Consider the following 144,179-nt stretch of genomic DNA (forward strand, 5'->3'; position numbering starts at 1 on the left):
ATGCCCTAACAATAAAAAATTGGTATACATAATAATATACATGAATCTCAGGAGTATTAATCTAAGTGAAGAAAGACAGAAATAAAAGATTGCATGCTGCATGATTTCATTGATAGAAAATTCTAGAATACTTTAGACTATAATGACAAAAAGTGGATTATCGTTTGCCAAGAACCAGAAATGGTAGAGATGATTTACTACAATGGGGCCTGAAGGAAATTTGATGTGATAGAAATATTTTATTTCTTGATTGTGTTGGTCCTTAAGAAATTTTACTGTATAAAATTATACCTCAATAAGTACAATTTGTAGAATGCCAGTAATCGTGCAAAAAAGGTACTTCAGAATGTTCATGTAAACATGGAATAAAAACATAAGTTTATTTTGGTGCAGACTTTTTTAAAATCCATGAAATAGACTTCCACAATATCTATTTTCCATGAGCTTTTAAAATAAATGTCACAAGAAATTTCCCAGAAATAAACTGAGAAGAGGACTAAGAAATTTCTGGAATGAAGAAAATAATGAAAAGCTTCTGTAAGACATCAAAGATAATGTAGCCATATTATGAACTACACATTGTTCATGGATTGGAGACTCTGTATTTTTAAAATGTCAATTCTCTCCAAAGTGTCCTGTAAATTCAAATCTTAACAATGTTTTCTGTGTAACTTAACCAAATAACTTTTGGAAAATGTATTCAAGTACAAAAACGGCAATGACCACAGCACTTTTGTAGAAAAAGATTTAGTTAGAGGCACTTCTTTTATTAGTTATTAATTCATACAGATAGCTTTGGCACAAGAATAGACAAATATCTTCGAAAAAGTATAGAAAGCCCAGAAACAGATACACAAGGAAATCTAAATGCATGATAAAGTGGCGTTGTGGAGTCATGGGTAGAAATCACTGGCTTTTTAACAAGTGGTTTGGGATACTTGTTCTCTCTATCTCTATCACAGATTTAAAAAAAAAAAAACTATTCTAAGTGAGAAACAGACAAGCAAATAAAAAATATTTTTGGAGAGGCATGATTGAAATGATAACTCAGAGTATAAAAGTATTTCTTAGTTATGATACAAAACACAAGCCAAAATGGACAGGCTAATAAATTTGAATTTGCTAAAAATTGAATTACAGTAATCAAAATATACTGAAAAAGGAAAAGATAGGTCATGGTAGGGTAGTGGAGTACATAAGGCACAAACTACATAATGATGTTTGTAAAACTGAAATCCAGCAAAGGAATAGTATCCATCATTATCTTCTAAGAATCAGAATCTAAGATGGCGTCATGGTGCAGCAGGTTAAACTGCTGCCTTACACACTGGCATCCCATATGGGCCTTGGTCCAAGTCCTAGCTGCTCACTTCAATCCAGCTCCCTGCATTGTGCCTGGGAAAGAAGCAACATATGATCCAAGCCTTCCCACCCACATGGAAGACCCGGATAGAGTTGCTGGATCCTGCCTTCAGCCTGGCCCTTCCCTGGCCATTGCAACCTTTTGGGAAGTATACCAGAAGATGAAAAAGATCGTTCTCTCTGTCTCTCCCTCTACTTCTCTGTAAGTCTCTCTTTCAAATAAATAAAGTAAATCTTTAAAAAAAATCAGTAAGGAAAAGATGTCCAGCTTCTAGAAATCCGGTAAAAGAAATGTACAGGTGTTTCAGAGCAATCTCAAATGATCCTAAACAGAAAACATCCTTAAGTATATGAAAATATGTTCACTCTCTCTCTCTCTCTTTTTTTTTTTTTTTTTTTTTTGACAGGCAGAGTGGACAGTGAGAGAGAGAGAGACAGAGAGAAAGGTCTTCCTTTGCCGTTGGTTCACCCCTCAATGGCCGCTGCGGCCAGCACTCTGCAGCTGGCGCACCACGCTGATCCGATGGCAGGAGCCAAGTACTTCTCCTGGTCTCCCATGGGGTGCAGGACCCAAGCACTTGGGCCATCCTCCACTGCACTCCCAGGCCACAGCAAAGAGCTGGCCTGGAAGAGGAGCAACCGGGACAGAACCGGCGCCACAACAGGGACTTGAACCTGGGGTGCCAGCGCCACAGGAGGAAGATTAGCCTATTGAGCTGCAGCGCCAGCCTTTTTATTTTTATTTTTTTTGTTTTAAAAATTTTTATTTATTTATTTGACAGGTATAGTTATAGACAGTGAGAGAGAGAGAGACAGAGAAAGGTTTTCCTTCCATTGGTTCACCCCCAAATGGCTGCAACAGCCGGAGCTGCGCCGATCCGAAGCCAGGAGCCAGGTGCTTCCTCCTGGTCTCCCACGTGGGTGCAGGGCCCAAGCACTTGGGCCATCCTCCACTGCACTCCCGGGCCACAGCAGAGAGCTGGGCTGGAAGAGGAGCAGCCAGGACTAGAACCGGCACCCACATGGGATTCCGACGCTGCAGGCGGATAATTAACCTACTATGCCACAGCGCCGGCCTCTCAGTCTCTTAATAATCAGGGAAATGCAGTTTTAAAACATTAAGAACTTATCTTACAAATATAAGGGAGGAAAATCTTTGAAAAAGTCAGATATCACCACATTTGTCAGTTGTTCAGTACTGAAAACTCTGATGCGCTGCTGATGAAAATATAAACTATTTTAATCACTTTGGCTTTCCCTATAAACTTCAGTATGTATGTATACAACAATCCATCAAATTCATTAGTAGTATTGATTCTGCAGGAATTGCACTTTAGGTAAATTCTTGTACATGTTAGCCAAGAACATGTACAACAATTATAAAAACTTTCTTCATAATAGAAAAATAAACTGGAAAAAATTCACATGTGCATCAAGAGTTGAAGGATGAAATTGTGGCAAAAATCTTATAGTGGAATACTATACAGCAATAAAATGAATGACATATAACTACTCACATCATGGATGAATTATGTAAGAATGTAATTTAATTGACAGAACAAAGTCACAAAGCAAATAAGTAATTTGAATATATAAAAATCAAAAGATGAAATAATGTATTACTTAGGAATATATACATAAGTGTACTGTTAAAACTTTGTGCAAATTGAATTAAAAATAAGTTTATTTTGGTCCAAAGATTATTTGAAACTCATGCATGGTTTTTTCATAATATCCATCTCCGTGAACTTTTTAAGACTCCTGTATACAGTTGTAAAACCTCCAAAGAAATTAAGGGAACAGTCAATATATATCATTTAAGATACTTAGTGCTTGTTGCTCACTGAGAAGAAAGAGTTGCTATCAGTACACGGCATATAAGAGGCTCTGAAAAATAGTAATGTTCTCTCTCTCAGACTTGGTGGAACACACAGGTGTTCATTTGTTCCCCATTAACATGTACATGTTTATCTACATACATTCTGTTTGTGTACACCTTATTTTTTTTATTGAACAATTACAGATTCCAAGTATTTCAATAGGTTTGGATGGCATCAAGAAATATGAATTTACTCAAGTTCCCTCAGTGATAAGTAGTAGTCCAGGGGCCAAATTTTGAGAATCTGTATTATTTCCAGAGTTTGAACTTCTCACTCTTATAACTTGGCATTTCAGAAAGAGCTGCAATATTACTAAAGGAGGAAGCTTACAATGAACAAACACACAACATTTCCAATTCCAGAAACTATTGCTTTACTATACAAAAAACTAAACCTTTACAAAAACAATCAAAAGAAATTCCACCTTTAGAGCACATTGGTAAAGTTACACAAGCATCTGAATAAGAAACAAAATTATAAAACTTCTCCGTACCATGCCAGTACCATACAGAAAAACCCAGTCAACCATTATAACATAGGTTGAGGTATTTAGTACCTGAAAGTCAATCCACTGTTCTCTTTGTTAATCATTTGCCTATAAAAAATATAAAACCCTAGCATCTTTATAAGACATAAAATTATTGTCAATAAACATCATAGGAATAAAATTTTGTTAAAGGAAATAAAATATGAAAAGATGACTTCGGTAAGCTGCCAGTTGATGTTAACATTAAATTTTCCCAAGATGCATTAACTTATTACAGTTTAAGCAATACTATTTAATTATTTTAACAATCTGAATATTGAGTGTTGCTATTCCAAGCAAACTTAAACAATTATGGATTAATTGTATTTTACATATATACAGATAATGCTATTTTATATACACATCAGGGAACTTCTCCAGTCCTCTCATCTTAATGGCAGTAACAATTTTTCATGCAGAAAGTTTTCCTTTGGCTTCTTGGTCACAGCAAGGGACATAGGCAGCCATTTCTTTCCACATTGAATACATTCATGGAAGTTTATACTCTCAGCTCATTTTTCTTGCGGAATGATGAGCCATATTCAGGATTGATAAATAGTATCTCTTGATGAACATTTCAAACATTAGCTACACTTTTGATTTCTGTGCTTCTACCAGACTGTATGATCCTTTCATGTTGGCTTTTCTTGCAAAGTAAATGATCATTCCGATGGCAGGTATTATTAAGGAGGATGCACAATAGAGCACGAGAAGTTCAGGAGAAAAATAGTCCTTGCTATTTTCTCTTCCTGGAAAATAACAGAATAGATGCTATTAATGTCTAGTACAAAAAGAAATCATTTAATAATGGTAGCATGTTTTATTGTAACAGTACAACTAGTTCTCCAAAGAGAAGCAAAACAAAGCAGCTATAAGGACCAATAGGACCCCAAATGCATATTTTTCTGAATTACTCAAAGCATTAGCTGCTGGTTGCTATGGTCTTGATGGATCTAAAGATGACAGTTGTGGACTTCTACGAACTTGATTCTAATATATTCAGGTTCACTTGCAGAGAGGAACGGAAGGTGCAACCTTTAGAGCTAATTTACAAGAGCAGGAGTTGAACAGAGGTGCTTTCATTGGGAAACAGAAAAATCTACTAAAGAACCGAGGCTCTGATCACCATGAATTGAAGTGACTAATAATTTCTCTAAAGCAATCCTTATAACATGTGGTTTGTCAACATTATAGGTAAACACTATAAATAATATAGTAACAGAAAGAATTCTTGCTGATGACTTTTTCAGAGCTTTACAGAAAACCTTGTTTTTTATGTCTGAAGTGGGCCATTTTATCAGGTTACTCCTCTTCTGCTTTCATATAATCTCATGATAAACTAAGTTTCATTGGATAGTATACATCATGTTTCAACTTAAACGTTACTTGCTCAGAGATGCATCCTACAAACCACATCTCCCCAGTCCAGACAAAGAATCCAAACACACTCTCAAAACCTATTACTACCTTTTCCCTTCATAGCTCTTAGCACTTCCTGTCCTTATAATTATTAAATCATGTTTCCTCCTCTAGATTATAAACTAGAAAAAGACATGTGTGTCTACGTTTTCATTGATCTACCACTGAACACCCAGTTCCTGACACGCGGCTGGCATAGCTGACAACTCACTAACAGGTTTTTTTTCTTGCTACATCCTATCATTTTGTGATTTAGTTTAAAATGGAGTTCAGAAAGTACCAATAAACATAAACTTTCAAGTTAGTTTCTATTTAATCTAAAACATAATCAGGCAGCTTCAATGCTGTTTAACACTTGAACCCTACAAGAACACTGAAGAATACAGCTTAGAATTTTTTGAAAACTTGCTTCTCTTTCTCTTTTGTTTTCACAGCATTGTATGACCTCACAAATGTGAAGTTTTATGAAGTGGCATATTTGTTGCCTCAGTTCTAGCAGGAATAAATCATTTGAGTTTGGTTATTATTACATTCCTTCTGGAGTTTTCTAATCACTAAAGGTCTACCAGGTAGAAAGGAATCACTAACATCAGATGATGTGAAGTAAATTTATTCAAAGTTGTTAAAGGAAAAGCAGTTACCCTAAACATTACTGTCTCATTTTGTACTTTCCATTGGTAGAGTTCAGCTAGCCAAAGTATAAAGGTAGTATTTTAATGAGATATCCATCACCATAATTGTGGTTAATTTTCAATATTGATGACATGACATGGTGGGTAATAGTATTTCAATTCCCATGGTTTTATTATATATATATATATATATACACACACATATACATGTTTATATATATACATGTACATGTATATATATATACACACATATACATATACATATATATACATATAGACTTATATATATACATATACATATATATACTTTTTTTGTCTTTCATTTTCTGCCTTAGACATCTTCAGAAAAACACAAATTTTCTGTTGAGTCAGTTGCCAGGGCAACCTTCAAATATAATTTGCTACTAGTTGTATAAACACAGCAAATACTAGATTCTTAACCATTTCTATCAATGTAATATACTTAAATGAAAACAAAACAGAATGAGTAATAAGCCCAGCCATATACAAAGGAAAATTATCTAAAATACTCAGAAAAATGTCAGGTTTTTTTTTTTAATCTCTATTCATATCTAGCTATTTTCAACCATACTCAGTTTAGGGGCATGAATGTGTAGCTCAGTGCCTAATAGTCTGTGGTTATTCATGTAAATATGAGCAAACAGTGGCAAATGTGTGAGAATTAATATAATAAAGCAATTAGAAAAACAGCTATGTATGGGAAAAAGTTAAAAAGTGGAGAATAAGTTTTGATGTGAGAACAATTAGTTATAAACAGCATTACAGAAATGTTAGCAGTCTGATTTCTTGGGGGTAGGCCCAATTAAAGGTGGCTTGGTGGAATCATGGATCAAAGAAAATAGGAATGAAGGAATTTCAACCTACTCATAACTGAGATCTCAATCCGTCCAGAATCATCCCCAACCTCATTGGAAGCTCTGATTACATATACCCCTGTATCACTTTGAGTGACATGGTATAAGGTAAATGTTCCATTCTTTGAACACATAGTAATTTCATTGGCAAGATCAACTCTTTTCAGGATAATCACTGCAGGCGGATGACTAAAAGTTTTACATGTAATTGTGATATTTTCCCCTTCTTTAACATTGCTAGATGGATGTATTGATATTGTCGTGTTTCGAGGAGGTACTGTGAAGACAGAAAACATATGGTAATATAAGCCAAAAAAAAAAAAAAAAACAGAAAAGAAAAGAAATCATATCGTAAGGCTTGCAATCTTGAGAAATTTGGCCAAAGGACTAAAATTTTTATCTGATTTAGGTTCAAATTTTCTCTACACTGATAAGTGGTTGGTAACTCTGGTAACCAAGTGCCAGACGTATTAAGCGTTGGCATTTGTTTGCAGTCCTGTTCACACCACTGCCAAAGCCAAGTATAGCTTCTAATTCACAATAGGAACTCATTATTATGCAAAGAGTATGAGACTGATTTGTCAAGGCTAATATATTCTGCTTCCACCAATAAGATCAACAGATCCTACCTACTGTGCATTTACAAGAGGGGTTAGAAGATTAGCTTTCTCCCATGAAACCATTCCCTCTTCCTCTCTCTCTCCATCAGAAAAGAGTAGGAAGGTAAGGGACTTGGATTTTTACAAAGGCTTTTCTGTAGTTTAAATGGCTTTTTTTTATGTCAATCAGGATCAAGATTGCTAATCCCAATTATTATCCTGAAAAGAGTCAATCTAGAAACTAGCCATTTACTCTATGTTCAGTAAACAGTGGTCCCTTCTGGTAGGAAGGAAGATAGCCTGAATAGAACCCATCTTTTCAATGTGCTAATGCTACTTCTTTAGTTCCCTTGTAACCCTCAAGGAATGGTTTTGAAAACATGGTTAAATACTTAGCACATGCAAGACCTAGGAGACCAATGATGAATTGTCAACCTTGAAAAAAAGCAAATGGAAATTCCACATTCACTCATGATTAATGTTAACTTCCTGGCTAAACTCTATAGGTTAGAGCATCTGTGCTTGATTATTTTCAGAAACATTAAGAAGTAACCCCAATCAATGAGGAATTCAGTTCTATTTTGTCAACTCATCCATCTAATACTAGAACTTCTTTATAATCCTTGACACCTCTGAACTATTACAAAAATGAAAAGACAGAAACAAAAACTAACCTTTAACATCAAGTGTTATACTTCTTAATTGTGAGCCAACCTCATTTTTAGATTCACATTCATACACTCCTGCATCCTCCAGCTGGGCCTTACGAATGGTATATGCACCATCTATAGACTTTAGCACTGTGTCTCCTGTCTCCGCTTTTTTCTTCAGAATTATCCAAGTTTCAGGAACATTCCCACAAGTACAGGAAATAATGACAGTGTCTCCTTCTTTGACACTCTTAGAAGGAAAAGCCGTCAGTTGTATATCTTTTGGAGCAACTATAAAGAGAATTTAAAAGGCACTGCTGATTGAGTGAAATATAAACCAATTCCATATTAATTTAGTGACATCAACAATAGCTTCTACAGAAGTACTCATGCTTGCATTAAATGTTAAGAAGAGTAAGTAAAGAAGTCAAGCATTTGGGGCCAGCATTGTGGCACAGCAGGCTAAGCTACCGTCTGCAATGCCAGCATCCCTTGTGGGTTCTGGTTCAAGTCCCAGTTGCTCTATTTCCAATCCAGCTCCCTGCTAATGTGCCTAGGAAAGCAGCAGAGGATGGCCCAGGTCCTTGGGCCCCTACATCCATGTGGGAGAACTGGATGAGGCTCCTGGCTCCTGGCTTCAGCCTGGCCCAGCCCTGGCTATTGTGGCCATTTCAGGAGTGAACCAGCATATAGAAGATTTCTCTAGCTCTTTCTGTCTCTCCCACTCTCTCTGTAACTCTGCCTTTCAAATAAATAAAATGAATCTTAAAACAAAATGAGAATCTCAAAATTTGTTATAACAATTCAAGAAAACAAGTATCTAAAAACAAGCATTTACTGAATTATTATAATTGATGATGTTTTAAACAACAGAAGACATGTCTTATGCTTCATTTTTAGAATATAATTCTTTATCCAGCTTAACACAAAGATCACATATTTAATAAATAGTTATAGAATTCAAATACTGTTATGAAAGAGGAAATTAATTTCTTCACACTATTTTGCAGAATTTTCTTAAAGTACAAAGTCCTTTACAGGATTCTGAAGTTTCTATGTTTTTTAAAAAATATGCTTTATTTGAGAGGCTGAGAGGCAGCCACAGTAAGAAAAAGCTCCAATGCCCTGCTGCATTTCCCAGATGCCCACAATGAAAATGGCTGGGGCTGGGAAGAGATAGGAGTTGAGAATACCATCCAGGTAGCCTGCATGGGTGGCAGGAACCTAACTGTTTGAGCTATCACTGCTGTCTCCCAGAGTCTGCAAGAGCACGAATCTAGAACTAGGTATCAAATTCAGGCACTGTGAAATGGGATGCGAGAATCTTAACTGGTGTTTTAACTACTAAGTTAAATGTCCTAGCTCAAATATTTTATGCCTTGATCAAGACCATAGTGCTAGGATACATATCATTCTTAAAGATTTTAATAATATTGTGAGTGACCCTCCCAAGTTTCTTCCTTTAAGATATACATCTCAACAAGATGAGGTAACGGGAAAGCCAGTAATACCTTACTGGGAATACTACTAAGAGATAAGAGAGAAAAATGACCACTTCGGTGAAGAAAAGAATCCAGATACCCAAAGGGAAGGTGCAGGGGTAAGTCCGAATTGATCATGTCATCATTTTGTTTGTAATTGCCTATGATTTCATTGTGCGTAGTAGGAAATGCTTGGTTCTCAGTCCTGGGTCTCCATTTTGGAGAAGGCAGTATTATAGCTGACAACTTTAATCCACTCTAGTGGTTCTGTGCCATCTGGCTGGTGAAGCAGAAGACATAGTCACTGCTGCTCTTAATTTCAAAATTTATCAAAGATTTGAGTGCCTTCTTAGGCTTCTAAGCAAATACTAGGAGATACCTTGAAAGATTGCCACAAAGGGTCCAACTTGGTCATATATGTCAGCTTTGGTTCTACATAATTTCCAAATACATATATACCCCTTCCTAGCCTTATTTCAACCTCATAATCATTACTTCACACATGTTACTAGAACTTCTGGCGGAGTTCCCATTTCACTCAAGGTTAACAACATTTCAGGATAAGCGACTTAGAATGGTTCATGATAAGGTATCATGCCAGGAGCTTTCCATGCATGGGAAGCACCATGAACTCTTCAGAAACTCTTAACATAGTATTTTAGTAAAACTTTTGTTTTCAAACAGAACTTTATTCCTAACTGATAACACAACCGGGGCTGGTGCTGTGGCGCAGTGGATTAAGACCAACTGATAACACACCTCCCAAATATACTAGCAATAGCTCATTCACCACACTTTTCTCACCTTGGATAACTAATTCAACTTCTTTTCTGCTCTTTCCAGCCAGGTTAATCCCTTCACACACGTAAATACCAGAATCTTCCAGTTTTGTAGAAATTAAGGCTAAAGTTGTATTTTCTGAAAGAGGCTGTAGGTCCCCATTTTTCAGTTGTCTGCTCCACAGGATTTTTGGAGCTGGAAGGCCATAACTAGAGCACGTCATATTCACAGAACGGCCTTCCTCCACGATGGACGAGGGACTGACCCAGACAGCTATATCCCTGGGGGCAACTGAAAAGTAAAAGCACTTGTTAGTTTCCTCCCTTTATCCCTTGAGTTCCAATGAGATTTACAACTGCTTATAAACGTTGATAATTTTTACCACAGGAGATATCTCTTCCCACTCGATTCAGGAGTTAAGAATGATAGAATAGAATATGGACACACTGTGCCAGAGGAGTTTCCTAATGAAAGCATATTCTATAAGAATTTTCTTACTATTAAAGAACGGATGGTTAAGGATGATGTATACTGCCACTTATGGTAAATTAAACATGACTATAAGTCATTTGAATTTCCTCTTGTAGAGGTACGGGCTATTTTTCTACTGCTTAAATCTGGGATGACCTCGTGACTCACTTTGGCTGACAGGAAGTGGAAGAAACACTGCCGTACTCCCAAACTCAGGCTATAGCAGGCTGCCTTCATTATCATCTTCTTGAAACGCTGTGCTCTGGAGAAGCAGCGTAGGCCACCTTCCTTGAGGATGACACACGTGAAGAAAGGGAGCCCTAGACATCTCAGAGGAAGGTCCCAGACACATGCATGAAGCTGTGCGAGGCCAGCCAGCCCTGCTTGCCTGACTGAAAAAAAACCCATGCGTGAGCCCAGCTGATACCAATAGGAGCAGAATAACTGCCCAGTTCTTCCCTCCTCAAATGGCCAACCCATAAAATCTTGAGAAAATATATGGCAATTATTTTAAGTTTTGAGTGAAAATTTGCTGTGATCATCATTTTGAAATTTCTTTTCAGTTAGTTTATTTCCACACCAGTTTTAACTATTAACCTTATGTTAACTATTGCCTAGCCAACATGACAAACAAATCTATAGTATAAAATGTGGATACATCACATATGTACTTACCATTGACAAAAAGTGGTTGTGTACTCTGCCTTTGTTTGGGTTCAAATTCCATTTCATCAATATGTAACTTGGCCTGACAAACAAGAACTTTGCCAGTGTCTTCCATGGTGGGGATGAAGGTCATTTCTAAACTTTTGGTCTCTAGGGATTTCTTATCCTCTTCCTCCAAAAATTCTTTATTCTTCATCATGGTCTCTCCCTTAAGTAATTCAATCTCCAACCGGTCAAAAGGGTACACATTAGGAACTTTGCAGCTGACAGTGACAGGGCGCCCATTCACTGGTGGACCGCTCAGCTCAATTTCTGGATCTCTAGGGAATGCTGCAAATATCAAGCAAAAGCAATATTTACATGTGGCATTCAAGGACAAATTGAGCTGAGCTCTACTTGCTGCAAAGGTCTCAAAATGACAGCTTTATCTCACCTGGGATAGAACAATCATTAATCATTGATTTATAAATAATCATATTAAGTATAAATATGTGCTGATTACATTACATGCAAATATAAACAGCAAATGTGGAGACAAAATGCTTAGTACATCAAGTTATCAGTAATGAACATTTTTATTTATCTTTCCTCTTCCTAATGATGCAATCCGGCTGAGCACATGGCCTGATTCCTAAGAATACATCAGTTTCTACCAGCTTATTTTCTTAACTGCACATTCCAAATGTTTTAAATATGTGCTGTGATGCAGTCCCTTAATATTCATTGTCTCAGTCTTCAAAGCAGCCTGATAAAATGGTTATTATTCAACTTATTTTACAGCTAGAAAAGCAGAAACTTACAGGGGTAAGAGCCTTTCATTATGCATCATATGTAGTACATCACCAGGCTGAGCTCCGAATCCATGCTTCTCTGGCCCCAGAGCCCATTTTTGGGTTCACTGAACTGTGCTGCCTCACAGTATCAAGTAAGACCCATAGGGAAGCTCTCAATTTAGACATTTAATTTTTCTGATGACCGAATTTGGGCAGCAAGTTTTAAATATTCTCAGAAAATACTTGTAACTTAAAAAAAAAGAACTCTTTTACTCATTTATTCAGAATATAATCTAAGGGACTTAGAGTCTAATGAATGACATTTATCTTATCCAGATCAATAAAAAAATGAGACCCAAATAGTCATTAAAGGGCGAGCATAATGTTAGAAATTGGTTTTCTTTAAGGGAAATGTTGTTAAAGGGGCATATTCTCAATGATTTCCATATTGCAGTAAGACTTCACTGCTGGTTCTCATTTCTGCTGGGAATGTGCCTACATCAGCAGATCCTGGACTCCGGGTAATACGGTAACACAATAAAATTTACCCTCACTTGAGAGATCCAAATCCCTTTATAGACATGCTCTAACTCATTCTGAACAAAATCCAGGGGGAGGGGGTAACCCAAGTCAGGCAAGGCTCTGGTTCAACATGTCTACAGTGCATTCCTTTTAGTCCTGCTGAATTAAACAGGGCAGAATGAACTCTCTAAAAGAAGCAAGCCTGTGGTCACTTCACATATTCTGTCTCTCGTTCATTATAGACAGGAATGCTGTCAATATCAATTCACAGAGATTTGAGCTTATAGAGGATTTTTATGAAGGGGACAATTTAGTGTATGCATTCAGTGCCGAGCAATTCAAACCTGCTGCTGCTTCCAGATCCTGCTTCCCACCTGAGCTGCTAGATCTGTGCACCTCCATCTCAGATTGAACTCCCTACCTTCATTGTTGGCTTCTCCTGCATTCCACTGCCTGATTATTTTCCATCCTGCACACCAGCTTTCCAAATGTGCCTTTAAATTGTAGGCTCTGGGCTCAGCCACAATGTGAGTAGTTGAGCAGCCGTCATACCCACCCAGTTATGTGAACATGTACTGGTCCTCACCCTTGCTCTCACCTCACACCTCATATGCTCCATGTACTTATGAAAGGGATGAGGAGGAGGTGTGTCTTTGAATGCACCAAGACCCAAATTAAAGGTTGTGTGCATATGCAATATATACTTCAGATTTAGATCACTTACAGTGCATCAAACCATTTTGGTTCAGAGATTTAGGAACCATTCACAATGCTAAATTTCCTTCCTAAACAAATGGATCTCATTTCTTATCACAAACAGTATCTTTCTTCCTGTAGAACTGGAAAAAATAGATAAACAGAAAACAACTCTGAAAATCACTTACAGTAGAGCTCCACCTGAATTCCCTTTTCCAGTTTCTTATGTCCACAGGTCACGGTACATAGGTAAGAATGTTCGTTCTCAAAACTCACAGGACTCAATGTTAGCAAAGACTTGGTCCCTTCACTTGTCACCTGCCCATTCAGAGGGCTATCTATCTGGGTTCTCCAAGAGAAAGATGGGGTCTCACAGCCCCTGACACTACATGTCAATACAACTGGGTCCCCAATCTGAGCAGCAATCCTGGGTCCAGGGGAGATCTCAACGGTAAATGGTTTCTCTGGAAAAGAAAATAATGAAAAGGTAAGATTCTCTTCTCTTTCATCACATTCCTATGATTTCATTTTTCTTGATTTCCTTTCAGCTAACATCTGTGCCAAGAAGCAATTACTTCTTTCCACTTGGGACCATAAAACATGAGACTGCATATTTTTTTAATTGTCAGCCAGAGAGACAGAGAAATCGTCCATCCGCTGGCTCCCTCCCAATGCCCTCAGCAGCTGGGGCTGGGTGAGGGCCAAAGCCAGGAGTCAAGAGCTCAATCCAGATCTCCCATGTGAGTGTCATTGACCCAACTACCTGAGTCATCACTTTTATCTCCCAGCGTCTGCTTTGCGGGAAGCTACAATCAGGAGGCACAATCTCCAAATTCAGGCACTACCATGTGGGACATGGGCACCCTAACTGGTATCTTAACCACTGGACCAAACACAGAGATCACATTTTTCAAGAATTAATCCATGATAGTCTATTGGATCTGACTATCAGAACAAATGTAGGTAAAAATCTGTCAAGAGACAGGTTGGCCTCTTTTCAAAAATCCAGTCTGTGACCCAATGTAGTGTATCAAATAACTGTTATAGTGGACAGTAACTCAAATAATTTAAGTGATTCATTTGTTTCAAGCATTATCTTTAACTGCTTTACATTTATTATCTCATTTAATTCTTATAATTCCTTGAACCATACTATTATTTCTTCTCTCCTCTTTCTACTTCTTCTTCTACTTTTCCCTCTATCTTTATCTCCTCTCCTTTCTTCTTGAGGAAATTTAGGCTCATAAATGCCAAATAACTACCCACTTGCACAGCAAGGACTTGATGTCAGGTGGGTCTGATTCACAAACCCAGCTTTCCAGTTGCAGAATAAGCAAATCAAGTCATCCTCATGTGGATACAAAATGAAATCTTAAAAAGGTGTTGGGAAAGCTACAAAGATATCTTCTGACAAGATATGATGTCCATAATGTTGCAGTGCTTAGAGCTTATGTTGCCACATCAAGTTATGTTGAAAGCAAAGAAAAAAACCTAAGCCTTAGAGTGATACACACACCACCTCCAAATTTTATTTTGATGCAATATACAAACACTTCACAATTACTTCAGGGGTTAAAAGCTGAATTGTGAAGGCAAATTCCTGAGCCTCAAATATCCAGGAAAGCTCTTTGGCTGCCAGTGCTATCCTTGCTGGGCACATAGGCTTCTTTCAGATGACAGCCATTTAGAGAGAAAGGGAATCCCAAGTATTGTCTCTGTTCCCCTCAAGAAACTCGGAGTGGTTGAGAAACTCTGAAAGTGACTGTTGAGACCCCACAGAAAACCACTAAAATCTTCCTTATAAATAGTAGGTTAGAGATAGAAGAAAGAAATCTCAATAATATATAGGTAATCCAAATGCACCACATTTTGCAGAGTTCTCCTCTGTGCCAGGAGAAGTTATTTTTCTCAGGTTGGTTTGTCTAATTGTGACCTGTTGGTATTTTCCAAATAAGGGTGTTTTTAAATTATGCAATAAACTGACATGCTGCTAGATTTTGAAGAAGAGATAATTCAGAACAGAAAGTTTCTGAATTTCTTTTATGCCAGTTTAAGAATTGGGAACTTTAAAAAGAGACACATTTTCTGCCTGTGATCAATTCCCAGATTGTTCTTTACAGTGGTTACACTATTTTTATATGAACTTGTAGTTCCATGGGCAGGAACTCACAAATAGTTGAAAGGTACTGTCAAAGTTCAACTGTATCTTCAGTATTTAAGGTCACATGTGCCCATGTGATGCGAAACAACCTTCTCCAACCCAGAACAGATTTGTTTTACATATGAAATAGGATACAGCTTATCATGGGGTAGAATTATTCCAGGATGGATGATAAGCTTTACACACTTCTGTTAATGTAACATCTTCCCTTAGCTCTTGAGAACACTAACAGAACACTCAACTAAGTTAAGTACTGATGATAAGCTCATACTTTTTTTGATTACCCATGTTCAAATCGCATGCCTTTCTATTTTTGAAATTTGTGTCATTCATGCTTAGAATTTATTCACAGTGAGGGCATTATGATATAGCAGGCTAAGATGCTGCCTGTCATACCAGCATTCCATATTGGAGAGCCAGATTGAGTGCTGGCTGCTCCACTTTGATCCTACTCCCTACTAATGCACCTGAGAAAGCAGAAACAGAAGATCCAAGTGTTTGGGCCCTGGACACCCATGTGAGAGACCTGGATGGAATTTTGGGCTCCTGGCTTCAGCCAGAATGTAGCCATTTGGGAAGTGAATCAGTAAATGGGAGATCTTTCTATCTCTATCTCTATCTCTATCTCTATCTCTATCTCTATCTCTGTTTCTCTCTCTATCCCTTTCTATCTCTCTCTTTCTATCTCCTCTCTCTCTATCTCCTCTATCTCTATCTCCATCTCTCACCCTGACTTTCAAATAAATAAATAAGTCAGTCATTTTTAAAAATAATTTGTTCATTCATTCAATAAGCATTTGCCAAATACTTCCTAGATGGCAGAAAATGTGCTGTGTAGCCAAACACTAAAAGACACACAGAGTGAGAGAGAGAAAGAAAGTTTCTGCCTCTAAGGAACCTTATAGTCTGATGAAAAGGTACATTTCAATAGATAAAATATTTTGGTTCTTGCTAGAATATATTGAAACTCTAATTATGTGCCTGTCCCTTCTGGCCAATTTGTCAGCTTCCCCAGAGCAATGACAGTATCTTTTTCATGCCTTTTCCCCTAGCACCAGGAACAATTTTTGTATTCTCAGACAAGAGCTCTTAGTTAATGTGTTGAATTGAACATAAGAGCATATGTGACTATAAGAAGTAGTGAGTGAATGCAAAGGGAGAAAGAAGTAGCTTTGCCTGACACATTCTGGAATTGGGACACTAACTCGAGCTTTGTCTTGAAGGAAGGCTAAGACTTTGCCAGGTGAATGATAAGGAAAAGCCATTCCAGACAGATGGAACAGCATGAACAGAGGTACAAAGGCATCAACAAAGCTGCAAACATAGTTTCTGACCAGACTGAGAAGAGTTATCTGGGACTATTTCACAAATGTTGAACTCATATAAAATGAACATCTTTTTGTGTTTAAAGTAATTAGTTCTGTTAGCAGTATATGGGACTCATTATCTTAGGGACAGAATGTTAGCAGGGAGACCAATGAAAGACAGTGAACTACACAACACAAAGGAGTAGTATTCAGCCTTTAACAATGAAACAGGATATTCTGTCCTTTATGACAGCATGGAAGAACCTACAGGACTTACCTGTGTAATCTCAAAGGGTTGACCTCACACAAGTAGAGTAGAATGGTGGTTACCAGAGGCTGGACTGCGGTGGAGCAAGGGGATTGGAAGACAGGTGTTGACAGGCACGAAGTTATAGTTAGGAGGAATACTTTCTTGAGATTTATTGCTTAGTAGTGTGACTACAGACCATTATAATGCATTGTCTATTTAAAATAGCTAAGAGTACATTTCAAACATCTTGCCTCAAAAAATATTAAGTGTGGTGATGAATATGTTAATTAGCCTAATCATTTAACATTGTACCTCATAAAACATCACATTGTACCTCATAACTGAATTATGATTTGTCCATTGAAATAGTGTTATTTTTAAAAAATAGATCATAAAATTGAAATTTTTAAATAACTGGAAAGAAATGGGGTTTGGGATTAAAACAAGCCTTAGTAAAATCATAGTCAATTCAGATAATGAGCTGTTTGATGTAGACAAATTCTGAACCATGCTGAGATTAAGTTTTTATTAACCTTACAGCTTTATAAAGAAGTGTAATGAGAAAATATATAGAATGCAGAATTTCTGGCAAGTGTGTTAGATATACAATCAATACATGATGCCAGTATTAATCTCTCTGAGATTCAATTCTCTCATCTTTAAAACGGATGCAAAATAGTTACCCTTTAGTTATTTCTTAAAGATTACAAATAACATGTGTAAAGTGTCAGAAACATAGCTGGCATCCTGTGAATGCTGTTATTTAAGGACATTATGCAAGAATGCAAGTGAGAGATGATAAACTAAGGCAGTGGCAAGAGGGTTGAAGAAGAGGTCAGATTCTAGGGAACATTTTAGGATAGAACTATCAGGGGCTGTTAATATGGAGTGGAAACAGAACTTTGGTAGTAACCAGAATATTATAGCCCAATTCTTGGGAGCCAAGAGTGAGAAGATAATAGAATCTGGTGTGGTAACTTGAAAATATAAAGACATTTATCCAAGGAGAAGGAGGAAGAATAAAAGTCAAGGAATGAGGCAGTGAAGAAATGATGCAACTTGGAAAAGAATCAGAAAGCAGAGCCATGGGAAGTTCTGGGAGGAAAGTTTTCAAAGTTGCACGAGTAGGACAAACATATTTGCACTAAAATCTATGGAAATCAGACATATAATCAATGAATTTAAGGAAGCAATTTCAGCATTTGAAGCTGTATCACTATTGCCTAAATACAATGACAGCAACTTGATTCTTTAGTCACAGTCTTCTTACCTTGAACTATTAATTCCACCTCTTTTCTGCTTTTCCCAATCTGATTAACTCCTTCACACACATAAATTCCAGAATCTTCCATCCTCATAGCAATTAATGTGAGAGTTGCATTCCCAGAAAGGCGCTGTAGATTCCCATTATCTTGTTTCTTACTCCAGAAAATCTCTGGAACTGGTAGACCCTCGCTGGAACATGTCATTGTCACAGAGCCACCTTCTTGCAGCCTTGTGGAGGGATTCACAGAGATAACTGTATTCTTGGGTGAAACTGAAAAGGCAGGGCACAATATGAGCAATTGCTGACTATCATCTGAATCCAATAAGAGCAGTGCAGTTCTCTCACAAGCAGTGTTTATGTGCTTGTACAGATTTGACAAGCTTACTCTGCCATATTAGTAGAAAAAGAAGTGCTGAGTCATTAAATGATAGTCAATCTAGTTTCTGGCTAACTTGACTAAGTTACTTTTTAGGTGTTTGGTGTTTTCTAATTCTCATGCATATTCAGAAATTAAGAAGCATCCTCCAAGGCATGCAGTTCAATTCCTCACCTACAGTAAGAGTCTCATCTAAGCAATCCTTCCAAGTATTCCTCCAAGTCAGTTTTAAGGTTTACTGGGAGAACAAGCACATTGCCTGATAAAACACTCATGTGGTTTTCGGATAGCCCTAACTATTAGAAATTTTTCTCCTCTTGGGCTGAAATATTCTTCTTTGTAACTATTTTACAAATTAGTCAAGCCTAGGGTTTTTTTGCAATATGTATTTTCCCTAACTGTTTTGAAGTTTTCTCTTATGCATGGTTTGCAAATATTTTTGCACCAAACTAAGCTTACCTTATAATTCCAGTATTCCACAAACATTTGAATTATCTTCATATTAGTTTTCAATGAACAAAAATGGAGTAAAAACTACAGATGAATTTCTTGCTGACTTAATGCTAAGTTGATTGCCATATACATCCAAGATTGAATTCCCAGTAAAGTTAGACCACATAACACAAGTACTTACTGTAGACCTGTAGTTCTTTGGTGGTCTCTCTTTCTTTGGGTTCAGAATCAATTTCATCGATATGTAATTTAGCTCGGCAAACAATAAGTTTTCCAATATCTTCAATGACTGGAATAAAGGTTACTTCCAAACTCTTGGTTTCCAAGGACTTCCTGTCCATGTCTTCCAGAAAGTCCTGTTTCTTCATGAGGTAGTCACCTTTCAGTAAATCCACTTCTAGCCTATCAAACGGGTATACATCAGGGACCAAACACTTGACTGTGATTGGTTCTCCAACCTCCAAAGGGCCACTCAAATGAATCTCTGGATCCTTGGGGAATGCTGCAAAGGCCAAATTAATACATGAGCTGGTTTTTCATTTGTGTTACATAAGTTCCCCTCCTGTCTAAGCTCAGTACAAAGCAAGTCTAATTTTTTTGTTAATACAGTTTTAATACAGCAGAATTAATTGTTTTGGTAGCATTTCATAATGCTTAGTTGTGTTGAAAAGCAAGAGTCAAAATCAGTCACCTTTTAGAGGGTTCTTTAGTTCTCATCATGTATATGTTAAGGATTGAATGTTATTAGAGCAAAAGAAAAGAGAAAAACAAATGTACATTGAAACTTCCATGTTCCTGTCACTGTGCTATAAATTATGGTTTTATTTTATACTCACAATAATGCTAAGAGAGAGAGAGAGAGAGATCACATTTCCTGAGACTATGAAGTTGCTGGAAGAAAACCTAGGGGAAACACTCTAAGACATTGGTATACAGGATGACTTCTTGAACAAGATCCCCAAACACAGGCAACAAAAGCAAAACTACAGAAATGGGACTACATCAAACTCAGAAGCTTCTGCATACCAAAGGAAATGTTCAATAGAATGAAGAGACATACAACAGAATGGGAAAAAATATTTGCAGACCACCTGACAAAGGATTAATATCCCAAATATATCAGCAACTTAAAAAACAACTCAACAACAAAAAAACAACCATTTCAGTTGAGAATTGGGCAAAGGAATTCAATAGTCAGTTCTCAGAAGAAGAAATAAATGGCCAAAAAAAAAAAGAAAAGAAAAATTCCTCAACATCACTGCTATCAGGAAAATGGAAATCAAAACCACAATGATATACCACCTCACCCCTGTCAGAATGGCTAAATTCCAAAACATAGAGAGTAAAAAGTGCTGGTGAAGATGTTGGTAGGAATGTAAATTAGTGAAGCTGCTGTGGAAATCAGTGTGGAGATTTCTTTAAAAACTAGAAATAGACTTGCCATATGATTCAGCAATTCCACTATTGGGTACATGCCCAAAAGAGTTGGATGCAATGTATCAAAGAGATATTTGCACCACCATGTTTATAGCAGTACTGTTCAGAAGAGCAAAATTTGGAATCAACCAAGGTGTCTATCATCAGATGAATGGACAAAGAAAATGTGGTATTATACACAATGAAATATTATTCAACTATAAAAACAACAAAATTAGCAACAAATGGATGTAATTGGGGGCCATCATGTTGAGGGAAATAAGCTGGACCCAGAAAGACAAATACTGCATATTCTCCCTTAAATGTGGGAGCTAACATTTTTAAAAAAAAAAAGGAAGGAAGGGAGGGAGGGAGGGAGGGAGGGAGGGAGGAAGGAAGGAAGGAAGGAAGGAAGGAAGGAAGGAAGGAAGGAGAGAGAGAAAGAAAGAAAGAAAAAGAGAGAGAGAGAGAGAGAAAGAAAAGATCTGTGCATATTAGTACTACGGCAAATACCATTTAATAAAACCTTGTTTTATACCAATGTCAAACCAATAGTTAAGAATTTTATACAACAATAGCTTTATGATCTGTGATTAGTTTAAAATTTACTGTATATGGATCAAATGGTCATTTTTCTATTCCATTTTTGTCTATAGTTGTTGACTATATTCCCACTAAACTAGGGTACTTTTGCTTTTTACTAGTTTAATTTCTTATTCAGTAAACTATTAAGCCTTTATACTGTAATGTAACTTTAAAATATATTATCCCAAAAACAAAAAAAAAAAAGAAAGGGAGAAGGAAGAAGTGTGGGAGGAAGATAGAGAAGGAAGGAGGGAACATATCATTATGTTCTTAGAATTATAGTTACAAATCACATTGAATCATTAAAAACTAATTAAAATTAAATTTTAAAAAAAATTTAGACTGGAGTGGGTATTTGGCATTGTGGTCAAGATATTGCTCAGAACACTTGATTTTATAGTGAAGTGCCTGGGTTCAAGTTCCAGTTCCACTTCCCATCTGGCTTCCTGCCAATGTGCACCCTAAGAGAGAGTAGGTGGTTGCTCAATAAATTGGGTTTCTGCCACCTGCATGAGAGATCTGAGTTTCTGGCTCACAGCTTTGGCATGGTCCAACCTTAGCTATTGCAGACATTTGGGGAATGGATCAGCAATGGGGGCTCTCTCTCTCTCTCTCTTTTTTCCTCTTTCAAATAAACAAAGTAGACTTAGTTCATTTGCATTAACTTGTGCATGGTCATACAGCTAGTACATGGTAAACCTAGGATTTAAACTGGGGACTGAGGATTTCTATCATTCTTGATTGCTATTGTAGGTTTATAATACGTTATATCACATTCTTTTATTTTAGCCAAGGCAGATACATTTCCATTTTACAAATAAGGAATTTAAGCTTTAGTCTGTCATTGCAAAGAATGCTTATGGTACAGACATGCTGAGAAATGAAAAGAATGACTTTATATTGTTGGCTTCTGGAAATGGTGCCTATGACAAGAATTCATTTACCATAAAGGTGCATCCATGTAATCTTTAAATTCTGAAAAACAGATTTGCCCCCTGAAGTGCCTAACTCAAAGTCCCAACAAGTACACCACTGAAACTTCTAGTACAAGATAACACAGTATCTGATTGTCTCCTTCGCAATAGTTACTTTTTACGTTACATATGGTCATGACCATAACACATCTGTAGATTTAGGACTCTGTAGTAAAAAGAATACAAAGGCCCCAACTCTAAAGAATACTATAATCAAATGTGGAGCAGAGAAAGAACTGTTAAACATAATGAGAAACAGACATTACTGGTGAAAAAACTCAGGCAAGATAATTAAAGACAGAAGGGGCTTCATTTCTCTTTTTTAAATCTTCAACTATTTGGTACTTGTGGGCAAAAGACAAAGGACTTGGAAAAGCTTTGCTATGTGAAAAACACAGTACTTTTTCATTTCCCCACCGATAATTTCCTTCCCTCATATTCTGTAAGAAATGTGCCTGTAATCTGCACAGTTTGATGTTGGGTAATAGGAGAACTTGCTACTTTTCCCTGTATTTACATAAGAGGACCTTTCAAGGAGCTCAGGAGGCTGCACAGACATAAACTATGCCTGTACAAGCAGCATAATTGAAAGCAGCCATCCAGACAGCTTCTTGGGAAGTTTTAACAACACATGAGGCTTGTTGAAATTTCAATTAAGGTTACTAGGCAAATTTGGGCTGCAGGACAATAGAAGAGAACCGATGTAATTATAAGATAATCAAATGTGGTCTTCATGAAGAAATAATGATAAACAAGTTGAGTACAGTTGAGTTTTTAGGATTCGAGGCCATCAGCACACAAAGGCAAATGATTTTTGTCGGGTTAGTTTTATAGTCCTCTTGCTACCTTGATCTGCTGAATTGAGAATGGAGTGGGATGCATTTTGGCACACTGGGTAACAAGGAGTATTCATTCAGACTTAGGATGCAAACCTAAATTTATGCCAATATCTGTGAAATTGAGCATTAAGATGTTATGACGTCAAAAAAAATCTTAAATGTATTGGCACCTAAGTAAAATGAGGAAAACAGTCACAACTATTTTTTATTATCCAAAGAGAAAAGTTCTGTGTGAAAGCTACCTATAAATTATAAATCTACATATTCTTTAAACTGACTTTAAGCACCAAATTACCTAAGAATAAATGAATGAATACTCTCTAAAGGGTGGAATTCATAAATCATTTAGATCTATGAGCAAGTAGACATGTAAGGCAATAATCAAAAGGAAATTTTTAAAAAGTAAAATAAAAAAATAGAGATTTTAACTTTACATCTAAGAGACTGGAGCCAGGGAGATTGAGTTACCATGGCAGAGGTGCAAATACAAGCCAAGATTCGGCTTCCTGGCCTAGTGCTACCTTCATCTGTCTCTCGGTTCCTTGATGTCATATTTGCCCGAGGCATGAATCTGAACATGAATGTCCTTCTAAAAACTCCTCAAAGAAGACACTTTTTAAAAATGATTTTAAAGCAAAATTGAAGAAAAAGTCAAAGATTCTTCTAAAGCACTCACAGTAGATTTCCACCTGAACTCCTTTTTCCAGTTTCTTGGATTCACAAGTCGCTGTACACAGGTAAGAGTGTTCGTTCTCGAAACTCACAGGATCCATGGTCAATGTGGACGTGGTCCCCTCGCTCCTCACCTTCCCATTCAGTGGGCTGTCTATCTGGGTTCTCCAAGAGAATGTTGGGGATGCACAGCCCATGGTGGTGCAAGTCAATGAGACAGAGTCACCAATTTGAGCAAGAGATCTGGATTCGGGGAAGGTCTCAATTTTAAAAGCTTGAGCTGCGAACACAAAAAAAGGGAGAAAAGCAAACTTACCACTGGTTGTCTCATATGTTCCCTCTTCTCTGTGCTAGTATAATGTCCAAAATGTGATCTGGCTCATCTCTTCTGTAAACTGCTCTGCCCTAACTGCAAGGAGGCCCAAAAGCATTGAAGGTACTACGAAAGAAGGTGTTGAGATCATCCTCGCTTACAAGGTCTCTCAGCTCCAACCTTGAAGCCCATTTATCAAAGCTGGCTTGTTATTTGCTAGCTTTGACCTTGTTATCAAGTACAGGAAACTAGAAACAGACCTCCTAGAAATAGAAACCAAATTACAAATTTGACATTAGGAGAAAGACATAAAAACTAAAGAGAACGCACACAGTAGAGATTGAATTCAATTGACTCATTTGACTAGAAAAAAATATCAAAAATATCAACTTTGCACCTCTAACTACGTCAGGATTTACAGCAAAACTAACAGCACCTTTAAAGTAAGGTTAAATTCATTTTTCCTACTGTTTCAAGTCCTAATGCCTTTCTTCACTACTAGCAAAACTGACTGATGTGAAAACCAGGATTAAAATGGAATATTAGCATTTGAAACAGATCAAGGAGAACTTACAAGCTGCAATCATCATCCAAAGTAGAGTTGAGACTCCAAAGACCAGGACCATCTTCCCAGGCATTTTAAATAGCTGCTGTGATGAGAGTACAACGGTTCCAAAAGCCTTTTCTCTGCCCCACCTGAAAGTGCCTGGGAAGAGTTTTCAGCTTCTAAAGCCAGTGAGGCTGAGTGAGGAGTGAAATAGAAAGTCTGCTCTTTATAAAGGGTCTTGTTGCAAGAGGAGGAGGGAAATCCCTTCAAGGGGAAACCCGGGCCAGAGCCAGGGAAAAAAGTGTTACAGACACTGGGCCAAGTTCCAGCATTAACCCCTTCAGCAGCTCTCAGTACTGAAACTATTCTCTCTGTCCTGGGAAAATAAGACTCTTCCAAGAGTATAAAATGCCGGTTTTCCCCGATTTTCACTTCCAACTTGAGGTCTGTGCTAGAAAGAAGCAAGACAATTCACGCTGCAGAACAGACAAAGCGTTCCGAATTCAATGAGGGGAGGGAGGGAAGGGAGAGGGGAAGGGGGAGAGAAAAGTAAATTATACTCTAGTTTTTCAACTGGATAAATAAGCAGAGTCACGTGAACTGATATTTTCCATCAAGAAAATATATTTGCAATTCAAAATTTAGATCATTCTTCAGATGACTCATTTTTTAAAAAGCAGACAGCATAACATCTTTGTTTACATTTTTTATTCAATATAATTCTTTTTTTAAAATAATTCTTTTGACAACAAAACATCAACTTTCTGAAATGACTCTCTTGAGTAGAAAATAATAATGGACTATTACTGAGTGTTGCTGCCAAACAAGGGGAATAACTTTTCCTTTTCTTTCAGAAGCTCTGACTCTTAAGGTTTAATTGCTGAGTAATTGGAAGTCTTTTGCAGACTTTAATGCAAGTGCAGGGAATCCAGCTGATCAGTTTCTTGTGGTAAATCTCTTGGGCTGTGGGATTTAACCACAAACCTAGTTAAAACGCGAAAAATAATTTGTTGTTTTTGTTAAAGAGGGAGATGATAACCAGTTTTATGCTTTTTCCCTCCTAGTGAAATGCCTTTTTTTAGAGCCCAATTAAGTGACTGTTTTAACATTGCTCACACATAGCCCTAATCTGCAAAATGCTTGCCCATCAGAAAAGAACCGGAATAGCGACTTCCTTGTATTATACACGTGAAGATACAGCCCCTAGATAGTAAGTTCCCTTCACAGGCTGGGACAGTTCTTGTTCATCACTATGTGTGCTTCCACAATATCTAATGTGCCGTTTTCTACTTAGTGAACATAAAAAGAGCCAACAGACATAACTTTGGACAAGAAACTCCCCAAAATTATCAAACTAATATGTAAAAATGCTAAATTCTAGAACACTCAGAAACAAGAAGCAGTCCTGTACTATGTGACAAAGGCCGTGACTGAGGTTTAGAATCTACGATAGTCACTACGTGGCTGAAGAGAAGTCTGAGACCTCCTCTTGGATAACTATGTGGCTCCCACAAAGGGAGAAGGGGAGAAAAAATGAAAGAAGGTATTTGAGGGCTGTGGTGACGCAAAGGGTTTCAAAAAGTTCAAGGAAAATGTGCATTATCTTATAAATCCACTTTTTCCACCTAGTAACTTAACCTGCCAAATATCTAGGGATCAGAGAAGTAGATTCAGGTGAAAATGGCTGCTCAACAAGCAGACAGTGTTCATGTCATGGAAAATGATCATCGGCACCATGTAAATTCATCTTTAAGAATAGATGAAAACGGGATTGTAGAATTTCAGCACATTGCTCTGAGGTGGAAAGAAGGATGACCAACAGAATCCAAAGAAAAACTGTTATAACCAAGTCAGGATAATTATTTCAGTTCTGAGTTTTGATGTGACTCCATTATTGGAACATTGGAGAAATGGCTGATCTATTGATTTAACTCATAGTATCTCAGCAAGTATTTGATCCAGCTCCTCTTTACACCCTTACAGCTGCATGCTGTCTGACCTCCCTGCATGCCTCCCTGCTCCTCTCAGAAGGAGTTGACTGCACCCCCTTCTGTGGCCTCACTATCACTAGTGCATTGCAGTGAAGCACCTGCTGTACTACAATCACTCATGTCTCTCCTTCCTAGTATGCTAATTCACATGGCTTTATCTTTTTTTATTTTTTATTTGACAGATAGAGTTGTAGACAGTGAAAGAGAGAGACAGAGAGAAAGGTCTTCCCTCCATTGGTTCACCCCCAAATGGCTGCTACAGCCGGCGCTGCGCCGATCCAAAGCCAGGAGCCAGGTGCTTCCTCCTGGTCTCCCATGCAGGTTCTGGGGCCCAAGCACTTGGGCCATCCTCCACTGCCTTCCCAGGCCACAGCAGAGAGCTGGGCTGGAAGAGGAGCAACCGGGACTAGAACCCGGTGTCCATATGGGATCCTGGTGCCACAGGCGGAGGATTAACCAAGTGAGCCATGGCGCTGGCCCAGCTTTATCTTTTAATCTCATCATCTAGCCTAGTTTGAAGCATTTATTAAAACTGGAACGAGTGAATAGGATTGTAAAGTAAGGTTAACACACTGAGACTAAACTGCATGAAGTATTACTGAATTTTACCTTTGATTTTGTTCAATTTAACATTTTTATCAGTAATATAGAGCACATGATTATCAGTTTATTCACAGTGTAAGACTAGAAAAGCTAGCTAACCTTTGCTAAAGATGTATTTGCTTGTTTATTTATTTGAAAAGCTGAGTGATGGAGGAGAGAGAGAGGATAAAGACGAGTGAGAGGGAGAGAGAGATTCGGTCTGTTGGTTCACTCTTCAAATGGCTGCAACAGCCAGGGCTGGGCAAGTCTAAAGCCAGGAGCAGGAACTCCAACCAGGTCAAAGATGCAAGTACTTGGACCACCATCTACCGCCTTCCCAGGTGCATTAGCAAGAAGCTGGATTGGAAGCAGAGGAGCCAACGACTCAAACTGGTGCTCTAAAATGGGATGCTGGCATGGCAGCAGTGGCTTAATTTGCTGTGCCACAATGCCTGCTCCTAGCTAACCTTATAGATAACAGAATCAAGATATGGAATATCCCAAAGGATATAATAATGGTCCAAATGATGAAGTGAAATTTGATAGGAATGCATTGAAGTCCAGCATTTAAATGTAAAATGTCAGCTTGAGTATAATGTGGGGGAGATTTGACTTGGTCATAATCCATAGAAAGATAATCTGGTGGTTTTTGTTAAGCATATTGTGAACATGAGCCAGTATTTCCATGAGAAAACGCAATAGCTGTGATAAGCTCATAGTAATTCAACTTTGTAATCACCTGAGGCCCCGGCCTCTGAGCCTAACACATTCATCAGGCCTTATATTGGGAGCATGCATGTCTGTTTCAGGTTGTCCATTCCCTAACAGAGATTGACAAAGTGGTAGTGTCCAGGGAGAAGGGATGAAGAAGATAGATGGTTCCAAAATCCCTACCTAAGAGAAGCTACTGAAGAACTAGAGTGTGGTTTCCTTGGAGAAGAGAACCAAAGCAATGTGATAACTGAACAGCTAACGTACAGAGGAAGGAATTTACTTGTTCCTCTGCGCTAAACAGAGGGCTAAAAGTAAGACCCACCAATTGACAGTTAATAGATTATTAGTTCTAGGTGTTCCAAAAATGTGTCTGTCCTAGTCACTGCTAGAGCTTCAGCACTTAACACAGTACCAGTAGACAGAAAGTAAACCATTGTTGACTGAAGAAATGATAACAGTGGGAAAGAGAGCTTGCCTCAGAGCCCAGATGTCCTGAGTTCAAGTCCAGTTTTCCACCTAGGCATTATGAAATGTTGTGTGTGGCCCACGCCGTGGCTCACTAGGCTAATCCTCCGCCTTGCGGCGCCGGCACACCAGGTTCTAGTCCCAGTCGGGGTGCCGGATTCTGTCCCGGTTGCCCCTCTTCCAGGCCAGCTCTCTGCTGTGGCCCGGGAGTGCAGTGGAGGATGGCCCAAGTGCTTGGGCCCTGCACCCCATGGGAGACCAGGAGAAGCACCTGGCTCCTGCCTTCAGATCAGCGTGGTGCGCTGGCCGCAGCGGCCATTGGAGGGTGAACCAACAGCAAAGGAAGACCTTTCTCTCTGTCTCTCTCTCTCTCTCACTGTCCACTCTACCTGTCCAAAAAAAAAAAAAAAAAAAAAAAAGAAATGTTGTGTGAGTACATGTGGTCTCTTGAAATAGGTTTACAAATGCTAATGTAGATAGTAGAGCCAAGTGAGTTACATGATTTTATGTGAAATCTCTTTAAATACAGCAAAGTGCTATATAAATGGTATGTAGTAATATGATACAACATTATTAACTTCACTGTGAAAAAGGACTTTCCAGGCGTTGCCGTTTTGGTGTAGTGGGTTATACTGCCATCTGTGATAATATGGATGGCATTTGGAGTCTTGGCTGCTCTACTTCCTATCCAACTCCCTGCTAATGTACCTGGGAAAGCAGCAGAAGATGGCCCAAGTGACTGGGCCCCTAAACCCATGTGGGAGAGCTGGATGAAACTCTCGGTTCCTAACTTCAGCCAGGCCCAGCCCTGGCCATTGAGGGTATTTGGGGAGTGAAACAGCGAATGTAAGATCTCTCTCTCTCTCTCTCTCTCTCTCTCTCTGCAACCCTGCCTTTCAAATAAATAAATAAATAAATAAAAATTTTTAAAAGTCTTTTTAGCTATCAAATCTTTTCAACAATACTATGGATCATCATGAATTCTGCAAAGCATGGGTGACACCTGTGAGCAATGTGGTAGATCTGAAGTTTTTGCTTCATGCAATATATCCAACTGGATGTTTTCTAAGGTGCCCTCTGATGCTAAGATTCTGTTATTACGGTCAGTGCTACACTGACTTCACCAATCCCCTCAGTACCCGCATACACATTATAAGCATCCTTTTTCTATCACTCTCCCTCTCGGCCTCTTTTGCCTCTCAAATAAAGAAATCATGTATTTTTTTAACTGCAAGCATCTTCTGATGTCCCTGTAGGCCCTGAGATGCATCAGGCATGCTGTCCTCAGCCTGCTTAGCAATTAGTGAATTCGTGGCAACCCCAACTCTTTCAGGACATCTAGGTAGTCAGTTTGTTGTGGGGCTCTCTGGAGCGAAGCTTCTTGGCTTTTTTCCTGAGGGGCCTCACACTGGGGGAAGCGACATTTTTAGTGATAACTGTGACTCGTTCCAGCAGCAGTCCTTACCCAGGTGGGAAGTGGGGTAATTCCTTGTTGAAGGACCTATCAGAATGGGGCAGAAAAAAAGGAAAACACCTTTCTTTTTTTTTTTAAAGATGTATTGTATTTTATTTATTTGAAAGACAGTTATTTGAAAATAGTTTAGCCCTTTTAAAACAGCTTTTCAAGACACTGTAGATGGTAACGTCTACTCGAATCTCATTGAACATATGGGAAATTTAATTTTTTAAAAATAATTATTTAATTTATTTGAAAGACAGAGTTACAGAGAGAAGTAGAGCCAGAGAGAGAGAGAGAGGTCTTCCATCTGGTGGTTCACACCCCAGTTGGCTGCAATGGCCAGAGCTGAGCTGATCCGAAGCCAGGAGCCAGGAGCTTCTTCCAGGTCTCCTACATGGGTGCAGGGTCCAAAAGACTTGGCCCATCTTCCATTGCTTTTCCAGGGCATAGCAGAGAGCTGGGTCGGAAATGGAGCAGCCGGGACTCGAACCGGTGCCCACATGGGATGCTGGCATTGCAGACTGGGGCTTGAACCTGCTGTGCCACAGCGCCAGACCTGGAAATTTAATTTTAATGTTTATTGAGAAACTATGACATAAACACTCTGCTAGCCCTGGGAGGGTATAAACAATGACAGGGACACAGTTTCTATATTAGAATAAGGATTCAGTAAAGAACTTTCACACAGTTCAACTTGTGACTCAGAAGAGGAGTCATTTACTTATCTGTCTATAATCAGGAAATAAAATGCGTTATCAAGCGGACGTAAACTTGAGACTTTCTGGAATGCAAACCACAGGAAGGATCATTGTCTGGTAAGAATCTTATTTTACCATGAATTTATTATGATTTCCCGGAATTTTGAAAACAAAGATTACTTATTATTGAGTAAAAAATTCTATAGCACACACTTATATGATTTATTAATTTTAATATAGTGCTGAATTATTACAGTAGACTGCCAATATAAAACATATTTTTCTTTTCCTATATGCAAATTTATTTAACAGAATTCAAAATGTAATCATTTTGGTTTTGACTATCCCACGTATTTAATTTCTGCATTCCAATTCTACTATTTGAGGTGAACTTCCACCCTCTCTGCTGTTCCCCATTTCTGGCATTCTTTGAAAGCATTTTGCCTTTACATTGTTCTATTACATATTGTTTCCAGCATGAGCTTTACTTTCTCTACAGGGTTCATCTTTTTGGGCAGAGAAGTCTAGTTCAGTTTTTTTTTTTTTATTAAGATTTCATGTATTTATTTGAGAGGTACGTTTATATAGAGAGGGAGAGACAGAAAAAGAGGTGTTCCATCTGCTGGTTCACTCTCCAAATGACTGCGACGGCTGGAGCTGAGGCTGGAGCTGAGTCGATCTGAAGCCAGGAGCTTCTTCCTGGTCTCCCATGTGGGCCAACTTCTGCTTCCCAGGCCATAGCAGAGAGCTGGAGTGGAAGAGGAGCCACAACACAAACCAGAGCACATACGGGATTCTGGCGCTGCAGGCTGAGGCTTAGCCCTTTATACCACAGCCCCGGGCTGTCTTGATCAGTTTTACACATGGCCTGATCTGATGCTCTGTCTGCCCCAAGTTCTTATGACATCATTTGAAATTCATAGGGCAATAACACACTATGTTCCTTTCACTCACTAATAACATTTCACTTACTAATAACATTTCCCATATGCATAACTACCTATAGAGTTGTTCAAAATGCTTTAAGATTATCTCTTAGGAGCTTCATAGCAATCCCATGAGAAGAGGCAAAGTGCATATTTTATCTTCATGGTGTAGATCAGGAAACAAGCTCTAAGAAGGCTGGATACTTGATCAAGCTGACACAGAGAGTGAGTAGCAGAAACTAGGTCTAAATGCCAACTCCTCTCCCTCCCAGTTTACCTGGTGTACTGTGCCACGCTACTTCCTTGTTTTCTGTTGGAGGGATGCACCTTCCCTCCAAGCATCCATGTTGTCATTTCAAAGACCCAGAAGCCCATGAAATCCAATGCCAGTCCACACTATGAATATTGCAAATGAACCCAAGACAGCACCCATTTCTCAAGCCTATTTCTATAAGCTTCATACCACCACACTTTTGTATTTTAAATACTGCAGCCACACATCTGAGAAGGAAAGGTATGAGCAGACAGTATGGAAATACTTTCCCCAGATTCACTTTGGGGCCTAAGACTGTCACTCCAAAGAAGCAATTCCCTTTGCCCCTTGTTGGAACTCCGAAGAAAAATCAATGGGCCGCTGAGCCCCAAAACATGACTCCTCTCCATGTTCTTGTAGCTGCTTCTGGTCAACCCAAGTGAGATTTTCCTGGCAGGCAGCCCAGTGAACCCCATCCCGCAGTATTTCCTGGTCCCAAATGAATCCAAGTCCATTACTCATTTGTAACACAAGCAACACTGAGGAGTTAGGGAGATGAAAATGTTCAGATCTCCCCTTCTAAAATGATTGCAAAACGTCTGTTTACATTTGTGAGAGGAGGCTTAGAGAGGACATTTCATGAGGCTGCAACAGACAAGGGCAAGTAAATACACAAAAAAGAAAAAAAGGAGCAAATATTATGAGAGAAAATCACTCTGAACACAGTGAGTTATATCTATTTACGAATAGTCATGTAATTTGGGAATGACCATATAATGTACAGTTATCAGAGTCCAATATATAAAACCAATTAACATATTTTTCTGCCATTTCATTTTAGCATAAACACCACACCCAGCCCACCAAAAATAGTACCTTTGGAAATCTGCCTTTAAAGCATGATTTTTTTAAAATTTATATGCTAAATTAAGATTCCAATTTTCAATAAGGTTTCCTTTTGGAACCTAGATGCCTGTCAAGAAGTGTAACACAGCATCACACTGCTAAACTCTTTGGGACATTTTGATATTTGCAGGGTACCATGAGAAAAGGAAGGAGTAAGAGTAAGGAAATTTAGGTTCTTATCTATATTCTATAAATAAAAGGGTAATCTGAAGCAAGAATCTTCACTTCTAGGGTCCAAGTAATGTCATCTGCAAATCAGATGGTCACAAGAGAGACTCTAAAGTTCTTCTCTATTATCGCGATGATTTGTGAGCTAATAATGAGTAGCTAAAGAACCATAGATGCCAAATATCTGCAGGTCCTGACATTATGACCCCAGGAAAACTAATAGAGGTCTTCTCACAAGGCACATCTTTATAGAAATTTCATGAAGATCCTATTTCTTGTCTTCACTGCTTTTGTATGCTTTAGTCAGGCTTTCTGATGTTGGCTATAGATTCTAGACTCTTTAGTTTACTCTATATGTTCCAATGTCTCTCGTGGAGCCCCTGGACAAAGACGCTTCTTTCTACACTAATGTTGGTGACAAAATTAGTATTTATTTATTACCTCCTATGTGCCAACCACAGTGCTAGATGTTTAGGAATACAGTGGTGAAAAAGCAAACAATACCCTTGCTTCCATGGTGTTTGCATTACAGTGGACTAAACAAAGGCATTTGAAGAGCAAATGGACTAGCAAAGGGAAGGTAAGTTAGAACAGCAAGAAAGCCAACCCCAGGTGGAAGGATAAAATGTTTGAACAGAATAACAAATTTCATTGAGAGGCTGCTCTTCCCCGGTCTATTAAAAAGGAGGAGAGAATTGTTAGTGACATGAAATATAGATACCAATGGTGTGAAATAAATATCTTTACACACCGAAAGACTTGCTAGTTTTGTTCCAGTCAAGTTTAAGTACAGCAGAGTAGGTTCAGCTCAGTGTAATGTTGGATTAACCAAAGTTGGGAAGACAATGTGGGAAGCGAAGACACGGGAGTGTGGGATGAGTCTGGAACATGATGTGTAGGGACAAATAAAATAACTGTTTAGTTGGGAGTATAGTAAAGTGAATTAATGAGAAAAATATGGAGGTGGTGGTCAGAAATAGGAATCTTAGTATGAAGGTTTCAGAGTTAGGGATATTACAGGTGATGATAAGTTTTAGAGAATGGTCATGGAAGTGACGACTAAGGTTGGGTACAGGCAACAATTCTTATAAGAAAGGATGTTGAGGAGCTCCAAGACCAGATCCATGAGGATATTCACATTACAAAGAATAAAGGTAGGCATGGTAGAGAAGAAGAGCCTGAACCAGGTGTCCAAATCATTAAAGAATAAGTAGGGTCACGAGAAGTATAAGGAGGTTAAAGGAAATGGAAAGTGGTGGAGAGCAGAAATGTTCTGAAAGTGGCAGTGAGAAGTAGGAGTCTTCTGCAGGCTCTGAGGCATGTGGGATTACCATCTGTCAGGGCTCAGTGGAGTGTTATCAAACCAAGTAAGGCTTCTGTTAGAATAAGATGATGAAGGGAAGGCTTAGAGAAGGTAAACAGCATCAGGAATTTTGAAGATGACTGACCTTAAATTCTAGAATGCACACCAAAAGTCTTGGGAGATGCAGAATTGGCTCAGAATAAGGGATATACAGAGATGTATTAATAACAAGTCCAGACTTTCAGATTTGCCAAGAGCTATGAAAGGGAAGACGGGCTATCAGAGGAAGGCTTGGAATCAGACCTAACTTTCACCATATTCGGGGTCTAGCTTCATAGTAGAAAAGTGGCCTTTCCAAAAGCTCATTGAGCTTTGGTAGGAGAGCAGTGTGGAGGAGTGTGATCCTAATAGGAATTCTAGGAACTCAATATGCTTCTCTCATGTAATAAAGCAGAGTCACTAATATGAGGAGTCTTCAAAAAGTCCTAGGAAATATACTATCAAAAACTATGCATGCATTTAAAAATATTTTCACCAAAATAAACTTTATTTAATTTCACTTCCCCATAAGCTTTTTTGAAATACTCTCATATTCATTGAACTTGCTCCAATGAATGGGTTAGACTTATAAGAGTGTAAATAAATATTAGTGATAAAAACACCATGTATTGACAAGTAAAAATGCCCTAATTAATCTTGCCATACTATCTAAGCATTGTGTATTCAAAGATTAACTGAATTATAAAAAGATGTTATAAAGATATTTCACACTCGAAGTGTGTCTTATACTTTTAAAATTATTTAAGACATTTTATGGCATATGAGTCTTCTAACAATTCTAGAAAATATCTCCACTAAAAGGAGGAATAACCTAAGGAGCAGAGAGTTTAACTGAATTATGGAAGACACACAGCTAGATAATAGGAAAACCAGGACTAGCAATTAAGCTTCTTGATTCTACTTTGGGTGTACTTTCCACTCTAGCACGCTGCCTACTTTCAAAACAGTGTCAGTTTCGTTCAATTCCGCACCATGTTTGGTCTTCCTGTACCGGAGATTGCCTGGGGAAACCTCATAGATAACTCAGCCATCACCTTTTCCTGGGCTGTGACATCATTAGAGATAAAACTTGTTCACCATTTTTTTTCTTCTGAGTTCACGAAAACTAACTTTCTATTTCCAAATCATGCTTAAAATCCATTGCCTTGTTAAGCAAGTATATCTGTGAAGGAAACCAAGTGAATTCAAAAATTCCCTATGCTCCATCCCTGTATATTTTTTTTGGCTCGGAACATAAGCTGTGGAAATTCCAAGACTTCCACGCAGAAAATTGTAAAAGCTTGCTTGTAATTTGCTACATTATAACTAAAATAAGACTTAAAGGGAATATCCTGTTTTTGAAGCCTTTGCGCCAGGATAAATAGGATAAATACTAAGTGATCAAACTGTTTAAAAAGGAAATTGTAGCACAAATATTGTGTTGTCCTTATGGAGATTACAAATATTTTCTAAAAATTCCCCATACAAGCTTTTAATAATCCCAAAGGGAAATAAGTAAGGAGAAACTCTGAATGTAAAAATGAGAATAGGCCATTTAACCTAAATAATTTCTCCATTTGAAGGACTCAGGCACCCATACATCAATGGGCTATATTGTGTCGCCCATCCAACATTCAGTTTATGTTGGCTTCAGATGAAAAAGAATCTTCACCAAGCCAGCAGGCACCTCACAGCCTGCCAAAGTCTGTGGCTCTCAGGATTCTGTAGAGAAATGAGTTCTGTAGGAGAAATAAGTTTTGTCAAGAAATTATTGCAGCACTTTTGTTTTCAGATCAACAGACTGAACAAAGGTTAGTAGTAATCATGCAGTGTAACTCATTTTCAAAACAGGGACTTCACAGCAACTATCACAAAGTTCTAATGGATAAACGTGTAAGACCATAAATGTTTGTGCCAGAAGTGATATGAAGCCAAACAGTCCTGTGGTTTTCAACCCCGGAGCAGTGGTCAGGTGAGAATGCCATCACCAATAATCTCTTAATAGTACTGAATATATAATAATGTACTGCTTTTTGTAGATGATTTATTTAAGAAATAAATTGGATCAGATTCCAGAGACTGCTCATGACCATGTCACCAGTCTCAGTTGCATTCTGAGGTGCTTTCTTGACTAAGAGTGAAGAAGTGGAATTACAGCCAGCTTCCTGTGAACTGCTCATGTCTATAGACAGTGAGTGTGATAACCTGCATTCTCTGCATTCTTACAGTTGTTACAATTCAAAGAAATGTCTGCAATATTATTTGTCTTGCATCCTTGCAATGTGTTGATGTGTTTCACCCAAACCTGGGTCTGTGAATGTGAAAATCATCCATCCTAAACTGTGGTGGAGAAAAATTCAACATCTGTAATGAAGCTCAAACCTATCAGATGAAAATGCAAAAAGCAGTGACCCCTGGTTCACAGTGAGCAGCAGCAGGGCCAGCCTGGAGCCCAAGGCCTAAAGTAGGTCTCTTCCCATGTATCTCCAGTGACACCAGGACATCTCTCTAATGGATTGCACATTGCAATTCAAATATTTAAGTAGTTCCTTGAATGTCAGCAGGAAAAAGGGATGCATAGGACATAACAAGAATTTTTGAAGGAGCAGAAATGCAGAATAAAATAGATGATAATAAATTTACAGAATTAGTATTTTATTAGTATTTACAGAATTAGTATTTGATTGCTATAGAAAAAGAGAGTAACATCTAAAATATTGCAGAATACTATTGTATAGCCTGACATATCCCTCCTCGGGACACTCGGTAAGTCTATTATCTTATTTATTCCCACACTATCCCTGTGGATAGGCCCACTATACAGAATGTAAACAATAAAAAGGGTGTTTTGTGATTATCCAGCATCATATGCTTTCAGGCAACTTAACATAGCAAATCCTAGCTCCACCACTTTATCTTTTTTTTTTTTTTTTTTTTTTTTGAACAGCCTCAGGCAACCTTCTTTGCCTTTCTGATTTTTGGTTTCTCCGAATGTTAAATGGAGATAAAGATAAACTCATCTCATCAGGTTGTGCTACGGATTATATGAAATAATATGTGCAAAGTGAGCAGCACATTTCACAGTATAGAGGAAAATACTCAATACCAACTACTCTGGGAGAAACCCATTTCTGCACTCTGATCTGTGAGCTGTATCTATTGGAATCTGCTGAAAACTCACGATGCAGAACTCAATAAAGCAGCAGTTTTTTTGTGCTTTGAGCTGAGTATGTGAATTGGAGCATCTACAGTTCTGGGTGAGGAAGAGAGGAAAAATGCAGGGATGGACTGTATGTGAGTTTCGCCTATTCTCCATTTTCTGTATTTTCCTCTTTTCTGTGATGATTATTGGCAGAAAATAAAATCTTCTGAAGCCAGAAATCCAAGATCATGACAAGGCGGATATGGAGACTTTCAGCTCTCTGCCTCAAAGATGAGCAAACACTCTTCTGTCAGAGTGGTTCTTCAGCTGTGGCTGCCAGATCAGCTGCAGTGACATCACCCCGGGAACTTGTCAGAAACACAAAGTCTCAGACCTGCTGAACCATCAGTCTGGGGTTGGTGCCCTGCAAACTGGAGAGCATCTGACACTGCTAAAGTGTGAAACCGCTGTTCTCTGAAGAGTCTTTCCAAAGGACTCCGCATTTCTCCCTAGGCTATGCAACCAAAGGGAAAGGCATTCCTGTGTTCAACCTGCTTCTTAGAACAGAGCTTCACTGTGTGTTAGTAGATTAATAGGTCTAGAAAGAAGTGTCAATATCCAAAGAAAGAGTAATTTGTGTTTTTATCTCCCCAAACTAGAAAATGAGCATAATTGGAAGCATGGTATTCTAAGGCTCCCTTGTAGATTGCTTTTTATTCTAGGGTTAACAGTCTAATAATTTTTTAACGGGACAACATCTTTGGCATTTGTCTAGTCCATCAAAAGCCCAGAGGAGTTCACAACACAAAAGGCTGTTTGCAGCAGAGAGAGCATCTAGAACCCAGGCCTCTGCCTGAAATAAGCTCAATGCTTTTTCATTAGACTAATATGCTATGATGGCTTTTGAAAAATATCGTGACAATTGGGGGAACCTAAGAGAATTTGCTTCCTAAAATTTTAATCTGGTCTGTCAGTTAACTCAGCTTCTTAATGCTTGTTTTACAGGCTCTGAAAATGACATCTAGGCTATCATTTGACTCATTTTCTTGGTACAGTTGTCCCTCACTATCTGCAGGGGATTTGTTCCAGCACTTCAACGGATGACCAAATTTGAATATGCTCAAGTCCCTTATATAAAATTCTGTAGTGTTTACACATATCCTAGACACACCTTCCTTTATTCTCTAGATCATCTCTAGATTACTCAAAACACTTAATACCATGCAAATGCAATGACATTGTTGTTATACTGTATTGTTTGGGGAATAAAAACAAGAAAAAAAAAGTCTGTCCACTCTTTCCATTGTGAATAATCATATGCATTCTCCCTTGTAAGGGGATTCTTTGACTCAGCATCAAAGTTCAAAACCCTTGTAAAAGACAGAACTGTCTGTTGAAAATGCCTGGAATGACTGCACTAGGACTTCTTGAAGACTGAGAATCTCATGTTGATAACAGGGGTATTGCAGCATGGCTTCTGGGTTTGCCTTATGACAGTATCAGAAAAATGTAGGGACAATGTTCAGAATAACATTAAAAACAGCCAAGCAATGCATATAGAATGATTGCATGAACTACAAAATGTGATTGACCACTCAGATTAGTTATCATTATTTACAAAATATTTTGAGGAATTTGTCATAGGGTGGCTTTTCTTCATTTTCTTTTTTCAAGCAGTTGTAAAACAAGTCTCCTCTTACACAAGTCCCTGGTCACTTTTTGCCAGGCCTTCTGATGTCTGACACACAAGAGATGCCAATCAAAAGCTGATTCCTGGGCCTGCATTGTGGAGTAGCAGGTAATGCTACCTCCAGCAATGCTGGCATCCCATATGGATGCTCCAGTTTGAGTCCAGGTGCTCCACTTCCCTGGTAATGCATCTGGGAAAAGCAGCAGAAGGTGGCCCAAGTGCTTGGGCCCCTGCTACCCACATGGGAGACCTGGATGAAGCTCCTGCATCCTGGCTTCAGCCTGTCTCAGCCCTGGCCTTTGCAACCATTTGGGAAGTGTACTAAAGGAGAGATCTTTCCCTCTCTCTCTGTAACTCTGACTTTTAAATAAATAAATAATTTTTTTTTTTAAATGCTGACTGCCCTTGCCTTGATGGACCTTCAGAAACTGGTCATCTTGGACATTTCCCTTAAGAGCTGTGCCAGCACAGTGCAGGCATTTGCTTGATTTTAAAGCAAGGCACTGTTTCTAGTTAACCAGAAAACAGTTTAATGAAACTATTGGAGTTGACAACAGTCAACATGTGACTTGTGTCTCCCACATGTTTAGCTTCACTCTGTGAGTCACTATTTCACCATATTCACAAAGGAGAGAGCAGCATTAGGCTGTAGGAAATGGAATGCAATAAATCTAATCCCAACTTTCTGATTTCAGGATAGAACAAGTTTGTGAAGGCCATATGCTGGTGTAAAAAGAACAAAGAAGAATGCTGTAGACAGAAGAGAAAAGTTCATTCCTGGGGTCCTCTCTTTATTCATGCAGTGATAGTGGACATCTCATTTAATGTCTGACCCTTTCAATTCTTCACTTATAAAATGTGATAATGAAAATATCAATCTTACATATAAAAAAAGGGGGCAAAAAATCCAAATGCTTTAAATGTATTCTGCTCTTGGAAATAGAGTCAGAGATTCTCATACAACTCCTTAAGGATCATGTGCATGTTATTGACTTCAGCATTATTCAGAGTGAAGTTACTAGGGTCCTCTGGGTGCACATCACTGGGAGAGCGTGTAGAGAAAACACACACTGCATGGTGGCTACAGGAACAGGACTAGATGCATGTGTATACAGCAGCATGTCTGGATCTTAAAACATGGTCCTGAGTAAAAAAAAAAAAACTTAAAATAGATTAAAATAGATAGAATATCATTCATGTAAATAAAATATATACTAAAGTATGCATTTTGCAAGAATGAGGACCAAAAGAACACACATTTAATGTGTTGCACATGCTACCCATGGGAAGGTGAAATGGGAATGAGGAATGGAAACAAAGTGGAAAAAAAATTTTAAAATCAAAGAGGGTCTTCTTATAGCCAGTGATGAAAATGTGCCACAAACTGGGAGATCTGCACCTGGTGTTTGAAAGTGACATCAATTATTATATATAAATTCTATTCACTGAGAAGATATGTGTTGCCGCTCACTCCAAACTCTTCATCTCTTCCTTTCTGTGCTTCATTGAAGGGTTTTCCTTCCTCTTAATCTTATTCAACTATTGCATTTCCTGATTAAAGATAGGAATAACTCATTTATATTGTTTTGAATCCCATTGTCTTATTCCCTCTAACACTATTCTCTTTTAGATAGAAAGTACTGCTTACAACAAAATGCTTTCCCCTGCAGGGTGGAATTTAAGACCAAGCAATAGGTGAAGTAATTCAGAGCGTGCAATGTGCTTCACTGAAGCCAGGTCAAAGGCATTAAAGAAATATCAGATATTATCAGAAATAAGTGTGAATTGAAAATTTGGATAGTATCTCATATGCTTACAGAATGCATATCATAAGTGACTGATTATTCTCTATCTCTTTGAAAGTTGCCTTTAATTGGAAGTTTTCAGGTCAAGGAAATCCCCCTACCATTCTTCCCCAGCACACACGTGGATTAAACAGTGAATTTGTCTACTTTAATCTATTAACTCTTTTGAGACATTTCAAGTGCAGTGATGAAAGAAGAAATTGGAAAGAGTTCGAAGACTCCAACAACCAGGATTTGGAAGTAGCAAATCATAGACTGATTAAGATACAACGTGTTGGATGCATTGTTCTGTAAATCTGTCCCGCCAGGACCCTCACACTGCCAAGTCACCTGATTCCCCTCCTCCCAGGAAGGCAAGGAGTTACAGTGAGAGGCTCTCTCTCTTTTATGTATTAATATAAGGGCAAGTGTTTGTAGGTGTACTGCGGAGGAGGCTTCTGACGTTTCTTATTCCGTGGATTATGTTTAACTTGTCACCTTGTCATCTTCCTTTTGTGTTTCTTATATTCCCCCTTCAACATTTTCACCTTTTTCTACCGACTTCTTTGTTCCATAAGATGTTAAGGGTCATCAAGCTTTCATAGCCATTGTTAAGATGCTGACGTTTTGTCAGGAAGATCAGTCACTGCACTTGTCCCCTTCCACTCGGTAACTTCTTTGTGAAGTTTAAAGTGTTGCAGACACTCTGCATGTTCTTTGCTCAATCTTGATTACTCAGTCTCCCAGATCTTGAAAGGCAATGAAGGGGGGCATAGGATCTGGTCTGCCCACAAGAGGTTTATCTTCCAAAAATAATATGTAATAAACACATTAACAACTAAAACCATTGCATCTCCTGTTCTTTTTTTTTTTTTTAAACAGAGCTTGATTGAAGAGCATTTTGGTTGTCATTATTTAGCTAGCATGCTCTGCAATTCCCCAGAAAGATCCAGACATTGAGTTAGCAGTTGCTCAAAACATAATTTTAAGGGGGCAAGCGTGATGGCACAGTCAGTTAAGCTGCTGCTTAGGACAATCACATCCCATAATAGATTGCCTGGGATTGATTCCCACCTCTGCCTCCAATTCAGCTTCCTGCTAATGCAACAGATCATGGTCCAAGTACTTGGGTTCCTGTCATTCACATGCAAGATCCAGATGGAGGTCCTGGCTCCTGGCTTTGGCCTGGCCCAGTCCTGGCTGTTGCAGGTGTTTGGGAGAGTAAGTCAGCAGATGAAGATCTCTTGCTCTGTGTCACTATGCCTTTTAAATAAACAAATACTTAATTAAAAATAATTTTGTTATTATTTCTGCTAGACCGTTAAATGACTGAATTTAGCTCCAGTCATTTGTGTGAGTATAATTTCTTTGTGATGTCCAAATAAGAAAAAAATTCAGTCTCTATTATTTTCCTAGATTTCCTGTGGCTTAGTATTGCAAAGAACTAAAAAATTGTCACAGAAATATACAGGAATGTGTATACCAGGCTACCAGCTGCTCTAAGCAGCCACCAGTCAGGGTTAGAAGTTGAAGGAACAGAAAGAATGTTTACCCAGTTTTGTTTATAAGGAAATACTGCTGCAATTTATGGAAATAAAGGGAAGAATCGTATATATAGATGATATTCCAAAATAAAATAGCAAATATTGATCATAAGATAGCCTTCTGTCCTCATCTTTAAAAGCAATTGAGACACAAGCTTTGATTAAATGCATTTTTACACATATACCAAAAAATGTATAATCTTTAAAAACCCTATGATTCAAATATAATCTTTAAAACATTTTTATTTATATATTTTTACTTATTTACAAGGCTGAGACAGAGATTGACAGAGAGACATCTCCCATCTGCTAGTTCACTCCTCAAATGCCTGCAACAGCTGGAGCTCAGCAAGCTAAAGCCAGGGACCTGGAATTCCATCAGGATCTCCCACGTCGGTGCAGGAACTCACCTAATTGAGCCATCACCTTCCACCTCCTAGAGTGCACATTAATGGGAAGATGGAATTGGAAGCAAAGCCAGAATTCAAACTTAGGCTCTCTGATATGGGACACAGATGTCCCAATCAGCATCTTAACTGCTGTTCCAAATGCCCAACTCCAAAGCATAATATTAATCAGTCATTTCCCCTCGTACAGACTGATCAGAAAAAGAGAATCGCGCCGGCGCCACGGCTCACTAGGCTAATCCTCCGCCTAGCGGCGCCGGCACACTGGGTTCTAGTCCTGCCTGGGGCACCAGATTCTGACCCGGTTGCCCCTCTTCCAGGCCAGCTCTCTGCTGTGGCCAGGGAGTGCAGTACAGGATGGCCCAAGTACTTGGGCCCTGCACCCCATGGGAGACCAGGAGAAGTACCTGGCTCCTGCCATCGGATCAGCGCGGTGCGCCAGCCGCAGAGTGCTGGCTGCGGCGGCCATTGGAGGGTGAACCAACGGCAAAGGAAGACCTTTCTCTCTGTCTCTCTCTCTCACTGTCCACTCTGCCTGTCAAAAAAAAAAAAAAAAAAAAAAAAGAGAGAGAGAGAGAGAATCATGCCCAAAAAAAGCTCCAGAAAATGCAAGCAACCTAAGCAACAAAGTTAATCATTTCTTTTATCATTCTCTATATTACTTTGAGAATTTCTTATATGAAAATAGTCTACTTTTATAATGTTATTACAGCTAATATGATAGCGAATACATGGACTTCTAGCGTGTCTTTGCCAACTTTGATGTAACCACACGTGATGGAGAAGATGGAGCAGGAGCACTGCAGTAAGAATTAGGGAGCATGTATTTGGTGCAGTAGTTAAGAAGCTGGATTGAGACACACATATCTCATATTAGAGGGCCTGGGTTCACGACTCAGTTCTGCTTCTCATTTCCTGGTGATATGCACCCTGGGAGGTGGCAGGCGATGGCTCAAGAAATTGAGGCTCATAAAGTAGAAATGTTATAAATATGGAAAAGTCTATATTTACACATATTTTTAATGTTTTACTTGTTTATTACTTGAAAGGCAGAATGAGAGAGAGAGAAAGAGAGTGAGAGAGAGAAAGAGAGAGAGCTGCTATCCACTGGCTCATTCCCCAAAGGCTAGGGGTGGGCTAGGCCAAAGCCAGGAGGCAGGAACTCAATCCAGATCTCCCATGAGGGGACAGGGGCCCAATTATTTGAGTCATCACTGCTGTTGCCCAGGGTTTGCATTAGCAGGAAGCTGGAATAAGGATTCAGAGCAAGGACTCAAACTGAGTCACTCCAGGGTGGGATGAAGACATCTTAACTACTGGGCCGAACACTCACTCCAATAAAATATTTTTAAAAAACAAAATGGCAAAATTTTTATTGTAACTGGGGCAAACAGAAGATCATCTATAAAGAAGCAGGCATTAAACATTCATTATGATTTGATTGTTTTAAGCTCTTGTCTATACTTCTGTGGAGCAGTGTTTTTCTATCTATTACTTGTGGAACATTATGGTTAGTGTTGCATTAAGCCTGTGATTATAAAGTCAATTGAAATCAGTTTATTGCAAAAATTAAAGGAAAAAAAAGAAAAGAAGGAAGGAGGGGGGTTGAGGAAGGAAGGGAGGGAGGGAAGTATGATTTTTTTTTCCTTAGAATTGTATTTCTGAAATACATAAAATTCTTCTCTTTATAGTAATAAAAATTTTAAAAAGAGTTTACAATAGCGACATGGGGACAGAAAGAAAATAGACATTGATTTGAAGGAAAAGGACTTCAGGCTTATATTTTCATTAACTATTAGCTTATCACTTAAATGTGATAGAGAAATACTTTATCCCTTTTAGTATTTTTTTGTCCTACTTAATACTACTGGTTGAACTTTGTAATTAACACACAATTATTCTTAGGTGTTGAAATTTAACTGAAAAGTGATCTCTGTTAAATATAAGAGTGGGATTAAGAGAAGTAGGAGATGTATAATTTGGGACGTGCTCAATCTGACTTGCCCCAAATGGTAGAGTTGAAACGTGCCAGAGGATTCCAATTCAATCCTATCAAAGTGTCATGTACCAATGCCATTTCACTAGTCCAAGTGATCAATTTCAGTTCACAATTGATCACACTGATAGGTCTAAGAGTCAAAGGGATCACAAAAACAAGACTAGTGTCTGCTAATACTAACTGATAGAATCAAAAAGGGAGAGAACAATCCAACATGGGAAGCGGGATACACAGCAGAATCATAGAATGGCAGATGTCCTAAATAGCACTCTGGCCTCAGAATCAGCCCTTAAGGCATGTGGATCTGGCTGAAAAGCCCATGAGAGTATTTCAGGCATGGAAAGCCAAGACATTCTGGCAAAAAAAAAAAAAAACCTAAATGAAAGATCTCTGCAAATGAGATCCCAGTGGAAAGAACAGGCCATCAAAGGAGGAGGTATCTTTCTCTGAAGGAAGGAGAAAACTTCCACTTTGAATATGACCTTGTCTAAATAAGATCGAAGTTAGCAAACTCAAGAGGCTTCCATAGCCTTGGCAACTCATGACAAGAGCCTAGGGTGATTACTGATGCCATAAACAAGAGTGTCAATTTGTTAAGTCAACAACAGGAGTCACTGTGCACTTACTCCTCATGTAGGATCTCTGTCCTTAATGTGTTGTCCAATGTGAATTAATGCTATAACTAGTATTCAAACAGTACTTTACACTTTGTGTTTCTGTGTGGGTGCAAACTGTTGAAATCTTTACTTAATGTATACTAAATTGATCTTCTGTATATAAAGATAATTGAAAATGAATCTTGATGCAAATGGAATGGGAAAGGGAGAGGGAGATGGGAGGGTTGTGGGTGGGAGGGAAGTTATGGGGGGGGGAAAGCCATTGTAATCCATAAACTGTACTTTGGAAATTTATATTTATTAAATAAAAGTTAAAAAAATAAATGTGATAGAGAAAAATAAATTTATTTTTAGGAATATAAAGTCTCAGATATTTCAATCCAAGAGTGTCTGTACAAACTTTTCAGAGAAAGTGCTCTGACAAGATGATCAAGAAGTCCAGAAGGATGCTACAAAATCCGTGGTGTTTTGGATATCTAGGACTGCATAACAAATCACCCCAAAACTTAGTGACTTAAAACAAACACAGAAGTTATTTTTCTCACTAATCTGAAACCTTGGCAGAGTCACGGGAACAACACCTCTCTGCTCCACTTGGTGTAGGGTTCAGAGGGTGGTGTTTAGAATGATCTCAAGGCCCACTTATCTCATCCTGGGCTGAGAAGACCCATTCAGCTGATATTGGAACAGCTGGGGCTACTTGAGTATCCCAAATGCCATGGAGCCTCTCGTGTGATCTTTCCAATGTAGGCCTTCAAGGCAGCCAAATGCACACCATAGTGACTCGCGGTTCCCGAGGAAAGGGCCTGGGGACAGAGAGCCAAGCAGAAAGTCTGTTGCTTCTTCACCTTATTCTGTCTTAACTACCAAAAACTGTGAAGAGTAGGAAGTTTTACTTTAATTGCAAGCCAACAAGTTAGCCTGCCACACTTTATGGATGTTACTCTGTATGGGAGGTCGTAGATGCTACAGCAAGGAAGAGAAGTAAGAAGACACTACAGTACTCAAGAGAGGGAGAAAGGCACCCAGATTAGAAAGGAAGAAGTACAATTGTCTTTATTCACAGGTGACATGATTGTCTCTGTAGAAAATTCTATGTAATAGAACTAGAATAGTGGGCTTTATAAGATTGCCAATGTAACATCCATATACAAAAAGCAACTCCAAAAAACACAATGTGTATGACCACAATTGACATTTTGAGATGTGTTACACACAGAAACACAGAAACACCGTCATCAGTATGAAAGAAGGTAAAGGAAGGAAACCTCACAGCAAAAGATCACAGGAATCAGCCCTTAAGGCATTCAGAGCCCATGAGAGTATTTCAGGCATGGAAAGCCAGGACACTCTGGCAAAAAAAAAAAAAAAAAAAAAAAAAAACCACCACACCCTAAATGAAAGATCTCTGTGAGTGAGATCCCAGTGGAAAGAACAGGCCATCAAAGGAGGAGGTACCTTTCTCTGAAGGAAGGAGAAAACTTCCATTTTGAATATGACCTTGTCTAAATAAGATCAGAGTCAGCAAACTCAAAAGGCTTACATAGTCTTGGAAACTCATGACCAGAGCCTAGGGTGATTAATGACACCATAAACAAGAGTGTCAAATTATTAAGTCAACAACAGGAGTCACTGTGTACTTTCTCCTCATGTGAGATCTCTATCCTTAATGCGTTGTCCAATGTGAATTAATGCTATAACTAGTACTCAAACAGTATTTTATACTTTATGTTCTGTGTTGTGCAAACTGTTGAAATATTTACTTAATATATACTGAATCGATCTTCTGTATATAAAGATAATTGAAAATGAATCTTGATGTGAATGGAATGGGAGAGGGAGCGGGAAATGGGAGGGTTGCGGGTGGGAGGGAAGTTATGGGGGGGAAAAGCCATTGTAATCCATAAACCGTACTTTGGAAAATTGTATTTACTAAATAAAAGTGTTTATAAGAAAAAAAGAAATAAAAAAATAAAATTCCTTTAGAAATGTAAAAATTAGCAAAACTATACCCAAAGCAAATTAGAAAAGAGAAAGTCATAGGACTAACACCACCTCATTTAGAGATGTATTAGGAAAATTACAATAAAGATAGTATAATATTGGAATAAATACAGACAAATAGATAAATATAACAGAAAAGAGTCCATAAAGAATTAACACCTATATGGACAACTAATTTCAGATCATAGTGCATTAGTGCAAAGGAAATAAAGTAAAGAAATGGTAGCCTTTTGATAACAGAATGAAATAATTGAGGAGTTGTATGACAAGGAAAGAAAAAAAGCATGAAAGAAAAGAAGAGAAAGAGAGGAAGGGAGGGAGTGAAGGGAGAAGGATCTTTTCTTCACACCTTGCTCTGTATATGAAATTTAACTCAAATGGATCAAGAAAGTCTCACTGTAAGAAGAAAAACTATAAAAGTCATAGAAGAAAATCTTTTCAAATTTGACTTAAAGATTTCTTAGATGCCACACAAAAAGCATACTTATTAAAACATTGGTAAATTGGAATTATTGATATGTAAAACATATATGAACATCAAAATAATCACACTGAATAATAGAAGTCAGTCCAAACATTTTACATACAGCATGACTCCATTCATATAGAATTTTAGAAAATAAGAACCAATATGGTGACCCAAAGAGCAGATCACAGCTGTTTAGAAACATATTGAGTGGGAAAGATTATTCAGATAGGGGATAATGCACAGAGTGTAAGAAAACTTTGAGGGTGGTGGGTTTGTTTCTCATCTTGATTTCATAAGGGTGGGTATGTAGGTCAATACTTATGTATAATTTTTAAATGCCTTCAGTTGGTGGTACGTTAATTGTATCTCAGTAAAACTATTAAAGAGTGATTCACAAACTAGGTCCATATTTGAAAAGAGGAGAATTAGGTATATCTCTTGTGGGACAACTTCAAAGAATTTACAAGCACATTTTAACTTTAAACTACCATACATGGAAAAAAGTATGGGCTAAAAATACTTACTGAAGCATATTAATATCTACAATAAATAAAGCAATACAAAACAAAGCAAAAAATCTCAATTATCAAGAATATTTATATCAATCCAGAACTAAAATTCTAGAAAAAATAGGCAAAGAGAGAGATGGAAACCAATAAAAATAGATTTTAAAAAACAGATTGGGGAAGACACTGTGGTGTAGCTGCTAAAGCCACTACCGGCAGCACCGGCATTCCATATGTTCTCCTGTTCAAGTTCCAGCTGCTCCACTTCCTATCTAGTTCCCTGCTAATGTGCCTGGGAAAACAACTGAAGATGGCTCAAGTGCTTGGGCTCCTGCACCCATGTGAGAGACCCAAAAGAAGCTACCAGTACTGGCTCCTGGCTTCAGCTGGGCCCATCCAGCCATTATAGCTATTTGGGGTGTGAATCAGAGGATGGAACATTTCTCTCTCTCTCTCTCTCTCTCTCTCTCCCCCCTTCTCTATCTGTAATTCTTTCAAATTAATTACTTTTAATTACTTAATTAATAATTAATTAAAGAAAAGAGATGTAGATGTAAAGTACCTTCTTCATGCATGGGGAAAATTTCGTATTTCATCAGTTAATAAACTGGTAGGAAAAAAGCATGTGAGAGTAACCGTCTAAAGATAAAAGCACAAAGTATATAACTTTTAAATGACTAATATATCCAGAAAGTGACAAAAAAGAACTTTTTAATGAAAAAATAGGAAAATATGGAGTCAATCAGCAGAAGTTTTTATTATTATTATCATTATTTTTAAGATTTATTTATTTGAAAGCCAGAGTCACACAAAGAGAGAAAGAGGGGAGAGAGAGAGAGAGAAAGAGAGAGAGAGATTCTCCATCCACTGGTTCACTTCCCAATTGGACGCAAGGCCAGAGTTGCACCAATCTGAAGCCAGGAGCCAAGAGCTTCTTCTTGGTCTCCCATGCAGGTGCAGGGGCTCAAGGACTTGGGTCATCTTCTACTGTTTCCCCAGGCCATAGCAGAGCCTGGAAAGGAAGAGGAGCAGCCAGGACTCAAACCTGCCACCATATGGGATACCAGCTCTACAGGTGGTGGCTTTACCCACTAAGCCACAACACCACCCCAAATTTTTCCTTTGATTCTCACATTCCAAATCTAAAATAGATATTTTAAAAATAACCTGCTCTGTCAAATTCATGAAGTTGGTATACCTTAATAAGAAAATATATATGTAAAAGTGTTCAGTAAAATGTTATATTCTATGAATAGAATGCTGTTCTCATTAATGCAAAAATTTGCTCACTGATAAGCTGTACTGTTTTAGAAATTACAACATAAAGTTGCCCTTCAGTAGCTAAATGGGTAAACTGTGGTTCATCCAAACAACGGAATATTATCAAACACTAAAATGAAATGAGCTATGAAGCCATGAAAAAAAATCAAAGAAACTAAATGCATAATCAAAAGAATATGAAAAGGCTACATTCTGTCTGATTCCAACTAGAGGATATTCTGAAAAAGGCAAAACTTTGAGACATTTATAAAAAGACTATAAGCATCCAAGGGTTAGCAGGTAAGAACAGGTAGCACACAAGATCCTTAGGGCAGTGAAACGACTGTGATATTATAATGGTAGGTACACTGTCATCATAAATTGACAAACCCATGGAATTCCCAACACCAAGAGTTTACCCTCATGTAAACAGTGGACTTTGGGTGACAAGGGATGTATCAATACAGATTCAGCAACTGCCACAAAGATGCCACACTGACAGTAGATGTGATAAGGAGGGAGATTATCCATGTGTACAGGCAGGGGCTATATGGGACATCTCTATACCTTTGTCTCAATTTTGCTATGGACCTAAAATTGTTCTTAAAACATAACGCTGGCTGGTGCTGCAGCTCAATAGGCTAATCTTCCAGGTTCTAGTCCTGGCTGGGGCGCCGGATTCTGTCCTGGTCGCTCCTCTTCCAGGCCAGCTCTCTGCTGTGGCCCAGGAGTGCAGTGGAGGATGGCCCAAGTGCTTGGGCCCCGCACCCGCATGGGAAACCAGGAGAAGCACCTGGCTCCTGGCTTCGGATCAGCGCGGTGCGCCAGCCGCAGCGTGCTGGCTGCAGCGGCCATTGGGGGGGGTGAACCAACAGCAAAGGAAGACCTTTCTCTTTGTCTCTCTCTCTCACTGTCCACTCTGCCTGTCAAAAAAAAATCATAATGCTTAAAAAATAGAAGATTTTAATGTGATAAGGCTATCATTATACATACTAGACGTATATTTTTCCACTGTTTTTTTACCACCTGAAAAGTTAAGCATTGATATTCCCACTTTAACAACAATGATAATGCTGCAGTCCTTAGAGAGCACAGAACTGGACCATGATCACCCAGCCAGAAAATTACAGAAAGGTAGCTGGTGCACAACCTAACAGTTAAGATACAGATAAGATGCTTGCATCCCACATCCAAGTGCCTACGTTCCGTGGTCAGCTCCAGCCAACACAGACCATGGGAGGAAGAAGTATAGACCTAAGTCACTAGATTCCTGCCACATGAGGGACCTGAACTGAGTTCCCTGCTCTTGTATCTGGCCCCAGACCAGCCCTAGCTGTTCTGGACTTTTGGGAAGTGAACTAGCAGATCGTCACTCTCTCTCTTCTCTCTGTCTGTCGGTTTCTGTCTCTCCCTCTCAAAGAAGTATTTTTTAAAATAGAAAGAAAATTACAGCACTATTGTTGAACTCATATATTTTTGGCTCTAACATTCCAATATATCAATCCATTATACTGAGTGAAATAAGCCAGTCCCCAAAAGACAAATACCATATGTTTTTCCCTGATCTGTGGTAACTGACAAAGTACCAAAAAAATGTAATGTATGTGAACAAAATTAACATTTTGCAATTCAGTGATTGGTTATAGCCCTTGTCTCTCGATTCAGTGATTGGTTATAGCCCTTGTCTCTACTGTTGAGGAACAGTATTTTCTTTCTTATTATTATTTGTTGAATTCTTTACTTAGTGTAGGGTTGATCTTATGAGTATAAAATAAATTAAAGGGAAGTCACTGTAAAAGTTAGAAGAAATAATAAGGACAGAAGAGGGAGGGTGAGAGTGTGGGTGGGAGGCAGCAGAGGATGGGAAGTAGCACTGTGCTCCTAAATCTGTATTTATGAAATAACATGAAATTTGTTCACCTTAAAAAATAAAAATTATCATATCCACCAAGTCAAATATATGTATCAAGCATACTAACATAACAGTACATCGACACCCTGAAAAGAGTTAAAACTAGAAAAGGAAATGACCCCTTAGTCCTTAAGGAGATGTGAAGGGTGGAAGGAAGTGATTAGAGAAGCAGTCTGCTTTCCTTGCGCCTCGGCGCTGAGGGGAACTGCAGTCTCATAAATGAAATGAGGCATCCAGTTCCTGAGTCTCAGCCAATGGCAGCCAAGAACGGCGCAGGATGCCCTGGAACTGTCACCCGTGCCATACAAAGCTCTATTTCAGAAGAAATGTATGGAGATTTTTTTTTCCTCCTGTACACGGAGTTTTCTCAGAAAGAACAAAGTGAAACCAGATGCAAAAAAAAAAAAAAAAAAAAAAAAAAAGAAGCAGCAGCAGCAGCAGCAGCCTCTCTTCCAAGAGGTGGAACCAGCTGGCTCCCCTGTGCCCCACTCTTCCCTGGGTTTACAGAGAGCATCCGGGAACCTGCTGCCTTTCACAGCAAGGAAGAGCAATCCACGTGCAAATGCAGGCAGGACGGAGACAGAGCCCGAGTCTCAGGGGAGGAGTTGCTTCCCGCAAACCCCAGGTATCAGAGTGGTGAAAGGCGAGACTTAGGTAAGATTGTGAGGAAGGCTCGGCGCCCATCGCATATTTCAGAATCTGCTTGACAGGAAAGTCCGGTTTGCCGTCTCTTGCTGGCCAGCCTCCCCCAGTTTCCTTCAAATGTGTTTTTAATCATTCACACCTCAGGGGGTGCTTGCATGTGGAGTTCATTTCTAAGGGCTGCCTGAGAGGCTGTGTCACCACATCAGGCGACTCTGGGGAGACAGAAGAGGAGCTCCGGGTGCCAGGTCTGTGGAATCACCGGCTAAGGCCCCTAACTCCCAGGGCTGCAGGACGAAGGAGTGGGCAGTTCCCTTTTCAGGTGCCGTCTGTGAGCTCCAAATTGTTCCATTTACTAGCTGAGGATTTTGAGGAAGGAAATTTTGTGGCTACCTTGTCAGTGAGCAAAAAAAAAAAAAAAAAAACCAAAACCAAAAACCCTCCCACTGGGGTCAGTAGGCTGTTACACTAACCACAAAGAGGAAATTAAAATCTGTTCTCACTGAGCCATGCAGCTATGTTGTGCTTAGGCCAGAAGCAATTAAACCAGAATTAGGAGAAAAACAAACACAAATCATGAAATTCTGTGATTAAATAACACATTTCAGTCTCAGTAAAAGGTAAGACTTGACAACAAAAATGTCTTAACTATTTTTACGTTTAACCATAGAACTACTCCATGGAATTCTTAAGAACAGAAAGTACAGCTTTCTTTAATCCATTAATGTGCTGGGCCCTTGAATGCAGATTGCATTATACACCTTTGTATAATCTGTATGTGGCATGTAAAAGACCATGGATAATGCAAAGGGTTTATCTTAACTGCATCCTACTGGTAGTGCTGTAGAGAGTTCCATTTGCAGGATTCCAAGACTCAAAACGGTGTGTGATCCATTAGTGCTGTCTTCCATGGGTATGCTGAGATCCATTCGTGTTGTCTTACATGAATGTGAGTTGGGGAGAGTGAAGGCACAGAAAGGAGGCGTATTTACCATTGCTTTGGTAAAAATGTTCAAGAAGTGTTGACTGAATGAATTTGCCTTTAGTAAGGAGAAATTTTAGCGATATAAAAATTCATTTTGGAGATCTCCTTTGCACAAATCAAATGCCATTTGGCTATGCTACCTCAGTGTCTGACCACTTCTACCAAAACGAAACAAAAACCACCCCAGGCAAGAGAGTAAACATTGCTTTTCAGCAGTGGGTCACAAGCCCCCATCTGCACAGTGTGTGTTTGATCACCCGGGAATACGGCAGAAGGCCACAGTCAGTGGAACCCCAAGAGAGTAGCGAACACAGAGAGCCTTTATTCAGAGCTATCTTCTTTTGGCTATAAATCATCAATAAGACCATGGTTCATGCGAAAATGCATTACAGCTTAAGTCAGCATCTCAAAATTTTATGATTAATTTTATTCACCTTCAGTGCCAAAGGCTGACTGACCCAAGCTTATTGGCCTGGCATCTGGAGGCTGCTACTGTATAAATTGCAGTGGCAGCAGGTGGTGAGATACTTCAAATGTCCTAGCTAAAAAAAAATTTAAAGAACTATTTTGCCTATAAACTTCAGACCAATAAGTTCCCTCCATCCTCAGGCCACACCTTGAATGGCAAAGAGATTTCCTTGATCAGAAAAACCTGCTTTTTTCTTCCATTAACATCACTCCCATCGAAGGTAAACTCACGGTAGGACATTTAATTTCTTTTTCCTATCAAAAAGATGATTGATGGCCCCCAAATGGAGAAGGTGATTCAGAAAAAGGAAAAGACAAATGGGCTCTGCTTTACCCCAAGGAGACATCTAAATTCTTGTGTTAGGCTCCACGGGATGAGCCTGGTCCCCATCCTCCACACACCACAGTCTTAGGGTGCAACAGAGGGCAATTACCCACCATCTCCATTTGCATAAAGCATGAAGCACCGTGCAGCTGCCAAGTGCTCAGTGTGAGAGGAATATATGACCTCCTTTACAACAAGGCTGTCATTATAGTCCCACAGTGTCATGGAGCCTGAAGTAAACACTGGAAAAATCCAACTACTGTCTAGATTTAGAGAGGGAGAATAAAAGGAAGAAAGAGAAAAAGAGGAATCGAAAGCCTATCAGGTCAGGAAAGCTTTCGTAGAAGGGATAATCCCTAGCTGAGACAAGACTGTGGCTCCTCATTCCTCTGGAATTTTGGAAGATGGGACAGGGAGAGCGCAGATTCAGAGGGAAGGAACAGCCAGTCCTACAAGAGTCATCTCCCCGCATCATCCGCATTCTCTGGCATGAGATCTCCACCTGGGATGGTGGTGTCTTAACCTGCGCTCTTTCACTGTTTTTTTTTTTTTCCTCCTGCTCTCTTCCCAGCAGCTGGGGGGACAGACCTCTGCTAAGACCATCTACTGTAGGTGCTTTGTAACCTCCGAGCTGTAAAGACAGGCTTCAGATAGGTCACTCGGGCAGCAGGATCAATGAATGCAGAGGGACCAATGGGAATAAAACAAAATGGCCCAGAAAGAGCGAGAAAAGTTGTTGTCCTGAACTCAGGCCAGACTAAGACATGCGGGAGGTATAGTAAGGTGCATTATTTGCCTCCCCTACAAACTGATGCTTTCTGGCTATCTACTCAACATTTGTTTAGAGAAGGAGCTGAGCTGAACTCTTCATTTGGCAAAAACAGAGCCCTGCCTTTCCAGAACCCACCTGCTTCCCAAAGCAAGTTAGTGAGTATCTGTTGTTACTGATGCAGATCCTATAAAGGTTTCAGCTTCCACCCAAAGGCTTTTCCACTTATTGCTTTCAACCAACTCTGTCTCCTCCTGCAAGGACTATTGGTATATGTGAGTACACAACTCCCAATGGTTTCTAAGCACCCGTTCTAGGTTTGCATTGCAGTCTCTCAACTGGCCTCAGAAGTTGGTCTTTCTCTGCCTGAGATAACCTAGCAGGGTATTTAGGTAGGAGAGAACTGGTGTTACAGGTGCTATTCACATAAGACATTCTATATGACCTGCTGACCGAAAAGCAGGGGATAAGGCAGAGAAAAGCAAAGTCAGCAGTAGACAATGAGAAAGAAAAGCTGGAAAGACAGGAGAAAGCACTTGAAATAGATGGGATTGAATTGGAATCCCCTGGCGTGTTTCTAACTCTACCATTAGGGGTAAGTCCAAGTGAGCATCTCCTCTCTTATTCTTATTCTTATTCTTATTCTTATATTTAACAGGGATCACTTTTCAGTTAAATTTAAATGCCTAAGAATAATTGTGTGTTAATTAAAGAGTTCAACCAATGGTATTTTTTTTTTTTGACAGGCAGAGTGGACAGTGAGAGAGAGAGAGACAGAGAGAAAGGTCTTCCTTTACTGTTGGTTCATCCTCCAATGGCTGCCGTGGCCAGCGCGCTGCAGCCGGCACACTGCGCTGATCCGAAGCCGGGAGCCAGGTGCTTCTCCTGGTCTCCCATGTGGGTGCAGAGCCCAAAGACTTGAGCCATCCTCCACTGCACTCCTGGGCCATAGCAGAGAGCTGGCCTGGAAGAGGGACAACAGGGACAGAACCCAGCACCCCAACCGGGACTAGAACCTGGGGTGCCGGCGCCACAGGCAGAGGATTAGCCTATTGAGCCATGGTGCCGGCCCAACCAATGGTATTAAGTAGAACAAAAATACTAAAAGGAATAAAATAGTAAGTTGTTCGTCAACAGTCAGGACAAGGGCTGATCAAGTCATTGTTTCTCATAGTGTCCATTTCACTTCAACAGGTTTCCTTTTAGGTGCTCAGTTAGTTGTCACCAATCAGGGAGAACATATGATATTTGTCCCTTTGGGACTGGCTTATTTCATGCTAGTCAAAGTGATCAATTTCAGTTCATAATTGATCATAACGATAGGATTAAGAGCCAAAGGGATCACACAAACAAGACTAGTGTCTGCTAATGCTAACTGATAGAATTAAAAAGGAGAGAACGATCCAACATAGGAAGCAGGATACACAGCAGACTCATAGAATAGCAGATGTCCTAAATAGCACTCTGACCTCAGAATCAGCCCTTAAGGCATTTGGATATGGCTAAAAAGCCCATGAGAGTTTCGCAGGCATAGAAAGCCAAGACACTGTGGCAAAAAAAAAAAACAACTAAATGAAAGATCTCTGTGAGATCCCAGTAGAAAGAATGGGGCCATCAAAGAAGGAGGTACCTTTCTCTGAAGGGAAGAGAGACCTTCCACTTTGAATATGACCTTGTCTAAATAAGATCAGAGTTAGTGAACTCAAGAGGTTTCCATAGCCTTGGCAGCTCATGACAAGAGCCTAGGGTGATTACTGACATCATAAGTAAAAATGCCAATTGTCAAATCAACAACAGGACTCACTGTGCACTTACTCCCCATGTAGGATCTCTGTCCTTAATGTGTTGTACTATGTGAATTAATGGTATAACTAGTACTCAAACAGTACTTTATACTTTATGTTTCTGTGTGGGTGTAAACTGTTGAAATCTTAGTATATACTAAGTTGATTTTCTGTATATAAAGATAATTTAAAATGAATCTTGATGAAGAATGGGATGGGTGAGGGAGTGGGAGATGGGATGGTTGTGGGTGAGAGGGAGGTTATGGGGGGAAAAGCCACTGTAATCCAAAAGCTGTACTTTGGAAATTTATATTTATTAAATAAAAGTTAAAAAAATAAATTTAAAAAAGCCAAAAAAAGAGAAATAGATGGGTTTCAGAGGTTGTACCAGGAAAGTTGACTAATTGACCCAAAATTTCATTCATGCAAAATCCAATACCATTCTTTGCAGACAGGAATTCCCAAGAGGATATCCTCAAATTCCTGACTCAGAAATGTAAACTACCTCCATCTTATGGCTCTGCCACTCATGATTTCAAAGTTGATCTTGTGTCAGCCTGCCAGCAGGTGTTTAGAATTCCCTGTATACTGAGACATGCAGCACACACTTCCTTTCACCTTCCATTGGCAATACTTAGCCACAGCACTTCCATGGACATAGGGGAACCGGGAAATGTAGTTCCCTGCCTGTCACTGCCATCCAGGGCCTCTACCCTGTGGAAGGTAACTACAAATTTGGTTGTCACTTAGCCAGCTCTGCCACAGGGGTCAAGGGGAGAAAAAGTCTGAACACATGAGTAATCAACTGATTTAAATTTTTGTCATCCAACAAAGGAATGGATAAGCAAAATGTGGCATACTCAGACTATTCAGTAGTATTCAGGTTTTTTTAAAATAAAGACAGAGTTACAGAGAGAGGCAGAGACAGAGAGAGAGAGAGGTCTTCCATCTGCTGGTTCACTCCCCAGATGGCCGCAATGGCCGGAGCTGCACTGATCCAAATGCAGGAGCCAGGAGCTTCTTCTGGGTCTCCCACGTGGGTTCAGGGGCCCAAGGATTTGGGCCATCTTCTACTACTTTCCCAGACCATAGTAGAGAGCTGGATGGGAAGAGGAGCATCCAGGACTAGAACCAGCGACCATATGGGATGCCGGTGCTGCAGGCCCAGGCTTTAACCTGCTGCACCACAGCGCTGGCCCCCTAGAATTCAGCTTTAAAAAGGAAAGAAATTCTGATGCACACTAAAATGTGGATGAACATTGAAGATATTGTTCTGAATGAAGTAAGCCAGTGACAAAAAGACAGACATTGCATGGATCCACTCAGATAAGATACCCAGAGTAGTCAGATTCACAGAAACAGAAAGGAGGATGGTGGTTACCAGGGGCTCAAGGGAGGGAGAGCGGCAGGTACTGTTTCATTTGTGGAGGATGGAAACGTCCTGAAGATGGATGGCAGCAATAGGTGCATAATGATGTGAATGCACTTAATGCCACGGAACTGCACACCTAAAAACAGTTAGAATGATAAATTCTCTGTTACGTATCTTTTTCATAATAAAAAGAACTTTTTAAATTTTTTCATGATGCTGCTTAGCCCTTTGTAATAACACCTAATACTTTTTGGGCATAAATCTTTCCAAGATAAGACCATGTATAGATATATAATATCAAATATTTAATTTTTTTAACATACTATCTGCTTTCATTGAATGAATAATCACAGGATAATTTTACTCCAAATCGACCTTCAATAGTAGTGGAGAAAAAAAAATCCCACACTTCAGGTCTTGGTGAAAAAGATAGCTGGGTTTCCTTAAAGTTTTGCCTTATTTTCTTCAGACCTGGATAAATACCTCAAATCCTTGGCAACTTAATACAGCACACACACAAAAAAAAATCAGATCAGAATTCAGTTAAAAGAAACGTACAAGAGTAAATTTTATGCAATATGCACTTCTTTTTCTCATATATATGCTATGCATTCACTATACACACACATGCATCCCTAAAAATAATCAACAGTAATTTACTCTAAGCAGGGTGATGACTATAGAGTGACTATAGAGGGCTGCTTTCTCCTATACACTGGTCACACTGGTCTTTTTTTTTTTTTTTTTTTTTTTTTTGGACAGGCAGAGTGGACAGTGAGAGAGAGAGACAGAGAGAAAGGTCTTCCTTTGCTGTTGGTTCACCCTCCAATGGCCGCCACGGCTAACGCACTGCGGCCGGCGCACCGCGCCGATCTGAAGCCAGGAGCCAGGTGCTTCTCCTGGTCTCCCATGGGGTGCAGGGCCCAAGCACCTGGGACATCCTCCACTGCACTCCCTGACCACAGCAGAGAGCTGGACTGGAAGAGGGGCAACCAGGACAGAACCCAGTGCCTAGACTGGGACTAGAACCCGGTGTGCCGGCGCCGCAAGGCGGTGGATTAGCCTACTGAGCTGCGGCGCTGGCCTGGTCTTTTTCAAAACATAGGTCTTAGGTATTGCCACTGTTATCTTTCCAGCTCACTTTCCAAAAGGCAGTTTGCTCTCAGACTTTGAGATTATTGGTTTTGTTAACTTTGGGGAAAACTTCCCGAGTGCGCATGATGGTAGATTTCTGAAATATACCTTTCTCTCTCTCTCTCTCTTCCTCTCTCTCTCTCTTTCTTTCTCCCCTATTTTTCCTTTTCCAATCTCTCTTTCTTGTTCCATCTTTCTATCCTCTGTTTTCTTTCTCTCTTTTCTTTCTTGTTTTTTTTTTTTTCTTTCTCTCTCTTCTTTCAGTCTGAGTCATTTGATGTCTTTCAACCTGAGGCTGCTTAATCTTTCCACTGGCTTTATTGGCTGCTGCAGTTTAACACTGTTCAAAGGAACAGGAGATGCATCTCTCACCAAGGAACATGCCACATAAACAACTTCTGCAGTGATTTTATCCTTCCTAGCAAATAATTCTGTCACAGAGGGTACAGAGGAAGTGACAGGATGTTCAAGTGAAATATGCAACAATGGCAAGAAACACATTTGTGGAACCTGCCCTCAAGGTCCTGACAAGCACAGTATTTGTATTTTTTTTTTTTATTTCCTACTTTTCTGTCTTTCCTTAGCCGTCTTGGTAGCATCCTTTAGGACAGTTAATGGGCAAAAGGGGACGGAAACTCAATGCTCATCAACAAAAGTACCTCGTATAAAGTAAGCACTCAACAGCACGCTTTCTCCTCTCTTTTCGAGTAGAGCCAAGACTGAAGACTCCAACAGCAGCCATGACAGCAGCAGTTAGAGAAGAGCTGGTTCTCCAGGGTAGCCCTGCCTTAAGAGAGGCTTCCGTGGGGCCTTAGCGAGGAGCTGAAACCCAGTAACGCATTTTCACTCTCCTTTGTGGGGAGGGGAGATCATAAATTCAACTGGACTTTTTGTTTCATGCATTTTTCCAAACACTATGGTTTGTGCAATTTGAGTGCAAGTTTTTTAGATTTTTTTCTTAGATATAATCACAGCTTTTCTTTCTCTGCTTTTCATATTTGGATCCTAGCTTATATCCTCCAAAGTGACTGATAGTCTTGAGTGTAAGAATCTTTTTTGTCACTTTTTATATCATGGGCAGAGTTAAGCACTTCTTGAGACACATAGTAATTACTTAATGTATATATATTGATTCATATTTTTAAACGTTTACATATAGTGATTCATTAATTTATTCATTGATTGACTAAGTCTTCCCACCACATTTCCAAGAGAATTTGAGGGAGTTTTTAAAAAATCATTAAATATAAAAGGATAAACTATAGATAAGAAATTAGGGCAAAGGAAAATTAATGTCAGAACAATGTATTAATCTATTATTCATATTTTAATAAAACAAATATAAGGGCTTTAAAACAACAACCAAAGTATTCTGATATTTAAGACTTTCATTGGAAAACCAAACAGTACTCTGTGCACATCTCCTATACCTCACCAGTCTGTGTCCAAGGTAACTACTTTGAATTCTTGTAATCACTCATTCTGATATTTCTTTCCACATCATTGTTTAATATGTGTACTAATTCTTGAATAAAGAAATACATACCTTCCTTATTAACTTTTTGCATTGATGGAGGATTTGATACCCTTTTATCACCAGTCCTTTCACACTTTGTCCCAAGAAAATCTTATTAGCATTTATGGTAAAATCAATAATCAATAATCATCCTTATAATGATGATATGAATATTATAAACTGCTGAGCCAAACAGAATGCAAGAATTATATTTTCCTTTTTCAACAATCTGTCTTGCTTTCTTTTTTCATTTCCAAAGTTTTCGATGTGACTAATGACTCCTGTGTGTTTGTCAAATACAAGGGTACTCCAAAAAGTTTGTGGAAGATAAAAAATGTGTGTTTTGTACAAAAACTTTTTATATCCACACATAGTTTACTCAATGTAAATTCTTCATGAACTTTTTGATGACTTCACATATGCATGGACTTCAAAAATTTTTGCACCAAGATAAAATTATATTCAATTCCATTTTCCACAAACTTTTTAAAGTTCTTTTGTTTTTTGTTTTTTGTTTTTTTTTTTCTCCTTAGGGCTCTCCCCTCTGGATTTCTACTTCTTCCTGCATCATTGTCATTCTAGGACTTCCTTCCCTTTGGCTGCTATTCCTTAGCTAGCTGTTTTCCAAGCTTTGCCTTCCTCTTCCTTGTTCTATCCACTCCAAAAGCTTTCTATGAGAGGATGCAAGGGAATTACATTTTCAAGATCTTCTATGAGTAAAAATTGATTTTTTTTACCACATTTGATATCTGAGTATGAAAGAATCAGGAACTGGGGAAGGAATACTTTTCACAGAGTGTGTGAAGAGGCCCAGAAGCAAGAAAACGTTGAACATTTGTTGAACTGTAAGAGAAGACTCATAGGCTTGCATCAGACAATTAGAAACTTGGCTGCAGCACTATTTTCATGAAAATCCAATTTAAATTGCAAACAAAGACATAATTACAGTTGCATAGTAGTGTAGTAATTAATAAAAAGTAAGCATCGTTTAGAAGAGCACAAGATGGGCTTTTCTATAAGCTGTACTCAGAGACATTGCCACTAATGGTTTTCTATTTTAAGCCAAAATTCTAACAGCAGCAAGATGCTGCTGAGAAAAGTGATTCCAGTGGATTTTTGCCTGTTGCCTTCTAGGATTTCTCCTACTTCCATATGAGATCATAGTGGCTAGTCGTATGGCAGCTCAGTGCATCAGAATTATCAGGGAGAGCTAAAATAAAATAAAATAAAATAAAATAAAATAAAATAAAATAAAAGTCCCCGTTCTCATTTTAGAACTACTAAGCACAAAGCCCTTTGCTGGAGTTTGGGAGCAGTAAAGTGGGAGTCAGCGGGAAAGGATCTGTGTGATTATCCCAAGACTGCCCGTGTGTAGAAGCCCACCTCCCTTCCACACTCCCGGAGTCTAATCATCTTCCTATTCAGGAGGCAGAGCTATGCCCTCCACTAGAGCTCTTCAAAGAGTTCATGGAACATGGAATTAAAAGTATGTGTTTATTTTGGCCCAAATTTTTTTTCAAATATATGGAATATGTGCACTATGAAAAAACTATGCCTGGATTTCAAAAAAAAAATATATATATATATACACACAAAAATAAACTCATAGTTTAGTTCCATTTGTCCACAGACTTTTTGAAGTGTCCTAACACATCACTATATCCTAATGCCCAGAACTCTAATAACACACACTTAATAAATTTATGTTGAATAAAACAAAGATTGAAACTGTCCACCTTGGGGCTGGCACTGTGGTGTAGTGGGTAAAGCTGCCAGCTGCAGTGCCAGCATCCCATATGAGCATCGGTTCAAGTCCCGGCTGCTCCACTTCCAATCCAGTGCTCTGCCATGGCTTGGGAAAGCAGTGGAAAATGGCCCAAGTCCTTGAGCCCCTGCACCCACATGGGAGACCTAAAGGAAACTCCTGGTTCCTGGTTTTGGATTGGCCCAGCTTCAGCCACTGAGGCCATTTGGGGGAGTAAATCAGCTGATGGAAGATCTCTCTCTCTCTCTCTCTCTCTCTTTCTGCCTCTGCCTCTCTGTAACTGCCCTTCAAATAAGCAAATTAATATTTTAAAAAAACTGTCTACCTGAAACTATATACACGAATTACATATCCGTTCCTACATCCCACCTCCGCTAACTAGCTTGCAAGAAGCCTCAGAGCCTGAATAAACTCCCGTATGTCAGCATACCTAAGTAAAATACAAAAATTATAAACCTATGAAACAGTAAATTTAATAAGAAAGTTATTCAAATATGAAAGAATATCATGTATAAATTTAGTGTCAAATTTTTAAAAGTATATTAAACAGGCGGAGAGATGGAGAGAAGAGGGAGGCACACAGACAGACAAACAGACCAAATTCCCATCCACTGCTTCATTCCCTGAATATCAGCAACGTCCAGGTCTGGTCTAGAGCTGGAGCCTGGGGCTGGAGTCAGGAACTAGGAACTCAGTCCAGGTCTCCTCCATGGATGGCAGGGAACCAATAACTTGAACCATCACCACTGCTTCTCACCATCTGCTTTGGCAGGAAGCTGGCATCAGGAGGCAGAGCCAGGACTCCAACTCAGGCACTCCAAGCTGGGATGCAGGTGTCTTAACCATTAGACCAAACACCTAGCACCTAGCATCTGTTTTGTGTATGTGTGTGCTTATTTCTTTTAAGGAGTTGTAAGCAAAAATAAAATTTCAAGATTGGAGATGAGATTGAGAGGTAGGAAGATAAGAGTCAGCCTAAGACCTCTGGGAGGTTGCTCCATGCTGCAGCGGAAGTGAATTGGACATGGGAGTCCTACTAAAAGGAAATCGTGCAATATTCTTACTACACAACTGTTAATTAGCAGTACACAGTCTCTGTTGGATTGGGGGATAAATAAATATTTATATGATGTGAACTCTGTCTGACTATTATCTGCAAGAGATAATAAAGAGCTGACTAATACCATATTCAGTTTGGACATTGAAAACTTCCTTATTCAGGAAGTCAGCCCTTAACAGGGTAAACTTAACCAATGAGATGCCAGTTTGAAAAACGATGAATCAAATTCTGCAAATAATAACAAGCTTCAAAACAATTTTTCTCAAATTTTAAAATTCAAGGGCCAGGACTTTAAGGTCTTCTAAGTCTGAAAAGACTTGAAATATTTTATCTTGTAAATATGCTAACAAATACATAAAGACCCACACATATATTTTTTGATATGTAAGTCTCTTATGAAGACAGACTATGGTAAAGAACTTCTGGCTTCCTTTGGAAAGAAATATGAATTTTGTCACAATATCTTTTGGTCAAATTCCTTCCTTTTAATTTTAAACATTTTTCTGATTATTAAAATAATATTCTTATAATTTTAGATATAAAGTACATACAAATGTAAAGAATAGGAATGATATCAATTATTAACATCATGGCATATTTTATTATCATTTTCTCTTAATTGTTTACATAACTAAGACACAGTAGTTAAATTTTAAATCTTGATATTTTTCCTCTTATTGTTTTTGTGAATATAGTTTAGTTCTAGTTCTGACTGTTCTCTCCAATATGAAGTTATTTCAAAAAGTCTGTGGAAAACGGAATTTAAAAAAATTATTTTGGTGAAAAATATTTTTTAAATCTTTGAATATATTTTCATTACATGCATTTTCCATGAATTTTTAAAATGCTCCTGTGAATTACTCAAAGAATAAATAGGGTGTGAGCATTTGATGTTTTTTTGTCTATGCTGTCAAATTACTTTCCAGAAATTTTATGCCAGTTCACCCATCAATATTTGATGAAGGTGCTCATTCTATTTCACTCCAATTAGTGCTGACTCTTCAAGAATTATTCTTCTTAGTATGAAAGGAACAAATGTGATTTCCTTTTTAAATTCATGTACATTTATGGGAAATAGGTAATTTATATTTACATGCTAATTATATTTCTATCATGTGAATGAAATATTCATGTTCTTTACTCATTTATCTCTTGTTTTTGCTTTTTTCTTATTATTTTGTATGAGTTATTATGTATTACAATCACAATTAATATATCAAAACTATAAATTATAAAATTATAATATTTTAAAATTATAAAATTTAATATCAACATTAAACTTATGTAAATATAATATATGTTTCTTGCAAATACTAGCAACTTTCTTGATTCTAATTTGCCACTGATGGCAAGTTACACAATTATTTTCATTAGACTTTTAATGCAAATGAAATCCTATATTCACAAGATGTTGGTTTTAAGACTTTCTTTTTTCAGAGATATTAAACTTCAAGTAATGCTAAAATATTAAAATGTAGATATTATTACAATGTAGAGTTGGGACTGAAACAGTACAGTATGAATTCAATATGGATTCTTGAGTGATAGATGGAGCCGAACCCACCTTCTCACCACATCTGCCTGTGAGAAGTGTTTGCTGTGTGACACCACTGAGAGGTGGAAGCACTCACTAGCACAGCTGCTGTCATCTCCAACATAACTCATTAATGGCTCTGGGACTTCTTACACTTTATTTAGTAAAGCTTTCTTTTTCTATTGTATTCAAAACTTCCCTTGTGGATGCCTCAGAAAGCGTGCCAATGATTATCACTGATTTCAGAATCCATTAAAAACCTTACATAACTCCCAATTCTGATAGCATGCATATACAATTCTTGAGAGGAAGTATAGCATAGGTATTATATATAGCATAGACTATGGAACTAGGCTAGATGCTAACGTCTAAGTACTAATCTCTCTAAACCTCAATTTCTTCATCTGTAAAATGGGACATCTAGTATGTACCTACCTCATGGTGCTATGTGAGAGGTAATTGAGATAAATCTTGACGTACAGCAAGCATATGTAATTATTAGTAGTTACTGTTTTAAGTTTCTCTTGAGTGGACACTACTTATTAGCTTTAACCCTCTGATCTCTGACATAAATCTGAATTGGGAGAACACATACCAGTCAGTAGTACCTGATTTCTCTTAGCACAACCATTGATGGCAAACAGAATTTGAACTGAATTTAACAGGATGTGTGGTCCTGTTGCTGAAGAAGGCAGTAGTATCAACAATAGTCCTGTTTCAGGAAAGTCACCAGAGCCTTTGGATCTGCCACTTCCCATAAGCTCAGGTGCCAGCCGTGGCTCCAAAAAGCCTGGGTCCCACCCACAATTGGAGCCATGAGCAGATGAGTTATAAATAAGGATGAAATCTCTCTCATTGGATTAAATTCAAAAATGCGATGACATCCAACATTAGGGAAACTTTGCCAAGAAGAAATCAAGAAAAACAATGGGCATTGGAATTTTCTCTTGAAGTTGATTTCCCAAAGGGACTTTCTTTTCTTGCTTATTACCTGTAAGTGGCTCAATTCACAGAAAATAAGAATATTATGAAGTCACAAGGCCTATTCTAGGGAGAGAGTCTCCTACAACAGATGAGACTAGATAAGACAATTACTTTTTGTTTCAACGTATTGAAAATATTTGCTTCCTGGATTAGGGATTTATCAAAGTTTGAAGGCAAAGAAAATTTTGAAATTACTACATACCAACTTTTTTTTTTTTCTTCACAAATGAAGTAACTGAGACCTCAAATGCAAGTTCCCCTGACTTAGTCTGGTGTTAATACATTATTATTCTTTACCTGGTGTGTGTTGTCCAGTCCTCCTTAAAATTTCTGCAATTGTACACAAGCACTCCAATGACCTCCATGCCATCCAGACTTTGTAGAAGGACATTGATGTCTTAGCATTTGCTGTTCCAATTTCTTCTTATATTTAAATATTTAACGTGGGAAGGACCCAGCAATGGTTTTGAAATCAGTATCTGTATCTATTTTAAAGTGATAATCAATACATTTTAGCTTCTTTGGGCAGGGACCCCAGACAGTCATTTGCTCTTCTTATTTGGAACCTTGGACACTTACAGACAAGATTTGCATTTTGGTGAACTATAGAAAGAAGACGAAACAACTGTGAAGAGGTTGCTGGCCAAGGAGAAGGCCTTTATTTTTTTTTATTTATTTTTTTTTTTTTTGACAGGCAGAGTGGACAGTGAGAGAGAGAGACAGAGAGAAAGGTCTTCCTTTGCCGTTGGTTCACCCTCCAATGGCCGCCGCGGCCGGTGCGCTGCGGCCAGCGCACCGCGCTGATCCGATGGCAGGAGCCAGGAGCCAGGTACTTCTCCTGGTCTCCCATGGGGTGCAGGGCCCAAGCACCTGGGCCATCCTCCACTGCACTCCCTGACCACAGCAGAGGGCTGGCCTGGAAGAGGGGCAACCGGGACAGAATCCGGCGCCCCGACCGGGACTAGAACCCGGTGTGCCGGCGCCACCAGGCGGAGGATTAGCCTAGTGAGCCGTGGCGCCGGCCCAAGGAGAAGGCCTTTAAGATACTATACGTGGCATATAGTTCAGAGAAATTGTGCTGTTATACTACTTCATACATTAATTAAAAAAATACACGTCGTGTACCCTGTGGGAACTGGCTGATCAAAGACTGTACCCTGAAGGGAGGCAAACATGTGAGAGCCTGTATTGCAATCTGGTCAGCCCAATAACTAGCTCAAATCTCAGGAATCAAGCAAGGCCACAGTGATAGGAGCTGGTGACTTGAGTTTTGAAAAGCCAGTGGACAAGGTAGGTGGACAAGATAGGAAGGGTGTACCCACCAGAGGAAACAGTAAGTTTTAAGAGCTGTTCATCAGAGGTGGTGATTCATGAGCTAAATGCTGAAGGTGCACAGGATAGGAAGGAGCAATCCTGGCAGAGGAAGTAGAGCAAATCATGGAAGTTTTGTTTCTGATTCAATATGCTTGAGGAGGTCAGAGGTCATGTGCTGGTCAACTTCATAATCCTAACTCCAGCGCAAAGCCTGGCCAGGAATAGGCTGTGTGGAATGAAAGACGGTCTTCGCATTTCTGTCCCAAATGGAACCCGAGAACCTATGTGCTTCTCCCAGCTCTCCAGAATTGCTAGCTTGAGACAACCATCAGGCCTCTGCAACCCAGGAGAACATCTGGCAGCAGCTTTCTGTCTGTCCAAGGCACACCAGTTTGAAGAAGAGGAAGGCACTGCTTTAATAGCTTTGGGCTCTGCTGGGAAATGGAGTGAATCTCTATAGAGAGATAAAAATAAGCTGTTGTCCCTTTATAAAAAACTGAACTGAACTGGGCCAGGGTAGTGGTGATGGAGAGGCAAGATAGTGATGAGCCTATTAAATTCCCCGTCTCAGAGAGCACAGTCTTCCTATGATGCCTTTTTTTAAATAAAGGATTATTTTATAATGTCTGGACAAGGTTGGCTCTCCTTCCAGTTACCCTGCTGGCAGAGTTCAAGATCAAAGTGGCTGGTATTCTCCAGAGCCATCCCCAGTTCTGGAGACTAAAGGTCGGGCTATAGTTGTGAGGGCAACAAAGAAAATCACTTTCAAATATTATTGATAATTGCTGAGCTTAGGTAAGGAGTAGATGGAAAGAATATCGTTACATCATTCTTTCACCTTGTACATGTTTGAACTTTTCACAACAAAACACTTAGAGCAAAAAAATCTCCATCCCTCCCTATGGCATGAATCGACCCCTCAATTTCCCAATCTCACTCTCCGGTGATGTGATAACGACTCCTTCTATATTCTTCTAAACGATTTCTGGCCATTTACAAGCATATATAAGTTTTTACAGAGCTTGTATTTCTGCATATTTTTCTGAATCTTGATTTTTTTCTTCTGAAAAATACATTAAGGAGATTTCCCAAGATAGAATATGGAGATATACCTCATTCTTTTCATGATTGACTAGTATTACATTGGAAATATATATCAACACTCTATACTGTTAATTTTTGGTTATGTCTTTGGAAATATTATAACAGCTATTTTATTAACACTAAGTGGAGTTTAGCATATTTTCATAGGCTTATTGGTCATTCATAATTCTATAAATTATCCACTCAGATCTTTTCCCCATTTTCTTTTGTAAATGTTTTTGTTCATTTGCAAATAAGTAAAAATAATTAGGAAGATTCCTCCAAGGCTTTCCCCAGAGCCTTCATATATGAACCCAGAACACAGTGGCTTCTGTCTGAGACTAGAGTGTTCCCATCTTGCAGAACAATGACGTCACTGGCAGTGCAAATCCTCCAGGAACCTCTGATTACTGAACCACCTCACCACATTTCTCCTCCCCTCGCCTCATTCACTCAGTATCCTCTCCCCCAGAAATGAGACTGACTTCTTAGGGTCCTCTCAGCCAGGGCAATACAGCACTCACATTAAGTTATAAGTTCCATTAAGATATAAGTTCCACTGACAAGTGGTATTCTATTCTCTCCTTTCTTCTTATTTCAACCCCCATTCCTCTACTCCCTTCCATCTCTTTCCTGCATGCCATCTGCTACTGTCATCCCACGAATAAGCTCTGTCTCATTCTAAACCTCTTCAGTAAGTATTCTTTCTTTGACAGTTGAAACCTGCTTCTCTCCCGAGTCGCTGAGCAGCCCTCTCAAGTAAAAACTGCTCCATTCCCCACCTCCTATATAAAGCTTTTTGGGTCAAATATATTAGAAATTTCCTTATGCCCTACTGCTGCTTCCAGACCAGTGGGAACTTCTGACATCTCATGGATGTCCTCTTAACACTGCTTTTGCTGTATCCCATGAGTTTTGGTATGTTGTGCTGTTATCCTCATTTACTTCCAGAAAGTTTTTGATTTCTCTTTTGATTTCTTCTATGACCCAGTGTTCATTCAGGAGCATGTTGTTCAATCTCCATGTGTTTGCGTATGCTCTAGGGATTCCTGAGTTGCTAATTTCCAACTCCATTCCTTTATGGTCTGAGAAGCTGCATCATATGATTCTAATTCTTTTGAATTTGCTGAGACTTGCTTTATGGCCTAGTATGTGGTCAATCCTAGAGAAGGTTCCATGTACTGCTGAGAAGAATGTAAATGTTTTATGTGTAGGATGAAAGCCTAAAATACAACCCAGCCATACCACTCCTTGGAATTTACCCAAAGGAAATTAAATTGGCAAACAGAAAACTGCCTGCACCTCAATGTTTATTGCAGCTCACTTAACAATAGCTAAGACCTGGAACCAACCCAAATGCCCATCAACAGCAGTAGACTGGATAAAGACATTATGGGACATGTACTCTATAGAATACTATACAGCAGTCAAAAACAATGAAACACGGTCATTTGCAACAAGATGGAGGAATTTGGAAAACATCATGCTGAGTGAAATAAGCCAGTCCCAAAGGACAAATATCATATGTTCTCCCTGACAACTAACTGAGCACCAAAGGGGAAACCTGTTGAAGTGAAATGGAGACTAGAGAAACAGTGACTTGATCAGCCCTTGTCCTGACTGTTGATGTACAATGTAATACTTTATCCATTTTAGTATTTTTTTGTTTTGTTCTAGTACTATTGGTTGAACTCTGTAATTAACACACAATTATTCTTAGGTGTTTAAATTTAACTGAAAAGTGATCCCTGTTAAATATAAGAGTGGGAATAAGAGAGGGAGGAGATGTACAATTTGGGACATGCTCAATCGGACTTGCCCCTAATGGTGGAGTTAGAAACGTGCCAGGGGATTCCAATACAATCCCATCAAAGTGGCATGTATCAATGCCATCTCACTAGTCCAAGTGATCAATATCAGTTCACAATTGATCACACTGATAGGTCTAAGAGTCAAAGGGATCACAGAAACAAGACTAGTGTCTGCTAATACTAACTGATAGAATCAAAAAGGGAGAGAATGATCCATCATGGGAAGCAGGATACACAGCATACGCATAGAATGGCAGATGTCCTCAGAATCAGCCCTTAAGGCATTCGAATCTGGCTGAAGAGCCCATGAGAGTATTTTAGGCATGCAAAGCCAAGACAACCTGGAAAAAAAAAAAAAAAAAAAAAAAAAAAAAAAGAAGACCTAACGAAAGATCTCCACAAGTGAGATCCCAGTGGAAAGAATGGGGCATGGGGCCATCAAAGAAGGAGGTACCTTTCTCTGAAGGGAGGAGAGAACTTCAACTTTGACTATGGCCCTGTCGGAACAAGATTGAAGTCGGCAAACGCAAAAGGCTTCCATATCCTTGGCAACTCATGACTAGAGCCTAGGGAGATTATTGACACCATAAACAAGAGTGTCAAATTGTTAAGTCAACAACAGGAGTCACTGTGTACTTACTCTTCATGTGGGATCTCTGTCCTTAATGTGTTGTCCAATGTGAATTTATGCTATAACTAGTACTGAAACAGTATTTTACACTTTGTGTTTCTGTGTGGGTACAAACTGATGAAATCTTTACTTAATATATACTGAATTGATCTTCTGTATATAAAGATAATTGAAAATGAATCTTGATGTGAATGGAATGGGAGAGGGAGCGGGAGATGGGAGGGGTGCGAGTGGGAGGGAAATTATGGGGGGGGGGGAAGCCATTGTAATCCATAAACCGTACTTTGGAAATTTATATTTACTAAAGAAAAAAAAATGGTCCACAAAATACTCCCCTTTCCTTCTGAAAGTTTTATGATGCATTATCACTAACCAGTCTTTTATTGCTAAATTTAAATGGCAAATTTAAACAATTCTGAGGCCATTCTTCCAGAACTGGTTAAGACTGGTGTGATAGAGCAGGCTCTGTGGCTTAGTGGGTAAAGCTGTCGCCTGCAGTGCCAGTATCCCACATGGATGCTGGTTCGTTTTCTGGCTGTTCCATTTCTGATCCAGCTCTCTGCTATGGCCTGGGAAAGCAGTAGAAGATGGCCCAAGCCCTTGAGCCTCTGTACCTTTTTGGGAGACCCAAAAGAAGCTCCTGGCTCCTGGCTTCAGATCAGCCCCGCTCTAGCCGTTGCAGCTATTTGGGGAGTGAACCAGCCGATGGAAGACCTCTATCTCCCTCTCTGCCTCTCCTTTCAAATAAATAAATAAACAAATCTTTAAAAAGAAGGACTGGGGTGACAGGTATTAGGGATAATATTCATTTAGTCCTCTGAGTTTCCTGGGCAGACTTGGTGACCTTCCCAGCTCCAGTAGCCTTTGTGATCTCACCCACAGCAGCTGTCTGTCTGATATCATGAACAGCAAAATGACCCAGAGGAGAATAGTCAGAGAAGCTGGCAACACACATGGTTTTCTAGGAAGCATATCAAGTATGTCATCCTTTTAAAGATTTTTTTTAATTAGGAAAAAATCAAATCAGAAAGAACCAAATTAGAACTGTGAGGTAGATACATCATGGTTTCCCATAGAAACTTTTACAGAATTGTCCTTGTTTGATGAAAAAAATGGGCAGGAGCATTATGCTGGAGAAGAACTCTAGTCAAGTTTTCCAGGGCATTTTTCTGCTGAAGCTATGATGAATTTTGTTCAAATACTCTTATTCTGTGGCCTTCCAGAAACTCAACAAGCAACATGCCTTGAGCATCATCAAAGACTGTCGTCAGGAACTTTGCTCTTGATCAGACCATTTTTGCTTTGACTGGACCACTTCTGCTTCTTGGTAGCCACTGCTTTGATTGTGCTTTGTCGTTAGAATTATGCTAATAAAGCCTTCCTTCATCTCCTATTCTGTGCTGCAGAACCTTGATCCAGTTTGTTTAAAATTTCCACTGAAAGTTGTGCTCTTATTTTCAGCTGATCTAGGCACAGTTTGGGCACCCAATCAACAGAAGGTTTGCTGAACTTCAATTTTCAGCCAGAATTGTGTAACCAGAACCAATAATAATAATGTTTATTATTTTTTCTACTATTGATGTTGGCCTTGTTCAATTAGAGCATGAAAAAATTTATCTTTTTCTCTCAAATTGATGTAGATGGCCTGCTGCATCAGGATTCATCTTCAATATCATTTTGTCCTTTCTTAAAATAAGTTCCCATTTGTAAATTGCTGATTTCTTTGAGACTTATTCTCACAAACCTTTCATAAAGCACTGTGATTTCACCTTTCTTCCACCAAAGCTTACCAATAAATTTGATGCATCCTCTTGCTTCAACATTAGAGGAATTCATGTTTTCCTGAGGTGTTTCTTCAAAATTTTGTATTTTCCTTCTTAATGCTTCAAACTAGATGCTGTTTAGGCATGTTATAACAAGTTAGTATATTTCAGTACAACAATTTTTAATTTATACCTAGTTTTTTTTATTTTTTATTTTTTGACAGGCAGAGTGGACAGTGAGAGAGAGAGAAAGTCAGAGAGAAAGGTCTTCCTTTTGCCGTTGGTTCACCCTCCAATGGCCGCCGCGGCTGGCACGCTGCGGCGGGCGCACCATGCTGATCTGAAGGCAGGAGCCAGGTGCTTCTCCTGGTCTCCCATGGGGTGCAGGGCCCAAGCACTTGGGCCATCCTCCACTGCACTCCCTGGCCACAGCAGAGAGCTGGCCTGGAAGAGGGGCAACCGGGACAGAATCTGGCACCCCGACCGGAACTAGAACCCGGTGTGCAGGCACCGCAAGGCAGATTAGCCTATTGAGCCACGGCGCCGGCCCACCTAGTTTTTATAACACATATTTTCTTTTCTTTTTTTTTTTAACTTTTATTTAATGAATATAGATTTCCAAAGTACAGCTTATGGATTGCATTGGCTTCCCCCTCCCCCAATGACTTCCCTCCCACCCGCAACCCTCCCCTTTCCCGCTCTCTCTCCCCTTCCATTCTTATCAAGATTCATTTTCAATTTTCTTTATGTACAGAAGATCAGTTTAGCATACATTAAGTAAAGATTTCAGCAGTTTGCACCCACATAGAAACACAAAGTGAAAAATACTGTTTGAGGACTAGTTATAGCATTAAATCTCAATGTACAGCACATTAAGGACAGAGATCCTACATGAGTAGTAAGTGCACAGTGACTCCTGTTGTTGACTTTACAAATTGACACTCCTGTTTATGGCATCAGTAATCTCCCTATGCTCCAGGAGGTACCTTTCTCTGAAGGGAGGAGAGAACTTCCACTTTGACTATGACCTTGTCTAAATAAGATAAGAGTCGGTGAACTCAAAAGGCTTCCATAGCCTTGGAAACTCATAACACATATTTTCTATGAATGCTTTGAAGACCCCTTGTAGATCTTTACCTCAGAGATGTTAGCAAATCATTGATGTTATTTCTCAAAAAATACATGAGCATTTGACACTGCAGTTGAGATGATACTTGTGATGCCTATATTCCACATCACAGCACCTCAGTTTCAGGCCCAGCTCCACTGTAGATTCCAGCTTCCTGTTAATGTGCACCATAGAAGGCAGAATGTATGACTCAAGTCATAAATGGGAGAGACACAGACTAAGTTCCTGGCTCCTGGGTTTGCCCTGCTCTCCCCTTCCTTGAAACAAATAAAAATAGTAAATAAACAAATATATAATTTTTAAACTACATAAGCGTATTTGGGTTTTATTAAAACCCTTTGTTGGTTCAGTATAAATCATGTGAACAGTATTCGATTTTATTTTAAAGCCTATCCTATGTAATTATATAATCATCCTGCTCATAAGTTTTGGTCACCATGAACCATTTAATTGAATTGTACAGAGAAACAGTAGATATGGTCCATCATCTGTGTTTTAGTTAGTTATATAGTGTATGTCCCACCCTGGGTTACACAAAAGGTTATATAAGAGTTGGAAACTAAAGAAGGTGACACCAAGCTGAGGCAGAACAAGTCTAGAATTGACTGAGTATTGAGTGATAGGTGGGAGGAATCAGCAAAAAAATAAAAATTGAAAAAAACTTGGCAGGAAACAACCAAACCTATTGCCAGGCATTTTCAGAAAGTGAGGAGGGCAAGAAACCTGAGCAGGACAAGAGGCAGCATAAGAACTGAATAGCCATTCAGGAAAAACCCCATCTAGGGACTAGTCGCCAAAGCATAAGATAGAAGAAGTTGAGTAAATTATTAACAGGTTGTTCTAAAGACTGAATCAGACAAAACTATTTCAAGGCTAAAGAGTGCAGGAAGCATTAATTGAGAAATACACTCATGAGTTGAACCAATAACCATAAAAGACAGGAAAGATTTTTAAACACATCTCCTCGTTCCCTTCTGGTCATCCTTTAGGAAAGTTTTCCGATTTTGGACAGGGATCTTTGTAATCTACAACTGCTGTAGGTTAAGGAATTTCCAAGTCAAGTTATTTCACTGTTTTCCAGTAGTTATGAATTTTTGGTTAACCCATGTAATGTGCTTACAGAGTGTTTGGCATGTGCCTTCTCCTCTAGTTGCAGAATGTGTGAAAGGCCACTTAGCAAGAAACAACCCCTGCACCCCCTCCTATGAAAATAGAGGTGATCTGGCTTTGTTATCAATACATTGCTTATTCTCAACTCCCATGTAACCAAATGCTACTAATTAATTTAAATACAATTAATAGTCATTATAATTTTCTGAACTGTGTGTGTGAATTCCTACCTAGAAATAAATTTGATAGTCATTAAAAAGAGTGGTTGCCCATATAATGGTCTGCACTGATCCAAGTCCCCTTGAAACAAAGAGAAATTGGACCAACAGAAATTGAAAAGTATTTGAGGACCTCACTGGTGTCTATGACAAGCACTTGGTAGAAAAGCTCCAATTAATTCACTCATTCCTAAGAAATCTAAATAAAGACTTATACAAAAAGATGAAATGACCTCAGAATGAACAATATCACTTGAATACAAGCTGTTACACCCTGCATTAGCAGGAACTCTAGGCTGCACACCCTGATACGGAGGGCCAATGAGGAATACCGTAATTCAAGGGAGTAATGGCAAAAGCAGCCTTAATTTCCAGAACTGCCCAGTTAATCAAAAAGCCTGGAACTTTTCCCGGGATTTTTTGTTAAGTCTAGACAAAACCCCAAGATAACCCTTATGCAATTGATCTAACGCCAATGCTATATAAAAAGGTAGTTAGAATTCTGAATTATCAAAAGGGTTTTACAGAAAATAAAGTGATTTGCAAAAGTAAACTAGTACAGAAAAGGTAAACACAATTTGTGTGTGGTGATGGAGGAGGGTAGGGGAGACTAAGAACATTCAAGGGAAGGGAGAAGCAGTTCTGCAATGTGGAGGAAGTTGATCAGACTTCCACTTCCCCAGAGGATAAGCATAATTTTTTATATTAACTTGTACTTGGCACCAGATTTATTCCCCACACAAAGACTTCAACTCAAACCTAGGAAAATCCCTAAGAGAGAGTAGGAGATGTTTGATCTGAAGGTGAGGGCTATGGCTGATATTATAAATGAAAATCTCTTTATACCCACTGATGACTCCCAGCAGAAGTTTCAAATTCCACACTGGTTGATGGAAAAGCTAAAACGAAATGAGGGGCAGTGCTGTGGTGTAGTGGGTAAGGCTGCTGCCTGCAGTGCCGACATCCTATATGGGTGCTGGTTCGAGACTGGCTTCTCCACTTCCAATCCAGCTCTCTTGCTATGGCCTGGGAAAGCAGAAGGTGGCCCAAGTTCTTGGGCCCCTGTACCCTTGTGGAAGACCTGGAAGAAGCTCATGGCTCCTGGCTTCAGATCAGCCCAGTTCCGGGCATTGCAGCCATTTGGGGAGTGAACCAATGGATTGAAAACCTTTCTGTGTCTACTTTTCACTGTCTGTAACTCTACCTCTCAAATAAATAAATAAATAAAATGATAATTCACATACAATGCATCACTGATGTAGTTCAAGTATCTTCTGACCTTATCCACTTACTCCTTGGGATTTTACCTAGAAGTACAACTGTGCAATTTGGCCACTTGTAGCTGTAAATATTCTGTAAGAATGTCATCAAGTGATACTATAAACATTGGTACAAGAAAAAATGAAAGTGGAGGATGGTATTGTGCACAGTGAATTAAGCTGATACCTGCAGTGCCAGCATCCCATATGAGACCTGGTTCAAGTCCTGACAGCTCCATATCCTGTCTAGGTCCTGATAATGCACCTGGAAAAGCAACAGAAGATGGCCCAACTACATGGGACTCTGCCACCCACGTGGAAGACCTGAATGGAGTTCCAGGCTCTTGGTTTCAACTTGGCCTAGTCCAAGCCATTGCAGCCATTTGGGGAGTGAGCCAGTGGACAGAAGATTTTCTTTCTCTCTCTCTCCTTCCCCTAACTCATAATGCTGCCTTTCAAATAAATAAATACTTTTTTTTTTTAAAAGCAGTTTGATTTCCAAACGAACACCGTTTCACTGGGGGACATTCCTTGTTGGATAAGACGTAATTTACTTAAAGCTGTGCCCTGATAATCCACAGCACAGCCAAATTGCTGGAAAAGCACCATGAGAGGACTCAGGGTCGTAACCTTTGTCCCCGATTCAATTTCAAAACTCTTTCTTGGCTGCTGTTTTGGAACCAAGAGAAAAGGTCAACTGAATCTCAGTGGTGGCCATGGAGAAATCAGAACTTAAAAACAAAACACTGAGAAAAAGCATGGACATCTTGTAGAAGCTCAGGAAGCCAAAGCTTTTCTGGGAGAAGTTTCACACCTATGGCTTGATGAGGGGATGGAAACTGTCAGGGGCGGGGCCTGGCTGACAGAAATGTAGGGTACGCTCTTGGTTACTAACTCCTGAAAAAGGAGTCTTGTACCAGCTATTTACAGAGATTAGGAGGTAAACTTCATAGTCAGCAATTCTAAGTTTCTAGAGAATTTATGAATATTAATAAGACATTAGGAAGTAAAAGCTGTGAGTGTTAAAATGTAGAATTTGGCCAGCAGTTATTTAAGTGGGTTAGAACTGATTTATTCAATATCTGCCTGTAATGAACACCCTCCAAGAACCAGGCACTGCATCAATTATGAAGTTTATAAGGCAGCCCCTAACCTCACAGAAATCACGGCTGTGTGAGCCATTCAGATAAATAAATAGGCAGATATTACTGATAAGTACTAGGCAATTGATAAATGGTGTGGTGCTGTGGTGCTAACCTTGTACAAGTGACAAGTGGTCTAAACTTAAATTTCTGCATCTAAGATTTTAACCATATCGTATGATTGTTGTGAAAATTAAATGAGATAAAGTCTTTTGACATTGTATGGCACATAGCAAGGCCTCACGGATGGAGACAGAGACTTCTGTAGGACAGGGTCATACCAGAGCATACAGAAAAATTGTATTCATGAAATTGAGGGAGCAATTTCAGGAAAGGTTTCCTTGAAGAGGGGTCTGCTGATGTATGCCTAAAAGATGAATAAGAGATGGTCAGAAGAGAGAGAAGACTCACTGACAGCAGGTGATGATACAGGGTGCAGAGACATTAACAGATGGAGCGTGGCGGGTGAAGTTTGCTGCTTCCTATCTCTAGGGGCATCTGCTGATTTCCATGGTGTGAATATTTCCACAAGAGCTGATGTCAGCTATCAACAACCAAACAACTGGCTTGCAACATTCCTCAATTTTTTAAAACTCAGCCCTGTGACAGGCCCAAGTGACCTCCAATATACCCTAGCTGTAGAGCTGAGAGTTTGAGTGGATTCCACAGACAGTGGGCAGTCATTGACATGCTATCAGCCAGAGAGACAGAGCATCAGATTCGAGTCTTAGAAAGACCACTCTGGCTTCAATGAGGAGAAGAGAAGGCAAATGTGGAGGCATGGTGGCTGAGGCAGTGACCCAGGCCAGAAGTTAAGGTAAACTTAATGGAAATAGAAGAAACTGGAGTAGGGTAAAGTGGATTTAGATTAAATTAGAGCGAACAGATGATTGACCAGATGTGGAGACTTTGGAGGGGTACATCCAAGAACTGAGTCTGAGTTTCAGACTTGGGCAACAGAGTAGATGCTGGCACCCTTCTCTGAGAGGGAACTCCACAGGAAATCTTTATGGAGTGGCAATCTGATTCACATCTTTGAACTTAGTTTAGCTTTCCCTCCAAATGATTATCTTCAAGAGGCTGTTAGTGCTACATGTCTCAGTCCAAGGAGCGATGTAGGATAGATAAAGAGATTTGATAATCATCCACATAGATACGGTAATGGAAGCTTTGTGAGTGCCAGGGATTACAAGGAGAACCTAGAACAGAAGTTGTGTAAGAGACTGGAACAAGAGAAAAGGAGGAGGAAGAGTGGCTGGACTGCTGGGAGGGGAAACAGGAGAGAAGGCTCTGTGGAGCCAAGAGAAATGAGCTTTGGAAGAAGGGAGTGATCAGTGACCACACTAAAGACAAATTCATAGACTGAAGAACAGCCATTGGTTTCAACTAGGAAGTTGTGGTTAGCATACTTGGTAAGAGGAGCTTTAGTGAAATCCAATTGCTTTAAATTAGGTTATAAATATAAGGTGAGAAAATGGAGGCAGTGACTGGTAGACTCTGGTCAAGGAGAGAAAGAGGGTAACAAAGCAAAATGCCAAAATAGAAGAGTTATTGTTTGTGTTGTGGGCTTGTGTGCAAAGGGAACAACAGGTTTTAAAATGCTGAATTACTGTTATATACTTACACAGTACTTCTGTGGCCCAGGTACTGTTCTAAGCGTTTGACACACATTCACTGATTTAATCATCAGGAAGGAGGATGGTCCTAGTGTCTCCATTTACAGATGGAGTAAGTATTCTAACAACTAGGACAGAGAGTCAGGATCTGCCCCTATGCTCCAGAACCTACTGGGACTCTGTTTTGTTCTGCCGACTATGCTGATGGAAGGAACCACCCTTGGAGAAGAAGACTTTGAAGGGACAGAATGAAGAGGAAAATGAGTAGAACAGCTTCCTTCAGATGGTGGAAGGGAATGGGATCAAGAACACAAGGAGACATGCTAGACAGGAAGCAATAATCAAAGAGGAGAAAAAGAGAACTGAACGAGGAGGGGTAAAGTTGTATTGTATGTTTGTAGGCTCAAGACAAGAAATAGAGCATTATTTTAAAAACAGTATAAGGACATTTCAAAAAGCTCATAAAAAGATAGAACTAAAAGGCAAATTTATTGTGGTGCAAAAAATTTTGGGGGGCCCAACATTTTGGCATAGCAGATGAAGCCACAACTTGTGACACTGGCATCCCATATGGGCACTGGAACATGTCCCTGCTGTTCCACTTCTGATGCAGATCCCTGTTCATGGCCTGGGAAAAGCAGTGGAAGATGGCCCAAGTGTTTTGACCCCTGTCACCCATTTGGGAGACCCAGATAAAGCTCCTGGCTCCTGGCTTTGGCCTGGCTCAGCCGTGGTGGTTGCAGCCATCTGGGAAGTGACCCAGCAGATGGAAGATCACTCTGTGTTTATCTCTCACTCTCTCTTTAACTCTGACTTTCAAATAACTAAATAAATCTTTAACAAAGAGTTTTGAAAGCTATGAATAATTTTTTCATGATATACATTTTCTGTAAAATTTTCTCATATTTAATAGCACTGAACTGGACACTTAAAATAGTTAAAATGGTATGTTATATGTTGTGTGAATTTTACCACAATAAACAGTTTTTTTTTTTAAATCTTCTTATCAACTCAGCCAGGAGATGAACATAAAATAAATAACTGGTAATTGGGACCATATTAAGCACATCCTATAATTCAATAGTTGTAAGAATCACAGATTTATAATTGTTTAGTATCCTGCAGAACTGATCCCTCATTGGAAAAGGATTTTGATGTCTACTCATACAGTCATGATGTTGCGCAACCATTGCCAGCACTCATCTTCAGATGCTCTTTCATCCTCCCCAGCTAAGGCTCTGTACACATTAGACTATCGCTCATTCTTCCTTCCTTGACCTCCTGGTGACCAGTCTTCTACTTGCTGTCTCTGAGGATTTGACTCCTCTAAGTATCTCAAATAAGTGGTCCCATAGAGTATTTGTCTGTGCCTGGCTTATTTCACTTAGCATAATGTCCTCATGATTCATCTGCATTATATCAGGATTTCTCGCCTTTTTAATGCTTAATAATAGTTACTTATATGTATTTATTACTTTTTGCTTATCTGTTAATCCATCACTGGACACAGTTGCTTCCACATTTTAGTGATTATGAATAAGCTCTGATGAACAAGAGTATTCAAATATCTCTTCAAGATCTTGCTTTCAGTTCTCCAGAACACGACCCAGCAATGGAACTGCTGCATCATGCAGTCATTTTTAATTTTCTTTAGGAATCACCATACTTTGTTTCCACAACAAGTGTACCATTTTATATTCCCACAAGAGTTCCCAATACTTCATTTCCTTGCTAACACTCATTCTTTTTGTTTGTTTTTATTTTTCTTTTTTTTTTTTTAAGATTTATTTATTTATTTGAAAGTCAGAGTTACACAGAGAGAGGAGAGGCAGAGAGAAAGAGAGCGGTCTTCCACCTGCTAGTTCACTCCACAATTGGCTGCAATGGCCAGAGCTGCACCGATCCAAAGCCAGGGGCCAGGAGCTTCTTCCAGGTCTCCCACATGGGTGCAGGAGCACAAGGACCTAGTGGGCCATCTTCCACTGCTTTCCCAGGCCACAGCAGAGAGCTGGATCGGAAGTGGAGCAGCCAGGTCTCGAACTGGCACCCATATGGGATGCCGGTGCTTCAGGCCAGGGCGTCAACCCACTGCACCACAGCGCTGGCCCCCTGTTTGTTTTTCTAAATAGTAGCCACCCTAATGGATGATCAGAACATTAATTTTTAGAAAACAGTCTTTTATAAGCACTTAGCAATTCCTGTGTGAGATAAGAATGGCTACACACTAATTAAATGTAGCTCATGTCCCAGATGACTGTGAAAATTCCTTCTTCCTTCTATGTGCATGCCACACCCCCAGTAAGAGATGGGGTTTATTCCTCCACTGCCTTCAATGTGTGCTGATCTCTGACTGCTTCAACAAAAAGGATGTAGGGAAAGTGACACTGGGTCAGTTCCAGGCCTTGACTCTCCGATGACTGGAAGTTTTCACTTCCTTTTTCTTGGAGCCCCAAGCTGCCATATCAGAAGTCCAGGTTATATTGCTGGGAAAAAAAAAATGGGAGAGCCCTGAGTGCCAGGTGTGTGAAGAAGCAGCCATGGGGGACACTCGGTCGCTGTGACCCTCACAAACTCCTGCCCCAGAAACTGCATGACTGCAGCTGCCAGAGAAAACCCAAGCAAAATCCGTCAAGGTGAACTCAATCAACTTACAAACTAGAAGAGATAATAATAAAGTGTTGTCTTAAAAAGCAATGAAGCATTAGTATAGTTGATTATACAGCAGTAGGTAACTGAAACAAATGACCCTTCGGTTTCAGAATAAAGCAAGACTCCAGACCAAGTATTTCCTATTAATCAATATTGTGTCTCCGGGTTTCCCTCTCCCCATTCAACTTAATTGGCTTTTCTCCCATTGTTTTCGCTATAACTTTAGTAATGAATGTAAATTATTATTATTCAGCTTAAATTTCATATATGTGTGAATATATACATAAATCTTCAGGTGTGTTTGTGAATTTACCATAAAAATATGCAGGATTCACAAAACCATTTGGCACATCACAGCTTGAGGCTTGTAGAATTAATGGTGGGGAATCCCAGTGGAGATCACCAAATTTTACACATCAATGATTTATTGGGCAACAAGGGCTACACTATCTGATAGATACCCTTATTCTTTTCCATAAGAGGATAACGATGGAGGTCAATTCTGTGGCCTTCTAGAAATATCCAACATTATAAGCTGCTCTCCAGATTCCTACAGAAAATGATCTGCATGGTAATTTGTTATAATAGCTTCCAGGATAAATTTCTCTGCTCCCATAACTAAGAAACAAACCTAGCACCCAGGAATTAGAAATATAAAATTTTCTAAATCCATAATAGCATGGTTTCTGAACATCAGATTCATCTCCTTCAAGTTCTTTTACTCTATATTCTGATTTCAGTGGCCTTTTGTTTACTCATAGTGTACAAAAATAGGAAATATTATATAGGGAAAAGAATAAACAACAATGCATTTTGTTTCATCTTAGACGTTTTTCTATGCACTTATAGTTCATCTTCTAGTCTAACAATGCGGGTACTTTTCTTCTCTCCAGTGTTGTGTAGATCAACATGTGTCACATGTCTTCATGCCATTGCATAATCCATAGTCCAAGTGCTATCCTTGATTCTTCTCTTCCCCTCAAACTCCAAATCAACTCCATTATGAACCTATCACATCTCTAAAGCCACTTAATCACATACATAGAATGGGCACTAGTCAGTAAAATGTTAGGATGTGTGAATTATATCTAGATACACATGTAATAATTTTTAATATATTTAGGATCTTCCCATATCTCCTTATCACTACTGCTGTCATTGTCATCCAAACCTGTTTTCCCTGTTTTAATGCAACAGCTTCCTAACTGGTCTCCCTGTTCATGTCTTGCCCTCTTATCGTCTATTTCTATATATTAATGAGAATGATTCTTTAAAAACATAATTCCTAGTATGTTGCTCTTGCTCAAAATGTACCCAAAAATCTCCATAGTGAGAATAAAAGTCTGCAAGATCCAACATGATCTAGCCTCTCTTTCCAAGTTAGATCCACCATTTTGCACTTGCTCCTCTTATTTCCACTTCTTAAAATGTGCCAAGTTCACGCCTGCCTCAAGATTGGACACTTTTGGCATCGGCTGCTCTCTGAGGCATGCTTCTTCCAGGTCACTCATGTGTTCAGTGTTTCCTCATCAGAGGCCCTCCAAGGCCTTTTTAAAGGAAATAGCAGTTTTGCCTCACCCCACTCCCCATGTATTATTTATTCATTTAACTTGATTTATTTTTATAGCACTCACTCAGCATCCCACAACATTATGTAAGATTCTTACTTGTTCATAGCAATATGATCTCTGTAAGTAGAAAGAGGCTCTGTCTGTCTCCAGCACTGAAAGCAGTACATGGCATGTGCTCAGCAAATATTGTGGAATGCTGAGTCAATACAAATGATGAATGATGAATGATGGAAAAAATGAATAAATATTATTAAACTTCCATCTTTGCTAAGTTCACCAGTTCTTACTCAAGAACATTTTCTTCATATCAGACAACAGCCTTGCGTAAGATAATTATGTTCTGGCTGGGTTTTATTTCACTCCAGGACTTCATGGGTTGCAAATGTTCTGGTAATTTTGAACAGATAGCAGCAGTCTCAAAGTGATAGGAAGGAAAGTTGTTTTGTTTTGTTTTTTAAACAGACATTTATTCAGCATCATGATCAGACTGTTACATTTAGCAATCAACAGCATGGGTGCCAAAAAAAGATATAAAAGGAAAAAACTACATTGAAACCCTTTGTTGGGATAATTTACACTGTCCATAGAGCAGAAACTAAAACACCTGCTAAACAACTAGTCACAGATACAGTCCTTGAGTGTTTTTGCCCATACACATGGGTATTGTCTAAAACATGTCTTCTTTGTAGCAGCTAGGCCTTGCCACCACTGTGCTTGGCTGAGTTCACAAATCTGTTGTAACCTGTAGCTTCCCTGTCACTTCTCTGGCACTCTTCTCCAGCTAGGCTTTGTGTCCTGGCAATTATTAAAAACTTTTGCCACTGCCATAACTACTGCTGCTGTTAGAACCACCAAGCCACCTTGATTTCATGGTTTGGCAAAATATTGGCCATCACTACCACAGGGGCCAGAGCTTCTGCCTCCAAAACTTCTTCCCTCCATGGGTCCAAAATTTGAAGATTGAATGTTGTAGTTGCCAAAATCATTGAGGCTTCCACCACCTCCAAAATGGCTTCCATCATTACTAAATCCTTTGTAACCATCTGCACCATCACCATAACCACCACTACCACACTGGCTGCCACCAAAGCCACCACAACCACTGAAGTTTCCTCCAGGGCCAGAGTTGTCATTGCCACCAAAACCACCTCCACGACCACCACCCAAGTTTCCAGACCACTTCAACCTCTTGTCCTGGATGAAGTGCTGGCCGTCTTCTGCTTTGACAGGGCCTTCCTTACTTCACAGTTGTGAAGTAAATAAATCTTTTAAAGATTTATTTATTTATTTATTTGAAAGTCAGAGTTACACAGAGAGAGAAGGAGATGCAGAAAGAGAGAGGGGGGGGGGGTCTTCCATCCGCTGGTTCACTCCCCAGTTGGCTGCAACAGCTGGAGCTGCCAAATCCAGGAGCCAGGAGCTTCTTCTGGATCTCCCACATGGGTGCAGGGGCCCAAGGACTTGGGTCATCTTCCACTGCTTTCCCAGGACATAGCAGAGAGCTGGATCAGAAGTGGAGCAGCTGGGACTAGAACTGGTGCCCATATGGGCTGCTGGCAAGGCAGACGGTGACTATACCCACTAGGCCACAGTGTCAGCTCCATATTTCTGGATGACAACCTTATCTACAGAGTCATGGTCGTCAAATGTCACAAAAGCAGAGCCTTCTTCTTGCCACTGCCTGGCTCAGTCATGCTCTCAATCTCTTCCATTTTCCTATCTTGTTCAAAATAATCTCTGTGTCTTCTTCAATGTGTCTTCTTTAGTGCCACCAAAGATTTTTTCACAATTAGATGGGCACCTGGGCTTTGAGAATCTCCTCGTGAGACAGCCCTATTTAGTTCCACAACTCTTCCATCCACTTAGTGAGGCCTTGCACCTGATCCACTGGTGGTTAGGTGACAAATCCAACGCCCCTGGAGCGCGTGGTGTTCGGCTCTCTCCTAATCACACATTCCGTGAGCAGTCTGCGTTGCTCAACATGGCTCCTCAGGCTCTCATTGATTGTTTCGAAGCTCAGCCCTCCAATGAAGAGCTTCCACAGCTGCTCGGGCTCCTTGGGAGACTCTGCCTTAGACCTGATGGCCGGCCGTGGGAAGAGAGTATTTGATGATGCTTCCTCAGAGGCCTCAAAGGGCAGAAAGCGGAAAGTTTTTTTACACCTCCAAAAAAGGCCTAGTGGGCCCCTGTCCTGCAGAAAGGATACTAGAACAATTAATAAACTCATAGTCACAAAAAAAACTTTCCTAAAATTATCAGTCCTCGGGCTGGCACTGTGGCATAGTAGGCTAAGCCTCTGCCTGTGCTTTGGCATCCCATATGGGCGCCAGTTCACTTCCCGGCTGCTTCTCTTCTGATCCAGCTCCCTGATTATGGCCTGGAAAAGCAGTGGAAGATGGCCCAAGTTCTCGGGCCCCTACACCCGTGTGGGAGACTCAGAAGAAGCTTCTGGCTTCTGGCTTCCTATCAGCCCAGCTCTGGCCAGTGTGGCCATTTGGGGAGTGAACAAGCAGATTGGAAGACCTTTGTCTCTCTCTCTCTTCCTCTCTCTGTAACTGTCTCTCAAATAAATAAATAAAATCTTTTAAAAAAATCAGTTCTGAAGTCCAGTAGTACATTTCCCAATAACTGTGTATTTTTGTGAATATTTAGCTGCCCAGTGATAGAGATTGAATGTATGAGGAGACTTTAAAAATTCATGGAAAAATCATGCTACAAAAAACTATGCAGGGATTTGAACATTATTTTGCACCAAAATAAATATTTATTAATTCTACTTTTCCATGAACTTTTTAAATAATCCCATACAGAAACAAATATAATATAGTTGCTTGGAAGATATAAAATATCTTTCCCTGACAGACTATATGTACATTTTTGTGTTTGTTTTTGTTATAAAAAGCAAACCTGGGGCCCAGCGCTGTGGCGCAGCAGGTTAATGCCTTGGCCTGAAGCACTGGCATCCCATATGGGCACTGGTTCGAGACCTGGCTGCTCCACTTCTAATCCAGCTCTCTGCTGTGGCCGGGGAAAGCAGTGGAAGATGGCCCAAGTCCTTGAGACCCAGAAGAAGCTCCTGGCTCCTGGCTTCAGATAAGGGCAGTTCCAGCCATTGCGGCCAATTGGGGAGTGAACCAGCGGATGGAAGACCTCTCTCTCTCTCTCTCTCTCTCTGTATCTCCTTCTCTCTCTATGTAACTGTGTAACTCTGACTTTCAAATAAATAAATAAATCTTTTTTTAAAAAACAAGTAAACCTGGCTTCTCAATAATAAATATTATTGCTTAATTTCTAGAATGAACATACTCCTTATCTCTACCCTGGAAAGAGGCCCTTTAAAATCACTCCTCCTCACTGACCATTTTTCTCAGAGTGTTTCTTCCTCCTGCCCTCCTGTCATGGAATATGACCATCTTCTTTTTTTTTTTTTTTTTAAAGATTTATTCTATTTATTTTTGAGAGGCAGAGTTACAGAAAGAGGTAGAGACAAAGACACACACACACACACACACACACACACAGTGTCTTCCATCTACTGGTTCATTCTCTACATGGATACAATAGCCCGAGTTGAGCCAATCCAAAGCCAGAACCAGGACTTTCATCAGGGTCTCCCATGAGGGTGCAGGGGCCCAGGAAGTTGGACCATCCGCTGACACTTTCCCAGGTGCATCAGCAGAGAGCTGGATCAGAAGTGGACCAGCTGGAACTTGAACCAGCACCCATTTGTGATGCTGGCTCTGCAGATCAGGGCTTTAACCCACTGCAACACGATACCGGACTCAGTAAATAGTATCTTAATAATATGCTTAATGGAATATGACCATCTTCTTTTCAGAGGTTACTGCATTTACTGTTCTGTTGGTTCCACCATTCAATCCCTGTAATTTTCTTGATCATATTTCAAAAAAGAACATCTCCATTCCTTACAGGAGTAGTTTCCTTAGTCATACTAGCGATCTCCTTCTCTGAGCTCAATGCCACTTTCTATGTTCTCATCCTCCTGGCACTTTCTGAACGATCTCACACTGCTCCTCTCCTCAGCCTCTCCTCAGCCTCACTTTGTTGCCCTTACACCATTCTGGTGTCCTCTCCCCTGTCAGTGTTCCTCAGTGACCCTCCCAGGCTTATCTCCACCTCCCCATACTCTACCTGCTGGTAGCCCCCAGACTCTGCCTTTCAGCCACTGCTCCTTTTTGGGATTCTTGTCTACACATTTTTAAGAATCATGCAGGACTGAATCTTCAACCTCAACCACATTCCTAACCTCCATTTCCACAACTCCAGGGACCTACCAAATATTTCCATTCAGATTTTTCGAAGTCAGTATAGCTAAAATAAAACTTATTTTCCTACTCCACAACTCAGTTCTCTTTGTTATTATTTGAGTTCCATTAATGGTACACTACTCTCTAATCTCCCCCCCTCCAACCTTCCTTGTAGATTGCATTTGCATGCTCTGTCCTGCTCTGTCACTTCCATGGTTCTGCTTTTAGTGTCTCCTGACTCTTCAGGTAGCCTCACAAGTATCAGCAGCTTCTCTCAAGTTCATTCTTCAGTCGCCTTCCAAAACCTTCAGTCGTTTGCCATAGCCCATTGAATAGACTTTAAATTCCTTACTTTGGAATGTAAGGCACAATTGCTTCTTTTGTGGTAATTTACCCTTGACCCAAAGTGTACCTCTCACTTCTTCCTGGGTACATGTTTTGCTTCAGTACCTTTATATTTTTCTTAATATTCTTCTACTTGTGGTTTTTCCATTTTCTTCTCACAAAATGTTACCTTTTATGCCTTATCCAAGGATCCACCATTATTTGTCCTTCAATGAGTAACTCCAGACAAAAACCATCTCCCCTTCCTCTTGCCTGTGGTTAGCATGTTGGTTGTACTTCATTTTAGAAGTTTCAGTATAGCTTAATTACTTGACTATATTTTAAAATCTTTTAAGCATAGGGATAACTTCCATGATGAAAATATTATTATTCCCAAATATTCACTATCTTCTTCATGTGAGAATGAAACTTGCCTACTTCTCAAGGCAGGTTTGGGCACATGAGTGGCTCTGGTCAATGAAATTTGAATAGGATTAAAATATGTCACTTCTAATCGATCACATGTCTCTTCTATCTATCTTTTCCCCCAGCTACAAGATAGGCTTATCCTAACTAGTGACTGCTTCTTCTGCCCAGATTCCAGAATTAAAATGAGGAGCACAGCTGAACTTAACTTAAATCAGAAGTAACATAGATAAGAAATCAATCTTTGTGTTGTCAGTTGCTGAAATCTGAAAGTAATCTGTTACAACAATATAATTTAGCCTAAGCCAAATCAACTTCTTATACAACTCAATAAATATGCACTGTCATTCATTCCACAATGCTGAGAATATTCTCTATGCAAAGTTTAAAATAAGTACTGTGAAACATAGAAAAATTTGTAAAGCAATTGTCTTGGGTCTGGGTAGTAACATAAGACATGTTCTCAAGTTGCTACAACACAAAGAAACATACCATAAATCTGTTGGGAGACTTGTAAACAAAGATCTGTTAGGTCCCATTACGTTACATTGGAAGAATTGGGAAAAGTTGCATGAAAGAATTGTTTTCTGTTTCTCCTACTACATCTAGCATGCAGTAGGTTTTAAAGATGTGTTGAATAGAGAAATGAATTAATAATAAAGCAGAAATAAATGAACAGCTAGTTGTAGTCAATAAAGGCTGACATTCTGTCTTAATGGAATCATTTAATTTGCCACATCAGGGCAAGTGACATGTTCCAGGGTAAAAGATAATGGGACTTAAGAACTTGTGAGTGGGTGCATTTGCTTTAACTAGATCCCATGGTGAAAGGGATCTTACTCATCAATGCTGGCATCTTTTAAGCTCCAATTATTTCTGGTTAGTCATGTGGCTTTTCATATGATCTGCTGCTTTTGGCAGACACTTAAGCAAGCTTATCTCACAGTCAGCAAGCAAAGGCTTCCTATTTTCAGTTTTATCCTTGATGGGAACCATCAAGCAGAACCTTTAGGGTTCATACTTCCGAGTTCACAGGGGCTGGGAGAACTCAGTCCAAGGAGTGGAAAAGGCATACACAAGCCTCTCCAAAGCAGACGAGTATAGTCATTTTAGGCAACCCGGAACAGAATTTTTCAGAAATTTTTCCCTCCACAACTCTAACACATGTTTCTCGGATGATTCAAGTGATAAATGTCTTTTCTTCATGTTCATAAATTACAATGTCAGGAACTGGTTAAATAGCTTAATCATGGTCTCAGTGCTGCAAACAGAAAAGTATTCTGAACAAGAGAATGGGAGGGCCATAACTGAACTCTTAGCCTGACTTTCCCCTAATCTAGACTGAGCAGTGAGGCAAGAGATCTATCTTCAAGGTGGCTTCAGCTCTCAAATTCTGTGAATCCATGCAGATTCCAAAACATGTGTCTCTGGGAAGTAGACAGTCAACTCTCCCTCAAATGTTTTTCCCAGTGACAGTGAGATTACAGATCCTCAGCCCCATAACCTTTCATGATTTTCCTTACTAAACAGGACAAACAGATTTTGTGAAATGCCAGCCCAGTACTCACCATAGGGTGACAATGGAAACTTAACATGACTATGCCTGTATCTAAGTGTCTGGTGCTTGAGTGACATCTGATACTGCAAACAGTGTCAGCTGTATGGGAGTAGGCTCTCCTCTTTCCAAGAGGAGATCTTTCTTTAAGGATAAAGTGTGTATGCCCAGAGGACTGAATTGGTTGCAGTAGCTGAAAAAAAAAAAATAACCTCACACTCTCCACTGTTCAAATCTGAACCCAGCAACACAGTGATTCCTGACTTTGGACAAGTTGCTTACTCTCTCTGGACCTCAGTTTTCAGATCTACATAACAACCACCTAATAAGGCACTTGCATGGATGTGAAAGTGTCCAGGGCCCAACAAGCACTCATTTGAATTTAACACACCTTAGTTCTCTTCCTCTCAGGACTCTCCCTCAGCTCATTTCAGTTCCTACCTTCAACAGTATTTCATGGAGCCAGGGCTGTGATGTAGCAGGCTAATCACAGCTTGCAACATTGGCATCTCATATAGAGTCTCAGCTGCTCTGCTTCCCACCCAGCTTCCTATTAATATGCCAGGGAAGGCAGAATAAGATGGTCCAAGTGCTTGGGCCCCTATCACCCATATCAGAAACTTGGATGGAGTTTCAGGTTCTTGGTTTCAGCCTAGCTGAGTCTGGGCTGCTGCAGACATTTACAGAGTGAAGCAACACATGGAAGATCTCTCTCTTTCTTTCTGTCCTCTCTCTCTTCCCATCAGTCTGCCTTTCGAATAAATAAATCTTTAAAAAATGCTATTTTGCTCACTTTCTCTTACTTTATTTCTACTTGAATGTTGAGCTTGTCTGTGCTTTATATGTCTCACCATAGGCTAAAAAATCACACATATGCAAAATATGAATGATAGAAATGCACCAAGTCATCCAGCTTAGAATCATCACCTACTTTTAGACTCACAGAAACAATTTGAGAGTCTCTCCTCATCCCAGGAGGGTTCCTTTAGTCCTTGATAACATCAGGTTTAAAATTCCGTAACTATTAACACAAAGCTATTTTCTAGCTCATTCTTCATAATTACTCAATGAATCCCCAATCTTATCTTGCCCCCGTTCCCTTCCCCACTACCTGGTCCACTGAAACTCCTCATCCTCTTAATGATCAACTTGGCCTCCACCAACAAATTTCTTTTTCCATTGCCTACTCCCATAACTGCCAAGAGTAACAATCTCCATCCCTCTTACAGTTGAATGGAAAGGGCTTTCACACTCTTAGTTGCTTTTTTTTTTTTCCACTTTGTCTCTGGATTTCAGATTTTCGGACATAACATCATTGTATGTTTTGCAACAAACCAATTTTCAGTTTACAGAGGAGGAAGCTAAAAGACAGGAAGAGGAATGATTTATCCTATGCCAAGGAGTTACCAGCAAAGGTCAACATCAGCGCTGAGTTCCCGGTCTGTTCTCCATCTCCTCCTTTCAGTTTGTAGCAGGGCTCTGGGTGCAGAGTTGATGTCTCACAATCATTTACTGAATAAGTGTCAAATAGATTATTCAGTTTCCTTCGCTGTAAATTTAGGGTGGAACTCCTTTCTGAAATAGGTCCAGCCTTAAAGAATATCTTTGGTCTCTGACAAAGTTGTATTCAGGATTCAGAGTTGGACTATTTCTTAGGAAACCAGATGTCTGTTTTAGTTCTGCTGCTTTGGCTTGATAAGACTTGATAAAGCATACACAATACACACACACACACAGATGATGTAACCTTCAGATAGTTCATAAGCTAAGATAATAAATGAAAAAAAATTTGTAAGAGTCCTACTCTATGAGCAGGCAGAGGAAGGAAAAAGATAACACCAAGATCAATGCAATAGTGTTATGATTTATTACAGGCATTCACAAACATTAGCTTCTTTGAACATTACATCTACTTTACAGAAAATGGTAGGGCAAATATTATCATCTTTATTTTGCCTTTAAAAAAATTGAGCTCAAAAAAGGTAAACAAATTTTCCCAAGTTAAAAACTTGATAAAAGGTGGAACAAAAACTGAAGTCCAGTTTTTTCCTAGATGAGAATTAGTCATTCTTCTGCTATTATTCACCATTTAGTTCTAAAATATTTAACCCTTTGTACCAAGTATGTCTTTTTAAAATTAATAGATATATTAATCTTCCTCTTAAAATTTCTTAAAATGTAAGACTACATCCTATTCACATGTGGTTCTCTACATCTAAGTGCAACTTTTATCACAAGGTAGACACTCAGTGATACTTATGAAAACCTTATTAGGATGGATAAAACTAACATTTTTGGCCGGCGCCGTGGCTCAATAGGCTAATCCTCCGCCTGTGGCACCGGCACACCGGGTTCTAGTCCCGGTCGGGTGCTGGATTCTGTCCCGGTTGCCCCTCTTCCAGGCCAGCTCTCTGCTGTGGCCAGGGAGTGCAGTGGAGGATGGCCCAAGTGCTTGGGCCCTGCACCCGATGGGAGACCAGGAGAAGTACCTGGCTCCTGCCTTCAGATCAGCGTGGTGCGCCAGCCACAGCGCGCCGGCCGCAGCGGCCATTGGAGGGTGAACCAACGGCAAAGGAAGACCTTTTTCTCTGTCTCTCTCTCTCACTGTCCACTCTGCCTGTCCAAAAAAAAAAAAAAAAAAAAAAAACTAACGTTTTTAAGAAAGAACACTTTGCTTCTCCTGTAAGCAGCTTTAGGTGATAGGTGAAAACGGTTCACTGTTCACTTGACCCAGAAAACCCCACAAAATCATGCAAGTCAAGAGATTCAAATCTTCACATTCTCTTTAAGAACACCCAAGAAACTGCTTAGGGCATCAAGGCTATGAAATCTGAAAACCCACCTGGTATCTGAAAGCTGTCACATTAAGGAAGCATTGTGTATGTTCCATTGTTAGCAATGGTGGAGATGGTAGGTGCACCCAGGCCAAACAGTGGGGCTGAGCAAAGGGTCATTGGCCCAAAAAGAGTGTGAAATTCTGTTGCACTTGCTTAAAAATACAGAGTCATGCTGAGCTTAAGGGTGTGAGTATAGATGCTCTGGTCACTGAAGGTAAGCAGGTGAACAAAGTACTAAAAATGTGCCACTGACCCTGTAGAGCTCATGGTTAGATTAACCCAGATGTGAGCTCCCCATGCCACATTGAGATGGTCCTCACAGAAAGGGAACAAATTGTTCCTAAACCAAAAGAGGGTGTAATACAGAAGAAAAAGATGTCCCAGAAGAAACTGAAGACACAAAAACTTATGGCTTGGGAATAAAAACAACATAAAATAAATGCAAATTCAAAAAAAGAAAATCTGATTTATCAAGTTGGCTCTTCCAAGATATTTACTGATTTCCAGATTGCATTATCCAAGCAATGACGAACAGTTTATTTCTTAATGCACGTCTCATCAACTTGATCTCTGAAAAAATGTTTATGAGGACAACTTGTTCATTTTAGAAGCTGGCACTTTTCAAAGATTTATTTATCTGAAAGGCAGAGTTACAGAGAGGCAGAGAGAGAGAGAGAGAGAGAGAGAGAGAGAGAGATTTACCTCCCACGTGGTTACAATGGCCAGAGCTGAGCCCATTTGAAGCCAGAAGCCAGGAGCTTCTTCCAGGTCTCTCACATGGGTGCAGGGGCCCAAGGACTTGGGCCATCTTCCACTGCTTTCCCAGGGATGCCAGCACTGGGGCAGCAGCTTCATCCTCTAGGCCACAGTCCTGGCTCCATGGGAAAGCTGTTTTAACTCTATCAGAATGTGCCTTCCACTGGTGTCCCTATGAGATCCCTGACTTGCTAAGTGATAAAAAAAAAATTCTCTTAAATTTTAATATTAGAAAAACTACCTATTCCCTAATTTTTTGTTTCTTATGTCCCTGTGGAACACGTTTTCCTGTTACTGTGAAGGGGCTGATGTCAGCCAAAAAGCCACTTCTCATTTCTAGATTTCAGATCATGTTTAAATAGGAATCTTCATCATTCAAATAGATATTACTTCGGGGGTGCTCAGCATGTGCCATTTTCTTTTAATGAATATAAATTTCCAAAGTACAGCTTATGGATTACAATGGCTTCCCCCCCATAACGTCCCTCCCACCCGCAACCCTCCCCTTTCCCACTCCCTCTCCCCTTCCATTCACATCAAGATTCATTTTTGATTCTCTTTATATACAGAAGATCAGTTTAGCATACATTAAGTAAAGATTTCAACAGTTTGTTCCCACACAGAAACATAAAGTGAAAAATACTGTTTGAGGACTAGTTATAGCATTAAATCTCAATGTACAGCTCACTAAGGACAAAGATCCTACATAAGGAGTAAGTGCACAGTGACTCCTGTTGTTGACTTAACAATTTAACACTCTTGTCTATGGCCTCAGTAATCACCCTAGCCTCTTGTCATGAGCTGCCAAGGCTAAGGAAGGCCCCTGAGTTCACTGACTCTGATCCTATTTAGACAAGGCCATGGTCAAAGTGGAAGTTCTCTCCTCCCTTCAGAGAAAGGTACCTCCTTCTTTGATGACCTGTTCTTTCCACTGGAATCTCACTCGTGGAGATCTTTCATTTAGGTTTTTTTTTTTTTTTCCCCAGAGTGTCTTGGCTTTCCATGCCTGAAATACTCTCATGGGCTTTTCAGCTGGATCCGCATGCCTTAAGGGCTGATTCTGAGGCCAGAGTGCTGTTTAGGACATCTGCCATTCTATGGGTCTGCTGTGTATCTCACTTCCCATGTTGGATCATTCTCTCCCTTTTTGATTCTATCAGCTAGTATTTGCAGACACTAGTCTTGTTTATGTGATCCTTTTGGTTCTTAGTCCTATCATTATGATCAATTGTGAACAGAAATTGATCACTGGGACTAGTGAGATGGCATTGGTACATGCCACCTTGATGGGATTGAATTGGAATCCCCTGGTATGTTTCTAACTCTACCATTTGAGGTAAGTCAGCTTGAGCATGTCCCGAATTGCACATCTCTTCCCTCTCTTATTCCCACTCTTATGTTTTTATGTACAACCTCATTTAACTCTTCAATGGTTTAACTCAATTAAAATCTTACATCTTGTGGGAACACTTTGGCATAGAGAGTATTACGTTTATAATTTAGTTAAAGAGATTGGGACTTGGAAGCACCATGTGGCTTGCCCAAGGTCACAAGGTTCATAAGCAGCAGAGGGAAGGTTCCACCCTGCATGTCTCTGAACTTTTAATTTAACAGCTACCCTGTACAATGTCTGTCATTACGGAAGGTGGCAGAGGGACTCACATCTCCATCTGGGTCTTCCATGTAGGTGGCAGGGGCCCAATTACTTGGGCCTCTTTGACTGCTTTCTCAGGAGTCTTAGTAGGGAATTGGATTGGAGGTGGAGAAGCTGGGACTTGAACTGTGGCTCATATAGGATGCTGGCATCACAGGTGGTGGCCTAACCCACTGCACCACAAAGCTGTCCTCTCCTGTTTGCTTGATGGATCAGACTATTGACTGTAATGAGGAAAGGCCTGATACCCACATTCTTATTTATACACCTAATCTGTGATTTTGGAAAGGTTTTTCACTTCAACATTCTCTATACACAGTCTACAAAACGATTAAAGTTGAGTATTTGCTAATCCACAGTCAATGTGAACAACCAATCTAAACATGGGAAGCCAGAAATCAGAGTCACTTCCACAGAGTGGAAAATAGATAAGGAAGACACAAAAGTCTTACTTGGACAGGGTAGGCTTGTTTAGCAAACACCTGCAACAGGTAACATGGCCTGTGCCTAGAGGTAATCCAGAGGCACAGGACCTCTTATGAAACAATTGCTGTGTGATGGGACGGTGGGAAGCCTGGTAGCTTGGCTGGCTCATTCATTCATTGCCACATGGAAAGGCAAGGTACCCACTCAAGAGCATGTAAACCAGATGAAGGGCTTCCTCTGAAGGTTACTACAAACATGTGCCAGCGTTTGTTTTATCTATCTGGGGTCATCTCATTGATTATGCGTCATTTTCATCTGTAAGATTCTGGGAAGCATATGGCAAATACATCAGGCAGGAGGTACCACATATCTAAGCTGCCAGCCTTCAGTGAGGATAAGAAACCCTTTCCGGATGACTGTGCACAGGCAGATGGAAAACAGCAGGGTAGAGTCAGAGATTTACTTGGATTGTTTATCCAAAAAACCCCTAACTACTCACAAAGCAAAAACTGGATTTAGGGAACTACATTGAAACCTCTTTTGATGATCTTCAAAAAGGACACTTCAAAACAAAGATTTACTGTAACTTAACTATTTTGTTTTTTCAAATAAAATTCATTTACTTGAGATTAAATAGTGTTGCTTGTTTAGCCCTCATTTCTACTGGTGCATTTATGAAATAAATTTCCTGCCCTTTCCAGTTTTAGTTCTGATTTTCAGTGAAAAGGAATTTGGTGGATCATGTGTCCCTGGAATTCTTTTTGTAGTTTATTCTGTTATTCATATTCCATCTCCTACTATGTCTGAATGGTGACACACTTTGACAATGACTACTCTAGGTGTAACCTCAATTTATAGCAGCGATTTCTAGATTAGAAACCAACTGCTCTATAACAGGATTAAGTTTATGACTTTCCTCCCAGTCATAATACCCTTCTCTGTGCAGGAAGCATAGTTCTTAGAGGTAACAGAGGTATTTAACATGCGATGTATCATTGCCACAACTGTATGCCATCTGCAAACCCACAGAAATGGAGATCTATAAAATGCCTAGGAAGTTATAACACAAAGTAATTAAACAAGACATGTAACTCTAATGTTCCTTGTGCCATTCATTCATTCACTCATGCATTCAGCAATACTTACTGAATGGCTGTTGTACACCAGCCATTATACAGATGCAGTTAGCACAATCACCGAACTCACAATCTAGTTCAAGGAGGGGTATAAAGAAGGGGAGAGGAAATCACCATAATTTATACTAAATGCTATCATACTGGAGGAATTACAGTATGCTACTGCGACTACTTAGGACAGTAACCAACACAGTTCTCTCTCGCCCTCTCTCTCTCACTGTGTGTGTGTGTGTGTGTGTGTAAGTGAAGGTTGGTAGTCACCAAGGGTTCCCAGGACTGAAGCATAGTTGATATGTACAACTGGACTTTTAGTTAAAGAGATGATATATGGGAAGGAGGGAAGAAGTAGAGGAACCAGCATATTCAAAGTCCCCAAAATGAAACTGAACATACCATTAGTCCCATGATGTCTTGACAATCTTCCCACATGTTGTTTTTCTTCAGTCTAACAGACAGCAGTGTCACTGCCAAGCAGTTGGGTAAAACTAACTGGAGTGGCTAAAAGTTATTGCGTATAGGACTTGTTTTTCTCTGCTTTTGGTGGTTAAGTTATTTGATGTGTCATTTATTGCATTATCACTTAAAACGTGACCGACTTGTAGCAGAGAGGGTAGCTTTCTGAATTTCCCAGAATCTCGGGCAGCATTCTATATACATTAGAGGCTTAAGAAATGCCAATGCTAAACAAACAGATAAACGGCAAGAAAAGGTCAGTGGCCAAGCTGGAACTCCCAGAATTTTTAAGGGAGGGGCAATGTTTATCCAACAAGGATTTCTGGCCAATTACTTTTTTTAAGTTTCAAGTTTAAGAGCTTAGTCACAAAGATCCTCATTAAATAATATCTTGGCAATCCAAATAATCACTGTTCTTCTGACTTAACTTGCTTAAGTAGTCAATTCAGTCGACTAAGTTTGAAATCTTAAGCTTCATGTCCCATGGCAGTTTATCTAGCTCCAAGCAGAGAAAACAGATCTGTTCCACGGTCCTGCCTGTCAGTTGTACCCTGAATTCTGGCAGGCCCAAGGGAAATGTCACTGTGCACAGTTGGGGTCCATACCTGATAGACTGGGTGCTCTTCCAGGTGCTGTGGAGCTGACAGAAAATGAGAAGTAATTATCATCCCTAAGATGAACCAACCTGGCACAAAATATTTGCTTCATAAATATTTGTTGAGAAACTAAGTGAACAACTCCCTTGTATTTAAGAAAAACACATTTAAAATATGTTACAGCTTTATTTTTGTATGTGGAATTCTTCAAGTGTGGAAATGTTTTTGGAACCTGTGAACTCTTGTAATCTTTACCAAAGGCTGATTCTGCCTCTGAGGTGCTACGGAACCCCACCATTGCTTTGGAAGATAGTAATGGCCAGAGCTGCTCCAGGGACCCGAGCCCCACTCATACAGAGACTGCAGCATAAACCTCTGTTTCCAGCGCCATCCCATCCTGAACACAGCAGCCGACGGAAAGAATTGCTCTGAGAGTCACAGCCCTCCATACGTGAACTGAGGTCATTCTTTATATGCAGCAGGACTCCACTCCTTCCTCAGATTGTCCAACTTCAATGCTGGTGGAAACCAAGAAGAGAGAGTTTAGAGCATGCTCTGATAAAAGGAACCAGTGACATTATTTCTCAATGCCAAAGACAAACATAGGCATCCATTAAAACCTGGAAAGTCTGTTTATTCATGATATGTTTATGTGCAAATTATTTGAAATAAGATCTCTCTCCCCTTGAGTAAGAACAGTGTCAAATCTCAGGCAGTTAGTTTCCTTTTACTTGCAAAGATATTAATTCTCAGAAGCCCTAACTTTTGATGAATCATGAACAAGCCATTTACTTTGGGTCTCTTCAGCATGAATTGCAGCCGGGTCACACCTAACTCCCAGGTGAAAAAAAGATGTTTGCTTTCTCAAACTTCTGAATTGAAGCGGATCATTGGGTTTAGTCAGAGCAATGCAGAGGCACCTCTGCCTCTCAAGAGTAAGAACTTCACATGGTGATGGGGCAGTGGGCAGGTGGATGAGATGAGCCAAGTAACAGTACATTAACCAACTCAAGATGAAATTTGTGTTATTCTCTGTCTGACACTGACTTGGAAAGGAAAGAAAGTAATAATGGATAGTGATATCTCACAACAGAGTCTCATTGACACAAAAAATGTTCTTCATCAAACTTCAACCTCCTTTACTCCTTTCTTCTCTGATTCTCACTTCCCCAAGCAGATGCTGCACTGCTTTATTTCATTGGGTCATCTAACCACCCATCATTCACTCAGCAAATCCATACACACGGAGCCCCTGTCCAATACCAGCCACTGGGATCCATTTCTAGCTGTTCTTATAATAATTAAACATTTGGAGTGTAGAGAGGTAAGTACAAAATGGCAGCATATCAACAAAGCATGGTAAGACCAAGAATTCTGTTAAAGCAGTCACTTTTTTAATGTCTCTAAAAGTGGGGCACTGGAGTGAGTCTTGCAGGACATATAGGGCATTCTGAGAAAATAAGGCCAGGAGAGGAACCTATTGTAACAGATGGAATTCAAGGGAAAGGAAAAATAACAATAGCAGCCCACAATTACTGATGCATTAGGTACCAAGGTGCTTACAACAGACTAAGCCTCTTGTAAGCCCTTCACATGTGCTAATCTTTTTAAAACTCACAAGAATCATGCTGTAGATTTATTGAATGTTGAGTCTCACTATGGTTGCTTTGGCAGGGCAGACAATGATTTTGCAGGCCTTATGCTGCCTGTAGTATAGAGTGAAGAGAACAGGGCCGCCTAGTGAGATCAAGCATTCAGGAGAAGCAGCGGAAGTAAATGAAGATGAAGAAATAATGGACCAGATTACAGACGATCTATGTATCGTGCCAAAATTTGTAAGTAATTCTGGTAGCAGTTAGGAGCTGTGAAAGGCCTTACACTCAAGAGCAGATCCATGTTTTAGGAAGATGCCTGATAGCAGAGTAGAGAATAGATCTGGGAGGATCCTGGGGACTAAAGACCAGTTAAGACAATAAAGTAACTGTACAAATAGGAAGTGCTCAGGTATCTGCCTTAGTGTGTTTTGTGCTATCACAAAATACCTGAACTGGGTAGCATATAAAGAACAGAATGCATTTCCTCAGATCTGGGAGGATGGGAAGCCCAAGACTAAGGGGCAGGCATTTGATGAGGAGGCCTTTCTGCTCTGTCATCCCACTGCAGAAGGGCAGAGAGGTTGAGACAAGGAGATACAAGCACATCCTTCTATAAGGAATGCACTCCAATGATAACAACACTAATACCTCATGGCCCAACCACCTATTAAAGTTCCCACCTCTTAATATTTAATACCATTACAGTGGTGATTAAGTTTCCAATACATGCCTGGAGGAGGGGTACATTCAAGTCACAACAAGGTGCAATTAAGGGAGCAGGAACAGGGCTGAAAGGAAGGCAGACTGTCAGAGCTATTTAGATGATAGAAATCCTAGAACTAGGAAGAAGCTGGCTGATGTGGAAGTTCATTGAGAAGGAAAGGAGGGGCCGGCACTGTGGCATAGCAGGTAAAACCGCCACCTGCAATGCTTGCATCCCATATGATATGACCGGTTTGAGTCCCTGCTGTTCCACTTCCAATCCAGCTCTCTGCTATGGCCTGGGAAAGCAGTGGAAGATGGCCCAAGTCCTTGGGCCTGGTTCCTGGCTTCAGATCAGCCCAGCTCTGGCCATTGCAGCCAGTTGGGGAGTGAACCAGCAGATGGAAGACCTCTCTATCTCTCTCTGCTTCTGCCTCTCTGTAACTCTGCCTTTCAAATAAATCATAAATCTTTAAAAATAAAAGGAAGGAAGGAAAGGAAATAAGTATGACTTCTAGGTTTAGGATCAGGATATAGTTGTGTGAAAACAGCAAAGCAGCAGAGGGAATGTAAAACAAAAACCTGGTTGAGGAGAATGACAAGTTTGTCGAGTGTGAGATGATATCTGGTCCATCTATCCATTACTGTACAACAACTACTTCAAAATTTAGCAGTTTTAAAAAAATATTTATTTACTTACTTGAAAGGCAGAGAGAGAGAGAGAAAGATCTTCTATCTGCTGATTTACTACCCACATGGCCCCAACAGCCAGGGCTTGGCCAGACCAAAGCCAGGACTCAGCACTTCATCTGGCTTTCCCAAGGATTTGGGTCATCCTCCACTGCTTTCCAAGGCACATTAACAGGGAACTGGATCAGAATTGGAACATCCAGGACTCGGACTGGTGCCCATATGGGATGCTGGTGATACAGGCAACAGTTTAACCTGCACCACAGCACCAGCCCCAAATTAGTAGCTTAAAACAAGAATTGATGATTATTTCTCATAGTATTTCTCATAGTCTGAGTTGACTGGAGTCAGATGGACAATTCTTTTTTTAAGATTTATTTATTTTATTTATTTGAAAGTCAGAGTTACAGAGAAAGAGAGAGAGAGAGAGGGAGAGAGCGAGAGAAAGAGATCTTACATCTATTGGTTCACTCCCCAAATGGCTGCAATGGTCAGGGCTGAGCCAGGTGAAAGCTATGAGTTTCATCCAGTCTCATTGTGGGTTCCACTGCTTTCCCAGGCCATTAGCAGGGAGCTGGATCAGAAGTGGAGCAGCCAGGACATGAACTGGTGCCTATATGGGATACCAGCATCACAGGTGATGGCTTAACCCACAGCTCTACAATGTTGTCCTCAGCTAGACAATTATTATGTGGGGTCTTTCATATAGTTTCTTTCAGATGTCAGCTGAGCTACGACCATGTAAAGGCCCAGTTGGTCTGCTTGTCTGAGAAGGTTCACACACATATTAGCAGCTAGTGCTGACTATTGGTTAGGGGCTCAGTTGGGCTTCCCCACCTCCCCAAGAGGCTTGAACTTACAGTAGGTTACCTAAGTTAAAACAATAGTATCCCCAATGCACATTTCATAAGGTATAGGCCTTAACTGCATGGTTCTATTGATGGCCTTGGAATGCACATAGTGTGACTTTTTCACTACTCCATTGGTCTGGAGTGAGTCACATGAACAGCCCAGATCCAAGAGCAGAGGACTCTGTAGGACATGAAGACTAGGAAGGATTTCTCATTGGGCCCATCTTTGGACTAACACAGTGCCTTTGGATATGCAATTAGAGTTCAATATGTATTTGGATTGGGGAGCTTGCTGACAAGACAGTCAGTATGTTCTCCCTGATCGGGGACGACTGACTGAACACCAAGAGGGAAACCTGTTGGAGTGAGGTGGACACTATGGGAAATGGTGGCTTGATCAGCATAGCCCTGACTGTTAATGAACAACTAAATACATTATCCCTCTTAGTAGTTTTTTTTATCTGTTCTACTTAATATGACTGGTTTAGATCTGTAATTGATGCACAGTTATTCTTAAGTGTTGAAAATTAACTGAAATGTTATCCCTGTTGAACATGGTGGTGGGAATGGGAGAGGGAAGAGATGTATAATTTGGGACATGCTCAGGCTGACTTGCCCCAAGTGGTGGAGTTGGAAGCATACCAGGGGATTCCAATTCAATCCCATCAAGGTGGCATGTACCAATGCCATCTCACTGTTCCAGGTGATCAGTTTCAGTTCACAGTTGGTCATGGTGAAGGGACTGGGAGTCAAAGGGAGCACATAGACAAGTCTAGTACCTGCTAACGCTAACTGATGGAGTAAATAAAGGGGAGAGTGATCCAACATGGGAAGTGAGAATCTCAGCAGACTCATAGAATGGCAGATGTCCTAAATAGCACTCTGGCCTCAGAATCAGCCCTAAAGGCATTCGGAGCTGGCTGAAAAGCTCATGAGAGTATTTCAGGCATGGAAAGCCAAGACACTCTGGCAAAAGATCTCTGCGAGTGAGATCCCAGTGGAAAGAACAGGCCATCAAAGAAGGAGGTACCTTTCTCTGAAGGGAGGAGAGAACCTCCACTTTGACTATGACCTTGTCTAAACAAGATAAGAATCGGAGAACTCAGAGGGCTTCCATAGCCTTGGAAACTCATGACTGGAGCATAGGGAGATTACTGATGCCATAGACAGGAGTGTCAATTGGTAAAGTCAACAACAGGAGTCACTGTGCACTTACTCCTCATGTAGGATCTCTATCCTTAATGTGCTGTACATTGAGATTTAATGCTATAACGAGTACTCAAACAATATATTTCACTTTGTGTTTCTATGGGGGTGCAAACTGTTGAAATCCTTACTTAATGCATACTAAACTGATCCTCTGTAAAAAAAAAAAAAAAATTATCAATTCCCAACTTGACTCTCACTGGGATTAAACATGACAATAGGTCTGCTCTGATTTCATCATCATTTTAAAAAATCATCTATTATTTTTCACTTTATGTTTCTGTGTGGGAGCAAACTGTTGAAATCCATACTTAATGTATACTAAGCTGATCTTCTGTATATTAAGATAATCGAAAATGAATCTTGATGTGAATGGAAGGGGAGAGGGAGTGGGAAAGGGGAGGGTTGTGGGTGGGAGGGACGGTACGGGGGGAAAGCCATTGTAATCCATAAGTCGTACTTTGGAAATTTATATGCATTAAATAAAAGTTTAAAAAAAAATGTAAAAAAAAAAAAAAAAAGACAGTCAGTATGTAGGTGGTGATTTAAGACATGGGCATAGATGAAATACCAGGGAGGATGTGTGAAATGCAGCCAGAATAAGAGAAAAAGGACCCTGAAACACCAGCATCAGAAGGATAAGCAATGCAACCGCAAGCCCCTGGAGAAGCCTAATGACATGGAGCCATTGAGGTGGAGAAAACCACAGAGAATGTTTTTATATATGACAGATGCAATATCACAAGGAAAAGAAGTAGTTAACAGTACCAAGTGCCACAGGCCAAGCCATGTGGGGCCTGAGACAGAGGTGATCATGTGTAACTTTGGTTAAAAAAAATAAGTTTCAGGAAACAGGGAAAGGGAAATAAATAAAAGATGGAAGTGAAATACAGTGAATGGTAGCTAAAGGAGAGAAGGAAAAAAAGCTTTCATAATATATGGTATTGAAGAATAGGTTTTTATTCTAAGGTGACTTAGGGATAGAACTTTGAGGCCAGACTGCTTGTCTGCACGGATTTATATAATGGCTCCACAAGCTGTGTGACATTGCTTAAGTAATTTAACCTCTGAAAACCTTGACAGTCTCTGAGGAGGCAACATTTAAGCTGACACCTGAAGAATGAGTCAGTCATGAAATAGGTTGGAAGAATACTGTTCTTCACTGAGCTAACAGCAACAGTGTGGGCAAGTTGAGGGCATATTGGACTTGTTCAAGGAATACACTGGAATGGGACAAGAAGGCGGGATGGTGTAAAAGACGTGGCTGGAGGGGTTGCATGAGGTTGAACTAGGAGGGAGACAGAAGCCTGACATGCCCGACCTTTTACTATGATAGGATTTCATTATAATTACAATAAAAAGTCATTGGAGAATTGTAACCAGGGAACTGTATCTGGCATACTTTTAAAATGCCACTTTGTTTTTAAATAAACACACTTACCCAGCAATCCTACTTCTAGATATTTACCCAAAACAAATGAAAACATGTATTAATAAAAAGACTCATACAAGAGTGTTCATAGTAGATTTATTCAGAAAAAGATGAAACAAAATAGTTCTTGTATCATCAATAAAAAATAAATAAACCATGGTATATTCATAAATAGAACATTACGCAGCTATAAAAAAGAATGAGTTAACTGGTTTAGGCAAAAACAGTTTATATGATTCATATAGATGACATTCTTTTTGTATCAACTGTTTTATGAATTTATTTTATTTTATTTTTATTAATATAAACATAACATATTTCATGTATTCCATAGGTATAGTTCTAAGCAGAGAACCATACTTCCCTCCCACTCTTTTTCTTCCCTTAATCCTCACCCTTCTTTCCTTTCTTTTTTTTTTAATTTAATTTTTGCAAAGACATATTTTCAATCCACTCTATATTTACAGGTTTAATTCATCACTAACCATAATAGTCAACAAGTTAAAAATAAGATCACTACAGTTCCATAGAAGTATAAACAAGGGATGAAAACAACAATCATATCACAAGATACGTTTCATTCCTATACATTTTTTGTATTCTATATTAACTTCCACATATCAGAGAAAACATACGATATTTATCCTTTTAAGACTGGCTTATTTTTACTAAGCCTTCCAGTTGCACCCATTTTGTTGCAAAAGAAAGGATTTCATTCTTTTTTATGGCTGAGTTGTTTTCTATTATGTTTATATACCACATTTTCTTTATCCAGTTATTAGGTTATGGACATGTGGGTTGATCCATATCTTAGCTATTGTGAATTGAGTTGCAAAAATCTTGGGGATACAAATTACTCTTTCATATACTGACATCACTTTATTTGGGTAAGTTCCTGAGAATGGGATGGCTGGGTCATAGTGTAGATCTGTTTTTCAATTTCTGAGGAATCTCCATACTGTCTTATAGTGGTTGCACTAATTTATATTCTCAACAAAAGTGTATTAGAGTACCTTTTCCCTCACTTTCTCACCAGTATTTTTGTTTTTTGATTTTTGGATTATGCGATTTTAATTGAGGTTAAGTGAAATCTCATTATGGTTATTATTTGCTAGTGATCCTAATCATTTTTTCAAGTGTCTGTTGGCCATTTGAATTTCTTCTCTTGAAAAAAGCTTGTTCAAGTCCTTTGCCCATTTCTTAACTGAATTTTTTGTTTTCTGTTGATGAAATTCTTAGGCTCTGTGAAGGTTCTCGATGTTAGGCTTTGTCAGTTGCCTAGTTTACAAACATTTTCTCCCTGTTTTTGCCTCCTCACTTTACTGAGTGTTTCCTTTGCAGTGCAGAAGTTTCTTACCTTGATATACTCCCATTTATCAATTTTTACTTTTGCTATGCTTCTAGAGTCTTTTCCAAGAGTATTCCTATGCCAGTGTCTTACAGAGTTTCCTTGATGTTTTCATCTAGTTATTTGATGGTATCAAGTAATAGATTTAGAACCTTGATCCATTTTGAGATGTTTTTGTATAAACTGTAAGTTAGGGGTCTTGTTTCTTATTTCTACATGAAAACATCTAATTTTCCCAGCACTGTTTGATAAAGGACTGTCATTTCTTCAGTGACTTATTTTAGCTAATTTGTTAAAGACTAGTTGGTTTTAGATGTGTGAATTAATTTCTGAGGTTTCTATTCTGCTCCATAAGTCTATATGTTCATTTTTGAGAAAGCACCAAGATATTTTGTTTTTTTTTTTTCGGTCCAGTAGTATGTTTTGAAATCTGATATTGTGATGCATTCAGCTTTGTTTTTGTTGTTTAGCATCATTTTTTCTAGATTAGAGAAGAATATCTTTGGTATTTTGAGGGAGATTGCATTGAATCTTTAAATTGCTTTGATGATATGAATACTTTCAATCCATGGACATGGAAGATTTTTCCATTTTGGGAGATATTCTATTTCTTTCTTTAACGTTTTGTAGTTTTCATTGTAGAGATCCTTCACATCTTTGTTAAATTGATTTCAAGGTATTCAGATTGTTTTTGTAACTTGTGAATGACACAGTTTGTATATACAAAGGCTATTGATGTTTATCTATTGAATTTATATCCTATAGCTTTACCAAACTCTTATGAGTTCCAATAGTCTCTTAGTGAAGTCTTTTGATTTCCCTATATTTAGGATCATGTCATTTGCAAACAGGGATAATTTGACTTCCTCTTTTCCAATTTTGTCCCTTTGATTTATTTTTCTTGTCTAATGAAACTTCCAGAAAGTGGACTGGTTCTGGATGTTAGTGGAAATGCTTCCAAGTTTCCCCATGCAATATGATGCTGGTTGTGGGTTGTCATAAAATGCCTTGATTATGTTGGTGAATGTTCCTTCTATATAGTTTGCTTTAAAAAAGTGCTTAAGGTTTTCATCATGAAAGACTGTTGTATTTTATGAAATGCTTTCTCTGCATCATATGGTTTTTATCTTCATAATGATTATATGGATTTTATCTTCAATTTAAGTGATGTATCACATTTATTGATTTGCATATGTTGAACCATGCTTACATAACAGGGATAAGTCCCATTTGGTCCAGCTGAATGATGTTTCTGATGTGTTGTTGGATTCCATTAGTTAGTATTTTGTTGAGAATCTTTGCATTTATGTTCACCAGGTATATTGGTCTATAGTTCTCTTTGTTGCAAATTTTTCTGGTTTTGGAATTACAGTAACTCAGGTCTCATAGAAGGAGTTTGGGAAGGATTCCCTCCATTTTTATTGTTTAAATACTTTGAGAAGAACTGGAATTAGTCCTTTTTTAAATTTTATTTCAGGTATACAAATTTCATGAATTTAATATATATAGATTTAGGAACATAGTGATACTTCCCACTGTACCATCCCTCCCACCCACATTCTAACCCTTCTTCCTCCTGCCTCTCCTATACCCATTCTTAATTTTTACAAAGATCTATTTTCAGTTTACTTTATACTCATAAGCTTAACCCTACACTAAGTAAAGAGTTCAACAAATAGTATGAAGAAAAAACATTGTTCCTCAACAGTAGAGACAAGGATTATAAACAATCCATCAAATCTCAAAATGTCAATTTAACTTCTATGCATTACATTTTAGGTACTCTATTAGTTCTTCTTGAAAAGTCTGGTAGAATTCAGTAGTGAAGCATGCAGTCCTAAACATTTCTTTGTTGCTGATTCAATCACCATATTAGTTATTGATCTATTTAGGTTTTCTATATATTTGGTAACTTGTATCTGTCCTGAAATCTATCTGTTTCTTCTAGATTTTACAATTTGATGGCTGATGGCATATAGCTGTTTGTAGTAATTTCTGGTGCTTCCTTTTTTATTTCTGTGGTATCCATTGTAACTTCTCCTTTGACATCTCTCATTTTATTAATTTTGGTCTCCCCCTCCCTTTTTTTGTTGATTGGGCAAATAGTGTGTCAATTTTATTTATTTTTTAAAAAAGCCAGCTATCCATTTCACTAATCTTTGGTATAATGTTTTTGGTTTCAATTTTGTTTATTTCTTCTCTAATTTTAATTATTATTTCTTTCCTCTTACTAATTTGGGGTTTGATTTGCTCTTGTTTTTCAAGGTCCTTGAGATGCATTGTTAGGTCACTTATTTGATGTCTTTCCAATTTCTGGATGTAGACACTAATTTCTATAAACTTCCTTTTAAACACTGTCTTTGCTGTATCCCATAGATTTTGATATATTGTGTTATTATCTTTATTCTTTCCAGGAATTTTTTATTTCCCTTTTGATTTCTTCTATGACCCACTGTGTGTTCAGGAGCATATAATTCCATCTCATGTGTTCACATATATTCTAGAGTCTTTCAGGTTGCTATGTAACAGTCAGAAAAAAATACATGGGGGCTGGTGTTGTGGCATAGCAGGTAAAGCTGCCATCTGCAGTGCTGGCATTCCATATGGGTGTCAATTCGAGACCTGGCTGCTCCACTTCTGATCCAGCTCTCTGCTATGGCCTGGGAAAGGAGCAGAATATGTAGAAAGTACCCCAAGTGTTTGGGCTCCAGCACCCATGAGGGAAACTTGGAAGGAGCTCCTGGATCCTGGCTTCAGATCAGACCATCTCTGGTCATTGTAGCCATTTGGGGAGTGAACCAGTAGATGAAAGATCTCTCTCTCTCTCTCTCTCTCTCTTACTCTTACTCTCTCTTGCTCACTCTCTCTCTCGCTCTCGTTCTTGCTCTTTCTGTCTCTACCTCCCGGTAACTCGACCTTTGAAATAAAAATAAATAAATAAATATTTTTTAAAAAGAAAAAAATGCATGGATTTCAGTTCTTGTGAATTTGTTGAGACTTGCTTTATGGACTACCATATGGTCTATCCTGCAGAACACTCCAGGGCACTGATGAATAGAATGTGTATTCCCCAACTGCGGGATGAAATGTTCTGTAGATATCAATAAGGTCCATTTGGTCCATAGTGTCAATTAGCTCTGTTGGTTCCTTGTTAACATTTTATCTAGTTGATCTGTCCATTGATTAAAGCGGGATGTTGATGTATTAAAGATCTAAACCTACGACAAAACACCATCAAACTATTAGAGAACACTGGAGAAACCCTGTAAGATATAGGCACAGGCAAAGACTTCTTGGAAAAGACCCCAGAGGCAAAGGAAGTCGAAGCCAAAATTAACAATTGGGATTGCATCAAATTGAGAAGTTTCCTTATGACAAAAGAAACAGTCAGGAAAGTGAAGAGGCAACCAACAGAAGGAGAAAAAATATTTGCAAACTATGGAATAGATAAAGGATTAATAACCAGAATCTACAAAGAGCTCAAGAAACTCCACAACAACAAAACAAACAACCCACTTAAGAGATGGGCCAAGGACTTCAACAGACATTTTTCAAAAGAGGAAATCCAAATGGCCAACAGACACATGAAAAAATGTTCAAGATCATTAGCAATCAGGGAAATGCAAATAAAACCACAACGAGCTTTCACCTCACCCCAGTTAGAATGGCTTACATTCAGAAATCTACCAACAACAGATGCTGGAGAGGATGTGGGGAAAAAGGGACACTAACCCACTGTTGGTGGGAATGCAAACTGGGTAAGCCACTATGGAAGTCAGTCTGGAGATTCCTCAAAAACCTGAAGATAACCCTGCCAAACAACCCAGCCATCCCACTCCTTGGAATTTACCCAAAGGAAATTAAATTGGCAAACAAAAAACTGTCTGCACCTCAATGTTTATTGCAGCTCACTTCACAATAGCTAAGACCTGGAACCAACCCAAATGCCTATCAACAGTAGATAAAGAAATTATGGGACATGTACTCTATAGAATACTATACAGCAGTCAAAAACAATGAAATCCTGTCATTTGCAACAAAATGGAGGAATCTGGAAAACATTATGCTGAGTGAAATAAGCCCGTACCAAAGGGACAAATATCATATGTTCTCCCTGATCAGTGACAACTAACTGAGCACCAAAGGGGAAACGTGTTGAAATGAAAGGGACACTATGAGAAACAGTGACTTGATCAGCCCTTGTCCTGATTGTTGATGTACAATGTAATACTTTATCCCTTTTAGTATTTTGTTGTTGTTGTTCTAGTACTATTGGTTGAACTCTGTAATTAACACACAATTATTCTTAGGTGTTGACATTTAACTGAAAAGTGATCCCTGTTAAGTGTAAGAGTGGAAATAAGAGAGGGAGGCAATGTACAATTTGGGACATGCTCAATCGGACTTGACCCTAATGGTGGATTTAGAAATGTGCCAGGGGATTCCAATTCAATCCCATCAAGGTGGCATGTACCAATGCCATCTCACTAGTCCAAGTGATCAATTTCAGTTCACAACTGATCATAATGATAGGACTAAGAGTAAAGGGATCACAGAAACAAGACTAGTGTCTGCTAATACTAACTGATAGAATAAAAAAGGGAGAGAATGATCCAACGTGGGAAGTGGGATACACAGCAGACTCATAGAATGGCAGATGTCCTAAACAGCACTCTGGGCTCAGAATCAGCCCTTAAGGCATTTGGATATGGCTGAAAAGCCCATGAGAGTATTTCAGGCATGGAAAGCCAAGACACTCTGGGGAAAAAATGACCTAAATGAAAGATCTCTGTGAGATGCCAGTGGAAAGAACAGGCCATCAAACAAGGAAGTACCTTTCTCTGAAGGGAGGAGAGAACTTCAACTTTGACTATGACCCTGTTGGAATAAGATTGAAGTCAGCAAACTCAAAAGGCTTCCATAGCCTTGGCAACTCATGACTAGAGCCTAGGGAGATTACTGACGCCATAAACAAGAGTGTCAATTGGTTAAGTCAACAACAGGAGTCACTGTGCACTTACTCCTCATGTAGGATCTCTGTCCTTAATGTGTTGTACATTGTGAATTTATGCTATAACTAGTACTGAAACAGTATTTTTCACTCTGTGTTTCTGTGTGGGAGCAAACTGTTGAAATCTTTACTTAATATATACTGAATTGATCTTCTGTATATAAAGATAATTGAAAATGAATCTTGATGTGAATGGAATGGGAGAGGGAGCGGGAGATGGGAGGGGTGTGAGTGGGAGGGAAGTTATAGGGGGGAAAGCCATTGTACTCCATAAACTGTACTTTGGAAATTTGTATTTACTAAATAAAAGTTAAAAAAAGAATTTAAATTTTGTTTTAAAAGAAATGAATAGATATGGAACTTCAGTTAATTATTTGGTTGTCAAAGTGTTTAGAAGAGGAGGAATGATATTTTCAATTTTTATGGAAATACATCAAAATAAGGTTAATTAATGAATGGAGGAGTTGAATGGATGGGCAGAAATATGATCAAGCAAATATAATTAAAATGTTAATGGCAGAACCTAGCTGGTAGGTATGTGAAAGTTCACTGAAAAATTATTTCAACTTGGTGTTATGTTTGAAGTTTTCACATTTCATTATTGGGAAAAAAGATCACTGTGACCCCTTTATGTATAATGGAAGGGGGTGAGGGGGTAAGATCGAGTTTGGAGATAAGAGGATGTTATCACAGTGGCCAGCATGAAGGATAAAGTCAGTGTAAAGTGTGAGCTCAGTTCCTATGGTGGTAAAAGTTGATTTAGTGAGAAATGGGCAGATTCTACATTTATAATAAAGATAGACATACCATAGCACTTTCTGATAGATTAGATGTGGGATATAAATGAAACGACAAAATCAAAATCTACATCAGAGTAGCCAATTATAGCATTTATAAAGATGGAAAACAACAAGTTTAATAGGAGCAAATTGTAAGTTTTGTTTCAGTCATGTGGAATCTGAAATACCTGTGTGATATTCAAGTGGTGTTGTCAACAAATAAATTAATAAAATTTAAAACTCACAAAATATAAAATGTATAAACATCTTATAACCAGATTTGAAACATAGTAACCATAAAAAATACTTAGTATTATTTTCAATTATTTTAACTCTTAAAGGGGTTGTGGGTAGAAATAAATCTACAATATTGTTGGCATAGTGGTATATTCTACCTTAAAAAAAGAGATGTGGTTAAAAATACAAGTATGTCCAAAATGTTCTATGAAATGACTAATATAAGACATTTGAACAAGAGCCTTCACTCAAGCAAAACACTTTAAAAAGTTTATGGAGTTTGTGTATAACGAGAAAATTGCATAGATTTCAATTTTTGCAAGAAAATAAACTTATCCTTTAATTCTACTTTTCTATAAGCTTTTTGAAGTATCTTCTTATACTGAGAGGGAGTTTAGGAAGTCCTATTATTTCATCCTCCCTTGAGGCAACATCACTTCCAAATCACCTAAAGGAAATGAAAATTTGCTTTCTATTCAATAATTAATTCTAATTTTTAATGCCTATTGCAGTGACTTTTTATTTGAATTTGTCTAAATATAGTGAAAGTTAAAATTAGCAGGCTCAGAAGGCAGCTCCTTAAAACCATAAAGTATGGTATCTTTATGTATATGTTTATCTGATACACCAGATTCCCTGGGAGAATTTGCAATTCAGTATTCTTGGATACAAAAATGTAATTCATGTTAGATATCTTTGTTGGAATTCTGTATCTTCAGACAGAGTCCCTAGATTAACCATGTAGGCAGGAAACCAGGGGAAATGAAAACCTGTCATCCATGTCATCGTGTCAGCGCTAAACCTTGAGGGAGCAGGAGAAGTGTCACTCAGAACATCTCTGCAATTGTCTTAGCTGCATCAGTGTGGCCAGATGCATGATGCAGCAATCTAGAGCTTGCAGAAACTCTCACCTTGTCTCCCCTATCTATGCACCTCCTTCCCTGCAGTGGAAACAGCGCTAATGTTTGTTCAAATTCAGTGGAAACTAGTGGTGGGTACAATCTTAGTTTGATTTCTCCTTATATGGTAACAGCTAATAGCTTACTTCAGTGCTTGACAAAGTGTTAGGTGTAATGCTAAGCACCGAGCAGCAGCATTTCATTCAACCCTCACAGCAACGGTTCTATGAGGTGGCATCTATTATTATCCTCATTTCACAGATAAAGTGTCTGATGCTTGAAGGTTAAGTAATCTACCCAATTAGTAAGAAGAGGATTGAAGTTCAAAATGAAGTCAGACATTCACAGAGGAAAACCTAACCACAGTGTCCTTGGCATCACTGGTGGGAATAATATCAGGGGCACACAGGGTGAGGAGGAATGATTGAGCCTCCCGAGTTGTCAACCACAGCCTACAGATACATGGCATCTGTTCTGCTTTGGAGGGCACTGCTGAAGGAGGCTCCTGCTGTGTAGGAATCCAGAGGTTTCCCTGGCAAGCCCTCCTACACAGGCCCCCAACTGCTCCTACTCCTAGCTTGTGTTTTGTAGTGCTTTCACCAGTGGATAAACCTACATCTCTCAGTGAAGATGAAGCTGAGTATAAATACCCTTTTAAATTTATTTATCTACTTATTTAGTATTTGAAAGGCAGACAGATAAACAGATGGACAGACAGACAGACATCTCATCCACTGGTTCACTCCCAAATGCTGGCAATGAGCCAGGCCAAGTCTCATGGAATGGCAGTTGCTGTAACCAGTGCCCAGTGGCCTCGGAGTCAACTCAAGGAGCATTCTGTTATGACTGAAAAGTCCATAAATTAATGTCTCAGGCATGGGGAGCCAGGACACTGGCACAACAGATGCTCCTACCTGAACAGCCCATTGAATCCATAGAAGAAACATAGTCATTAGGAGAAGGGCTGCCCAGATCCAAAGAAAGTAGAGGACTCTCAATTTCTTTATAGCCTTCCATGAAGACTGATGGGACCTAGGGATTCAAGAGGCTCACACAAACCTTATAAACATCTCATGCCAGTAACCCCCATTAGCTACTGGCATGGCAGGCAAGGATACTAATTCTCCAATTCATGTGGGAGTCACTCTGTGCTGAATTCCCAGGCAGGATCCCTTCCTCAGAGACTGGAAAACATTATGCGGCTTCTCAAAGATTAAGGACCTACTAACAGAGGGGCTCTGGCTCTAGGAGTTCCTCTCTTGCAGCAGAGAAATAGGGAATAGCTCTGGGTGTGCTGGCTCAGAAATTGGATCCACTTTCATGACCAGTGGCCTGCTTTTCCAAGCAATGAGACTCAGTGGCCCAGAATGGCTTTCATGTTTAAGAGAAGTCGGTACAACAGTGCTTTTAGTGGAGGCAACCACCAATTTGACTTTAGGCAAAACTCTACACCAAGAACAGGGGTTCTAGAGATTAAGGGACAACAATAGGAGGATGTCTTACTAAATACCAAGCTCTTCTTATATGTAGTAACTCTCAAAGTATGCCAAATCTCAATCTGAAGGTATTGAAAAATTATCTCATCCGAAGGTATTGAAAAATTATCTCACTCTAGTATAGAAATCATAGAGCTTATCTATTCTAACAGGCCTGGTATATGAGCTGGAACCCAGGAAAATCCAGATGTTTGCATCATTCACGATGAAATAGTTTCATGAAGGAAGGAGTTGCAAAGGGAGGATATGCCACAGTGGATGTGACTCAAGTGCTAGAAGCTCAGGAACTACCATTCAACACTTCAGCTCAAAAGGCTGAACTCACTGCTTTAACTCGAGACTTACAAGAGTTAATAGTTACACAGACTCCAAATTGGCTTTCCTTGTGTTACACGTACATGCAGCAAAATTTGGAAATAGAGTCTTAAACTGCGGAGAACTCTCCCATTAAACATGGGGAAGAGATTCTAGCTCTTCCTCAGTTTTGGATCCTCTGGAAGTGGGTGTTGGCCATTTCAGGGGACACAAAACATGAATAACCACATCATCAAATGGAATACAGTAGCAAACAGGGCAGCAAAGAAGCCTACTATTCAGAAGATTTTGGAAATGCTTTTTTTCCCCAAAATCCTTTTATTTAAGGTATACAAACTTCATGCCTTTCATAAATACAACTTTAGGAACACAATGATTCCTCCCACCATACCTGTACTCTCACCCTTCTTCCTTCTCCCTATCTTTTCTTTTTTTTTTAATTAGTTCATTTATTTTTTTAAGATCTACAAATTTCATATGTACAACTTTAGGAATATAGTTATTCTTCCCACCATACCCACCCTCCCACACACACTGCCACCCCTCCTCCTCCTCCCTCTCCCCTTCCCAGTACCATTCTCCATTAAGTTACATTTTCAACTAACTTTGTGCACAGAAGGACAACTCTATACTAAGTAGAGATTTCAATGCACACACACACAAAAAAAAAAAAACTGGTTGAGAAAAAATATCACAGTTAACTCTCATAATACAACTCATTGAGGACAGAGGTCCTGCATGGGGAGTTAGTGCACATTGACTCTTGTTGTTAATTTAACAACTAACACTCTTATGTATGACATTAGTGACCACCAGAGGCTCTTGACATGAGCTGCCGAGGTTATGGAAGCCTTTTGAATCCACAAATTCTGTCAGTATTTAGATAAGGTTATAAGCAAAGTGGAAGTTCTCTCCTCCCTTTAGAGAAAAGCACATCCTTCTTTGATGGTCACTTCTTTCACTGGGGCCTCACTCAGAGATCCTTCATGTAGATCATCTTTTGCCACTGCATCTTGGCTTCCCATGCCTGAAATGCCAGACCATGAAGACTTAAAGGCTGATTCTGAGGTCAGAGTGTTACTTAAAGCAAATGTCATTCTATGAGTCTACTGTGTGGACTGCTTCCCATGTTGGAACATTCTCTCCTTTTAAATTCTATTATAATTATCTGACACTTGATCCTATTTATATGGTCACTTTAACACTGAATCCTACCTATATGTTTACTTTAACACTTAATATTATCACTTTAACACTTAAGATAACATTTTTTCACTCAGCTTAGTGGGACTTAGGGTCCCATGACAAGTTTTTAAGCTGTACCCTTAAAAGTTAGTCCTTAGGAATGTATACAGAACTATACAGCTTTAAGTTACAAACTTTTTCCTCCCTCTCTTATTCTCACTCTTAGTTCTTACTGAGATCCATCCTCAATTGACTTGATACACATATGATTAACTCTATGTTAATTAATGAGTCCAACAAATAGTATGAGGAGGAAAAAATGAAAAATCAAAAAACCCCAAACAGTTCCCCAAGGTCAAGACAAGGGCAACTCAGGTCATCCCTCTCAAAGTGTCAACTTCTCTTCTGCAGATTTCATGTTAAGTACTCTTCATTTTCACAGATCAGGGCAAACATGTGGTATTTGTCCCTTTGGGACTGGCTTATTTCACTAAGTATGATACCACAACCTACATAGTCAACCATGCCTGGGATAGAATGGACTCAGCAATGAGATTACACCAATTATGCCAATTGATGGTGAACTTTGATCATAGGGTCAGGCCCCTAATAGCCTCTCAATGTAAAGTTAAGGAAATGCATGACTCTACATATCTGGGAACAGGATCCCTAATGCAAATGGTCTCTTGGGTACTTATAGGAAAAGTACACTATAATAAGGAAAGTAACTCAGTCCTGTCCCCTCTGTTTAAAAAAAGAATCCTGATAGTCACATTAAACCACCTCCCTTACTAACTCCTGTATGAAGGAGAAGAACCTACCCTAGTGAAGATTGTTAAGCAGTCTTTTCTAATAAGCCCCTATCAAATGGTCACATATACCAATTAATCCTTCCTGATACTTACATGGGATGGATGGAGGCTTTTACAACCCAAACATAAAAGGCATTAAGAAATATTTAAAACCCTGATGAAGGAAATAAATGCTTGCTTTGGGCTCCCCAAATCACTTCAAAGTGAAAATGCACCTTTTTTTGTTTGTTTAAAGTAACTCAAAAGATAGCCACAAATTTACAAATCTCTTACTATCTTCATGTCCCTTGGAGACTTCAATCTTCAAGTGGGTTTGAAAATGCCAATCATAATCTTAAAAGGGCTCTGGCTAGGTTTGAATCAGAGTCATGGCATAAGCTATTGCCCATTGCTGTCCTTAGGATGAGGATGGCAACAAGATTACCCTAAAACGTAGTCATTATGTAACATTACCTGGGAGGCCCTTGCTCACCTCCTACATTCTCTTTGGTTAAGATACTTAGAATCAGATAAAGTACATTATAAATTTAGGTCAGGTACAAAAGACTCTGGGAATAGAGTGACAAAATTCTCCCAGTACCAGACAAAAAATCACACTCATCTGATCTTTCCAGGAGATCTAGTTTTGTTAAAAACATGGGGAGAAGGATCCCTTTCTGATCAATTTCAGCCTAAGTGGAGGGGACTTTATTATATGCTATTTAGCACTCCTACTGTAGTTAAATTACATGGCACATATTTCAAGAATTATACCTCTATCTCTTGAGTCTCCATAGGTACATGTAGATGATAAGTCTGCCTACTCTTGTGAGCCAATTAAAGATTTCAAATACCTCTTGAAAATAAAAAAAAAATAAGTAAAACCTTTCTTGTGCTATATCAAGGCTGTTGCACTTTATAGCAGACATGTTTTACCTATTTTTTATCCTGATTTTCTCAGGAAGCTGCTAATGGCAGAAAAACTCCCTGGTGTTCTTTCACCATAGTGGGAGATAATCTTGCTATGTCTCCTGAGGTCACTTTAAAATCTTTCTGTTGCCTCAGGAAACGTAACTCAGAATACGAGTCACATTTTACAACAGCTACACAAGTCTGTTGATTTTTTAACTAAAGTAGTAGACTAACTAAAGTAGTAGACTAGCCCTAGAACAACTACTCACATAACAAAGTGTTGTATGTTCAGTAATTGATGGAACCTGTTACATTTACTTTAACATCAGTATGCTCACAGAAAAAGCTCTTGTATGGATTAATATCCAAATTAGATGGTTCTACAGTTTTGCTAAGGAAAGTCTACCAGGTCTCACTATCTGGGAAGCAATAGAAAGTGCTTTCCCTTTCCTAAGAGAAATCCTACTCATCATCTGTCTTTTTCCAGTTATGCTCATCTTAACTATCAAATTTGTATCTTTCACAATTCGATGGTTTCTCAGAGAAATAAGATAAGACAGGGACCCCAACTACTGTCAGTAACTGAGGAAAATCTTCCAGCTCCTGAGATGGGCTACCCAGATCAGTTAGCTAGAGATTTTCATTCCTTGGATAGGTACAGCCAATGGCCCAGTTAAGCAGAATGCAGTTCTAGAAGGTGGACCTTCTTCCTTCAACCTCACATAAAGATTAAGGAACAAAAATCTTTGAGGGAAAAATAACATGGAGAAACCAAGCAAGAAAATTAGATAGGAACAAGTGGACTAGAACTACAATTTCTTCATAGCCCTGCATTGTAACTCCACTCAATCACCACCCCATTCGTATATCCTGTTAGGACATCACCCGTTATCCCATAGAAGGAACTGGTACACTGGGAATATCTCTTTTTGCCTTTTAGACCTTGATTTTGATGTCCTAATCTGGACTCCTTTTATGCTGCCTCCTCTTAGGCAACTTTCTGGCTCACTCTTGATGGCTCTCTACTGTGGGGTTCACAACACTTTCTTCAAAATCTCTAATGGCTTATCATCATCAGGGGAAAGTACAAAATTTCAACCCTAGACAATAAGACCCTCACTGAGTGACCCCAAATTGCCCTGTCATCATCATGTCTCCCTATTCCCTCCTTCCTGCTCTGCATGCCAGCCATGCGATGGTCAGATTCACTGTGTGCCTTTTCTCTTGATGCAGTCCACTGCGACAGCTGGATATTTTGTGAAACATTCTTCTGGTGGAATTTATCTGTTTTTTTTTTTTTCACAATTGCACTGGAGTTATGGATTTGAGGTAGGTAGACCATGGAGGCAAACTGATGCTCTTCTTGCATCATATTAAGTATAAATGATATTAACATGTCTTATTTACTGCTAATGTTAACCTTAGGCGCCTGATTAAGATAACATCTCCTGGTTCTCCCTACTGTAAAATTACTCTCTGCTCCTGCCTTGCTACTTTCCATATTGAACTCTTTGGAAAGAAGCCACCATTGCAGCTCCTACTTGAGGGATGGAATTATGTTCTACCTCCTTGAGGAGGAAACAGCTGCATAAATTATGAAATTAGATTTCTTAAAAATGTTGTATTCTCTTGAATACCTACTTTAACTCAGATTTCTAATGACTGTTTATCTTATTCTTAATGGTCTATTTTATGAGTAGTTGTAAAATTAGAGTTAAAAGCGGATATATGGTTTTAAATTTCTCTCCTAAGGCCTATCTTCTAAACTGAAATTATTTGCATAGTTTAAGCATATAACTTATGGTTTTTATTTAATCTTTTCAGGTGCTAAAAGATTGTATCTATTTTTAGAAAGAGGGGAAACAATAGACTTAAAATGTCAGTGATTCAGGTTTGCTTCAAATGAAAATTATTCATAAGCCAGATCGTTTTTGTTTTAGATAGTTCAGTCCAAGGAGAGGTGGTTGAGTAATTCTTATCCATTAAGAGAAAAAAAGTGTTCTCAAAGTTTCACAAATGCTTTGTGACAACTCAAGAACAATTCAGTGCTCTTCCAAGAGTGTGTTCTTATGTTCCCCATGTCTGTCACGGTCTGTCCTTACTTGCCTATCAGGATCTGAATAGAAAGGGTGGCTTTCCTATGGGACTGCTTGTATGTACCCTTCAGTTAATGTTCTTTACCAAAATAAAGAATTTACCACTTCCTATTATCAGATTCAGACAAATCATTGCATCCTTGAATTGCCAAGTCTTTAGATTAAATATCTCTTGAGAAAGCACTTTATTTTGTAAAGCTTTTCTGTTTGAAAACCAGGAAAAACTCACCACAACGAAAAGCATTTGGTTTTAGCCCCCTCAAAAAACAACTTGTAAACACAAGCAATTGTACCCAGAAGTTAACTAGTTCATCACGAGTTGTTTCACTACATTCAATAATTTTCCTTCCTCAAGCCAATTTATCCATAGAAACAGCCTAAATCCAGGTCCTTCTAAGCTTACAGTAAATGTTTAATCTCTATGTATTCCTAACAGCTAAACAGTTAAGACATGGCTCAAAAGCCTGAATTTGACCCCTGGAATCCCCCTAAAAGTGCTATCCTAGAGTAGAATTTCCCTGAGAAAAAAAGAACAAAAGAAATGAAGTCAGACCTTATTTTGGGATATCTGTATTGGTAAGGGAAGAGAGCTGTTAATCATGGAAAATGTGCCTTAAAGTTGAACTTCCCAAAGGAGAACTGCATAGTACTTCCTAAGTTAAAGATAAAAAAAGCTGTGAGCAAGCCTTGGGCATTGCAATGAGTCTTGGGGAGCTTCATGTTAACCATTTTATTTGGTTTAGAAAGGACCCACAAATAAGAGGTGTTTCACATCTGCCAGATGATTGCTCACTTCCGCACAAGATGCCACTGAGACATCACCCAGCACAGATGATGTCTCAGCGGCACCGTGCCTCTGACATTGTACTCTGTTGTTGTTGAGTCAACAACAGCAAAAGCACACGTACAACTGCTATCAATTCTTCTCAGTGTGAAGCATCACCCTTGCAAGCTGTATACATCTGTATGTTGACATAGAGTAGGAACTACAACGATTACATTTGAAAAACAGTGTACAAAGGACTTAGTTTCTGGTAAAATATGGACCTAAAGTGTAAATGTCTGTGTATGCAAATCAAAAGAGTCAAGAAATATACATACACTGAAACGTTGCTGGTAAGTGTTAAATAATGGGAGTATGAATGAACTTTATTGTGAAAAACAATGAAGTTCTGATGGTTAGACTTGGTTGAAAAAGTCATGCTGTTGATGACATTCCTGGTGTCTGCTCTAAGTGCGTCAAAATAGTCAGTGTCTCTCTGTTGGCCTTATCCAAAAGCATGAGGGAAAGACCAAGATCATAATTTTTTGTGGTGGAAACATTAGTAATAAATTTTCGTATGCCAAAAAAGATATAAATCAATTTATTGTTCTTCTTGCTGTAATTTTTCTTTCCATTTTAAGTTCATATTTCTCTTAACACTCCACAACTGTAGCACTTATTACCATATCACTCACTATTTGCAACAATATGAAAGGAATTCAGAATCCTTGAACATGTATATTGAGATATGGTATCTTATGGTTACTAAGATAGGGTAAACATCAAGGTGGCATGTATCAATGCCATCTCACTAGTCCAAGTGATCAATTTCAGTTCACAATTGATCATAATGAAAGGACTAAGAGTCAAAGGGATCACATAAACAAGTCTAGTGCCTGCTAATACTAACCGATAGAATAAATAAAGGGGAGAGCGATCCAACATGGGAAGTGGGATACACAGCAGACTCATAGAATGGCAGATGTCCTAAACAGCACTCTGGCCTCAGAATCAGCCCTAAAGGCATTCGGATCCAGCTGAAAAGCCCATGAGAGTATTTTAGGCATGGAAAGCCAAAAACACTCTGGCAAAAAAAAAAAAAAAAAAAAAAAAACTAAATGAAATATCTCTGTGAGTGAGATCCCAGTGGAAAGAACAGGTCTTCAAAGAAGGAGGTACCTTTCTCTAAAGGGAGGCGAGAACTTCCACTTTGACTATGACCTTGTCTAAATAAGATCAGAGTCGGAGAACTCAAAAGGCTTCCATAGCCTTGGAAACTCAGGACTGGTGCATAGGGAGATTACTGATGCCATAAACAGGAGTGTCAATTTGTAAAGTCAACAACAGGAGTCACTGTGCACTTACTCCTCATGTAGGATCTCTGTCCTTAATGTGCTGTACATTGAGATTTAATGCTATAATGAGTACTCAAACAGTATTTTTCACTTTGTGTTTCTATGTGGGTGCAAACTGTTGAAATCTTTACTTAATGTATACTAAACTGATCTTCTGTATATATAGAAAATTGAAAATGAATCTTGATATGAATGGAAGGGGAGAGAGAGCGGGAAAGGGGAGGGTTGCAGGTGGGAGGGAAGTCATCGGGGGGGAATCTATATTCATTAAATAAAAGTTAAAAAATTAAAAAAAAAACTAAGATAGGGTAAAAAAAAGAAAATTTCTTTTTTGTGTTTTTTTTCTAGAAGTTTTAAAGGCCACTGAAGGTTTATATAAGAATCATACTATAAACCCAATTGTTGTATTTGCAGCACATTGTCGCTGGTAGTCATAAACATACTGTGACTTTTTTCAACAGAAAGAAAGGTGTGCAGTATTCCAAATTCATGTAACTGAAAGCCTCAAAATCTTCCATAGCAGATAAAAGCTATCAAAGTTTCTTTGGCAGGAATGAGGGAAACCTTATCCATGTGACAGGCATGAGTCTCATTAAAAAATAATCCCAATGTTTGACCGTCTTTTGAATTGCAAAATGGATGGTTTCTGATTGCAAAAAATTAATATGTATGGAGTTTTGTGATGGATGAACTAAGGGAAGGGCACTGGCCTCCACCACAGAGGATCCAGTCTTCTGCCCTTGACTACTTCTTCCCTAACCAAAGCCCATTGTCTGTGTCACACACAGCTGCAGGAGGGAGGTCACAGAACCATAGAACCCACAGAGTCAAGGGAGTAAAGTTCCAGACATTGAAAAGTTCCTGGAATGTAGAAAACCCAAGAGCATGGGTTCTAGAACAGAACTTCAACCTTTAATGTACATAACTCATCTAGTGTTTACTGTATATAACGTATTTAATGTATATAAATCATCTAGGGACCAACATTGTGGAATAGCAGGTTGAGCCACTGACTGCAATGCCAGTTCAAGTCCCAGCTTCTCCACTTCCAGTACAGCTCCATGTTGACAATGTGCCTGGGAGGCAGCAGATGATAGTCCAAGTGTCTTGGGTCCCTGCCACCCATGTAGAAGACAAATGGAGTTCCTGGCTCCTGGCTTTGGCCTGGTCCAGCCCTAAGTGTTGCAGTCATTTGGGGAATGAATCAGTAGTTGCAATGGAAGTGCTCTACCTGTCTCTCTCTCTCTCTCTCTCTCTCTCTCTCTCTCTCTCTCTCTCTCTTTCTCTCTCTCTCTCCGCATCTTCTTCTCTCCCTCTCTCTGTCACTCTACCTTTCAAATACTAGTCAGCTATGGAAAAGTATGAAATCCTATCTTTCATAACAAATGGATGTAAATGGAGACCATTACACTTAGTGAAATAAGCCAGTCCCCAAAAGACAAATGTCATGTTTTCCCTGATTTGTGGTAACTAATATACAGAGTACAAAACAATGTAATGTATATGAGCAAAATTGACATTTTGAGATTTGATAATTATTTACAGCCCTTATCTATACTCTTGAGGAATAGAAGTTTTTCTGTTTACTACTTGTTGAGTTCTTTATTTAGCAGAGGGTCAAGCTGGTGATTATAAAATTAATTGAAAGTATGTCATTATAAAAACTAAAAATAAAAATAAGAAAGAAAGGAGGGTGGGGAGGGTTGGATCCTATTAAAACTGTATATGAAATACATGATATTTTCCCTTTATATAAGTAAAAAAATATAAAAAATAAATCTAGAAAAATTCATGGGACTGGTGTTGTGGCACAGCAGGTTAAACCACTGTTTGCAACACCAGCAGCCCATATCAGAGCGCCAGTTTGAGGCCCAGTTGCTCCACTTCCAATCCAACTTCCTGTTAATGTTCCAGGAAAAGCAGCAGAAAAATGGCTCAAGTATTTGGGCCTCTGACACCCATATGGGAGAACTGGATAGTTTTGAGCTCCTGGCTTCAGCCTGCTCCAGCTGCTAGATGTTACAGCCACTTGGGGATGGAAGATTTTTGTCTCCTCCTCAAATAAACAAATAAATCTTTTATAATGATAATCCAAAGAACTTGTTAAAGCATATTCCTCAAACTTCACCCAAAGATCTAGACTCAATCTAGAGTGTGTCCAATAAGTCACATTTTTAACAGGTTCCTAAGTATTGTTGATGATGAGGGTCTGTGGATTACACTTTGGGAAAAAAGTCGATCACCCTGGTCTCAACATTGTCTCTACCACTTACATTTATGTTAAACAAGTAAGTGAGCTACTTCCTTTCTAATTCAGTCAACTCTGTAAAATAACCGTTCCTTCCTTCTAGCTCTTTTGTGAGGATTAAATGAGAGAAACCATGCAAGGACCTTGGCCACTCACTCACTAAGCTCCAGATATATTAATGTTGTTGTGTGTTTTACCTAAACCTTTTGATTTTAAATGGAGGAAACTGAGGCTTTCAGAGATTGAGTGACTGTACCATGATCCCAGAGATCCCAGAGCTAATGACCAATGAAGCTGAGACACAGACCCCAGCTTCTGGGCTCCCTCAAGACACCAACCAGATAGGAGGTTGAGCACTTTCTGTTTGCTTCAAACTCATAACCTTCATACAGGAAATAAACATAACAGCAAGCCTCAAAAGGATGAAGGCATCTGAGGAAGCTGACTGACAGCCCCCCTGCACCGCTTCTGCCAAACTGAAAGAGAACATGCTGTCCTGGGTTATCCAAATGGGAAACCAAGGTCAGGCTGAATGAGGCAACGTTTGTAACCACAGGAACTGAGGTGCTGGCACTGCCTCTGTTTCCAGGGAAGAAGAGGCGACTGAAGGACATGAAACACATCCTTTGGCTCCCAGGAGCATGTTGGGGGGAATTTGCAGCCGCAATCCAACTTCCACCTTGTACAGTACTGGACACTTGAGATAACAAAACGTTATCACCAGAGCATTGCCTACCTTTGGCCTGCTACGAAAAAAAAAATAATTCCTTAACTCTTGCTTTCATAAAAATGCACAATTATGCATTTTTTAAAAGAACAGAACAAACCTTTTCCCAGCCCATAGAAGGTGATGTGCTTTCAGTAAAGCTGCTGATAGCATAATAAATCTAGCCTTGCTGGACTGATACGGCTGCGTTACGTTGGAAATCAAAGAATAAGATGCTCTTCTGAAGTCTCCATCAGCTTTCTGTTTCAGGGAAATTGGAACTTAAGTGATGGACAGAGATCCTTAGAACATTTTCTTCAAGGAAGATCTGAATGGAATAGTTTAGAGTAAAGAATAACTGAGAACATTCGGAAGATGTTCGTAACACTCACACGTATCCGAAGACCGCCTTGAATTTTCCTAAATTGGCAGCGTACTTCCCACTATTATGATGACTTGATCCTGTGGTAAAGCCATGTGGTTCACAGGTTGGTTGAGTACTCTGTGACTTGCATAACTATGTGAGGTGAAGAAATATTTTTCCAAAAGGACAGAACCAAGAGAGAAAGATTATGATTGAGGAGAAGAGAAATGTTTTGACAATAAAAGTTTTACTAAGTATGAAAACCAAGATTTTGTATTTTTACTAAAAACTGATGTTGGGTTTTCTTTGTGCTTGTTATTTGTCCTTATGATTTTTTTAAAAGATTGATTTATTTATTTAAAAGGCAGAATGATGGAGAACAAGAAATCTTCCACCCAGCGTTTCACTCCCCAAATGCCCACAACAGCCAGGGCTGGACCACGCCAAGGCCAGGTGCCAGGAGCTCCTTCCAGGTCTCCAGTGTTAATGGAGGGGACTCGCGTACTTGGGCCATCAAATGCTGCCTCCCAGGCATGCTAGCAGAAAGCTGGATTGGAAGCATTGAGTTCTTAAACCAGGCACTCCTATGTGGGATACCGGAGCCCCAACCTGCTGCTCCACAGAGCTGGCCCTGCTTTTGTTGTTTTTCAAAGTGCTCTACAGGCTTGATGGAGAAACATTCAGGACTTCTCAAATGACATTTCATTGATTTCAACCTAAAATTATCTGCATACACATACAAAATCATAGTAGGCAGCATTATCTTTTTTATTTCTGATCTTCCAGGTCTTCAAAATAATACTCTTAAAACCCTGCTTATCTTACAGAACACTTACCTACCATGTTTAATTAACAGTGCTTTTTTTAGTGTTTCCTGCCTTCTTCCTCAGTTTCAGTCACTTTTATTATTGGACAGGACAGTTCCACCTTCTTTACAGAAAAAGGATTCTTCAACACAAAGCAAGGGATAGAAAACTCTACAGCTGTTCATGAGGATAACACAAATATGACTCAGGGCAAGTCCAAAAGTGTGTTGACCACACTCATTCTTTCATCTCCATGTAGAAGAAAATTATGGTTCATTTATCATGGGTGAAAGTGTCAGCTATAGAATACATCTGCATGCAAAAAGGAAAGAGCATAGAAATCAACAGTTCTCACCAATCCAATCCATATGCTCAGGCTGGTCTTGGATCCCCTAAGGGATTCTGTCCTGTTTCCACTTTCATTCATGATTGGCAGCTCTTGGTTCTACTTATCTATTATAAATCCTACCTTGTCCTGTGAACTGCAGTTGGATCTGATCTCTCAAGCTCCCTCATTTTCTGCTGCATTTCCAAGATTAACACAGAAACATAGTCCAGCCCTCTCCACTCTGTACATTGTCATCTTGTGAGGTTGATACCCCACCCCCACTGACTCTTGCAGACCCAGAGTCAGCTCTCATCCACTGCCAGTAGCCAGATGGCCCCATGGCTTCCTAGGAGTGGTGACTCTGAAATTCATGCATTAGATAGGAGTATGGCTAAATGTTTTGTTTCATCTCATTAATTTAGTTAATGCAATTTCATCCAATAGTAACTAAGAGTCAAAAAAGAAAAGATGGAGGGGATTTAATGTACACAGACTCCGTAGAAAGGTTTGTTTTGCCATTAGATAAACCTGCTCTTGTTCTCCACCCTACTTAATTTCTTCGAAAGTAAATCTATGTCTTACACCAAAGTGTTCTATACCTGGCAATACCTTCCCCATATCACTCTGTTGTATAGGTAAATATGATTATTTTAAAGCCTGCCCCCTGGCTACATCAGGTGCAGTGTCTTATTAAATTAATCTAACTCTTAATGCTACTCTCTCCAGAAAGAAGGGTTTAAGGAAATCAAAACAGTAGCAGTTTATCTAGGGAAACAATATCCTGAGAGATTCCTAATCTCACCTAAGTAGAGAGGGCAAAATGGCAGCTTCATTTCTGTCTTTTGGATTCTATCACCAAAGTGGACCCTTTTCCCCTTATTGGAGCTTACAAAGAGATAGTGACATGTATTTAATCACCTCAAGGCTTTTCTTACAGAACACAATACAGAATTTCTCAAACAGCAAAATTCAACGTGATCTTCATCTGCAAATCGAAGTACATCCTTGACAGCTGAATTCAAGAAGATTTGCTAGCTAATTTTTGACCAAATGACAATGATGCATTACATAAAAATTTATACAAAAAGAATTTCCCTTTTCTAGAAGGTTTCCAAGGCCATCTACCACTAAGATCCACTGAATAATTTTATATCCATCAAATTTCATATAAGACCAAAGGTGCTCAGGGCCCTAAAGGGCAGTGCCTGGGCAGTAGTGCAGTGCCACCTAGCTTCCCTGCTGGGGGATGCTGGGCCCTCACTAGAAGTCCTGAAAAAAGCTAGACGTGCTTCTGCTTTGTGAGGCAGAAACTGACAATGGGAAAAATATCTCCTTCTATATTCATCCAAAGACAACTGAACCTCAGAAGTCTATCTGGAGCTGAGCGAGATCCTCTGCAATCAAATGCTGTCACCCCACTCCAACCCCTTTAACTCTGCAGAAGGAGAAAGCAGCTTGTACCATGTGCAAGGCTTCTGACTGTGATCACACCCACCTGCAACAATGTCGTGAATATTCCTGCCTTTGTTGTACATGCTTTTCCCAGCCTCAAATCTCCTCCCCGTTTGTTCTCCCTTTAAAGTCCTTCCTCCCTTCAAGTTCCATCTCATTTATTCAGCCTTCCCTAACTATGGCAAACCCTAATAATGACCTCATTTCTGAACTGCATGGTATTTTCAGTTCTGCATTAGGTTTTTTCTTACTCTGCAAGCACCTGCTCATTTCATTCATCTACTTGGACTTTCTCATTCATCCTTAGAGACCCAGATCAGCTAGCAGCAGCTGTTCCTGACAATTCCCATCCCATGGGAACATCCCATCAGCCAGCTCAGCAGTGCCTTCCATGATGTTCCCACAGAGCTATGTACATAGCTCCATGTTAGACTCTGAGCAAGGACTGTGTTTCAGTCTTCTCCTTTAAAATAATCATTAATTAATTATTGTTGTGGAGCAGGTGTTTGGCCTAGTGGTTAAGATGCTTATGTCCCACATTGGAGTACCTGGGTTCTATTCCCAGCCCTGGCTACTGGCTCCATTTTCCTTCCAATTTAGGTCCTGGTAGGTAGCAGTGATGGCTTGGGTAATTGGAACTGGATTCGATTCTCAGCTCCTGGTTCTGGCCTGGCTCCGGCTTAGCCATTGCAAGATTTTTGGGAGTAAATCAGCAAAGAACTTTCTTTCTGCCTCTCTTTGTCTCTCATCCTGTCAAATTAAAAGCATTTTGAATAATAATAGCAGTAGGGGCTGGTGCTATCGCTTAGTGGGTAAAGCTGCCGCCTGCAGTGCTGACATCCAATATGGTGCCAGTTCGGGTCCCAGCTGCTCCATTTCTGATCCAGCTCTCTGCAATGGCCTTAGAAAGCAGTAGAAGATGGCCCAAGTTCTTGGGCACCTGACTTCGGATCAGCTCAGCTCCACCATTGTGGCCATCTGGGGAGTGAATTAGCAGATGGAAGACTTCTCTCTCTCTTTCTACCTCTGACTCTCTGTAACTCTGCCTTTCAAATAAATAAACATTCAAAAAATAATAGCAGTAAACTGAATTAATAAATGATTCACTCAATTAAATATAGTTGTTTAATGTCCATGCGTTACTCCTTGCTTTGCCAACTTGCATGTATTTCTTGGGGAAAGACTATATCTGTAACTCCTTTCACTGCTATAGTATTGGACATAATAACTAATCCCTAAGTAACATCTTCTCAACTCTTTTTTTAAAAAAAAGACAGAAGTCCCTAAATTCTTCTAGTAAATTCACTCCCCCACTCTCAGAGTCAGCCAGTCACCTCTTTCCTCCCATCAACCCCCACTCTCATTCTCAGCTAAAGATCTACTTCTTACTGTACTGAAAAATAGAAACAATTAGATTTTCTGATAATATGCCAGAGTGATTATTTTTGAATGTCACTCAACTTCTCACAGTTCACCTATAATTCACCCTTTCTGTAAAAGTAAACTCTTAAGCTTTTGAAGTCTCCCCATGAACTGAGGCTCTTCCCTCCTTACCTGAACTCCCTCTGGCCTCCCTCGCTCTAGCCATACTGGTCTCATACTGGTCTTTCTGCTCTTTCTTAAGCTACTGATATTTCTGATACCCATAGCCATGTTGTATAGAACCCCAGAGTTCTTCCTATTGCCCACCTACTCCCCCAACTACACATGGCTTATCTCCCACTTCATTCAGGTCCTGCTCAGTATAGCATCCTCAGAAAAGCCCTCCGTGAGTACATTATGCAAACAGGATGCTTCACCCTCATTCCACATCCTCCTGCCCAGCTTTATCTCACTTCACTACACTCAAAATTATTTTAAATTACATTTTATCTTTTAATTAGGTACTTATTATCTGTCCTGCCCAGTAAAATATGAGTTTTAAGAGGAAAAAAAAAACCTCTTTTCCATTGCTAGATGTGGGCCTGATATGAAAGGTAGTTTCTCAGAGAAGCGAGTTCTCAGAGTAGACTTGAATGCCAAGAGGGTGTGTCAGTCATTATGGACTAACTGCCATGTCTAACCCCAAATTTCATTGACTTGGCCTAATAAATGTCTGCTCCTTCTTCAGGCTGTAGTCCCACATGAGTGTTCATAGCCTCATGGCTCAAGAAGGGATCAAACTTCTAATGTATGGGTCCTCCCATCTCCTGGAACCAAAGAGTCTACCCCTAGATCCCTCGCATCTAGCCAGAAGATGAGGAACTGGAGAGAGTATAGAGTATTATATGGGATGTTGTAGGAGTCAACTCTGAAAGTGATAGAAATCATTTTGATCCACAGTCCTCTTATCAAACCTTGTTTGCCAGGCCATATCTGACTGTGAGGGGGCCTGGGAGCACAGCCTAGTTATGATTCCAGAATGAAAAAGAAGTGGGGCTTGGTGAACACATGGTATACCAGTATCTGTCATGAAGCATAGCTAATAGGCAATGCACAAGTTTATTTATAAAGGATGAAACGGTTACTCTGGAAAAGGAATATGAGAATTTTGCAGGGGAAGGGATCCACAGATGCAACAGGAAAAAATAAGAGCCCATTTTATGAAGCCTGGGTTGCAGATGTGCCTGAGAAAATGATGTACAGTGAGAAGGCATAAGGTTGGGGAAATGGACAGATTCTACACTATGAGGGACACAAACTATATGCCTTGATAAAGGATTCAGACTCATCCTGAGGATAATGTGGAGCTACGTAAGGCTAAGGAGATGAAGGATTGGTGAATAATATGATGTGTTGTTTAAAGGAGGTAACTCTGATAACCATGTAGAGGACAAATTTGGGGTATAGAAAATGTAGACAACAGAATTAGATAGGAAACTATTGCAGAAACACACGAGATGTTGAAGAATGGGAGCCAAAACTAAGGTAGTAGTTCTATAGTGCTTGTTAAATTCATCCTTCTTTTGGAAAAATATGAACGTGATTACTGTCTTTGAGCTAAAGACTAGTATTATACTAAGGGGCTTAGAAATTCATCTAATAGAGGAGTTAAGAAAGTAGCTTTTTAATTAAATTTCTAATTGGATTTCTATTGCCTGTCATTAGAAAAATGCAGTCAGTCTAAATAGATAAAACTATTGTCATCACTATCAAAAGATTATTGGGCAGGGGGAACCAAGTAAGGGTTATAATTGAATTCTTATTTGCATTAACAATGTGTGTAAAAGGAAAGAAAATGATGAATAACTCCCCAACATTCATTGTGATAATATAAATCTAATGAAAGAACAGATGAGAAAGATAAGATTATTCATGATAACACTATATTCAACTCTACCAGATATATTAACATTAAACTTTAATTAACTAAAGTATAAACTTAATAAATAAAAATAAATTTTAAAAATAAAACATAAGGCCGGCACAGCGGCTCACTAGGCTAATCCTCCGCCTGTGGCGCCGGCACACCGGGTTCTAGACCCGGTCGGGGTGCCGGATTCTGTCCCAGTTGTCCCTCTTCCAGGCCAGCTCTCTGCTATGGCCCGGGAGTGCAGTGGAGGATGGCCCAAGTGCTTGGGCCCTGCACCCCATGGGAGACCAGGAGAAGCACCTGGCTCCTGCCTTCGGATCAGCACAGTGCGCCGGCCGCGGCGGCCATTGGAGAGTGAACCAACGGCACAGGAAGACCTTTCTCTCTGTCTCTCTCACTGTCCACTCTGCCTGTCCAAAATAAATAAATAAATAAATAAATAAAACATAAAAATAAAACTTGAGGGGCTGGCACTGTAGTGCAGTGGACTAAGTCGCTGCTTGTGACATTGGCATCCCATATGGGTGCTGATTCCAATTCAGTCTGTTCCACTTCCAATACAGCTCCCTGCTTGTCTGCCTGGGAATGCAGTGGAAGACAATTCCAGTATCTGGGCCCCTGATACCAATGTGGGAGACTCACTGATCTTTAAAATAGGCATAATGAATGTACCACTGTAGGGCCAATTCTGTGGCATAGTAGGTTAAGCCTCTGCTTGTGATGCCAGAATCCCATATGGGCACTGGTTCAAGTCCCAGGTGCTCCTCTTTCAATCCAGCTCTCTGATGACAGCCTGGGAAAGCACTGGAAGATGGCCCAAGTTCTTGGGCCCCTGCACCCATGTGAGAGACCTAGAAGAAGCTCCAGGCTCCTGGCTTTGGATCAGCCCAGCTCCAGCCATTGTGGCCAGTTGGGGGTGAACCAGCAGATGAAAGACCTCTCTCTCTCTCTGTCTCTCTCTCTGTAACTCTGCCTCTCAAATAAGGAAATGAATCTTTAAATAAAGTACTACCACACAGGGTTCTTGCTGTTGTTGTAATAGTTAACACATGCAAAGCACTTATAAAATGGATGGCACACAGGAAAGTCTTAATAAAAATGAAATGCCATTATCACTATTGCAATGGTTATTACATCTTAGATGCTTAACTTGGTGCTGAGACTGTATGATGACCTCAACAAATGGTTAGTACATAAACATGAAAAAGGAGAGATTTGATGAAATCAACATATAAAAATCAATAGCTTTTGTATACACAAACAATGCCATGGCTGAGAATGAACTGTAAGATCAATCCTATTAACAATAAATACCAAAATAAATAATAAATAACTATCTTGGGATAAATTTAACTAAGAATGTGAAGATACATACAATGGAAATTTCAAAACATTAAGAAAAGAAATAGAAGAAGACACAAACAAATGGAAAAATCTTCCATGTTCATGAATTGGAAAAATCAGTATCATCAAAATGTCCATGCTACCCAGAACAATTTACACATTCAATGTGAACACAATCAAAATACCAAGGATATTTTTCTCAGATCTAGTGAAAAAACAACCCTAAAATTCATATGGAACCATGAGAAGTCCAATTAGCTAAATCAACCTTAAACAATAAAAGCAAAGCTGGGGGCACTATAATGCCAGATTTTAAGACATTACATGGCAGTTAAAATCGAAACAGCCTGGTACTGGCACAAAACTAGATATGTGGACCAATGGGACAGATTAGAAACTCCAGAAATTAATCCATGCATCTATAAACAACTAATCTTTGACAAACAAGATAAAATAAAGTCACTCCTTGGATAAAGGACAGTATCTTTAATAAATGGTGCTGGAAAATTTGGATCTTTATATGAAACAAGACCCCTGCTTCACACCCCATACCAAAAAAAAAAAAAAAAAAAAAAAAAAAAAAAAAAACTCATAATGGATCAAGGATCTAAATTTTAGATGTGCAACCATCAAATTATTAGAGGAAAACATGGGGGAAACACTGAGAAAAAATAGTATAGACAAGGACTTCCTGGATAAAACTCCAGAAATGCAAGCAACAAAAGCAAAAAATAGACAAAAATAGACATTAAACTTTGAAGCTTCTGTATTGCAAAGGAAACACTCAACAAAGTGAAGAGGCAAATGACAGAAATGGAAGAAATATTTACAAATTATACATCTGATAAAGAATTAATATCCAGAGTACATAAGGAGCTCAAGAAACTAAAAAACAACAAAACAAAAAATCCAGTTGAGAAATACACCAAGGAAGTGAACAGGCATTTTTCAAAGGATGACATACAAATGGCCAATATATACATGAAAAGGTGTTCAGGATCACCACCCATCAGGGAAATGCTAATTAAAACCACAGAGCTGTTTTATCTCACCCCAGTTAGAATGGTCATCAACCAAAAATCCAAAAAATAACAAATGCTAGTGAGGTTGTGGGTAAAAGGTACCCTAATACACTGCTAGTGGGAATGTAAAAACACTACAACCATTATGGAAGACAGTATGGAGATTCCTCAGAAATCTAGAATATTGAGCTACCATGTGATCCAGTCATCCCACAATCTGAGGATTTATCCAAAGAAAGTAAAATCAGCATATGAAAGAGCTATCTGCATCTCCACGTGGATAGCAGCTCAATTCACAATAGCTAAGATACGGAATCAACCCAGCAGTCTTTCAACTGATGACTGGATGAAGAAAATGTGATATACATGGAATACTGCTCAGCCATTAAACAAATGAAATTCTGTCTTTTGCAACAAAATGGATGTGATGGAAGACGATTATGCGTAGTGAAATAAGCCAATACCAAAAATAGAAATACCATATTTTCTCTAATATGTGGTAGCTAATATATAGAGTACAAAAAAGTAATGTAGATCAGTGAAATTGACATGTGGTGTTTCTACTTTCTACTTTTTGAATTCTTTATTTAATGGAGATTTAAGCTTGTGGTTATAAGCTGAATTGAAAATATGTTATTGAAAAAATTAAAAGAAAATTAAGGAAAGAAGGAGGAGGGAGGGTGGGAATGAAGGAGGGAAGGTTGGAAGTATCATTATGTTCTTAAAACTGTATATATGAAATGCATAAAATCTGTTCTTTTTATATAAATAAATAGATAAATTTATTTTAAAAAAAGGAGAGACTTAACAACATCTTTCTTCAAGTGCTGCAATTTGATGAACATTCAAGTCTCACAATGCACATTGCCATCAGCTCTACTGTGTCTTGGCTCAAATGCCCGAGGGAAAGTCTGGTGAGAGTTGGAGGTGGTGCTGAGTAAAACTCACAGAAATGTTGACTTGCTAAAAAGATGTTTTAATTTACAACACAGAAATAAAACCTTGAAAGGCCAAAATCCTAGAAAAGGATTAAAGTATGATTTTGTGGCATATATTCATACAAAATATGTTGCAAAATCATTTTATAAAGATTGTTCTCTTTCTAAACCAGTAATTCTCAACATAAGGACCTCAAAATCACAGCAATAATAGCAGTAGAAATTGGTTAGAAATGCAGATTCTTGGCTCTGATCCAAACCAATTAAATCCAAAATTCTGGTTGTGAGGGCCCAGGAACCTGTATTAACAAGCCTTCTAGGTAAGCTCAAGTTTGATAATTGCTATGTGAAGTTATCACCTTCTTCAACCATTGTCTAACTCTTTTAAGCCTACCTGATACTCCACTTCAAATCCAGGGTTTAGTTTCTCTTCTTTAGTATAAAAACAGAGCAAGTCTCATCCTCCTTTCTCCTCCCTTTGCTTTAGCCTGATCCTTCCCTTTCCTTATTTCCCTTCCAGATACCCATTCTAGGTAAGGCCTTCCTAGATCACGGTGGGCACACTATCCATGAAATCCAGCATTAACTGCACCACAATTCTAATTCCTGATCACACCCTATTTTGCACTAAGTTCTTGCAGTGATTCAATAAAAATCATTTCTTGAGATCCTATTTGTAGGTAAGTTCTGAGATGGGCCTTTTGAGAGTTCAGGCACAGAGCAGGAAATTAGTCTACTAATGGGTAAGAGAAATCTTACAACCAAAGACAAAATACAGACACAAAGGAAGCACAGATAAACGTGTCATCCCTTGATGTTCTCGTCCATTTTGGGGTCTTTAAATATGCAAATGACTTCCAAATTTACGTCTTTGGTCTAAACCCAATCTCATAATTACAACTGTCTACTCACATCTGTACCTGAGTATCATATAGCAATCGCAGAGGAAAAATGTGCAGATAGGGTGGGAAGAATCACTATGTTCCTAAAGTTGTATTTATGAAGTGCATTAATTTTGTATATCTTAAATAAAAGATTTCTGGGTAAAAAATTAAAAAAAAGAAATGTGCAAAACAGAACATCCAATCTTCTTCCCCAAACCTTTTTCCCCTTCCAACTTCCCCATCATTCTCTTATGCCCCACATCTGAGCAAGAGGTTTTCTTCCAGCTCTACTTTCAAACCATTTGTAAAATCTAGTGACATTGGGGCCAGTGCTGTGGTGCAGTGGGTTAAAACCCAGCCTGCAGCACCAACATCCTATATGGGCTCCAGTTCAAATCCCAGCTGCTCTATTTCTGATCCAGCTCTCTGCTATGGCCTGAGAAGACAGCAGAAGATGGCCCAAGTATGTGGGCCCATGAACCTGCATGGGAGACCCAGCAGAAGTTCCTGGCTCCTAGTTTCAAACCAGCTCAGCTCTGGCTGTTGTGGCCATTTGTGGGAGTGAACCAGTGGATGGAAGATTCTCTCTCTCTCTCTCTCTCTCTCTCTCTGGCTCTACCTCTCTCTGTAACTCTTTCAAATAAATAAAGTAAATGCAAAAAAAAAAAATCTAATGACATCTCATCACTCCACTGTTACTACCATAGTCAGCCTTTTGACAATGTTCTTGCTTCCATCCCTGAGTCACTGCAACCTATTTGCAAACCATCAGCCAGAGAAATCCTTTCGAACTGTAGTTCAGATGATGCTACTTCTCTGTTCAAAACCCTGCAATGCCTTTTATCTCGGTAAAAGCCAAAACCCTTCAATAGTTTCAACATTTACACACTATTGCAACCCCACCCTTACAGATGTGCTCTCATCTCCTATCTCACCCTCTCACCCTTCTCCATACACACTATTGCTAGGTTCTGAAAATATGTGCTCCTCAAAGTTCCCTGAGTCCCCAGTGAAACAGTAGTAAGAGATGGTGTTTTTAGGAAGTGATTAGAATTAGTGCCCTTATGAAAATATCTCAGAGAGCTAGCTCATCCCTTCTGTCATATGAGGATGCAAAGAGAAGGCACCACCCAAGAACCAGAAAGCAGGTTCTCACCATATACCCATTAGCTGGGGCCTTGCTCTAGGAATGGCTAGCCTCTATAACTGCAGAAATAAATCCGTGTTGTTTATAAGTGGGCCATTTGTGGGCATTTTGTTTCAGCAGCCTGAGGAAACTAAAGCACTAGACTTGTATTTGGTATGTCTTTCCCCTGGTGTCTTCTTCCAGCCTACTCCTCATTCCTGACAGGTCCTGATTAAAGATCATTTCTCTTTTTTAAAAATTTTACTCAAGTTATACAAGTTTCATATACTTCACACATACAGATTTAGGAACACAGTGGCACTTTCCCCTACCCTCCCTCTCACCCTGGAACTTTCTATGACCTTGCTGTGCATTGCTTTTCTCCATGATACTTATCACCCTCTATCATAATACATACACAATTTTGTGTGTCTCCTCCACTACCACCATGAAATATAAACTCCAGGAATAGATATTTTTGTCCACATATAGGAAGTAGATATTTACTAATGATCAAATAAATGAACGAATGAACAAATTAAGTGTTGCAGGAGTTCAAAGAGAAGACAAGTTACTTCCTGATGAAGGATAAAGATTCATGATAAGGGCCGCACAAGCCATGATCCTCGAAGAACTGGTAGGATTTGGACATTTAGAGGTGGTTTATGGGAGGCTTATCTTTTTACCAAACATAAGAGAAACCATTATCCCCAAATGTACAGGGTCCAATTGTATTACAAAATATACAAAATTCATATCCTTTCAATATTAACACTTTAACAAGAGTATAAATGACTAGCAAAGTAAAAATATTTTAAAATTATTCTTGTGAAAACCAGTGAAGTGCACAGGAGAGGAAGAAGTGAACAGAGAATTCTATAGAGGTTCTGAGCATGACCCTGGCACACAGAAAGGCTTCAGGGGTGAGTGGGACTGAAGATATAGGAATTCTGGTCTTCTTTATTGTTAAAGCCATGCCCAGTAACCCTTATCTAATGGGACTGGGGATGAATTTTTTCTACATGTGTTGATCGAAGAAAGGTTTTTCTATGCAAAGAAAAGGGCACAGAAAGAAAATTAGAGTTTAAAAAGATGTTGGGGATGTGAGTGTGTGTGTGTTTGAGTGTGAGTAGTTGAGTGTATGTAATGAAAGCTGTGAGCAATGGCGACAAAGAAATGAAGAGGATCTGCTTTTAGGCAAGGTGAGGTGAGCAAGACTCCAGAGAGCATGCAAGGGTCAACAAATATTACTGACTGAAGAATTCCCACCAACCTAAAAACCTCAAAGAGATTCTGTCCCAGCACCTGCTGATGCTTCTTTGATTGTCCTAAAACACAATGATTTCTCTTTCAACAAGAACTAAATGATGCAACTGATTTTATCCTCTGTGGGCAGAAATAAGGCATTCAAAACAGACTGCCAAGCTGAAAGAACCCTCAAGGTTTCTTATTCCAACCACTCTCATTCTCCAGGGCGAACTGGGTTTCTGAGATGTGTGGAGCCTGTTCAAGGTCACAAAAATAATTAGTATCAGATCCTGGACAAGAAAGCTGTGCCTTTGGCTCCATGTCCAGAATTCCTTCTCCTTTCCTAAGCCAACAATTTTTCAATGAGTTGCTTGTTTTAGTGAGCCCCAAAGCAGGTCAGGTGACTAGTACCTGTTTGTATACTGCCTGAGGCATTCTACAGAGATTGAAATCTGGCTTGCACCCTAGTTCCTGCTGCAAGTCCAGGTTGGTCTATCAGCTATTTGTTTCATTCTTTCTGCAAACATTTATGAGTGTTTATTGTGAGATAGGCACAATATGTAAGGCAACAGTGATTCAGTAAGAACACAATTGTCATGTCCCTGGCTTCACAGAACTTACACTTTTGTGAAGATGGCAGAAAACAAGGACAAAATCACCAAATATTGTGGTAAGTGACATGAAGGAAACAAGCAAACTAGCTTGGTAGAGAACAAGAAGATGAGCTGCCTTAAATAGGGTGACTAGAAACAATTGCTAAGACATGTCATGTAGGCTAAATCTGAACCAGGCATAGGAAGAGATTCTAGGTAGAGGACACAGCCAGGGGATTAGTTTGCCCTATAAACAAAGATCTGTGTGTCTGGGGCATGGTGAGGAAAGGAGCAGATTAGACTGAGATGAATCAGGGTTAGGCAGAGGCAGGGCAATGTCACTATCATGCTGGACCTAGGGGCTCTAGTTTGAGCTCGAATTTTTTTTACCAAGAACCTAGGAAGCCATTAAAGGATTTTAAGCATGGAGGTGCATGATTTTATTTAAATGTTAATGAGAATTTTCTGTTCATTAGAAGAATTTAATCAATTGGTAAAAATTCATCTAACCACACTTACTATAAGGAAGGTGCTAGAACTGGTTTTTTTTGTTGTTGTTGTTGTTGTTTTTTTTTTTTTTTTTTTTTTGGCTGAAGGAATTGCAGCATAGAAAACAAAAGTACTGCATAAATTTACATAGTAAATGGAAGAGGCAGGATTCAAACCCAAGTCATATGTTTCAGAACATTCACCCTAAACCACTACACTTTTGACTTTTTGTGATTTTAATGGTGGGGTTGGAGTGGGCAAAAGGACAGGCAGAGATATCAGTTAAGGAGCTATCACAGAGGGTGATGGGAGAGACAACAGTAGTATAAATGAGGAGCTGTTGGCAGTGGAGATTGAGAGAAACTGATGAATCTCAGGTGCATTTTGGTGGTGAAAGTGTTAGGAATTGACGATGCTACAGATATAAAAAATAAGAAAAGTAAAGAATGAAAGATGACTCTCAAAAATTTTTAGTATAATGAATGAACCAGGCAAATAGTGGTACCATTTGTTAAGACTGATGGGGAAGTGAAACAAGATTTAGAAGGAAGAAGGCAATGGTTTGACCTTAAGTTGGACATGTCAAGTAAATGTTTGGATGAGTCTGGAGCTCCGAGGTACATATATAAACATTTAGAAGACATCTGCACAAGGATGGGCTTTCAAGCCATGAGAATAGCCAAGGCAACCTAGAGGGAGAGTTCAGAAGAAAAAAATGAAGACAGTGTGAGACTAATCCCAGAGGAAAAACAATGTTTGGAGGTTGTTTAGAGAAGGAACCATCAAAGGAACCTGAGGTGCTTTGGACAGTGAACTGGAGGAAGTGAGAAAACATAGACAATCCACAACATGAGAGGGTTTCACAAAATGTGAAGTTGTCAATTTGCCAGGTGCTGCTGAGAAGTCCTACAACTGGGATAAGTTAGATCCACTACATCACATGACTTCCGGGGCTCTAGAAAGCTCTCAGTCTTACGGGATGCCCCACGCAGTTCCCAGAAGTATAGAAGTCCTTATTTAAGGCTTTCTTCCATTTTGTATTACACTCAAAGTGCCATGAGTGAAATATCACAGAGAGGGAATAAGTTTCTGATCATTTCTGGATGCTGCACATCTGATGAAAGTGAGAGCCAGAGATGAGTGCGGGGCAGTAATGGAGCTCTGCAAGTAGAGGGCAGGGAAAGGCAGAGACAAGGTGCATGCAGATATCAAACAGGAACTGTAGCTACTTTACACGCTTGCCTGGGGCTGCTCGCTGTGCTGAGTCACTCCTGTTTCACATAGGTATTTTGGCTGCCATTTGATTTGATAAGTTGAAATCTCCCTTCAATACATTGAAGATATAAGCAAACACTATTTTCCATACAATATGTCATTGATAGTGAAGGTTTTGAGACACTATCTTTACAACTTTTTTTTTTAACTTTTATTTAATGAATATAAATTTCCAAAGTGCAGCTTATGGATTACAATGGCTTCCCCCCCATAACGTCCCTCCCACCCGCAACCCTCCCCTTTCCCTCTCCCTCCCCACTTCCATTCACATCAAGATTCATTTTCGATTCTCTTTATATACAGAAGATCAGTTTAGCATCTATTAAGTAAAGATTTCAACAGTTCGCACCCACATAGAAACACAGAGTGAAAAATACTGTTTGAGTACTAGTTATAGCATTAATTAAATCACAATGTACAGCACAGTAAGGACAGAGATCCTACATGAGGAGTAAGTGCACAGTGACTCCTGTTGTTGACTTAACAAATTGACACTCTTGTTTATGGCATCAGCAATCACCCTAGGCTCTTGTCATGAGTTGCCAAGGCTATGGAAGCCTTTTGAGTTCACTGACTCTGATCATATTAGACAAGGCCATAGTCAAAGTGGAAGTTCTCTCCTCCCTTCAGAGAAAGGTACCTCCTTCTTTGATGACCTGTTCTTTCCACTGGGATCTCACTCATGGAGATCTTTCATTTAGGTCTTTTTTTTCCCAGAGTGTTTTGGCTTTCAAATACTCTCATGGGCTTTTCAGCCAGGTCCGTGTGCCTTAAGGGCTGATTCTGAGGCCAGAGTGCTGTTTAGGACATCTGCCATTCTATGGGTCTGCTGTGTATCTCGCTGTTAAATATTAGAGTGGGAATAAGAGAGGGAAGTGCAATTCGGGACATGCTTAAGATGACTTACCTCAAATGGTAAAGTTAGAAACATACCAGGGGATTCCAATTCAATCCCATCAAGGTGGCATGTACCAATGCCATCTCACTAGTCCCAGTGATCAATTTCTATTCACAGTTGATCATAATGATAGGACTAAGAGCCAAAGGGAGCACATAAACAAGATTAGTGTCTGCAATTACTAGCTGATAGAATAAAAAAGGGAGAGAATGATCCAACATGGGAAGCAAGATATCTTTACAACTTTTACTGTCACTATTTCCCTGAGAATTGTTTGGATATGAAATTATGTACAAATATCTTATTGACACATAAATATCAGATGGTACTGTTATTTGACTAATGGATCTATGGGGACTGAGAAAGACAAGGCAGATTACTTCTGTCTTCAGACCAACCCACAACCCTCTCCTTCCTAGGCGCATTTGTCAGAAAGGAGACTACATTCCTAGTTGGCTATTGCATAAACATGATTCCAGCTATATAACTGAACCTGAATCCATTGCCTGTTCAGCTGTTTATAAACTCTTCATGCTTTTTTGCTTTTTCCCAGATACTGGTGGAAGAGTTAAGATGGAAACTTGCCTCACTGGTAGTGTCAAATGTTTCCATTTCCAAAAGGGAAATATCTGATGGAAGGTAAAATACCATTCATAAAAGCACTTAATTCTTTAATTATTTAGCAATCCTGCTTTCACACTTTTTTAAGAAGAACAAAGCCAGCTAGGGTCCCATCCATGATTTGCAGTTAGAAAAATATTGATATAATGTAACAAATATTTCTTATAATGGAAAATTCTACACTGATGAATGAATAAACACAGACAAATGAATGATTGAACAAACTAACAAGTAATGAACCAAAGAAAATGTTAGACTGTATGTTGATTTCCTGCAGATTGTTCTATGCCTACTTCCAGTGGCTACAATTCCTTCCAGATTCAGAACAGGGGATAAGATTGAGGCAGATAGAACAGGAACACAGGAAAAGCTACTCCGGGTGTAAACAAAGAGACCTTGGCCCCGGGTTAGAGGGGTGATTGTGTTCTGGGTATTTGTCCTTGCAGAGTTTTTAAGGCAGTCACAGTCAACTATTCTCAAATCCCTTATCTGTGGATGAAATTTCCCTGACTATGCAAAAAGGAGGCTGCTGATGGCATGCCCAAGGAGATATTTTTGAAAAGCAAGCATTTCTCCCCTTCAGAGCAACCCGCTTCAAAGTAGGTTGGTGTTCCTGGAGAGACTCCAAACTGTTCCATAATTCTGTATCCCTGGGATCTGAACAAAGCAGCAATATGAAGGAGAAAATTCAAGGAAATTTCTTAAACAACAAAACAAAACAATACAGCTTTTCATGTAGAGTCTAAAGGGGAAGTGTAGCCAAGACACATGAGGAGAATCTATTCCTGGGGCTCAAAGCCTCGGTCAAGTCAATGGCAGAGGCAGAATTGTGGCTTGTTCTGAGGTGACTGTGCCAGGCAGTTCTTTCACTTTTTAAATTAACCAGTGGCATTTCCATTTAAGCCCTAGATGACTCCTAAATTGTCTTCATGGCTCCATACTCACACATCCAGTTGCTTGATGGGTCTGCCTCATGCAAAGCGATTCTTGAAGAGATTACATGACCAGAAGTGAAAAGACCTTGTCTTATCCTAAGATTTTCTTCATATTACTCTCTCACCTGTCGGAGAACCCTCTACTATCTGCAACATCTCCACCTTTGAAGAATTTCCATGTTGTTCAGAATTATCATTTGTCTCTTATACCCTGAAGTAGTGAAAGAGCAGATAAATCAAATAAAACTGACTTAGAGTCCCAACTCCATCATTTCAGCTGCAATTGCTTGATCTCAGATAAAGTCCTATAAAATGGACCTAAGAAAGATACTACTTGGGACTGTTGAAAGGATTACATAAGATGACATACACATGCTCATATCACTCTGTTGGTTCTTGAAAGCAATCAAGATACACTGCTTCCGGTCTTCCCCCATCACCAGGCTCAATCCAACCAGAAATGACCTTATTCTTCCTACACATTCCCAGAGTGTTGACTATTGACTCATTTACAGAATGCCAATGGTGTCCTACTTTATCAACTCTGTTACACTAGATAGAGCTCCTTGAAGACATGGAATGTGTAGAGTACAAGTTCATCCTCCCCCTATTGCCTAGAATGCATCTTCACATGAAAAACATGCTGGGAACATTTGTTTAACAAACAAGTCTTTCCTTTTTGTCCAAAAAGATCAGTAGGTTAATACTCTCCAGGTCATGCCTATCTTCAAGTCTACAAAAAGAGAGGCTTTAAAGAAGTCAGCTGACACAGAGATGGAGTGAGCAAGACTCTAGCATTTGTGGAGTGTTTCCTATGTGCTGGGGCTTTTCCATTCAGCTCCTTTTTATTTCTCACATAAGTCTCCTGTAGCCCCAGTCTGCAAGAAGGAAACTGACTTACAAAAGTGAGTACTTTATCCAGGTCTTCACAGACTATAATAGCATTTCAGTTACTCTAATGGAAAGTTTCTATGCAAAATAAATAGATAGAGGGAGAGACACCAGGTTGGGTCCAGCATCCCCCATGGGGATTAGTTTAATCAGCTTTCTATTTCGCCAGACATTACCTACAAGTAAAAGCGATCACTGAGAATCTGCTAACTTGACCAATATATAAGCTGGGCATTCTTCTCCTTTAAAAAAGATCCTAAAAAGAACTGAAAAAAAAAAAAAAGAAGCAGCAGCCTCTATTTGCTCAAGTTCAAAATTCTTTGGTTACCTTTTGTCTGATTCCAATATGCAAGCCCTTTGCCCAGCTGAGGGATCCTTGTCCAGAGATATGTTATTTTAAAGGCTGAACTTTGCACTCTCAGCATTCTTGCCCTAGAAACAGGAACGGTCTGTTCCACAAAAGTCCCTGGAGCCTCATCATCCAAACAAACATGGGGCTCAAAAACAAAGCTGTTCTCCTGCAGACTTTTCCCCCATCACAGAAACGGGTTTTCTCTGTAATATTTCTATATTTCAAGTGTTTTATCTAATTTAGAGGAAAACCTTAAGTCCCCATGGCTTCCAGCATCTTCCTAAACAAAGAAAATATATGTTCACTATGGCATGGGGAGGATTAAGGAGGCAGATGAGAGAAGGGGGGGCACCATCAGAGGTAACTGAGATTTTGAAACATAAACCTGGAATCTACAATCGTAGAAATTGAGGCTCTCAGGATACGCAGTTATGATGATTAGGGTGCTTTACACAAAATAAAATCCAGGCAGCTGATGAAGGATCCCTTGCCAGTTTTACAGTGTTCGACCACCCCTCCTATTCTGTCCTGTGACCTGAACTTGTGGCACAAATCCCACTCTCCAATTTACCTGCAAATTTAACCTGCCCTCTCGCAACTACCAGACCTCATTCTCTGCCCTCTCCTCCCTCTTCCTTTCCTGGTTCATTGCTATCTTCTTGTTTCTGTCTCATGCCATTTTATTTTTTTTAAGTTTCACTTCACTATTTGTTTCTACCTGTCATCCACATAGAAGTAACCCTATATGCTTATACTTTCATGATTTTATATGCACATTTGGTGCTATAAACACAGTATTTAATATCCACTTCCCAGTCCATGGGAGACCTTCCCAAAAATCTCAGTTATGTTTTCAGGAAGATGGGTCATGTTTCTCTCCAAATCAACTATGAATTTAAACCATAGAGCAAAGGGCAGGTCTTTTGTAACAGAAACGCTCCCCCAAGGAAATCTAAAGGAGAGGATGGCCCTATCTTGGAACCCTAAGAGAGGTAAACCAAGCCTACTAATACATGGGCTGACTGTTACACTCCCATTCATATAATTCCCCAATGGAAGCTACACAGTAAGTCCAGGAAGAGAATATGTTAATTAATGGATAATAAATCCATAACAGTGTATCAAAAAAAAAACTCAAGGGTATCATGAAATATTAAGTTCGATGGACAAGGGCACCTGCCACGAACTTACACAAAATATCAGGACAGAAGACTACCAAGTTAAGTGTGGCATCTCTTATTTTATATGTGATGAAAGGGTTCAGCAGAGGCTGATCCACATGTCCCTGAAGCACTGATCAGAGTCAACA

General features: G+C 39.4%; 1 protein-coding gene and 2 long non-coding RNA genes across 6 annotated transcripts; 1 reads left to right on the plus strand and 2 right to left on the minus strand.

The window, feature by feature from the left end:
- Positions 1–3,591: 3,591 nt before the first annotated feature.
- Positions 3,592–24,981, minus strand: VCAM1 (vascular cell adhesion molecule 1). 4 transcript variants are annotated; one of them, XM_008263958.4, is made up of 10 exons: positions 24,520–24,981; positions 23,637–23,912; positions 19,328–19,648; positions 18,321–18,587; positions 13,521–13,796; positions 11,351–11,671; positions 10,229–10,495; positions 7,968–8,234; positions 6,705–6,971; positions 3,592–4,517 (listed from the first exon to the last, which is right to left on the minus strand). In XM_008263958.4, the coding sequence occupies exons 1-10, from the start codon at positions 24,581–24,583 to the stop codon at positions 4,357–4,359; spliced, it is 2,487 nt and encodes an 828-aa protein (XP_008262180.3). In that variant the 5' UTR covers positions 24,584–24,981; the 3' UTR covers positions 3,592–4,356.
- A 936-nt stretch (positions 24,982–25,917) lies between these two features.
- On the plus strand, positions 25,918–39,941 carry LOC103350110 (uncharacterized). The gene is made up of 4 exons (XR_007923958.2): positions 25,918–26,035; positions 30,443–30,518; positions 35,848–35,968; positions 39,524–39,941. It is a non-coding gene; the product is annotated as an uncharacterized lncRNA (long non-coding RNA).
- LOC138850590 (uncharacterized) lies at positions 29,780–97,019 on the minus strand. The gene is made up of 2 exons (XR_011390549.1): positions 96,740–97,019; positions 29,780–30,259 (listed from the first exon to the last, which is right to left on the minus strand). It is a non-coding gene; the product is annotated as an uncharacterized lncRNA (long non-coding RNA).
- Positions 97,020–144,179: the final 47,160 nt, after the last annotated feature.

Source organism: Oryctolagus cuniculus, chromosome 7, assembly GCF_964237555.1.
Source record: "Oryctolagus cuniculus chromosome 7, mOryCun1.1, whole genome shotgun sequence".
Classification (NCBI taxonomy): Eukaryota; Metazoa; Chordata; class Mammalia; order Lagomorpha; family Leporidae; genus Oryctolagus; species Oryctolagus cuniculus.

Excerpts from the sequence above, each read along its gene's own strand:
- VCAM1 (XM_008263958.4), bottom strand. The coding sequence starts at position 24,583 with ATGCCTGGGAAGATGGTCCTGGTCTTTGGAGTCTCAACTCTACTTTGG. Across the intron at positions 13,797-18,320 it reads GGTGGAATTAATAGTTCAAG|AGAAACCATTTACCGTTGAG; the intron begins GTAAGAAGACTG and ends TTTCTTTTCCAG. Across the intron at positions 8,235-10,228 it reads AGTTGAATTAGTTATCCAAG|TTGCTCCAAAAGATATACAA; the intron begins GTGAGAAAAGTG and ends TTCTCTTTATAG.